Raw genomic sequence first — 140,467 nt, 5'->3', positions numbered from 1 at the left:
AATTCAAGAACCATTGCTACAATTAAACTTAGAATTCCCGTATATGTTTTATGCATTGAAAGAGATATTGGCCTAGAAAGAAGGGGAGTTGATCACAAAATTTTGAGTACTTGAATAAATTCATTTAACTAATTGACATACAAACTCCTTGTATTTAAATAACATATATGTCACATGGGTAATGCTAGGGGGACCAAATTTCTAAACAAAATTTTGTAAATCAAATAATGTGGATGTTGATGATTTGATTACTACTTAAGTGTTGATTAACGACACATTATTTGATTTGCAAATTTGGTTTAAAATTTTGATCTTCCTAACATTATCAATGCCACATATAAATCCCCAACAATTACACAAAATATGCGCATTTATTAATTTAATCATGTAGGAGATTATATATCTAATATTTTCTTTTTTTCTTAAGACATTTGTACATGTTGTAATATCAGGTTCCTTACCATATAATATGAACCCTAACCTAGACTGCGTTTCAAAACAACGTTTGAAGCGACTGAAGTACTAGCAAGAATACCTTGAAGACCACGCAATGAATGCAGAAGTTAACCAGTAAACAAGTTAACCAACAAATAATTAAACTGTTAACTAACGGCTTCACTGGGATACGATGCTGCTTAATCAAAGTTAATTTCATTCCTAAACTTGACTAGTCGTCCATATTCTTTCTGATTAGTAGCTTTGGACTTCCTATGCATAAAGAAAACAACGACGAATCCGACGCAAATTTGTTTGACGATATAAGATGTTACGACTTATTTGGACTTTCATAGTTGAATGGAATATCTAGTTTTTGCTTTTTGATCAACACGTCTTTGAACCCTCTTCATACATTCACACAATTTGCCATATCTTCTTGAACTATTAAACCAAAAGGAACCAATTGAGCTTTCTTTCTAACAACGAGATTTGAAAAAAAAAAAAAAAAAAAAAAAACAACGAGGTTATTGTAATAGTTTCAAACCCTCATTCCCCTTAATAATAATAAATTTTTAAAAACAACAAAACTTATTTGAGTGTCACGGCTACATCGTCACATAGTATTACTAATTTAAATTAATATAAGCTGACAGCATAATTGGTAATTAATGGACTTTGAGTATAATTTATTAATAAATACACATGTTATAAGATGAATCGTTATTGTGTAATACCACATGACGGTGTGATTGTCACCCGACACACTAGAGTAAATTCAAAAAGTTTGTTTTTCCCCTTCCTAAGACCTACTCCAACCTTTGGAGTAAAACTCAAATTTTAGGTTCTAAACTTATCCCAACTTGCTCCAATCCTTGGGGCAAATATGAGTTAAAACTCAAAACTCATTTCTATGCCAAATTTAGCCCAAGACTCCCCCCGGGGTTAGTGGGGGTGGCCTACCATATATGTATATATTTTTTAGTTTTATATTTATAAGTTCATTAAATCCAACGGTTAAGATCTAATTTGACGAAATTCAACGGTAGAAAAAAATATTTAACGGTCCAAATTTAAATCAAACGGCTAAAGTAATTTAAAAAATATATATATTTTATGTGTTTCATATTTTTTTCATAGTGTTTAACGAGTTTCATGGTGTCGTTTAGTGATTTTACAATATTTGTCAGAATCTAAATATTTTTATGTTAAAATGTTCATAAAATTAAATTATGATAGTCTACATAATTTTTTTCTTTTAAAAAAGTTACTTTAAGAAAAAAATTAGCCTAAATTAATTTTTTAATTTGAGACTAAAATTTTAACCCAGAAGGGTTGGAGCAAAAAACTGTTTTTGGATTAAAACCTAAATTTTATGAGCTAAAAATTGTATGTTTTAACCCAAACGTTGTAGATGGTCTAAGAGCAGTTCCACCGGGGAACTGATAAGCCAGCACCCAGCCAAAAAACCAGCCCGGCACCCAGGCTATCTACTCCAGCCTAGCATTTTGACCGGCACCCAACCCAAGCCAGGTAAGAGACCGGCCTAAAATCGACAGACCCACATGCCGGGCCATCAACCTCCCACACGATCAACATGTCGCAGAGAGATCTTGTTGCAGAGCTCCTCGAGGCTGAGGTTGAAGAAGGCCAATTTGCCGGCGGAGCAAAGGGCGATGGGGATGGGGGTTTGGGGGCCTGGGTTGTTAGGTGTGGATTGAGGTCTCGCATGACGGCCATAGCGGGGGTCGTCCTGCAACGGTGGAGAGTGCCGGGTCTCTTCTGATGGCGGGCATTCGGGGCTCCTGACGAAGAGGGCTGCGGGTCTGGTTGGTAGACATGGTGATGGTGGGGTTGTTGGAGGTGGTGGAGATTAGGCTCGCTGTGGGAGGGAGAGATTTTGAAAGAGAAATCATCAGAGTCAGGGACTTGAACAGTGGGGGTGAGGGTGGGTTGGAGGAGTTGGTGTTGGGGTCCTGTTTGGGAGCCGAGAAAAGGCTCCCTTTCCATCGGGAAAAATAAGGGAATAGATTCTCTCTCTCGGTTTGGACCTTGGACTTTGGAGTTTGGAGCGGTGAAGGAGTTTCATATCCCTTCATTTTGTTAAATTATTATTTTATAATAAAAATTAATAATATTTTAATAAAATTGACTAGGCTATTTGGTTTTAGGGGCGGAGATGCTTTAGTCTATTACTGTACACTTGAGTCTATTACTGTTTACTTGAGTGGATAAATGAGCGGGGTGCTGGCACAAAGTCTTTAGGGGTGGAGGTTCTCTAAGGGGAAAAAAAATGCTATGATGATATTACTGGACATTGTTTTGACCTTAACTGACAAATTTTGTTCGAGAAGTTGAAAACAGTGTTTAGCTAGATCGATTTTCATTTCCCTCCATAAAATGTGGCATTGAATATTGATTAGGCTGCTTGACTACATTATAGATCATTTTTAGTGCTTTGAAGTATGCCAAAAATCTGGAATTCGTATTTTACTATATACGAAGGAATTTAAGGTTATATTATAAATTTAATTGGTTAAATAAGGAGTAATCTAATTTGCTTATAAGTTCATACATAGTCTCTTTAGTAATGTGAGATTTATTCTCAACACTATACGTTACAAATACAAGTCACACATACCCCCGAACGGTCCTCATATTATACCTTCATAACATATAATAAAAAAAACTAATTAAAAAAATCTCATATTATTCTCTATCAATTAATGTTATAAGAGTGAGAATTCTCGCCGAATCCTTTTTGTGACGATATTGAAAATCTTCAAATTATATTCATTTATCGTACATCGTGCGGTCAGAAATTATTGTAAATTTTTTTATTTAAAATTGAATATAAACAATACTTGACAAAAACTGACTGCACGATATATGATAAACAGATGTGATTTGAAAATCCCCGAAATCCTCACAATGAGGATATAACTAGAATCCTCTCTCATGTTATAGTTCGTGAATATATTATGGTTTTATTTTATTTTTTGTTTTCTTGGGTCACGGGTGTCTCCCTTCTTAGGGTGCATTATTATTTAATCAAATATCCATATCATAAAACGAAAATTAATATTATAAGTTGATGAGACCATCTTACAAAAATTATATATTTTAGTTAGAACACATAATAAAAAATAATCTGCAATGATCTCTTCGTCATTTAGTTATTCCTAAGGAATACATGATCAATCACTTTTAAATTTATTATTAAAAATTAAAATTAAAATCTTCAGGTAAATGATCATGATCTTTTAATTACCAAGCAACTAGAAAATCAACACATAAGCTCCTAAATTTGACTGTATTTCTTTTGTTCATGTTTTTACATAAGACAGATTTGTGGCAGATAAATTAACAGATTTAGAGTATAAGCATCTTCGAATCGTGTTTGGCTTAATTTTATGGGAATTTTAACGAAAAACTTCCGGTACTGTTCGTTTTAACGAAAAATTATATTTTTACACTAAAAAATCAATCTTAATACTATTCACTTTACCCTTTATTTTATTCTTATTGTTAAAACTCAAAATTTTCAAACCTTTTTTATTAATTTTCCTTAATTTTATTCCTTTAACACTTTAATAACTTTTGTATTGGCGCTTTTCTATTTTATTTTATCTTAAAAAACAAACAAACCATATATATCATCATCTTGGTATAGGCTAGCTACGTAGCCTCCACCTCCTCTATGTTGACCCACAAGGAATAAACCACGCGGTGACAAGAAAAGCAGCTCTCGCATATATAAACAAACACAAACATCCAAACAAAGAACCATTGTTTCCAAAAAGAAACAAAGAACCATAAGAAAATATCATCCCACTGAACCCATCTAGAAGACTTCAGTACAAAGTCCCCTCTCTCAACCTTTTTTATTTGGCAGTTATTTGTAGATACAATTTTATAAACTAAATAATATAAAAGTTAATAATTGAATCATTATTTATGCGTTGATAAACGTGTTTGTTCATATTAATAACGCATTATTTACCTTGTAAATTTTATTTATAAATTTAATTTCCTAACATTATCGTTTTTATTTATTATTTTCCACACTGCCTGCTTTTCTAGAAGAGCAAGTAAATTCAAGAATACTGTCACACAGTCCTATTTTCTTACGTGACTTTCCGTCTGACTGGTTTTCCGTCTGACTGGTTCTCCTTTAAACCTTTTATTTATTTTTTATTTATAATCCACTATTTTTCTAATTTCTTTTGTGGCCTTCCATCTAGAAGCCATCCCTATCAAAAGTTCAAAACTTACCCCACAAAAGGCTCAAAGAATCCCAATTTAATATATGAATATGCTCACTTGTGATCCTCTTGTATATATTTGGGTACTTCTGGCTCTCTCTCTTCACAAACCACAACAAACCTAGCTCAGTAGATAACTGTTCGACGTCCCAAAAAATGGTTGCCCTAGAAACCCAGCAAAACCCAGCACCTCTAGGAGAAAAGGAAGAACAATTCCAAAACCAAGATCCCTACGAAGGTGAGGAAACCCTATCTTTGTGCGATCTCCCCACACACAGTGACTCAGCTCATTGTGATGACTTCTCCAAAGACTACCAAAGCTCATCGTTCGACCGCGACGAAGACAACTTCTTTGAGTTCTTCAGCGAGGATTTCACCGCCTCGACGTACCCAGCAGAGAAGGACATACTCTTTTGTGGAAAACTCATACCCTACAACAAAGAAGCACCAAACTTTGCAGCAGAGAAAGGTCATCAGAAGATCAAGAGCCAAGAAACCGGAAGCAACGCGAGAAGCGTCAACTTTTCGAAGAAAGGATTTTTTAGGTCGTGGAGGTCTTACCCCTTCCACAGGGTAACCAAACCCTCCAAAACGGCCAAGATTTCGAAGCCGGAAAGTCCCACACCGACAAGTTACCGAAAGTGTGAGGTGAATAAAGTATCTATACTTTCCAAAACGCCGTCGAAGTCTAAGTGGTATGTCATGATGTTTCAAATGGCGAGGTTTCCGTCGGAGATGGAGCTGAAAGACATAAAAAACCGGCAGAGCCGAAGGAGCCCTTCGACAATGTTTAGGTCCTTTGATGAAGAGAGTGATGAGATGGCCGGGGCTAAGGGTGATAAGGGAATTAAAAGTGATGGTAATAGTAGGACAAGTTGGTTGTGGGGGCTGTTGAGGGCGGCGGTGGGGTGCGGCAGCCCACATGCAGACGCCGTTGTAAAGCAAGGCCTTCTTTATTAGCTGGTGTCAGTTTAATTCGAGTTGCCGAATTTAGAAGCTTGATTGGTGCTCAGCTCACACGTGTGGGATTTCTTAGGTAGCCCAGATTGACCTTGCAATCTTAATTTGTGGCAGTGATGTAGGGACATGGTTTTTGGGATGTTCATTGTACTATACACATGGGGAGGATAGGAGAATATTATGAGGAAGCATATATAAGATAGTGACTTATATAATCAACCACATTTTTGCAATATTAGAATCCTACATTTTGTAATTTTATTTTTTTGTAATTGGATGAATAAATATGACTAATTGGAACCCCATAACTAAGAGTATGATTAACATTACATTTGTTTTGTTGTCTAACAACGGCGATTGAGTAGGAGACTTAGATCAAGACAGTGTGTTCGCTCTCTCGCACTCAAGTTTTGAATACCAAATTTTTACGAATTAGAGTAGTTTATAATATGGTATTGTTACAAAATTGGTGATTGACATAATCCGGCTGAAATACTTGATGCGAGGGTCATACTATCTGATGCAATATCATGGGTTCTCTTCATTCATCTTCTCGAGCAAACGAATATAGGGCTGAAGTACTTGTTCCGGTCAAATCGAGGATCTCGTCGAAGCTTTAGTCCCGCTGCATGCTCTGAGCGCTGAAACGAGGTTTCGCCCCAACCAGGCGGTTATGAAGAATCGAACCCAGACATTAAACAAAGAATTCTAAAGTCTTAGCCACCGAACCAACATCTCATAGTGCCAAAGACAAAATCGTGATCGACCAATGGTTCTAAAAAACGCTAGTCAGCCGGCTGGCTTGAGCCTAGCACTTAGGCGGTGGCCTATGAAGATTAGGCGGATTTAAGTAAATTTATTATACATCGTATAAATAAGTTTTTATTTATACTTAAAAAAGATACATATTGTATTGGGAGACATAAATTGCAAAATAAAATGAACTATAAATTGTAAAGTATTAAAATATATTGAGAACATAAGGAAGAAGCATATAATGAGTGTTCATTTGAGTATTCAACAAAGTCTCTTACATTTTATTGAAAAAATAAAATGCAAAATGAAAGTTATCAATTTTTTGTACAAGTGAGAGTCGCAACCTAAGCAGGTTACGCGGACGCCTAAGCAAGTCTAGGCGCCCTTTCTTAATTTTCAAACGCCTAGAAATTAATCGAGATGGTAGCCAACCGCCTACTGCCTAAATGGAGTCTAGGCAGCGTTAGGTCAGAATTTTTAGAACAATGCCTTGTACCTCTATATAAACAGAGATGAAGGAAATAACAATGCGTCTTGATAATTTTTTCTCTTGTTCCATAGCTTGATTGAAGGATCTGGCTCTAAGTTAATACTTTAAAAACAGACTTGATGCCCTTAATTTAAAATTAAACAATATCTGCAAATGTATGCCTAAATACACATAAATACTTGATTTATTATAATAATTTCATAATAATTATGTACCACAGATTGGTAGTGGTATTTCGTATCGGCGTATAATTTATTTACGCCAAGTGCCAGCCTTCTTTTCCTTTTCTACTTTGATTTTTTATAGAACCAAAGGCTGCAAGGCAATACATACATACATACATATACGAACTTAAGACATCGTCCAGCATTTGGCATTTGGCATTCGGAAGAAAAACACCGTTTTTAAAAAGCAATAGAGAAAAAGATATAACAAGAAATGTTTTCTCATCAGTAATGGGAGTTCACCTCTGCATGCATGTTGAACAAAACTTTCCTTATAACATTACAGGCAAAGCAACAGCCTACATGTCTTTGTTGATATAGGGAACACTGACCTAATATGTCTGTTCTGCAATAAGATATCTATAAGCTTAAATGAGTACATCAAAACTGGAAATGATTACCAAAAGGATCAAAATTTGCTCGGAGAATCTGATGAGGGTTCACGAATTCGTCATTTCAGAACGATTTACGATTCAGACTTTTCTTCTCTCCTCATCTTTCCTTGTCTGCCACCATTTATAGACGCATTGGCTTTTCTTTTCCCCGAATGTTTACCATTGGCCCCTGCCTTGTCATTTTGAGGCTGCTTTCTTTTCTTTCCTTGGCTGCTGCCATTAGTAGAAGCGTTGGCTTTTCTTTTCTCCGAGTGTTTACCATTGGCACCTTCAGTGACCTTGTCATTTTGAGGCCGCTTTGTTTTCTTTTGTGTTTTCTTGTTGATTTTCTCCGCTTCGGAGAACTGCATCAAGTACCACAACAGGAATTAAAATTTAATGAGTTTGCTAGGAAAAGGTTGATTCTGACTGCCTTTACACCTAAAATGTCATCGTGCAATAGCTAAACTACCCCCATAGTTAACATTCAAGGTGCCATACCTAGTCAATCGAAAACAGTAAGAACGCAAAAATAAGGTTAAGTATGTTGCACCTTTTCAAATAGAGCCAAATCTCTGGAAGTAGCCTTGTCGATGATGCTTTTATAATATTGTGCAAACGGAGTATTGCCACTGTGCTTTTCTAGCTGCATATTGACCATTTAACATATAAAAACAAGTTGCATTCGTCAAAGTCAAAAAAATAATGACCATGATGGCTGCAAACCTGGAGAAATGATTCTACAGATTGTTGATCTTTTGGTGAAAAAGGCACCTCGTCTCTCTTCTTCCGCACAAATTCAATGTTTTGCTCCACCTGCAGTGCAAGCAACAGAACCTTTTTGTCACATCACAAAGATAATTCCTAAACACATTAACTTGATTGCCAGCCATGGAGGCTGAGGAAGCAGCTTATTAACAATGTTGGGGAGTTTGCAAAGGCCAACAAAGGAACCATTACTGTGTCACTGTCTCAGACATTATTTTTCATATGATAGTTTTATTTGAATTTGCATCACAAAAACCGAGGAAATTATGATTTTTTTTACGATGGATGCCCCAGACACACAATAATATTAGTACATCCTGCATTTAAAGACAGCCCAAATAGTGGGAGTCCAAAGGGTTCCCATTTTTATTGAGGTCCGACCTTCAAGCAAATTTTCTACTCAAGACAATGCTAGGAAAAGAGACCTATGTCTCCAAGCATCCCTATATCTGGAAAATAAATTCGTTTTCAAGGAGACAGATGCAAGTAAAAGACTAAATCTTCTATGAGGCTGTACCTGATCAATAAAGCGCTTCACTATACGCTTGAAACTCTCTATAGTAGTTATTTCATGGAACTTCCTCAAGCGAACGAGGGGAATAGTCGCCAGATCAGGAAAAGAAATATGATAGCTCCACTGAGAAAAATGCGCTGAAAGCAGCTCGAGAACAGATACAACACACTGTTCTTGAAAGTTCCTTGATTTTAACCAATTCTTTGGAAACTGCACCAAAAATACGTACCAACAATAATAAATCAAAAGAGCAGACTGCATAACTCAATTGTAAACACACTTTTCTATCGGTAAAGTTACGAATTCCTAACCTTCACAGAACACATCATATTGGTGTCTTTTCCAGGTTTACCAACATCCTTGCCAATTTTATATTCCAAAATATCCACCACTAAAGAGGCAATAGGAATAAAAATTCCTGAGGAAGATGAGAGCTGATTCAACCATTGAATGCATTTGACTCTTAAAGGCAAATATCTAGGTCCAGAAAACAAGACAGCCACTCCGTTTATAATCTGAATGATCATAAAGAGCAACGGCTGAAGATCATAATCAGGTATGTTAGCTGATATAAACATAACCCATAGATCAATGCAATTTGTGTATTGCCAACTGCATATCTTCTTGACAGCTTCCTGGCCATAGAAAATCAGGGAGAACTTCAGTAAGTATCATTGGTACATCCGAAATATCGCAAATTCTTATAAACTACACTCTCACACACATAAACAAATAACTTGAAAGAGGAAAAAGCTCAAATTTCAGAATTTAATTAAACAAGCACCAATAGAATTGAATTAGTGACAACACCTTCTTCTTTGTCAGCAGACCCTGCTTCAGTATTTTAGAAAGTTGCTTGATGGACACCATTGCTTTACTAGATGCTTTCTGCAGATCCACAGAGCATAGCTCAACAAAGGAGTTTCTTAGAAACTGTACGTGTTGAAATAGAACAGGCTCCATAAATTGGCAATGACCAATAAATGATTTATATGTGTTAATAAAGCAGGTGTCAAAGCAATCAGAGCGAAAAACAGAAGCCACATCGCGTATGATGAAAAAGGATAGAGATGATATAGTTCCTTTCCCTGTTGCCCACAGATGAACAGCAATCTGCAGTTTCAAATAGTAGTGTTAAGCATGAGTTGCACGACCTATATAGTAATTAGTAAGTAAACAAGCACGATGATGGATAAAGCATCTGTATACAGAATGATTTGGTGATTTATATAGATAAATTGAGTTTGAACTATTTTTTTCATTCATTTAGAAATACCTTGATAAGTCTGCGGAGCAAAGAAGGGAAAGCAACAAAAAATGTCAACGAAGCTCTGATCCGTGCTAAGGAGAAGGCCAATATCTCAGATTCATTAACCTCATTCAGCAGTAAAAGGGTACTCCTCAAATATGATTTTATCAATGGCTTAAGAGTATTCCATTTTGAATTCTTGCTTAAGTCCAAACTCTTCTCTTTCTTGGGATTGGAGCTTGATATGCCCATTAGCCCCCTAAATATATTATCAGCCTCATTAAGCATGAACATTAATATCTTGCAAAAGGTTTCACTGTTCTGAATTCCACAACAAGAATCAGCATCAAAGACCCTGGTTGATTCAGCTCCATAGTGGCATGCAGCACGGTACCCATTTAATAGACTAGTAAGCGCAGGCACACTTTGGTGCTCTTTGACTAGTTGACACAAAGAATCAATGGCAGAGCTGGTCAACAACTTGCTACCGTGAGTGTTAACACCATCCACATTCTCTGGCTGCATATCATCCTCGCTCATCTCATCCTCATCGGCATACTGCAACATGCACGTGCATAATCAGGAGAAAGAAGAGACATCAAACAGCCAATCCTGCAATATAAAACACAAATGTACTGCTCCAAACAAAACTCAAAAACTGAAGCTAAACTTCACAATAGATATAACTTGCCTTTTTGTTTCTGAACTGTTCAGATCGCTTATGACAGCCATCAAGAAAGTTAGAAAAATCTGGGTCCTGAAAATTTTCCAAGCAAACACGATCATTAAAAACAAAATGAAACAATTTGATGGGAGGTGGAGAAAGATAGTCAGTAGGTTGAGCAAAATGCGGTGGTAATTGGTAAAAGAAACAATCTTCTTAAAAGCATGAACTTTGAAGTAATAACCATGACCATTACCTTTTCCTTCAGTTTGTCTAATTTTTTCGTTTTCTTCGCAAGTTCAAGTTGAATTTCCCTGTTCTGCACAGATAAATCACTACCACTACTGCCAAAATTTCCTGCATATAAATGTCATAAAAATGTAAAGGGGAGAGGAGAAGAGAAGAAAAATTAATATCAGAATGATACCAAATCAACAGATGGCAATAATGACCTAACCTTCTTGTGAATTCTCAGTTTCACCATGAGATAGATGCAGATCACTTGATTCCTAATCATACATTGAAAGAAAATAAAAATTCAATCAAAAAAAATATCCCAGTAAAGTGACTGAAGCTAAGAAGAGTTCCCAGGAAAATGTACTTTCAATACCTCTGAAAGATACCCATCACTGTCTGAATCATCTCCAAACACATCATTCTCATCTTCACTGAATATCGCATCAAGAGGAGTGTCTTCTATGTATTCTCCTTCAGTATTTCTGAGAACAAGTTTTTCAAATTAGCATTTCTGTGATGATGGTATAACACTACAATGCAGTTAAGGTAAACTACAAAATGAAAGTACATAGTGAAACTGAAAAACGCATTGGCTTCATTTGTTTCAATGGAAAACAGTTCAACAGGAAAGTTTTCTGGATGCAAAATATCCTGATGCTTATTTGACATGCAAAACATTTCATGGGAAACATTTCCTTAGTTTTTCTTCTTCTTCTTCAGGAAATGCCATCTTCGAGGAAGAAAAGTTTTCTGGCGCATAGGTTAGAATGTTGGATTGAAGCCTTGAAATCAATAAAAACATTCTCTGATTTTCCATTTTCCCTCAATGTTTGACATATATCTATTATTTTTCTGGAAAACGTGGTCTCCAAAGCTCAATCCTCCTAACGGAAAATGCTAAACGGCAGAAAAATAAAAACTAAAAAAAGAAGCGAATAAGATACAAGTAGTATAAAGAATGGCATTCAAAAAGTATATGTTCTAAATCCTGAAATGCGAAAAATGCCCCTCCTCGTACCTTGCATTAGACAACTCTACTGCGTCCTTTTTCTGTTCTTTACCGCCATCTTCTTTCCCACCTTCTGCAACAATTGAATTAACATATTTCCACAAACAGAAATCCGAGAAGCGAGAAACAATCTCCAAATACAAAGAAATCACAAAAAACAATTAAAACCCACAAAATTAAAGAAAACCCAAAACTCCACGCATTCAAAAACTAAAACTTTCACAAATCACAATACACACGCCATATCCCACATAAAATACACAAATTATAAACAAAATGTAACAACAACCCAAGCAAGAACACACCAAAAGAAGTAAGTTCCAAAATTTTATTTATTTTCTACTCAACCCAAGTTTCAAGCTTTTAATCAGTAGGCCACATGGGTTTGTTGTAGTTGTAGAATATATATCTATATATATACATACAGTTAGAGAGAGAGAGGGAGAGAGAGAGCAGAGAGCATACTCTTGGAAGTTCTCCTTTTGTTGAACTTGGAATTCAACTTGCGATTTTTTCTGAGAACGGACTGGAGATTCTTCTTCGAGAACTTCCTTGCCTTCTTCCCCAGCTTGCCCATGGCTCTCTCTCTCTCTCTCTCTCTCTCTCTCTCTCTCGTCAGCCTGCAATGGAGGAAGGAAGCTGCGTCGTCGTTTTTCGTTAGGCGCCTCAAACCGACGCAGGGTACGAGCTTCCCTTCGTTTAACCTGATTTCGGCTTCCCCACACCCTCAACCCCAAAACGCTGTCGTTCTGTTGAGCTGAATGTCCGAGACCGGCCCGTTAAAAAAGGCTTACACCTTGGGCTGAGGCCTGCTTTAACTCGCCCAAGAAAATGTGGGCCTACCTTAAGATTGTGGCCCTTTGGGTGGCTTGAGTATTGGAATTTTATTGACTCTTGATTTTTCATGTGTTTACTAACACGTATAAAATAAAAAATTGTGTGAATTACGTGTAAAATTTGTAATCGAATCTCTGAAAATTCAGGAATTAAATCAACTAGATGGCTAGTTGAACATTCCTTGTGCTACCCTAATTTATGATCCAATCCTTTAGAACAAGTGGAATTCGATTTTGGAATTAAGCACTTCCTTTTGATTATGTGCCATTGCCCTTCTTTTGCTGTTACCTCGGTAAAACGGGTGAAAGTGCTCAAAGTTCATCGGTAACGTATTTATACGTGAAACTGTTACTCATCACAACTTTTTTTCCGACCTATGTGACACATCATATGCACACCACATTATTGCATTTAAAATTTAACAGAAAATGCCGTCTAAGTTGGAAATAAAGAAGTTTGTCAGTTGACAAATGTGGTGGTTAAATTGTCAGTTGAAAGCTCCAACTAATTAAATCAATTGAAGTATCACAAAGTCATATCACTCGAGCGGAGTGACGAATACTCAACGTGCACTCCAAATTCAGACTTTCATAATTTGGCAAAGATAAAAATTAAGGGAGTTAACGAAACACTTCCGATACTGTTTACTTTTCCTTATAAATTAAGCCTCATGACTCATGCCACACATGTCAATGTTGAAAACAAGTTTATTCCAAGCTTCCAACTTTTTTGTACAAACTGATATTAGGAGAGACTGATTGGAACAGAACACAAAATCTCAATGCTGCAAATTCTCAATGCATGAATAAATGTTTTAGTCACTTAAATACAGAATCTTAATACATGAATAAATACTCTTCGTCACTTAAACACAACAAATTGGAATCTAAAATAGCGCAATAATCAACTTTTATATACACCAGGTCGATACTGATCGTATGACTATTAGGGGATGAATGTCTGAGGGCATTATATACAATTTCCAGTGGCTAGCATTTATTTCTCCTACAACGGAGCACAACTTACATAGTACGAATACATCGTCATGTGCCATTCAGTATCAATGAAACAAAGAAATATGAACAAAAACTTACACACGTCATTGTTTTATGGGGAAAACAACCATGTCGGATTTTATATAAAGAAAATTTCATTTTTAGGGGATAATTCATATTTTCAATTATTTTTAGAGAATAAAAGTTATTCGTGTCATACAAGTCATTCTCCTCCTACAAATGTACAAGTTTATAAATAATTTAATAAGGTGCAGCATTAATGGTTCCACCAAATGATGCACTTAGGGGTGGGTTCAAAAAACCGAAAACCGAAAAAAACTGAAAACCAAACCGAACCGAGGCCAACAAAAACCGAATCGAAAAAAAAACCGAACCGAAACTACCAAACCGAACCGAACCGAATTTGGTTGGTTCGGTTTCGGTTTTTGAGGTTTGGAAACTGAACCGAATTGAACCGAACCGAAAAAAAATCATATATAAATACTAAAAAATACATGTTCCTGTCGGGGTTTGAACCCTTTCCCTACGGGTTGGGGTTGGTTGTTGCAAGCCAACTTGACTGTAGGCTTTGTGTTGTTATAATTGTACCAGTAATTTATTTATAGGTTTCTTATGTTTAATGCTTTATAAAATTTCTTAACTTTACAAACCCTAGCTGTCTCACTCCCATTTCATTTCAGATCTCAAACACCTCTCTGTTCCGTCCGCTGCTTCCTATTTGCCTTTGCTTCCTCTCTTTCTCTCTCTCTCTCTCCTTCCCTCTCCCTCTCCTTCCTCTCTTCCTCCAAATCACTCTCTCTCCAATTTTCTCATGTCCTCCTTGCGGATTCCTTCTTCCAAACCATGATTTTCCCTCGCCCTTTTCGAGATCCGACAAAAAGAGGAATTGAAAGAGCTTGTGACGATCATGGCTATATCGCTGCAACAAAGGTTGTGGTTTTATTTATTTGTCAGTTTATAGGTTTTTAATTGTATGGTTACCCATTTGAAATTTATGTAATTTAAGGTGAAAAAGTTTGTATTGTTCTCTAAATATGTTTTGGAATTTTCTAGATCTATGGACTTGACTATGAATTTGAATGTGGGCACTGGGCATGCGCTATTGAAGTCCGATTATGGTATTTAGAAGAACCCAATTGCTTCTTTTTTTTTTCGATTTGCATCGATCAGTTAATTTGTTGAGTTATTTCATGATTTTGTAAATTTTAAAGTTTTTGAATTTTGAATCCTGGCGATCTACATTTCCTTGAAGAATATATGTTTATGTATTTGCTTAACTTTTGAAAATTTGAATTCGTTCTGCTTGATCACAAGTAGTTGAATTACTTGAATATATTCAGGATTTTGAGGCTCTCAATTCTCTGATATATGAGAACTGGGAGGTTGATAGGTAGGTTCCTTCCATTTACATCATTTAAAAATAAAAATAAAAAACCGAAAAAAACCAAAACCGAACCGGAAAAAACCGAAACCGAAAAAAACCGAACCGAAAAAAAAAATGAACCGAACCGAACCGAACCGAAATTTCGGTTTGGTTTCGGTTTTGGCAAAAAACCGAACCGTTTTGAACCGAACCCACCCCTAGATGCACTCATCTCTTTAAGGGGTGTGATATCTACACACCCCTTTTTACTCCTCACACACCCCTTATTGATTTTTGTAATTTAACCTTCTTCAATTCATTCGATCCGACGGTCGGAAATTAAGAAGATGTCTGAGAAGTGAAAATGGGTGTGTGGATAACATAAAATTCTGTGTTGTGGTGGCCTCACCAAGTGACAAGTGGCTACCAACCCTTTATATAAAGAAACTTTAACCTAAAACGGACAATGTAGGGCACAACTGCTAGGGTTTCTCTGGACACTGTTATATGCAACTAAAGACTGCACAAGGTTAGTCTTCTTTTTCTTTTTTCTTGTTTTATGTATTAACTATCATACAGACGTAAGTTTCAGAAAGTGACTTTGATTTGTTATAAAGGGAAATAATTAATTTAATTAATTAGATCACCTAATCACTAAACTAGCCTCGTAGTTCTTTAACCACGTCAATTTTCAGAGTTTGGACTATCAATAAGTTGAGTGATAGTTAAGATTTAGAACAATTTATTTATCCACCTCTCATAATCCATATGGTTAAAGCATGTATGAATTGTAATAGTCTAAATACAAAGTTTGTAATCATTTCATAAATACGAGCCCTTATACTTGTACAATCGAAGAAAGTTTTAAACTTGGCATGCAAGTTACACAAATTTTATACCAACTTGCTATTTTTTCTTCACACTAACCATTTCATCAGCTTAAAATTTGTGCTTTGCATGATTTTTGAGTGAAATCACATCGTTTGCTTGTAAAACAAGCAACCCTTTTTCTTTTTATCCACGAAATTAACAAATGATCAAAATTTAGTTCAATTCGTGAGGCATGCCTTGTTTGGAGGAAAGCACAGGCGTTGCTGTGGTTCAAGTTGCAGCAGATCGGAACGATGGCTGTATCCCGAAAAAATCCTCAAAAACTGCTAAAGATAAAGACAGCGAATTTGTTGTTGTCTAATGTTGTCTTTTGATTCTTGCTAAAATAGAAACCCCGATCTGTCGGCCCCTCCGAATTCTCCCTTAACCACCTCCTCCGTTCCTTCTGCTCCTCTGCAACTTGTTCTGTTTTTCCGAACGTTGAAGCTTTCCTCACCAAAGATCGGTCCCCCGCCCCTCTCTCTCTCCTCCCCACACACACACACTCTCTCTCTCTCTCTCTCCCCCCATTCATAAACTCCTTTGGGTATTTTCTGTTTTTTTCTTTTTTTTCAGGGGAGAGGAAGTTCCCAAAAACTCACAGAAATCTGGGAATTTTCGAGCAGAGGTACTGAAAGTTGTCCTTTTTTTTTGTTTTGGCCTGTGTTTTTCTCATACATTTGTCCTTCTATTTACTTGTGGGCTCTGTCATTTTGTCAGTCACTCTCTCCTCTCTTTCTCTCTCTAAGTTGCTGCAGGTAGGATATTTGATTTGGTTCTATGGATTTTGTGAAAATCTTGCAGTTTTGGAATCTGGGTTTTGGTCCATTTATTGTTTGCATTAATGGACAACCGGAAGTTATTAATCGTGTTTACCGGGTGACTAATTAGATCTCTGTGTATTTATGACATAGATTTCCTACCAAAAAGTCAGAATCTTGAAGGTTGAACTTTGACTTTCAAGTTTCAACTTTCCTTGTCCACTGTTCCTTTTGAATTTCTGGGTTATTTGAATTTTATGCATTGAGAAATTTCATTACGTCTCTTGTTTATTGTATTGTATGTATCTGAAATTTCATAAATTTGTTTTTTTTTTTTGGCAGCATGCTTTGCTAGGAAATGGGGAGGAAAGGGAGTTGGTTTTCTACACTCAAGAAAGCCCTCACCCTTGATCCAAAGGAAAATAAAGATCAGGTTTGCTTAACTGGTTTAATTTGATCTTACATCGTTGTTGTATCGAAAACTAATACGAGTTTCTGATCTGAACAATTGTACTTTCATGCCAGAAGACTCATAAGTCAAAGAAATGGTTTGGGAAGTACAAGAACGAGGATGCGGTATCTTCCTGCGAAGAAACCGCATTGGTTATCCCTGCCCCCGCCCCTGCTCCTGCCCCCGCTAGTACCCCTACCCACCCTCCTCCTCCGACCCCGCCTCCAAAAGAAGATGTCGAGTTAGCTGAGGCTGAGAATGCACAGAACAAACATGCTTACTCTGTGGCACTTGCCACTGCCGTGGCTGCAGAGGCAGCTGTGGCTGCTGTTCAGGCTGCCGCAGAGGTTGTTCGCCTTACAGCTGTGCCCATGCCCCGTTACACCAGAAAGTCGATGCAGGAGGCTGCAGCTATCAAGATTCAGACTGCTTTCCGAGGGCACTTGGTATGTTTTATTTGGCTACATCATTCTACAGTCCTATTCGTTTCATTAAGATGTTTGATTTGTGATAAAATGCAAAAGTATGTCAGTTTTTTTCTTCTAGTTCTGTTGAATCAGTTGAACGGTTGGTTGTTCAATTTTAGTGATCACATTTCAAGGCCAACTTCTTATGGATAAGGGGATGCTGACAGCATTTAGAATTATGTTTAATTTAGTAAAGCAGTAAATAACAATCTGTAACAATAGCTTCGATATAACCATTATTCGGCGATGAGCTGTATGCGTTAGATGAGGTTGTGCTGCGATTTGTGATTTCAGGCAAGAAGGGCGTTACGAGCTTTGAGGGGGTTGGTGAGGTTGAAATCATTGATAGAGGGCCAATCTGTTAAACGACAAGCAACTACCACATTAAGATGCATGCAGACTGTTGCTCATGTGCAGTCTCAGATTCGTGCAAGGAGGATTAGAATGTCTGAGGAGAATCAGGCACTTCAGCGACAGCTCCAACAGAAACAAGAGAAAGAGCTTGAGAAACTCAAAGCTTCTGTAAGTTCCCCTGATATGTTATGCGCACTTGGCATCTTCTGTTCTCTGAGTTCAATCTTCGATTTGCTTCATCCTCTAGTTTTATATTTATTTCAAGCTTTAGTCTTCGTTTTTGTGATATAATAAGCTCGTTGTGACAGATGGGAGAAGATTGGAATGATAGCACAGAATCGAAGGAGCAGGTCGAGGCAAAGCTACAAATGAAACAAGAGGCTGCTATTAGACGAGAAAGGGCATTGGCCTATTCATTCTCTCACCAGGTAGGATTACAGGAAGTCTATCGTCGGCGATTTTGAAATCCGATTTGAGATTATGCTGTGATGAATCTCATTATTCTTTTTAACATATTGAATTAATCTTCTAACTTAAACTGACCCAATAAATCTACTTAACAGAAAATGTGGAAGAACTCTCCGAAATCTGAACACCCGACCTTTATGGACCCCAGCAATCCCCACTGGGGTTGGAGTTGGTTGGAGCGATGGATGGCTGCAAGGCCATGGGAGAGCCGAAGTACAGCAGACTTCAATGACCGGGCCTCCATGAGGAGTGCTGCAAGCCGTGCCTCCATGTCTGTGGGGGAAATCACAAAAGCTTATGCTCTTCGTGATAAGCCTTCTCCTAGGACCCCTACTGTCCTAAGATCAAACAGACCTTCGAGTCGCCAATCCCCTTCAACTCCTCTCTCCAAAGCACCATCGTCCGCATCAGTAACCAGGAGAAACCCAAGAGGAAATGGTCGGGTTGGAGATGAGGACTCCAGGAGAACGCTAAGCATCCAGTCAGAACGCTTCAACAGGAGGCATAGCATGGCAGGATTTTCCGTCAGAGCTGACGAGAGCCTTGCAAGCTCGCCTTCGGTTCAAAATTACAGGACACCCACGAAACCAACAAAGGCCAGGTCGAGGTTGGCAACCCTAAACTCAAACCAGTCAGAGAAGAACGGAACACCATCAGAGAAAGGATCAGTGACGTCTGTAAAGAAGCAGCTGTCATTCTCTGCTTCCCCGGCTGGACCAAGGAGGCACTCCGGTCCTCTTAGGTATGATTCTAGCTCCATTAAAGGCACTCCAGTGCACGCGAGGAAAGGCAGCAGGTAGCTAGTGATCAGTCTAGTGAGAGAGAGAGAGTGCGCATGTAAAATAAAAGCAAGCATGTAACTTAGGTAGATGTTGGTGAGTTGAAGAAGATTGAATAAAAGATTGGCCAGGCTTTGTTAGAGGGTGGAGGAGGAAGAGAAGAGACAAGAAAAATCAATCGGTTTGTGATTTTCGTGTCTGTTTCAGTTGTCGCCATGATTAATATCAACATCTGTTTTCTTCTTCTTCTCAATAACCTTTGTCTCATCGTGTTTCGAGATTGTTACATATAATGTTGTAGCACATGAGGATTGGTTTGGGGGTTGAACGTTAGTTCATGGTAGCAGAAATACTGTTTCCTTAGTTGTCTGCAGATTGCTGCGGTTTTTGATATCTTTTGACTCCTCAGTTGCTTGATTTTTCAGTTGATCAAGTTAATTTGTTTCTTTCTATAGATAGCGTTGATCTTGCCCTTTTCTTTTTGCTACTTCTCTAAGATTCATCAATCCAACCATGAATCTCGTCGGATCGGAGCCTTTACCTCCTCGGGGTTTTTTCTTTCGGAGAAAAGCTTCGGTTGAAAGTTTCGTGTAATATGACAGGTTTGAGAAAATTCCTAATATGTAAACCCAATTAAATTGTCATATTCTGGTGACATGGAGAACATTTTGGCCAATCAAAATTTTTTATAACTTAACATGTAGGATGCGGGTTTGTAGTTTTGAAAACGTACTTCAAAGTTAAGTTTGTTCAAAATGTACTACGTGTGGTGATATTCTTTTTTTACTTGCAAACGAGAAGTCTTAGGTTTAAATATCATAGAAGACGAATTCAATACCAAATTAGGTTGCCCATTATGTGACTTAATCGAACTCTCCCTCCCTTAGTGTAAAATATATTGTTGTACTAAAAAAATTATTTCAAAATTGCGTCTGTTATTACAGAAAAGGGATTCTCTCTGAATCCCTTTCTCCTAATCCATCAAATCAGAGGATCTGGACCATTGAAATTTGATCTAACGACTGAAGTTATTATAACTTTTAAAATGGGCCCCTGTTTGTAATGGTTGGATAAAATTTCAATGGTCCGGATTCTTTGATTTGGTGGATTAGGAGGAAGGAATCTAAAGAGAATCCCTTTATGTGAAGAGGATTTCTGTTATTATAAGCTTGTTTGAAATTTCTTGGATAAAAGCATTATAATAATATAAAGTTCTATTGACTAGAAACATTTGGAATTTTTTAAATACATTTACAAAAAAAAAAAAACAGGCACCGAATCCCCTACTGAGCTTGGGAGGTTGAGCCTCCTGATTAAAGGATCCAAGCCGTTGAAATTTGATTCAATGACTACAATTATTATAACTTTTAGAAAATTCTCTTATTTGTAATTGTTAGATCAAATTTCAACAATCTGAATCCTTTACTCAGCCTCCTAAGCTCAGGAAGGGATCAGATTCCAAAAAAACACCCCCTACTGTAAACACTTTTCACCAAAAGTACTTTGTACAAAAGCAGTCCAAACGAGCTTACTGGGTGCAACCCTTAATACTTTGACGACAATGGGCCTCGACAATCCGAACTTGTCCAGTGGGCCGTCGTCGTATAAATGGCGGTTACACGTGGCTATATGATAGGTACCCAACTTAATTGGACGAATTAGAATCAGGGAATTAGGGATTAGGGATAAAAGCATGTTGGGCAGAGAGCACACAGTATCTTCTTCCCCAACTCAACAGCTTCGAGAAGCCTCTGCATGAAAGACAGGCCCCAAATTATCAGCTCAGTCACGATACATTCCACGATATGGTGAGCAAAATCTCGTATTCCCCGCCGCATCTTTTGTTTTTTCACTCTCCATTTCTATTCCCATGTTCAAATTTTAATGTGATTTTGGTACTAGGGTTCGTAAAGTTTTAATTTTTGTTGAAATTTTGAATATTGGTTGTTTGCATTGGATTGGGGTTTGCTGAAAATTTGAGGGTTTGCATTGAATAGATTGGTACAGCAGAATATCTACTAAATTTGATTTGTTTTATTGGCTTCATGCTGCATACACATATACATACATCCATATATACATATATCTAGATATATATATATATATATATATATATATATTGTATTGGGAGTTGTAGAACAAAAGGATTGTATTGGTCACATGGAGAAAACTGGATAATGGGTTAATCTTAGGAATAAAATGATTAAGGAACTACTTCAGGTTCGCTAATCAAATTGTTTTATCAAATCTTGATGAAATCTCCACATTTTGATTTGATATGCATTCCTTCCAGTTGTCTGGTCATTATTGGATGTTTTCGTCTCCAATTAGCGGCATCCTGATCTGTTAGAAACCTGTGCACATTCCGGTATGTTTAAATTTGACTTTAAGATGGCAGGACCGTTATGTCAATTAATTTCATGCCCTGTATGCATTTGATTCGATATATCTGTCTCGCACGCATATATTGTTTCAAACTATTGTTTTTCATATTCACAGGTCAGGACTGTGTGGTTAGTGCCTTCATTTGATTGTCCAAGTGAGATTTTTCCGTCTAGGATTTGGCTCCCTGTGTGTGTGACTGTTAGATGATGGTGCCTTTCTGCATTGAACCATGTAGATGATGTAATGTTATTCCAAAAACTAGTGGGAATGCACCTTGTCATGACGTTGGGCAAATGGCGCTTGGAATATTGGAGGGGAACTAAATCAGAAGGAGTTTTAGCAGATTAAGAATGCCAATTGAGATTTAGTTCAGAAAGATCGTAGAATTAAAATGACAAATTGCAATTCTGTAGAATTAATGAAATTTTAGATGTACTTCAGGCTACACCATTTTTGGCTGGTCTTGCAGTAGCTGCTACTGCCCTTGCTGGTAGATATGGTATCCAGGCTTGGCATGCGTTCAAGACACGACCACCAAAAGCTAGAATGCGGAAATTTTATGAAGGTGGCTTCCAGCCGACAATGACAAAGAGGGAAGCAGCTCTTATTCTCGGTGTCAGGTAAGCAGATTTTATAATGTCGAATATAGAATCTTTTCCTAGCTTAACCATTGCTGTTTATTTATCCACAGTCAAGGAAACTGAAAGGAATATTCCATCAAATTATAACAAAACATGTTTTTTGGAGATCAAAATATTTGGTGCTTTTCTGTTTCATCAATTGGCAAGTCTCGATTTCAACCAAACATTAAAACAGAAAATTGATTATCTTGTTGAATCAATGACCTTGTAATTGACTTGATTCTAGAATATGTGTAGTTATCCGAACCAAGTCAAACCCTAAAAGAATGGAGATAGAAAAGATTGGAGAGTGATGCTTGACACTTTAATGTTGAAGTTGTGGTCGTGTTGTCTTCTCCTATGTTTTTAAGCAAAATTGATTTTCGTTCTTATGGTTGACAGGGAAAGTGCAGCTGCAGACAAGGTCAAGGAAGCACATAGAAAGGTGATGGTTGCGAACCATCCTGATGCAGGCGGCAGTCATTACCTTGCTTCCAAAATCAACGAAGCCAAAGATGTGATGCTCGGGAAGACAAAGGGCAGCGGATCAGCATTTTAACGCATTTGAAAATACCTCGACTTCAAGGAGCGTGCTAATCAGTAAAATAATCCCCCTTCACTAAGTTGTTTTGCTGGAATGTGCGATCTTGAGAAACATAGGAATTCCATTGCACCTGTCTGGTGTAGGTTCAAATTTATGTTAAAATTAATTGTATTCAAGTTTGTGATATTGAATGCCATAAAAAGGGGGGGGGGGGGGGGGGGGGGGGGGGGGGGGGGGTGAAAGGAAAGGCCTTTCTCATTCTTTTAACATGCTTTTTGTAGTTGAAATTGCAATTTGAAACAGAAAATGTATTTCCGCACACTATTTTTCTTCTCTTGCACAAAAAGAAATAGGGTTGTGTAGAACAAGAAAATAAGTGTGCGGAAATCTTTGAAATTTTTTGGACAGCCAACATAAAAGTAACAGAAATCACTTCATAACCTAATTAGAATGTGACAAAAACCGAAGCAAGGGCTTCTTTCAAGATGAACAAGAGCCGCTATGATTTCTGCTCAAGTCAAGGGGTCGTTTCTTCTTATATGCAAATCACAAACTAATATATATGTATAGGTAACGTATTAAAAATATGTATGAAAAAAAATCTACACAAGCGTTGAACGGTGACTGATTTGTAAATTTTAAACAAGAATAGTACAAAAAGTGAATAAAGATTAGAACTTGCATAAAACAATGGGCCATTAGCCACCATTCATTGTCATGCCTTGTGATCAAAGGAGGCAATACCAATGATTTAGAACACACAAAGCAATTGGTTAGAGCATTGTATATAATATATATATTTTGACATCAAATTTAACTCAACAGTCATACGATCTAAGATTTTGGTGATTTTTGGTGAATATGGTTTTTTAGGGAAAACTTAAAAGATAAGATGGTTCAGATCGTTGAAATACATTCACGGGTAAATTCCACAAAAAAAATAATGTAAAAAAAGTGGTGTCATGAATCCAACCGTTTATATATATAATATACAAAAGATGTCGATTGCTAAACAGCTAGAGTTTAGCCAGAGAATCTTGAATTATGATGTTTCAAAGTGGACTAATAACCAAAGTTTAATATATAATGCCAAAACTCCACATGGGGCCTTACAAGTGGTTATTTATGTAAAAACAAATAATGGGGTCATATCTATCTATCTGTTCTGGAGGTCAGTTTTGGTGTCACGGCTTCGACAAAAAAGATTAGGACAAAATTGCCTCTTAACGAAAAAAATTTAAAAGTAGTTCAATATAATATATCAAATAAGGCAGGGGTAATTTGGTCATCATAAAATATAAAAGTGAGAAGAGAGAAAAAAATAAAAAAAATGGAAGGATGAGTGAAAGTTGATGGTGCCCACATGAAGGGAAAAGAAAAATATAATAAAAAATAAGAAAAATCATGAATATTGTGTTTAAAACATCTTAAAACGTGTGTAATGTTGGTTATAAAAAAGGTATTTCGCATGCGAATAATAATGTGATTAAATAAGTTGTCAAATAATTGTTTATTTATTTATAATAAACGATATTATCTACACTAAGGGGAAAAGGGTGGGCTTAGCCTCACAATGAGCTAGCAATAATGTAATTCAATCAGTTGTTTATTAAATATTATTTTCTTTATAAAAAAAAAGTATTTCGCACGCGGATAATAATGTGATTAAATTAATTCTCAAATGATTGTTTTTTTTTTAACAAATGATATTATCTACGCTAAGGGGGAGATGATAGGCTTAGCCTCACAATGGGCTAACAATAATGTGATTCAATCAATTGTTTATTAAATATTATTTTTTTTATTCTTAACGTAAATTCTATAGAAATCTATTTTATTATGTAAATTCAGCTACTTTAATTAGTTTATCAAGGGTTTCTTCTAACATGATCTAAAATTAATCATTTACTTCAAATGTTTGACTTTCTTTTTGTCAATTTACGCATATAAATATATTTAAAACGTGTAAGTAGCGTGTAGCACGTCATGATTCAAAAAATGTCTTCTGCACGCGCGTGCGTGCATGCATGAATGCTAGTTATATATAAAGAGAATGTAAAAGGTCAATGGTATTTGGTGTCACCAAGCTTCAAGAAAAATGCCCCCAAGACAAAAAACTTCAAAGGCATCCCAAAATAATGCATCAAATAAGGCAGGGGCATTTTCATCATTTTAATAGTAAAAATGTCATTTGCAGACGAATAATAATGTGATTGAATTAGCCTTACAATGGGCTAGCAATAATGTGATTCAATTAGTTGTTTATTAAATATTATTCTCTCTATTTTAAACAAGTTCAAAACATCTTAAGAGGAGTGTAATGCCAGTTATAAAAAAGGTATTTCGCACGCGGATAATAATGTAATTAAATTAGTTGTCAAATGATTGTTTTTTATTTTATTTTAACAAACGATATTATCTACATTATAGGGAAAATGGTGGACTTAGCCTTACAATAGGCTAGCAATAATGTGATTCAATCAATTGTTTATTAAATATTATTTTCTATATTCTTAATGTAAATTCTATAGAAACCGATTTTATTATGTGAGTTCAACTACTTTAATTGGTTTATAAGAGGTTTCTTCTAGCATGATTTAATATTATTCATTTACTTCAAATATTTCACTTTCCTTTTGACAATTTACGCATATAAATACATTAAAAAAATGTAAGTCATGCGTAGCACGTTGTAATTCAAAAATACCTTATGCATTGGCATGAACGCGTGCATGAAGGCTAGTGTTATATAAAATGGGAAGGCTAGATATTCTCCTCTTTGTTCATATACCTTTGTCAAGACTCAAGACTCAAGTTCTGAAAAATTTCAGGGGACTACATTATTGTACTGTCTTGCTAGTAGAGGTGAAATCTATTTATGTTAGTGGACTCTGTTGTTAATAACTTAATATAAAGGTGATACAATATCATCTAACAAAATATGATATGCTTAGAATTCAGATTCGATATTCTTACTCAATAACATAAAAAAAAAAATTAAGAATAATACTTAAGTCATGACCAGTATGACCATTTAAATTCCATTGTTCTTACTCAATAACATGGACTAACAAGTATGTATATATGTCCTCTTGTTTCTAAATCTCAATGACAGTTGCACTTTTTCTTTTTAATTAGAAACGATAATTTGATATTGCATTTATGAAGCAAAACAAATAAGAGGTATTAATTGCGTACAATATTTCAGTGACCAAAAAATTATCTAATGGGTGTAGTTGTGACATCCTACATCGTCCAGGGAAGTGATCCTTAAATGTATATTCTCATCCTTACCTAGCACGAGGCTTTTTGGGAGCTCACTGGCTTTGGGTTCCGTAGGAACTCCGAAGTTAAGCGAGAAGGAGGCTAGAGCACTCCCATGATGGGTGACCCACTGGGAAGTTGCTCGTGAGTTCTCAAAAACAAAACCGTGAGGGAATGGTAAGCCCAAAGCGGACAATATCGTGCTACGGTAGTGGAGCGGGCCCGGGAAATGATCCGCCCCGGGTCGGGATGTGACAATTTGGTATCAGAGCCTAATCCTGACCGTGGTGTGCCGACGAGGACGTCGGACCCTTAAGGGGGGTGGATTATGACATCCCACGTCGCCCAGGGGAGTGATCCTTAAGTGTATATTCCCATCCTTACCTAGCACGAGGCCTTTTGGGAGCTCATTGGCTTCGGGTTCCGTAGGAACTCCGAAGTTAAGCGAGAAAGGGGCTAGAGCACTCCCATGATGGGTGACCCATTGGGAAGTTGCTCGTGAGTTCCAAAAAACAAAAACGTGAGGGAATGGTAAGCCCAAAGTGGACAATATCGTGCTACGGTGGTGGAGCGGGCCCGGGAAATGATTCGCCCCAGGGCGAGATGTGATAGTAGTCAAACTCGGATTTGACTTTAAAATCCTAGTGTAGTCAATTAAAAGATTTTAAAGGATTTTAGAATCCATTTAAATCCAGATGTAGTCAATTAAAGGATTTTATAATCCTTTAAAATGTAGGTGTAGTCAATTAAAAGATTTTAAAGGATTTTAAAATCCATCCAAATCTAAGTGTATTAAAAAAATTAAGATTTTGAAGGATTTCTATAAGTTGTGGATATTGTGGGATTTGAGAGTCAAAAATATATATAACCAAGACTAAAAAGAATCCAACCTTACCCCTAGGATTTCAAATCCTTCGACCACAATCCACCAAAATCCATTCAAATTCTTTAAAAATCCATATGACTTTTGTAGAAGTCTCCAATCCTCTTAAATTCTATCAAATCTATCATTTTTAAAATCCTTTAAAATCTTAGTTTGACTACACCCCATAAACATACCAATGTATATTATTGCTGGTTATAATTGAATTGTCTTTTAAGATTTATAATAAATTTTGTCTAACTTTAAGACCAGCTATTATTTCCACAAAACATACCAATGTATATTATTTTCTTTATTCTTAATGTAAATTCTATAGAAATCTATTTTATTATGTAAATTCAACTGCTTTAATTAGTTTATCAGGAGTTTCTTCTAATATGATCTAAAATTAATCATTTACTTCAAATATTTGGCTTTCCTTTTGTCAATTTACGCATATAAATATATTTAAAACGTGTAAGTCGCGTGTAGCACGTCGTGATTCAAAAAATGTCTTCTGCACGCACGTGTGTGCATGCATGAAGGCTAGTTATATATAAAGAGAATGTAAAAGGTCAATGGTATTTGGTGTCACCAAGCTTCAACAAAAATGCCCCCAAGACAAAAAACTTCAAAGGCATCCCAAAATAATGTATCAAATAAGGCAGGGGCATTTTCATCATTTTAATAGTAAAAATGTTATTTGCACGCGAATAATAATGTGATTGAATTAGCCTTACAATGGGTTAGCAATAATGTGATTCAATTAGTTGTTTATTAAATATTATTCTCTCTATTTTAAACAAGTTCAAAACATCTTAAGAGGCATGTAATGCCAGTTATAAAAAAGATCTTTCGCACGCGGATAATAATGTGATTAAATTAGTTGTCAAATGATTATTTTTTATTTTATTTTAACAAACGATATTATCTACATTATAGGGAAAATGGTGGGCTTAGTGTGACATCCCACATCGTCCAAGGGAGTGATCCTTAAATGTATACTCTCATCCTTACCTAACCTAGCACGAGGCCTTTTGGGAGCTCACTTGCTTCGGGTTCCGTAGGAACTCCGAAGTTAAGCGAGAAGGGGGCTAGAGCAATCCCATGATGGGTGACCCACTAGGAAATTGCTCGTGAGTTCCCAAAAACAAAACCGTGAGGAAATGGTAAGCCCAAAGCGGACAATATCGTGCTACGGTGGTGGAGCGGGCCCGGGAAGTGATTCGCCCCGGGCCGGGATGTGACAATTAGTCTCACAATATGCTAGTAATAATGTGATTCAATCAATTGTTTATTAAATATTATTTTCTATATTCTTAATGTAAATTCTATAGAAACTGATTTTATTATGTGAGTTCAGCTGCTTTAATTGGTTTATAAGAGGTTTCTTCTAGCATGATTTAAGATTATTCATTTACTTCAAATATTTCACTTTCCTTTTGACAATTTACGCATATAAATACATTTAAAAAATGTAAGTCATGCGTAGCACGTTGTAATTAAAAAAATACCTTATGCACTGGCGTGAAAGTGTGCATGAAGGCTAGTGTTATATAAAATGGGAATCCTAGATATTCTCCTCTTTGTTCATATACCTTTGTCAAGACTCAAGACTCAAGTTCTGAAAAATTTCAGGGGACTACATTATTGTACCGTCTTGCTAGTAGAGGTGAAATCTATTTATGTTAGTGGACTCTGTTGTTAATAACTTAATAGAAAGGTGATACAATATCATCTACCAAAATATGATATGCTTAGAATTCAGATTCGATATTCTTACTCAATAACATAAAAAAAAAATTAAGAATAATACTTAAGTCATGACCAGGATGACCATTTAAATTCCATTGTTCCTACTCAATAACATGGATTAACAAGTATGTGTATATGTCCTCTTGTTTCTAAATCTCAATGACAGTTGCACTTTTTCTTTTTAATTAGAAACGATAATTTGATATTGCATTTATGAAGCAAAACAAATAAGAGGTATTAATTGCATACAATATTTCAGTGATCAAAAAATTATCTAATGGGTGTAGTTGTGACATCCCACATCGTCCAGGGGAGTGATCCTTAAATGTATATTCTCATCCTTACCTAGCACGAGGCCTTTTGGGAGCTCACTGGCTTCGGGTTCCGTAGGAACTCCGAAGTTAAGCGAGAAGGGGGCTAGAGCACTCCCATGATGGGTGACCCACTGAGAAGTTGCTCGTGAGTTCCTAAAAACAAAAACGTGAGGGAATGGTAAGCCCAAAGCGGACAATATCGTGCTACGGTGGTGGAGCGGGCCCGGGAAATGATCCGCCCCGGGCCGGGATGTAACAGTAGTCAAACTCGGATTTGACTTTAAAATCCTAGTGTAGTCAATTAAAAGATTTTAAAGGATTTTAGAATCCATTCAAATCCAGATGTAGTCAATTAAAGGATTTTAGAATCCTTTAAAATGTAGGTGTAGTCAATTAAAAGATTTTAAAGGATTTTAAAATCCATCCAAATCTAAGTGTATTAAAAAAAAATTAAGATTTTGGAGGATTTCTATAAGTTGTGGATATTGTGAGAATTGAGAGTCAAAAGTATATATCACCAAGACTAAAAAGAATCCAACCTCATCCCCTAGGATTTCAAATCCTTCGACCACAATCCACCAAAATCCATTCAAATTCTTTAAAAATCCATATGACTTTTGTAGAAGTCTCCAATCCTCTTAAATTTTATTAAATCTATCATTTTTAAAATCCTTTAAAATCTTAATTCGACTACACCCCATAAACATACCAATGTATATTATTGGTGGTTATAATTGAATTGTCTTTTAAGATTTATAATAAATTTTGTCTAACTTTAAGACCAGCTATTATTTCCACAAAAAACTCATAGTTTCGAATCCAAAATCATAATTTTTTTTTTTGGTTGTTGTTATTTATTACAAATAACACATTTGGATACAGAAACGGATAAAAAATACGGTTGGTTTTTAGAGGATTTTTAAAAATTGTGAATTAAAAAAAAAAAAAAAACTAATAAGTGGCAAAAACAAAAGAAGCCAGGAGCTCAATGTACAAGTCCTGCCTTGTCACCCTTTTTCCATACAGCATTCATTATCCGACTGGATGCATGTTTTTCACGAGGAGCATTTTTCTTGACAAGTACAACTATGGTGTATGATTGTTATACATTTAATTATTTGTTATGTCTCATTTTATTAAATTTTAGTTAATTTTCACATTAAATGGTAAATTTGTAATTTTGACAAAAATTAATGAAGATTAGATAAAATGACATCCGGTAGATGATGGGGGTGTATCATGAGTATGTACTATAGTTTTTGCCCACTTATTAGTATGTAAGTATATATGTTTTTTGAACAAATGATATTACTTACAATAAAGGGGAGGGATGAACTTAACCTCATAATGACTAGCAATAATGTGGTTCGAATTCGTCTCTGACGAGAACCGAACCTAAGACCTTTCACTTATAAGTGAAGAGGAATACTATTATACTTTAGTACTAAGTGGTAGTATATAAGCATATAAATTAACGATAAACTATGAGAGTTTATGGAGATGTTCATTTTGGGGAAGTATCCTTAACATTTTTGCTCTACTTATTATAATTGGATGATTTTAAATTTTGAAAATTTGGATCTATTAATTATACAAATTTCGAAAGGTAAAATCCTTCATCAATGATTAGATAGATTGATAAACATTACTGTCACCGACCAGTAAATAAAAATATTCTCTTATCCGTTTAGCAAGATTACAACAGAATAACAATAAATAATGAATAAACAAAAAATATTAAAAAAATGCAAAAAATTAAAATTAAAATTTGCAAAAAAAGATAGGCCTGGTCTTTTGCTCCCTCTTGTTCTTCACTTTTGGTTTTGTTTTTGTACACTTCTTCCTCCTCCTCCTCCTCTATCCGCAACCAATTCCTCTCGCTCCCAAATGAAACGCAGATTCTGTCCAAAACCATCAAAATCTGCAGGCTTTTTCTGAATCGGGCACCCCTTTTCTGTTTTGCGCACCCGCTTACTGTTTCATATGGCTTTCAATCCGTTTCTGCCATGCAAAAGTTGGCTCTCTGCACTCTGAAGGGTCGACGAGAAGCAAAAAGTGGAGGGATTTGAAGCTGATTGGAGAAAAATGGAGCAGCCCATAATGCGCGCATAGGGTTTCCGGCGTTTCGGATTCAACAGTCGGTGCACCGCTTCGTATTCGGATCTCATCCGGTTGGTCTACGGTGCTGTATGGTATAGTTCTTTTACTGTATGCTGTTTTATGGAATAGTTTAATCGGTTTTTGCTAAATTTGGAAGAAAGTTTGTGCTTTTTTTGTATGTTTGTGCATGTAACGGTGGTTGTGGTTTGAAGTTTGGTGGTTCTATATATAGGAACTGAGAGAATTTTGAAGTTTTGTAAGTAATGTTGTCTGCGAGTGACCCAATTGAATCGTTTTTCAATTCGATTCAGCTGGTTAAGGAAAGGCTTTCGCCGCTCGAATTGGGCATTCGAAAAGCGGCCAAGGACTTCGAGTGTAGCTGGGCAGGGCATAAGAATAAGGTAAACGCTGCTGAATTTATTACTCAATTCAGTGGTGGTGATAACAATGGTAAAGTTAAGATCTTTGGGGGAAAGAAGAAGGCTGGTGAGTGTGTCGCAGTTGGTGACGAGAGAAAGAAGGGAATGTTGGTTAAGGTTCCGATAAAAGCGTTATTTGGGAAGTTTTCGCCCAATTCGGGGAATGGAAATCGACCTGAGGTGTCGGATAGTGGGTTGAGAGAGAAGGATTGTGACAAGGAGGATGGGTCTTGTGTGAACTGCATGCAGTTTGCCGTCACTTGGTCTGTGTTAGTTAATAGTTTTGTTCAGGCATTTCCAGGTCCGTTCAAATTGGGTAAGAAGCGGCTCCAGAAAATGAGCAACGACGATAAAGTGTGTTCTTGTAAAAAGCCAAAGGTTTCGGGTGACTTGAAACAGAGGGAGTCTAAGGAACAGAGTGTTAAAATGATTCAGAATGAAGCCATGTCACATAAAGAAGGAAAACATGTATCACTAGAATGCCTTATTGGTTTTGTTTTTGATCAACTTACCCAGAATCTTCTGAGGTTTGATCAGGGTGTTCAAGAGAGTGATTGTAATATTTGTGACACTTCCAGAGAGCCGCCTTCTTCCTCTCAAAATGATCATTTCAGGGTGATCACTGGTTTGTTTGAAGGTCAAAAAGCAGATGTAAATGGGTTGTGGGGAAACTTGAAGTTTGCTAGAGTTGGAGGAGTGCCATCAGGCGTTGTTGGAGTATCCTCTTCAGTTAATGAAGAGGGTGATGAGGATGTTACTGCAAGTAACCGGGCAGAATCAGCTGGCAATTCACCACAGAAGCTTGCTAGTGATTTACTTAGTATTCCACTATCAAATGTAGAGCGTTTGAGATCCACGTTATCCACTGTTTCATTGGCCGAACTAATTGAACTTGTGCCTCAGCTGGGGAGACCTTCCAAAGACTATCCTGACAAGAAGAAGCTATTCTCCGTCCAAGATTTCTTTAGATACACAGAGTCTGAAGGTACACTGTCTTTGGTAACTTTGGGACTTAATGCTGATTGTGGAAATGAATTTTGTTTTGCCTAGAAATTAATGCTTGTTTTTGTCTTTTTCTGAATTGAATTTGTAATATACAAGCTATACGAAGATGTTAACTTGTTCATTTCCGAATCTGTCCTTATTATCGAAGGAGCCTTTATTTTGTCCACTGACCACTTGCACCCTACTTTTCTCTATGTAACTGATGCATCTGATGCACCGGATCAGCTGAACTTGCCATTGGCTAGGATTTATTGGTAAACAAAAGAAGATATTTCCCTGTTGTGTATTACATGCATAAATAATCTCTTAGTCAGGCCGTTTCTTACTGAATCCCGTCTAAGAATTTATTTATTTTCCACTCATAGTAAATAAGCATGTGTGTTTCTGTATTGGTGTTCTGTGAAAAATTTAGCTATAAGATTCTTTGACACAGTTTCTTTAGTGAGAAGACGTGTTTTAAAGTTACAAATTGATTGATTCAAGATGTTGCTGGATTTCAAATACGATCTTTAATCACTGTGCCTGTTCTGCAATATGTTTATCAGCGATGTTCCCTTTCTATTAGCTCTAAACACACAAAAAAAAAAAAAAAAAAAAAAAAAATCCTCTACTGCCTACCATGTTATAATTAGTGGAGGAGACTTGTAAGTTTAAGATAATTTGTCTGAGGATGATCTTGTCAATGCATTGCTAGTCATAAAAGAAAATAAGGTAGTAAGAAACCTGCCTGATACAAATCTAAGAGAAGTCTATTTTCAACTTTGTCGAATTCATATGAGCTTTGCATGGGACAAAATATATTTTCACATGATACAAGCTCCATAAGTGAAGGCCATCACAACCTGTCCATCCAATATCTTACTTAGGAATAATTGTCAGGGCATCAACTATCATGAAGGTACGTAGAGCATTGATGGATCCAGATATATGGTATGATAATTAAGGATGTGTTAATATTTGTCTGAACTTCTGAGAATGCCAACAAAATGCTTACACTTTTCAAGTGACACAAAGAGCATAGCGTCCATAAACTTCCATTGGCACCTTTGAGTGAGAGATAAAGTAATTATCACTCATCTTTACCTAATTGCTATAATTCATGGTAGTGATGAGCTCCTAAATAATTTGTTTGTTTTGCCTCATCGAATACATTCTTTTGCATGTAAATTCTTTAATTAACACATTTTACACCATGAATGTGTCTAGGAAGGAGATTCTTTGAAGAACTGGATAGAGACAGTGATGGGCAAGTCACTCTGGAAGATCTCGAAATTGCAATACGAAAGAGAAAATTGCCACGGAGATATGCTCATGAGTTTATGTGTCGTACTAGAAGTCACATATTTTCAAAATCATTTGGTTGGAAACAGTTTTTATCCTTCATGGAGCAGAAGGAACCAACCATTCTGCGAGCATATACCTCTCTATGCCTGAGCAAGTCTGGAACACTGCAGAAAAGCGAAGTATTGGCCTCACTTAAAAATGCAGGACTTCCAGCTAATGAAGATAATGCTGTTGCTATGATGCGATTTCTCAATGCTGATACAGAAGGATCTATTTCATATGGACATTTTAGGAATTTTATGCTCTTACTCCCTTCTGATCGACTTCAAGATGATCCTCGGTAAGATGTATTTCTCATTCAATTAGTTTCCTTTTTAAGTTCAGCTGATGTCAGACTGGTTTTTCTGTTGAAAACGTTCCATGGTTCGTTCTGCCTTTTCTGGTTCTGAAATGGCAACTGTTCCATTATTGGTAATTGATACATTTATGTGGAGAATGAACTTTTCAATGAATTAGGAGTAAAGCAGAATTAATTGAAATTCAGAAATAATATCCATGTGTATATATTTAAGAAATTACCAGTTAGCTAGTGCCTAGTGTACACAAGTTAATGGGATACTCCTAGCTGACAGTAACTTCCTTCAAAATACATACAGGAGTATCTGGTTTGAAGCTGCAACCGTTGTTGCTGTTGCACCACCAGTGGAAATACCTGCTGGAAGCGTACTAAGATCTGCATTGGCAGGGGGCCTTGCTTGTGCTCTATCTACTTCTTTAATGCACCCAGTTGATACAATTAAGGCAAATTCTTTGTCCTAGGAACTTGTGCTCATGTACTCGGAGTTAAAAATTTCTGTAATTGGTGATGCTTCTCTTTGGTCTTCTATCCTAAAATGCATCATTTCTTTATGTTTGGCAGACTCGAGTACAAGCATCAACATTATCGTTCCCCGAAATTATTTCAAAGCTTCCGCAGATTGGAGTGCGGGGATTATACAGGGGCTCAATTCCTGCAATTCTTGGACAGTTTTCAAGGTTTTTTTTTTTTTTTTGCCCCCTTCCCAACCATAACAGTATCATGATGAATCAGCTATTTTAGCTAAACTTTGTGTAATTCTCCACTTTCTGGCTGATTTTTTATTGTCACATTACAGTCATGGCCTGCGAACTGGGATTTTTGAGGCAAGTAAACTTGTGTTGATAAATGTTTCTCCTACGCTCCCAGATATACAGGTAATGATTGTTATTCTAATCTTATGTTTTTTTTTTTTTTTTTTTTTTTACCTCTCTCCCTTTGGGTACTAGCATCATACTTCCATCATGCCTCTGAAAAGACATTAATATCTATTTAAACGAATGCAAGTTCATTTTGTCTGTTCATTTTTTTCCATTCGTACTAATGATATCAAATTATAGTTTATTTGTACATCTCCACAATTCTCAAGAAGGCTTCATCTACTTAATATTATTGCTTTTCCATCTTAAGTAAGAACGGCTTCTTAAAAAAGTAATTAACTATCCTACTTTGTAGTCTGAGAAAAGTTAAGTATTATGTCTTTTTACATTTTTTCTTCTTTGTATGGATACAACTATATCAGATAGTATGATGTTCGCTACCCAAAGTAAAAAAATGTAATAAGTATGGCTCTGTTAGAGCAGCTTCAACCGGTAGTTTCCCCATCCTTATCCAAACCTTAGTACCCTTTGAAAATGGTTCTCATGCTGCTGCTGGCTTGCTCCCCCCCACCTCCCTCTTCATTCCCCCTTACGGGCATATGATATGCAGCCTATGCCCAACCAAAACAATTGAATTTGAAGTGTGTTGTAGACTGTAGTTGAAAGAAGGGAAATATGAATTTGAGGTGGGTGGTAGTGGGTCTGTCTCTGTCATGAGTGACTCTTTTTCTGTTAATGCTGTTTTGAAACTTGATAAAATCTCTTTTCCGGCATCTCAACAGGTTCAATCTCTAGCATCATTCTGTAGCACATTTTTGGGAACAGCAGTGCGAATTCCTTGTGAGGTGTTAAAGCAGCGGTGTCAGGCTGGCCTTTTTGACAATGTCGGGGAGGCTCTTGTGGGCACTTGGAACCAAGATGGTCTTAAGGGTTTCTTTCGTGGGACTGGTGCCACTCTTTGCCGTGAAGTTCCATTTTATGTCGCTGGCATGGGGCTGTATGCTGAATCGAAAAAGGTACAGTATTTTCATAAGCAACCTTCCTTTCTAGCCACAAAATGTATCTCGCTCTCATATTCTAAGATCAGGGTTGTTTAACCTTGCCATGAAGCCTGCTACTCAAATTGCCTAAGTCGCATCCCTAATATACGAATAAAAAAGTTTCAAAATTCATTTTGGGAGAAGGCAAAGTTTGGCTATAATATGCTCATCTTTTTTATTCAACTACCTAGTATAACTGGAAAAGGAAGATTGTGAAATGTAATGTGACTTGACAGTGACACAACTGATGCCCAAATATGAGTTACCATGGCATTTTGGGCAACGACGATAGCTAACAGCTGTGCATTGATGCCATGAGTTCCGGGTTTTGGTCTTCTAAAGTGTTGTTCCACTGCGAAATCGTGTTCTTCATATCAACAAGAAATTCTTTATTTTAATAAGCTCACTTTGTTTTGAGTGTAAATAATGTAATATATTGCTGGATTTGTTCATTAGTTGACTGTTTTGCTGTTTCAGGCTGCCCAGCAATTTTTGGGGCGGGATCTGGAACCTTGGGAAACAATTGCAGTTGGGGCTTTATCTGGCGGGTTAGCAGCCGTTGTCACCACTCCCTTTGATGTGATGAAAACAAGAATGATGACCGCTCCACAGGGTCGACCTGTATCAATGTCAATAGTGGCCATCTCTATACTACGCCACGAGGGACCGCTTGGCTTATTCAAAGGAGCGCTACCAAGGTTCTTTTGGATTGCTCCGTTGGGTGCCATGAACTTTGCTGGCTATGAGCTTGCTAGGAAGGCGATGGACAAAAACGAGGAGATAAACAGCGAGCAGCTCCAACAAAAGAAGGTGGTCGGTAGCGGATAAGCGCTTTTTTCTTTGAAGTAATGAGATTACTATCAACCGATTCATCTCCCAGTCATTTGAAATTAAAGCAATTATATGCTGCCGGAAAATTTTGACTTTCTTTCCGAATTTACGAGCAGCATTTGCTTGAAATTTCCATCAGTCGACATACCTACCTTTCCGTTTTTGGGGTCAGAAATTGTAATTCCTCAGGTTGTCTTTTGAACTTTTCTGGTCTTCCGGCGATGACCGTGAAAGTACAGTTGACGTTATTCTGTACTTAATGGATTATTCACAGTTTTGTACGATCTCTGCAGTTAGTACCTTCCTTCTCTCTTTGATTTTACATTTAACCAGAACGTCTAAATGTACATGCCGTCTTCCATAAATGATGGTTTTCTTTTATTGCTCTATCTGTTTCCTTTTGTACGGACGAGCAAGGTCGAAAATTCAAAATTACATCAATGTATGACGTACATTGCTGTGGATATGCACTGCATACAATGCAACGTATATTATACATTTGTATGCCCAGGAGCAAACCCCGGGCTAAGGGGAATGTATACTATACATTGATGCGTGGCCTAGGCGACAATGCAAAGGATTACTAACGTCAAATGTAACAGTAAGTTGCCACCTTTGAGTTTGGAACCCTGAGCAGACTGTTGGGTTCCCCAAGTTTGAATCTCCTCTTGAGAAAAGCAGTACGGCTGAACCTATATTGTCACGTCTTCACGCGATTATAGGCACGGAGAGAGCTTGAAGGTTTCAGGCATAAAATTGAACCGGAATCAGGCCCTACAAGAGCCTCCCCTTACAAATCCGATGGAATACAAAGAAATCGACGAAAACTATATTCGACTCATTTGTAATTGGGGAAACATTGAATCCATAACACAACTCTGGATACAACAGAAGCATTCCACAATCCGGATACTGCCGTTATGTAAATGTAACGAGACGGATTTGCCTACTGGGGAACACGCCCTCTTGAAGGGGTGCTGTTGAAGCTCAAATTCGTCAAACTGAAAGGAACCAGATTACAAAGAAACTCAATTTGGTTATCCTTATTATTAAACAAAAAGGGGGTAAATATGACGCGACGCGTTCCAGAAATATTGCCTAACATTGAAACTTTGGATGTCATCAATAGCCCCAGTAGTCATTTCGGATTTCATCGTCGAATTTCTTCTTCAGCTCTGGATGCTTCTCAAAGTACTCATCTGCAGTCATGGTGCTTATCTTTTTCTGTTGACAAAAAAAAAAAAAAAAATGCAGTGAGAAATCATACATTCTACAAGCACGAGGTTAGCACAGGACTATTTCTATCCAATACCTTCAACTCTTGCACTTCAACTATCTCCTTCTCCAAACGCTCAGACTCCTTCAAAGACTTTTCCTCTGCTTCTTTTAGTTCCACCAACTGTACCCCACAACAAAATATAAAGCACCCATAAAGTTAAAAATGAAGGATAGATGAAGAGAGTTAGAGAGAGACAACAAGAGAGAGAGAGAGAGAGAGAGAGAGAGAGAGAGAGAGAGAGAGAGAGAGAGAGAGAGAACTAACCAATTGATCAAATTTAGGCTTGTACTGAGGAGTGACTGTGTCTACGTACTTGGGGATTTCAACGCCTGCAACAATTTCGTTGTTTTGTTTTTAGAGAAAGAAAAGATACACAAGACATGATAAAGTAAGAAAACTTAATAAGGCTCTCTCTCTCTCTCTCTAGAACACGCATCCATCAGATGACCAATTGTTTTTCTAAAATTGCTAGGAGAAAAACACAACCAAGAGTCCAAAACGCAGTTAATTGCAATGTTACATCACTAGCTAAAAGTTACTTTCCCATAAGACTTCTATAAATCAAGATGAGACCTTCAGTTCTGTACAGGTCATTAAACTCAATGACTTGCTTTTATTAGTCAAAATAGCTTAACTAAGACTCTTTTAGGAGGTGGGTGGATACAACACACCATTCTTATCAACTCAGTTAACTACAAAAGTTTGATAAGGCTCGTCTCAGCAAGGAAGGGTTTCTGATCTATTGTTAACCAATCATAAACATTAAGGAAGTTCGTAGCAAGTAAAGTGTCAGAGAACAAAAAAACTTAATTTCAACAATAGCAATAAAGCATCCTATTATTAGGCGCAAGTATTTCACAAAAGACTGCAAGACAACCACATCGTTATCAGATACCAAAGACCAAGTTTTCAGCTCAAAGCAGAATACTCGCATGATACAAGACGAAAAACTCCCACAACAACAGACCTACGTAATCAGTATATAAGTGCAACCGCAACTAGTGTAATACATGACAGATTCATGGACGCATTATACTAGTGGGATGCATTCATTAATCAAGTCAGAAAACATACTGTCATAAGCCTCTTTGTACATATCCACCAAGCGAGACCCAATTCCTTTCCTGTAGTACTCCCAGTCTATGGGTTCAGGCTCCTGCATACAAATGAAAATTGGTAATCAGAAAATTGAATGAAAATCATTACAGTAATGTCAACAAGTGAAATTAATGCAACCATAGATGCAATAGAAATCTTCAAAATAACACAATTGTGTAAAAATCCATACATAACTTCCACTTCGCCGCAATTTCCCATATAACTAGGTGTTATACACAAAATTTCCAATCCAAATTACCCGAGGCCATCGATTCAAATCAAATTTAACAGCTTAAAAGGCTTACACCAATAATCCAAATCAGTACTCAGCGTAAAAGTAATGAAATTTGACAAAACCGAACCGACCCATTTTACAAATCAACCAAATAACACAGGGAAAACAAACAAAAATCCCTAATTTAACGAAGTACAATCCAGATGAATAAACTTAGAAATGAAGGGAAAAAAAAAAAAAAAAAACAGCTAGAAATCGCAGAGATCTAAAAAAAATGTAAGCGATTGAGAGATGGGTTCGTAGGGACCTGACTGAACTTGGTCTGGAGGGTAGTGTTGACCTCGTCGAAGGCGCGACGAAGAGAGGCGAATTCTTTGCGAGCCTCATCGGAGACGAGGAGCTTGGCCATGCCCTCCCAGTCGATCTTCCTCGAGGCCTTGAAAGCCACATCGGCCACTTTCTTCCCGGCGCCGCTCATTTTCTCTCTCGCTTTCTCGCTGGCCAAACAAATGCGGAATCAGACGATCAGATGCCCCCTCTTGTTGCTGCTGCTTCGGCCGAAGGGAAACGCGCTACTGTCTATAGTGCTGGACCGCTCGTGGCTTTTGGGGTTGGAGTTACAGGTCATGGGCTTTGCTTCTTGTTATTTGGGCCTGGTGGCTTAGTTATGGTTGTGGTTGGTTGGTGATTAATTGGGCTTCTGGGCCCAAATTATTTTACCACATGTTTGACCAAAAAAGTAGATGGGACCTACCAGGACCCATAAACATGATTGACCCTCTAGATTTTTTTTTTATATTAAGGTTCTCTAGATTGTGGTTGTAAACAAATTGGTTAGAGCATATGTGCTTTCGATATTAATCTAGTTCAAATCCTTTTTCTGTAGTCTAGAGGTAGAATATCCCTTGTTTGAAAAAAGAAGAAGGTAAGCTTGAGTTTTTACATGTAAGTTATTTATTTTTGTCTGTAAATCGTACAGAAATACAAAAACACCTTATTAATCATAGAAATCACTATTACTAAGATCTAATGTTATTACTCCAAAGTTGTATTTGACAGGAAGAGAAGAAAATAAAAACAGCTAAGAGAAAACCTAGACGATTGATGGCATGTTGAATATAATTCCTTGTATTGACGTGTGTGAAATTTTCTAAATTATATAGGATTATATTAATCCCTATTAATACATGGGACAATCACAGAGAAGACTCTGGGTCAATTAAATATTCTTTAACAAGTTTTTAGGTTAGATTCTCTCTTGTATGCATAGTCACTGTTCTGCTCCCAAATTCTTCCACCACCAAGTTTTTTTCTATTAAATTGGTGACTCTATGTCATAATATTGATCTTGATCTTTGGCGACTCGAGGCACAAGGCAAGCCAATAGTCGGTCATCAAATTGGGGTGCCCGTCATCCAACGACTACTTCAACACATCCCACCCCACCAAGTCCCTTGTTCCTTCAACGTAAAGTTCTTAATTAGCAGTGTGTTCTGGCAAGTAAACATTGGCCGTACGTAGTGTCTCAATCTTTCAGTCTCATCAGTCACGACAAAGGGAAGTGAGAAAGAAGGTAGACGGAAGTTACCATGATTCATGAAGGTTGGACTGAAAACAAGACTTTATATATTATAAAAAGCGTTATTTGGAACGATTGGATGTAAAGCGTATGAAAATGGTTTTTTGAGCCTGACCTTAAGGGCCTGGGCTCAAACTACAAAGTATCAACGAAAGGGACCCTTAAAATAAAAATGCATCAAATTGTGAACATATAAAGATGATTGTACAGTTGTACTTGACTCATAAAATGTATATTTTGAGCGCTTAAATCTAATTTCCACGTTAAAAAAAAATGTACAAGAGAAATGCATGATAATAGATTTTGAGTAATTAAGGAACGAATACTGTAAGAGTCAAAATGTTAATTACGTGAGTCTAATCCAATCGAGCTTAGTTAACTTACTGTAAATTAGGGTTTCTTGTAATCATATAACCTAGCTTGTATAGCCTACTATGTAAATTTACACATATGCTTCCTCATGAAGAAGAGAAACACAATACAAAAAGGATAGTGTTATTCACACACTCATTTTTACCTCTCATACACCCTTGCTAATTTTTGGCCACTAATCTTCTTCAATTCGTTCAATCCGACTAGAAATTTGAGAAAGGTATGTGAGAAATAAAAATGGATATGTGGATAACGCTACTCTTCAGAAATTCCCACAATCTATAGCACGGAATAGTAACATTGACTTAATTGCTAGAGGCCTTGAAGTTTCATAAGTGATCGTTGACCCTAAGATGAACTCAACCCGAAAGAAAAATATGTGCTAGTAGTGTTTGAACTGTGGACCAAAATAAAATTCTCGAACGACGTTGGGACAGCCGGGAATTAAGGTACTAGACTTTGAATAATGGAGAGTTGGTCTTCCTTAATTCCTAGCTTATAACTATCCTTCCTAGTCTCTTCTCTCTCGTCATCAAATTAATGGTGATTAAGTTAAGTTAACGACCACCACAAGACCGACTATGTATATTTTATATTCCTAAACTGGTCATCTGGTTCACGTTTCTAGCTAGAGACTGTCGACAACATTGGAGTGCAATGCGGTACATTGACACAGGAAACCTAGCATAACTTTAGTTCAACTAGGACCAATCATGAGAGAGATCATATTTTTCTACGAAATATTATCCGAAAGTCTGAGAAATTCTTGTGTACGGTTGTCTCAGTTCTCACAAGATACGAGTTGAGGATGTGGATGTGTGTTCTTTACCTAATCTAATGCTAACTTCTTGTGAAAGAAACGATGCTTGCGTCAGTGCTGATTCTATACAAGAGGTTTTTTTCCCCAATAACAGTTGTAAGTCTCTTGAAATAGTAAGAGCCAGTTATGTACAATGGAATATTACATCATCACGTTCGTGGATATGTAAAATGGAAATGTAATAGTACATCATTCATTCAGGAGAAATGCTAAGGATATTCTCTCAAACTGAGATTTTTTATGGATTCTCTATCACCTTACAGTTTGACGTTAATTCCCGTACTAACATTTTATAACATTGCATCAAAAACATGATAGAGAGTCCATGAACAGTCCTACTCTTGATAGAATATCCTTAGCATTTCTCGTCATCATTCAATATATAGAAGAAATTCAGAGACGGTTTGCTCTTTATTGCTTGACTTTCAGCAAACCACACCAAGGCTTTTTTGGTCTGCTCGTGTGCATTGAAATGGAGGCATGTTCATATATCTAAGCGGCTGCTTCTTCTTCTTTGTTGGGCCTCTGGTCCTCATATACCACTATCCCAAAATACAATGGTGGCCATATTCTTTTCTCCTTGCATTCAGAAACTGGGATATATGTTGATGCATAAAAATGGATCAACGAAGATTAATAGATGAGAGGTAAATCGAATATGCATAAGCAACTGGTGAACTGAACCACTCATAAAAACACAAGATGTATGCGGTTCACCTTAAAGGACTACGTTCACACGGTTAGAGTATGATTTGGTTATGTTAATCAGTGTGATTACATGCTACTGAATTCAGAAATATTCAACCAAGTTTTATTTTGGTCACGTGAAAGTTGGTCATGGAATGGTTAACCACAGTTGGCACTATGTTTCGGGTTTAAATTATTCCTCATTTCTGTAGAGCAGCTTATTCATCAATTCAGTAATATTATCGCTTTTAATGAAAAATAAATAAAAATCATTATGGCATTGTGAGTCTGTGACGTCATGACATCTGAATAGCTGAAACATAGAAGCTGAGGATCAAGGGAAAGTTTGACAATGAAACAAAGAAGACTATTATATCACCATATATATATATATATATATATAAAATTAGGTTACCAAAACATTGCTATGAATTTGATACAAGAATTATTTAGTACAGACTAAGAATAAAAGACATCCCGGTATCCAAAACCCCCTTCCTTTATCTTCCCAATATTACAACTAGAGAAATTTAAAGTTTTACAATAATATTATTTAAAGGGACAATACTATGGAGACCATCTATTTAAACCATAACTCTTACAAATAATTTCTGTAAGCCTTAATTAACTAAGAGATGGTCACTTTATTGGACAATTTTTCCCAAGTATCTTTTTCCAATGTGAAATGATCAAGATCCAAATTACTGTTCATGTCCAGAGAGGCTCCCAAGTCGTGCCCAAATTGTTTTCATCCGGAAAACAGCTTGTGCCATTGCAATTAGACTGTTGCTGCTGCAAAATGGCTTGTTCTTTAGACCGTGTCATGTCCATGCAAATTAGGGCAATCAGATTGCCTTGCTCGCATTGCATGTTCACTAGCTCTGCCTGTGCCTTGGCCAGTTGGACTTGGAGCTCACCGACTTGTTTCTGGAGCTGACAAATTGCTCCGGCGCAGCCATAAACCGGGTCACGAATTCTGGCATTGGCTTCGTAAACCATGCTGCTCACTGCATCTGCTCTGTGAGACTCTGGAATTTCCTGCAAATTTTTCATACATGCAGCTTTTAAATGAGGGTCAACTCAAGGGTATGTTTTAATTGAAGTCTACTATATTCTCGGACTATGAATCTGAATCATTGATAATATTAACTTTTACATGAACGCGTGGTTTAGAAGAAAACTTTGACTCTTTTAAGCAAAACCCAATTCCAAAATTAAATATTCTTACAACAACGTATGCTTTCACATTCATTGAAGAGTTTAATAAAACCAGCAAATTCTACTTCAACAAATGAAAGTTGAAAAAGTGTTCCTCATGACTTTTTTGATATTTCTGACCAAATCCCATGATTAATATATGTATTAGGCAGTTAGTGCAGTAAACAGACGATAATGAAACGTATTATTATTAACCACCTACTGAACTAATTACCTGCAAGAGCTTGATGATGTTGCTAGCTCCAAAGACTCTGTGGGCAATAGTGAACTTAAGGGGCTCAGTAGGAGGGAAGTATGGCGCTAAAACGCACTTCTCCACACACCGGCGGCGAAGAATCTTGCAGGCGGCGCATGGGCTGAGAACCACAGGTGGTGGTGGCGGCGGTGAAGGATAGGTTGGAAATGGATTAGTAGCAATATTACTATTAGCAGCATGAGGAGAAGAATAATTAGATAAGTGATGAGAGTTAGGGGATGGAAATGGTGCAGTACTGGGAGAAGAAATGGAGGAAGACAGAGAGTGGGAGAATGGAGGTGGACTTGTAGGAGTGGTAGTAGTTTTGGCAATGAATTCCATCTCTGTTGTTTTTAAGTGTGCCTTTGCTTTAGTTATGAGGTGCTTTGAGTTATGGAGTAAAAAAGCCAATGGCTGTGTGCACATATAAATAGAGAGCCTTAGAGAGGAGCTAGAGCACCAAGCAGCCTGGAAAATAATACAAAGAGGGAGGGGGTGGGGTGTAATGTCAACAGTGGAAGATATTTTTCAGTGTGATCGTTACACGAGGTGGTACATCACGTGTCATTATACAAATGGTGGGATATGTGTTAAAAAGTTAATAACTTAAAAAATAAAATTTCTCACTATTTACATAAAAGCACATGGTGTACCATCCGTGTTCTCGTCACGATGAAAAATTTCTCCAAAGGTGGAGAGCATTTGTGACGTTAAGGTAGTGAGATGGCGTCATCAGTTTGAAGTCGCATTATTTTTTGGTTCAAGAGAGCAATAAGATTATGTAAATTAATTAATCTCTATTTTGTTTTCTGTCTTTTTCATCCTCTATCTTTTGATAGACAAAAGTCGCATTATTTTTTGGTTCAAGACAGCAATAAGATTATGTAAATTAATTAATCTCTATTTTGTTTTCTGTCTTTTTCATCCTCTATCTTTTGATAGACAAAAAATATATTTTAGTACATATAATAATCATATTATTTGCATATATGGATCCTACATTAATTCATTATTACAAGTAATAATATATCTTTGTATATGAGACATGGTAAATAATTTTTCAAAGGATGTTTCAGTGTTTGAAATATTGATATACACCTGTTTTGAAAGATATCTTGTACTAATTAAGTACATTAAACTTTTGAGATGTAAAAATGAATGAAATTTCTCATATTGACAGATTGCAACAAAATTTAGTCAAAGTAGCACCCCAACAAAACCGAAAATTCATGTAAGATTGGTATTTTCTTCTGAAGAGATTAACGCTCATAGTTCAAGAGAGGCGACCTTTGGGTGCAATCAAATTTGTAAATAAACTCTATATCAAGTAGAAGAAAGCCTTTTTCATCAGAATCTAGCGTACTTGCATATTTTTTGGACTGAGATCATGATTATCGTTCGTGCATGGGGACATGGAAATACCTAATTAGGAAAAAACCTGTGCATCCACACCGCCGGAGCACTGTAACTGACGTCAGATGGAGCACAAGGTAGTGAAGACAACCCAGCTACATGCTAGGGAACTTGCCAACGTACGGATTCAGGCATGCGGTTTAAACAGCAGGCATGACTAAAAATGGCACGAAAAATAAACCCACCTGCTACTTCAAGGACATGCATGATGCATCAATATTCAAAACTAACCTATAAAATAGGTCCAGCAAACCCTAGCTTCCTGGGACCTTTCTGGCTGATATCGGTGGGACCTAGCTAGCTGGTATATACACATCAAATAACGAAATGGCGCTATATTATACATTCTTGAATTAGCTAAAAATACGACGGCTAGCTATATAGGCAAGATTTTGAAACATGTTAAGCGGTAGTCGCGCAACAAGCTAGAGCTAGTACCTAGACGGCTAGGCAAGGTCTAAGTGGAGGTCTAAACGGATAATGTGAATTTAAGTAAATTTATTATATATTATATAAATAAGATTTTGCTTATATTTAAATATAAATAATTTCATCGGGATACATAAACTACAAAACAAAATGACATATAGATTATAATGTATTGGAACATAATGAAAACATGGGGAAGAATGATATAATATTTGTTCATCTAAGTATTCAACAAGTCTCTTATAATTTATTGAAAAAAATAAAATGCCAATGAAAGTTACATATTTTCTGTCTAAGTGAAAGTTGCATCCTAGGCGGGTCTGGGAAGGCAAGGTGGGTGTCTTGGCGGTCTAGGCAAGTGTGTAAGCAGGACTAGACGCCCTTTCTTAATTTTCAAATGCCTAGAAATTAATCAGAAGGATGGCTAGCTGCTTGACACTTAAATGACGTTAGACGAGAATTTTTAAAACAACGTATATAGAAAGTATATGCAAAAAAAGTACTAGATATTGATTACTTATGGGACGTCCTATTTTTGTCACTGTTTCTATGCTGAGAGTATTCATTTACCTTGTATTGTATTGTGATTCGCTAGCACAGTAATTAAGTGCGTCTGTAAACGCTTAAAACATAGTAGCCTATATTTGTTTACATATGCATTCATATATGTGATGACTCACTTCTAGGATTTTAGGTAATCAAGATCCTTAAATACTGTTACCCTATATACACGGGTTCTTACACTAATTAAATACACAGGTAAGTTTCGTGATGCGGCATATGTAATTGACAGAGGGTTGACTCCAATAGCTAGGGATTTGATTGGGTCAGCTAGTTCGAGAAGGTATTGGATGAGAAGCAAGTAGGCTCGTGGGAAAAGAGAAATTTTTAGTTGTAATGGGAACACAAATGGTACATCATGTGTTTTAATAGGAATGGTGATAAATTTTATTTTTTAAGTTAATAACTTTTTAACACACATATCTCACAATTTATATAGTGACACGTGATGTATCATCTCGTATACCAGTCACATTGAAAAATCTATTGTGGAAAAGAAAACGAGACATGGAAAGAAGTTAAAAAGCTATTGCTAATTGGTCAATCGACTTCCAAAAAGTCCAAAGAATGTGACATTTTAAAAGAGACATTATCATTTGAGTTCATTTGTTAGTATTTCTACGATTCAAGTGCCATTTTCTTTCCCTTCACTTGGAAAAAAAAAAAAAAACTAAGTCTTGTAATGCTGCCGTGGTGGAAGTAGTTGGACACCAATGTAGAATTTCTTAACGTACTCATTGCACATTTTATATCTAAAAAATCCACCTTGTTAAGTTTTACTCTCTACCTATTATTTCCCTTAATTTGGCTTTGCCTAACCAAAGCCTTTTACCGTTTAAAGGTCCACATCACTCTCTTCTTTTATATATGGTCAATGCATGTTACAAGTAAATTCACTAATATTAATATATATCAGATTCTTTTATTTCAATTAGTTAATTATATAACTAATTTCTATGCAAGATATCAATGAAAATTAACCAATGAAGTATATGGTGTGCTCAGACAGGTTACCCATATTAGGCATTTTAGGTTCTATTTATATTCCTAAATTGGTGATCAAGTTCACATTAGTAGCTAGTGACTGTCGACAACATTGGAGTATAATGTGGAACATTGACACAGGAAACCTAGCTTAACTATAGTTCAACTAGGACAAATCATGAGAAATATCATATTTTTGTATGAAACATTTATTTTCAAAGCTCCGAGAAATTCTTGTATAGCGCTGTCTGAGTTCTCTCATAAGAGTCTTTCCCCAATAACAGTTGTAAGCCTCTTGGAATTAGTAAGCGTCAGTTATGAATTTGTCATCATTACGTTCGTGGATATGTAAAATCGGCAATGTAATATTTTATCATTCATTCAATATATAAAAGAAATTGAGAGACGGTTTGCTCTGTATTCCTTGATTTTCAGCAAACTTCACCATCAAGGCCTTTTTGGTCTGCTTGTGTGCATTGAAATGGAGGCATGCACGTATCTAAGCGGCTGCTTTTCCTTCTTTGTTGGGCCTCTGGTCCTCATATACTACTACCCCAAAATACAATGGTGGCCATTTTCTTCTCCTTGCATTAACAAGCTGGGATATATGTTGATGCATAAAAATGGATCAACGAAGATTTATAGACGAGAGGGGTAAATCACCTAACACGTATATATGTGGTTTACCTTAAAGGACTACATTCACACGGTTATTAGAATACTTTTTCATAATGTTAATCAATGAAGTTTCATGTAATTAAATTGATAATATTATTGAATTGAGGAGTAAGCTAGTCTAAAGAAATGAGGAATAATTTAAACCACAATGTCTGATGTTGTGACATCTGAATAGCTGAAACTTAGAAGCTGAAAATCAAGAGAAAGTTTGAAAATGAAATAAGGAAGACTATCACATCATCACATATATGTATATAATTAGGTTGCTTTGATTTTCATACAAGAATTAATCAGCACAGACTAAGAATAATAAGAAATCCCTCCTGTTTCCTGCATACCCATCCCCGGCGAGAAATATAAAGTTTACCAGTAACATTATTATTTTAGAAGCGCCATAACGCATATATATAATTTCTATATACCTTAATTAACTAATTAAGAGATGGTCACTTTTTTGGACAATTTTTCAAAGCATCTTTTTTCCAATGTGAAATGATCAAGGTCCAAATTACTGTTTATGTCCAGAGAGGCTCCCAAGCCGTGCCCAAATTGTTTTCATCCAGAAAACAGCTTGTGTCAATGTTATTAGACTGTTGCTGCTGCAAAATGGCTTGTTCTTTAGACTTTGTCATGTCCATGCAAATTAGGGCAATCAAATTTCCTTGCTGGCATTGCATGTTCACTAGCTCTGCCTGTGTCTTGGCCAGTTGGGCTTGGAGCTCACCGACTTGTTTCTGGAGCTGGAAAATTGCTCCGGCGCAGCCATAAACCGGGTCGTGAATTCTAGCATTGGCTTCGTAAACCATGCTGCTCACTGCATCTGCTCTGTGAGACTCTGGAATTTCCTGCAAATTTTTCGTACATACAACTTTTAAATAAGGGCATGCTTTAAGCAAGTCTGCTATATTGATCGATTGTGAATCTGAATCATTGATAATGTTAATTTTTGCACGAAGGTGTGGTTTAGATGGAAACTTTGACTCTTTTAAGCTAAACCCAATTTCAAAATATTAATCTTACAACGCGGGCGTATACTTTGACAATCATTGAAGAATTTAATAAAGCCAACAAGTTCTACTTTAATAAATGAAAGTGGAAAAAGTGTTCCTCATGACTTTTTTGATATTTTTTACAAAATCCCATGATTAATATATGTATTACTTACTTAGTGCAGTAAACAGAAGATAATGAAATATAAATATAAACTAATTACCTGCAAGAGCTTGATGATGTTGCTAGCTCCAAAGACTTTGTGGGCAATAGTGAACTTGAGGGGCTCAGTAGGAGGGAAGTATGGAGCTAAAACGCACTTCTCTGCACACCGGCGGCGAAGAATCTTGCAGGCGGCGCATGGGCTGAGAATCACAGGTGGCGGTGGCGGTGAAGGAGAGGTCGGAAATGGATTTGTAGCAATATTACTATTAGAAGCATGAGGAGAAGGATAATTAGATAAGTGCTGAGAGTTAGGAGAGGGAAATGATGAAGTACTGGGAGAAGAAGTAGAGGATGGAGAGTAGGAGAATGGAGGTGGAAGTGATGCAGTACTTGTAGTAGTGGTAGTAGTTTTGGCATTGAACTCCATATTTGTTGTTTTGAGTAAGCTTTTGCTTTAGTTATGAGGTGCTTTGGGTTGGAGTAAAAAAGGCAATGGCTGTGTGCACATATATATAGAAAGACTAAGAGAGGGAGTGTAGGAGTTTGAGATCTTCTTGTCTCACATTGAGCAATAGTATTTTTTCACTAGCCTTTATATAGGCTTATTCTTTCTTCTTAGTAATTAGAACTTGAACCATTTGGAAATGAATTGAAAGTTTGGGCTTTATAGTTGTATGGATTAAGCTTGAATATAATATAACCTAAATACAATTAATATTAATTAACCAAGATAAGGGGCTTGAGCCTTGGGGCTTGGAATTTAAAATTAATCAGACAAGAGGGTTGACCCCAATTAGCTAGCGATTTGATTGGGTCAGCTAGCTCGATAAAGAATGGGGTGGGAAGCAAGTAGGCTTGTGGGAACAAGAAAAGGAGACATGGAAATTAAGAAGTTAAAAAAGCTATAGCTAATTGGTCGATCGATTTCCAAAAAGTCCCAAAGAATGTGACATTTTAAAGGAGACATTGTCATTTGAGTATATATGTTAGTTTTTCTACGATTCAAGTGCCATTTTCTTTCCCTTCACTTGGAAAAAAACCTAAGTCTTGTAACGTGGCCGTCGTGGAAATAGTTGGACACCATTGTAGAATTTCTTGACTCATTGCGTACTTTATACCTATATATTCCACTTGAATATGTTTTTGTCCCTACCTATTTTTTTCTCTCAATTTGGCTCTGCCTAACCAAAGTCTTTTCCCGTTTAAAGGTTCACATCACTTTCTTCTTTTATATATGGTCAATGCATGTTACAAGTAAATATACCAATAATAATATATGTTATCATATTCTTCCATTTCTATGCAAGATATCAATGAAAATTGACGAATGAAGTAGAGCTCGTTTGGAAGCATTTTTAAAATGATTGAAGTAATTTTGTTGAAATTGCTTTTAGGTTCCAAAAGCACTTTAAGTGTTTTTTGAAATAAGCACCATATATGTGATTCTTACATGAAGTAGTTAAAGTGTTTTTTTTTCAATATTCACTTGAATTTTTACTTAGGATTAGTTTCAAAAATATTTTCACCAAAAGCGCTTGCAGTCATTTTAAAAACACTTCCAAACGACCCCATATATGGTGATGTTCCGAAAGGTTATCCATAGTAGGCAATTTAGGCTCTATAAGTTTGCTCTTTATTTGGAATTTTGGATGTCTTTTGCAGTTGATTTAAAAAATAAATAAAATAAAATAAAAAACCTTTTTTTTTTTTTTTTTTTTTTTTTGCCCTTTTCAAGTTGTGTTGTTTGTGAGCATTGCGATGGTTTTCGAATCAATAATAGTTTATCGCTTATTTTTTAAAAGAGAAAGGAACACAATTAGGATAGATTTGTAACTTATTATAAATGGGACCATTGGTACCGTTATAAAAACAAATTAACATGTTGTTGGACATGCTTCATGCATGTGTCAGAAAGACATGCATACATGTAATTGATTAGTTAGATGATGTAAGTCTTCTTCCATTCAGATGCTTATTAATCTTAGACTTTTTATCCAAAATGGTCCCTGAGATTTAATAACTCCTCATTTTGGTCTTTGAGATTTGAAATCGATAGAATTAGTCCCTGAGTTTGTCCACCACCAATTATTTTGGTCATTCCGTGAAAAAATCTCTATTGAATAAGGATAAAATGACAAAAATACCCTCAATTTTTGTCAAATTATTTTGGCCTATTTTTTAATAAATTGAGGGTAGTTTTGTCATTTTAATTTTTATTTAACATAACTATTCACGGAAGGACCAAAAGATTGATGGTGGACAATCTCAGATACCACTTATATTGATTTCAAATATCAGGGACCAAAGTGATGACTTATGCAAATCTTAGGGACCATTTTGGCTAAAAAGCCTTAATCTTATAGGAGTGGTTCTGGAAAGCTCCGTCTAGCGCCTCCTAGGTCTTGTTTAGGTGCTAGGCGGTTGGCCCCCATTTAATCTCTACGTGTTTGAAAATTAAGAAATGGCGCTTAGACCTGCTTATGCGCCCGCTTAGCCCGCCTAGGTCGCGACTCTCACTTAAACAAAAAATAGATAACTTTAATTTTGCATTTTATTTTTTCAATAAATTGCAAAAGACTTGTTAAATACTAGGATGTACACTCTTTGTTCCCCATATTTTCAATATGTTAATCTTTATAATTTATATATCATTTTATTTTATAATTCATGTATCCTAATACAATTATCACGTTTTAATTTAAGTATAAGTAGACATTTATTTGTATGTTATATAACAAATTTAATTAAAATACTTAGATCCCTACCTAAACGCCTAAATGTTATACCCCTGCCTACCGCCTGATTAATACCTAACGTCTTTTGCGTGTGGTCTTTAACTGAAGAAACTAAAATTCTTGTTGTTTAATCACCGTTAATTAAACCCGGCACAGAATTGAGATTCCATTATAAATAAACTAATGGTATTTGAACAAGTGATCTCTAGAATCCTAGATAAATATACACCCACTGTCTATTATTTCTTAGATCAAGAGTCAAATTCCTTTTGACTTAAAAATAAGTTTTTAATAATTAAAGAAGCTACTAAACAAGCAACAAAAAACTGTAGATGCACTGGTTAATACTATAGATGGTGATTGTTTCAGTGGATTTTTTTTTTCAACTCACAGTATTTGGAGTTAAAGTTTATTCTTTTTTAGTTTATATAATAATATGGTGATTGTTTCAATGGATTTTTTTTTTCAATTCACATCATTTCGAGTTAAAATTTATTCTTTTTTAGTTTATATAATAATAATAATAATAATGCTTGTAATTAAAAAAAAATATTTAACAAAACACTAAGTAAAATAGGGTGTGAAACAAACATGGCCAAATTCTAGATTGTGGTTCGATGAATTATCAAACCACAATATGACATATATACATGTACACACTTACAAGTGCAACAACACTACAAAAATAATTTATTGCAACATAATATATTGCGTGTTGTTGCAGTCCTATTAGATTAGGAATGTGATTATGTAAATTCTAGTGTATATAGGGATATCTTGGAATATTCTTTCGGGTTAAATGTTATCCTATTAGAGTTGGTAATCCTATTAGGGTAAAGATTTAACCTTCCATATTACTATAAATAAAGGCACAATGAGGTGGAAAAGAAGACACCTCACAATTACACATCTCTCTCTTCTCTCTATGTGCCACACCCCCTTTCTCTATGGCCTCCATAATTGTTCAATAAACTATGCCTACAACACGTTATCAATATGCTCTTAACGCTGCGCTAAAGAGAGTTTGATCTTCAATCAGGGGAATATTACGTTTTAATTATTTTTTTATGATTAATTTATTATTTTATTGAATTGATCTACATGATATTGATTCAATTTAATTTTTTCATGTTAAACGTGATACAACGCATTGGAGATGCAATTTCGGTTTTCCAAGATGGATCTTTTATAAATTCAAAGGCTTTTGTTGTTTTTTGCCAATCATGTACGCTTAAAATATATACCTTTCGATATATAAACCCCCTACATTTATATTTACCTTCCGATGTATATATATATTGTATATGTTTCATATATTTGTCAATATATATACATATACACATACATACATACATATATATATATACACACACACGCACACGTTTCATGCATTACGCAATTTTTGCTATGTGTAATTTCTGAGTCAAAAAATTGAAAGAAATTAGAAACAATTAGGATTTCTCAAACCTAAGAATTTGAAAAGAAAAAAAATCTGGGAATTTACGCCAAAGCTATGAGCCAAGTTGCGCCTAGTTGGCCTGAAGCCAAGCCGCACACCAAATTGAACCACAAACAGCAGCCTTCTTTTGGGCTTTGCTATGTATGGAACTCAAAGCCCACACGTTGGGCTTCTGTCATCTGATAAGCCAACAGGTGAATGGGCTCGGCCCGCGTTCCCATTGCAAGGCTTCGGCTTGTTGCTCTCATATTGGACCAGGTCTGATTGCCTGAGTCTTTGGTGCTGGGTTTCACGCCTGCATCTTATTCCAGAAGCCAGCGCGTCACTGGGCTTCTTGCGCACCAGCCCAAAGCCAGAGAATGATGGGCTTTTATTCTTCCACGTAAGTGGTCCGCTTGCAGTAGCCTATGAGTTGTTGGGCTCTTCTCATCCCTTCGACCCAAAACTGTAGCAAGCTTGCAACTTGCCCTATAATGGACTGGGTTACTTTGCAATCGTGTCCCTAAGCCTAGTGGCCCACAATTTTTTTTATTTGTTGTAGGGCTGTGCGTTGAACTAGCTAACACGTACTAAGCTGCATTTTTTTCCGACCCAATGCTATATTTTGGCATCCCCTGCTTCTTAACCATACCCAAATATTTTTGGGACGTTTTTGGTTAATGCTAAGAGCAACTCCAGCGTGGGAGCCCTCCCCCCATGCTATTCACTATTCAATCCACCTGGTGAACAGTAATTGCCCTTAATGAACAGTAATCGCCTTTTGCATCTCCACCGTTGCACTTCAATAGCCCTGGCAATAGGCAATAAAATATTAGTATTTTATTTATTTATAAAATAATACAAAATAATTTTATTTGTAATTTCGGATAGATTTTTAATCATTCTCGTTGCGCCACGTGTCATTATTCGAAAAGTTATAAAATAATACAAAATAATTTTATTTGTAATTTCAGATAAGATTTTTAATCGTTCTTGTTGCGCTACTTGTCATAAAATCCGAAAAGAAAATTATTGGTGATGGATTTCCGATAAGATTTTTAATCGTACCCGTTGCGCCACGTGTCATTATCCGAAAATACAATTATTGGTGATGGAAAAAAAAAATGGATTGAAACTTTGAAAGAAAGATAGGAATGTGGTTGAATGTAGTTGAGAAAATATGAAATGGTAGAAGATAATGAGAAGGTATTTATAGAAAAGTAAAATCAATTTTTTTTTTAATTTTTTCATATTTTTTTTTTCTGATTTATAATAATTTTTTACATTTTTTTAAATTTTTATTCAGCTAATTAATCTCTGCCGTTGGATTAAAAAATTTGAATTTCCAACACTCCAGATTGTGCCACGCGGCACAACGGTAACATTTCAGAATTTTAAATTGGTTTTTTTTTTTTTTTTTAAATTTACATAGCCTAATAACGTGGACCGTTGATCTCAGATTCAACGGCTGAAATTAAATGAGGTTTTTAATTTTAATTTTTTTACCTTTGAAAATCCAACGGTCTATGAAATATAGCCGTTGAAATCCAACGGACATGGGGAAGCCACGTGGCCTCCCCAACGGTAAGAAATCTGAGTGGGCCGCGGGCCCCATTTCTGAATTTATGTCTCCTGACGCGCGCCCACGCGCCTGATAGAAAAAAATAAAAAAAACGGCTGACGTCGCCCTGACGTCACACCCATTTCGGGCTCTCGGGCTGGCAACTCGTGCCAAGCCTATCCCTCAGGTTGGGCCTGTCCCTCGGGCTACCACACGCTGGACCATATCAGTCGGGCTCTCTGGCCCTGTTCACGAGCCTGTCCCCAGAGCAAAAGCTCATACTGGAGCTGCTCTAATAAAGCTATAATTCACTTGTCACTTGGCCCACCGCCAAGTGAAGCTAATAAGACCAGCATGTCATTATTTTGCTTCCACAATCGAACCCGTATGATCCCAATCTATTGAATTAATTAAAAGTGACCAGCAGTCCATTAATCTGACAAGAAATTCAAAATTATTGATCTGAAAGATCACTTTTGGACATTAATGATTCAATAATTTATTTTTCTTCTTTGAACAGTTGACATCCTTTCATAATCCTGAAGTGCTCACACTTGAGTTCCCAAATCAACTCAAATCCACTACACTTAAATCAGCATATTGTATTATGTGTTCTTGTAGGAACCTCTCTTTTATGAACTAACTGTTCATAAACTAAATTGAACTTGTATTTTCAAACTTAGTGCCTTTAAAACCCGAAGTTTTCATAAAACAAATACACCCATGAAAACCCGACGTTTTTCATAAAAACCATGTCTTAGAACTCGAATGTTCTAACTTTGATGCTTATGGATGTTTTATTATCCATAACATTATTCACAATCTTGTTACTTCCATTCAGTGGATTGTCAAACCGTCACAAGTTCAATTTTCTTGATTTGGACGTTACTAATAGAAACCATTTTATGTGTGGTAGAAGACGTGAATCTCTACTTGATTATCAAGTAGCTGAGAAACCATTGTAGCCAACAATGGCATGGAAGAGCTGAATAAGCCTCTACCATGATTTTCATTCGAAAACTTATGCTCGAAGCATTACCCACGGAAGTACTTCCCGAACGAGGATTTCATGGCTCTTTGGCTCACTCATATGAACTGTTTAATCATGAAAGGCATTGCCTGAAGCACACCATGATTACATCCATGAATGAGTATAATTATGAGGTTCATAAATCCAATCGAATTTGACTGGAGAATATTTTTCTTGTCATTCCATGTTTCTGAATCGCTCTTGAAAAAGTAGTGTAGAAAGTGAAAGTTTACCAAATACTCGAATCTAATTACTACCACAAACGTGATAGAAAAGTATAGACCCATCTTCTGCTGGAGTTTACCAAACAATATAGACCCAGTTGGGCTGGAGTCTACCGAATAACTCAACCTAGTTCGGTTAAAGCCTACCGAATGGTGGTGCCCTACTTCGGTAGGGGGGCATCGAAGAACATACTTTGTTTCGGCAGAGGTGCACCAAATGGTATTGCTCTGCTTCGGCAGAGGCTTTCCAAACAAACCCTTCCAGCTTCAGCTAAAGCTTATGAACCCAAGTTTGGGTCTGTCTTTCTCACGATCCAACTTCGAGTTCGTTTTTATAACCTATGGTAGAATTAGGGTCTGCCAAGGTGTGGCATCATGCCCGAAGTGTGATCCTTGACACCTTAGACCTAAAACTTCAAGAATAAGGGATAATATTTCCAAACATTAACCTTGCAGAATCTACTTCCGTCTTAATGGAATAGATCACTGATTATGCATCTGTTCGTGCCCTTACCAATGTTGTTAAGGAGTACCATTCTAGTAGTCAATATGTGAAACTAATTTTGCTCCACTGAACATCGTTGGAAGAGCAGACTTTTGACATGGATGGTCTTGTTTGCTGAATCCCCTTAGTAAACCATTTACTTTATGAACACTTTTCCATGTTCTTGTTCAAGTTTGGTGTATGTTTTAGTTAAGGATAATCTTATTGATATTGTCCTTGAATATGAGTTAATTGAATCATGTTCTTGTATACATGTGACCGAATTCAATTAAACACGTGATTAGGTATGAATGTGGGAAAGTTAGTTGCCTGGATGAATGCGATACTACGCACACTAACTTTATACCTAAATCACACATTTAACAACGACTTTAGGTTCATCCAACTTGATTAAGAGCATTGGCATGCTCATTGTTGTATGAATGGTACTAAATTACCATTTTAGAGACCTTATATTCTTCCTGTTTCGGAAGAACGTTGTTGAGTCTTAAGGATATTCGAGAGAACAATGCTCATGAATGAAATCATTGAAGAAAATAGAGTGGAATATCTTTTCACCATCTCCAAAAATGAGCCTAATGCTTTGATTTGGAGCCAGTGGGTTGTCTCCCAGCTGAGAACACGCCACATGTGGCCAGCCTAGAACCTGGTGATTGAGTAGTTTACTTGCTTTGGCACGACCATTTGAGACATTTAGGTCAAACAATGATGTTACGACGCATCTCCTTACCCGAAATAAGGATCATGTGCTTACAAGCACACTTTGCCAAGCCCGCTCATTTAGGAAATTTAATTTCTAAATCATCCCTTGCAAAGACACGAAATCACCCTCTTTTCACAATGGATTCAAGGGAATATATGTGGACTAATCCAACCAAAATGCGGACCATATAAATATTTATGGTTTTGGTTGATGAATTGACAAACTAGTCACATGTTTGTCCACACACATTGCTGCTAAACCTCCTGGCTGATTTTAAGTGTTCACCACCCTACTTATCCCATAAAGTCTGGAAGACTGGATAATGCATGGGAGTTTATATCGATGATTTTCGATAAGTATTGCATGTCTTTTGGGTTTATAATTGAATGTCGAATTCTTATGTTCACCCCAAATATCCTCGCATAATGATCATAAAGTGAAATTTAAATGATCGCCCGGACCTTGGTGAATGTACAAAGTTTTTGGTTTCTTCCTAGGGCTATGCAATCATGTACGCAACCATGTTGGTCCGCCCTGAGGCCCATTGCCACCCAACCATCTTCGACGTTACAGTTGGTTACTGGATACGAACCTAACACTTCGTATTTACGCATTTTGGGTGTGCATTCCATGTGCCAAGTTGCGCTGCTGCAACGTACCAATATGGGTCCTCAAAATAAGGATGTGAATTTTTATCAATTACGATTCTCCTTCACACTAGCTTCCTTAGAGCCTTTGCATGCAATCTCTTTACCGTTTATTTGTGGATTGTCTCTTCAATAAGACAGTGTTCCAATCGTTAGAACGTTAATGTTCCTATAGAACGTCACAAATTTGCATGGACGTTGCCCACTATGTCTCATCTTGATCCCATACCGCACAAGTATGATAAGCAAGTGCAATGAATTCTAGCTTTGAGAATGTTGCTCCAGACGTATTCCTCTGATCTAGTTAAAGTGACGAGAACATATACCATACGTTCTTAAAAGACATTGAATAAACATCCCCGAAATGTGTGATGCCCCTGTTGGACGATCTGGTACACCAGTGGATAGCCAATCAATCTGTCTTGGCCTGAAGCACGACAGACCACTAAATTCATAGGATTCACTTCCCTAGAAGAGGAAGGTCACGACACAACAATGAATCCATACTCGATCGTTGTCTCAAATCATTTCCATCTCATGAGATTAATCTGAATTACTTTCAAGACTTGAAGTTCTTGGTCCAGTATACTAGTTTGGATGAGTTAATGGAATTGAAATGGGATTATCATCGATGATGTTTTCACTTATATGGTAGCTACCGACTTAAATGAAAGCGACGATATCGAACCGTGTTCCTTGATTAATGACAACATAGAACTGATTGGACAACATAGTTCCAAACCATGGAACACCCTCTTAACTGTTTAAGGCATTCATTTACGGATTGAAGCAATCCGGCGGATGTGGTATACCCGTCTAAGTGATTATTTGATCAGTTAGGTATATGAATAAATGCCCTTGCGTGTTAAACTTTGAAATCTTATTCCGAATTGCTAGAGTTACAATTTATGACAAAAGACATGAATCTCACTAAGACTCTAGAAAAGCTTGAGAAAACTGCCTCACACCTGAAGATGGAATTTGAGATGAAGGATCTTGGGAAAACTTGTTTATGCCTTAACCAGAAGTTCAAGTGTTGTTCTGACGGTACTTTGGTCCACCAGTCGAACTACACCATGAAGGTGTTACCTTTTAGTATACCTATAATCTTCTATACTCTATATGCAAAGATATCCTTGAAGAGGTTATGCAATCCGAAATTTCATAACTGAGTTCAACTTTGCCCTTTGCTGTACTTAGCTCATTGTATTAGCTAGAACATCTCCTTCACTGTTGATCTGTTGGTAAAGATGTAGCACCACGCCTACACACAACCACTGAATTGGTATTAAAGACGTTTTTCCGCTACCCTGAAAGGTACTACAAATTTGGGCTAATACCAACGCATCTCCAGCGGATCTGACCCTCTTAATCCTCATAATGATGCTTGCCTTATTTGCTATGTTGACGTTGGTTAGTTATCAGACCCGCAAAAAGCAAATCCCCGAATGGTTATGTCTTTACCGTTAGGGATATCGCAATATCTTGGAGGTCCACAATATGACCTTAGTTGCGAAATCTTCAAATCGTTCGAAGGCTCACCTTACTTCACTACACTATACGTGAGACATGGTTAGGAGTTCTTGTTGAGCATATTCGAAGTACTTGCTGTTTTTCATCCATCGTTGAGTTCCGATGATGATCCATGAAGACTATGGCGCATATATCTACCCGACCAAGACATGATACATCAACGACGTCAACGCCAAGACGTATTGCGTCTACATCACATCAATAAGGCATTAGGAGATTGAAGTCATGCAAGCCAATCCTAGACAACCTTGTCGACCTTTACACGACGTCACTGTCGAAGTCAAGCTTTCAGAAGCTTGTCTGAGGAATTGGTATACCTAACTATTCATATGCAATGCTTGTAGTTCTCATTTGGAAGTTTTGTCAAACTCGGGGAAAGTATCTAGAAGTATACTCACTTGATCTTAATGTACTCTTTTTCCTTACGACTATGAGCATTTTTCCCATTGAATTTTTGCTGCCTAACTAGGTTTTGATGAAGCACCCATCCTGGGCTGGTCATGCCCCTGTGAGCTCTTCTACCTGCGTCCAGAAGACGTATAGTTTTAACTTAATGCAACTTCTCACTTTTCTCCTTAGTCTATGGGTTTTTATCCCATCTTGGGTTTTACCATAGCAAGATTTTGTGAGTTATACCTTTTATGCATTCTTCTGTTGATTTGAGACTCATATTCGCTCATTGTGTCGACGACTTTATCAACTGTACTTGCTTCATCGCTAAAGACCTGATGCGCCATTTAGTTGAGTATTTACACACTAAAGAGGGAGTGTTGCAGTCTTACTAGATTAGGAATGTGATTGTGTAAATCATATTGTATTTAGGTATATCTTGGAATATTTTCTAGGTTTAGATATTATCCTATTAGAGTTGTAATCCTATTAGGGTTATGATTTAACTTTCCCAACTACTATAAATAAAGACATAATGGAATGGAATAGAAGACACTCCACAATTACATCTCTCTCTTCTCTCTATGTGCCGCACCCCCTCTCTCTATGATCTTCATAATTATTCAGTAAAGTATGCCTATAATACCTGTTTTTTTCTCTATCTCATAACTAATCGTGGCCTTATCCAAATAATTAGACCAAATAATATTCTATTCAACACGATTATGCACGCAAAACGTTTTTTCATCTGCTTTACTTTACTTTTTTGTTGTTTGATATATGCTTTTGCTTCAATAATATCCACTAATCATTATGTTCCCAAAATTTATACAACTTAATCACTGACTGATTAATTTGGACCCCTTCACCAAGACAAGAATATTCTCTCTTCATATAATATTAATTAATTTATGAGAAATGCTAAATGAGACTCTATGTCACCTTACAATTTAATGTTAATTCTAGTGCTAATATTATGAAATATTATGCAAAAAAATGACGTGGCAGAAAGTCCATAGAAAATCTTATTTTTGAAAAAATTTCTTAGCATTTTTCTTAATTTATTTTCCATGCAAATTAATTAAGCAAGCATTTGTAAGATTTGGATCAGATAAACATATGTGGAATTTGCAGACTGTACTCCATTAGTTCATAAGAAGAAATGGAACAAAGTTACAAGGTCCACGCGTTGGTTGCTTTGCTTTGTTGAACCGTGATGTGTTATTTCTGTCATTTCTGTCATGCATGGGCAGGGGTTCCCCAATAATATTCCCACACGCTTTCTTAGTTTCTAGTTTATTAATCTTTGTGATCTGCAAATGTAGGTTCAGGGACCATCGATCAGCCTTTACATTGTCTTTTGGAAAGGAGTTAGGTTGGATGTAATCCGTGAGCAACCACTAATATGAGTGATCCTTCGTTTATTTTACACTACTTTTGGCTAGCTGTAACCCTATATGACAGATTATTGTGCGTAATTGTATGTGATGTTATTCTTTTTTTTGTCGAAGTATGTGATGTTATTCAACTATCCAAATTATAACACGTGTACATTTAACGCATGCTTACCTAATAAAATTAGACATTGAGATTATTTTGATTCTTAAAATTCATGCGTTTATTAAAACATGGATGATTCATTTCAGTTATGAAATAAGAAAGGTGAGGATATTTTTTTTTTTTTTAGAATTGTAATCAAATAACAAAAAAATCGTGAATTGGATCAACTAGCTAGGAGGATTAAAGTATAAACTACGTTGACATTTCACATAAATAGTGACTGTTAGCGGATATCCCATTGAATGTGTTGTTAGGTCATCTCAGGCCATGGGCTAGACCACTTTTAACCTGAATTTGTACAAAACTCATCTTTAGCCAAGAGCCAAAATGAATCTGTTAAAAAGAATCAGGTTAAATTTATTCAGAGTTGACGGCATATAATAAGTTGAGGCCTCTCGATGAAACCCAACATGTGCATCCCAAGCCAAAGTAAAAATATTTAGCTCTGCATGGTTAGAGATGAAAAAAATTTGACCCTACAAATATTCTTTAAAATATTAATTTTGAGAGGCTAACACATAGCCAACGACAACGTTTAACCCTGGAGAATACAGACCATAGTATCATTCTTAGTATTATACTTTGAGAGTACTGTGCATGTCTATAGTTGAATATAGTTGGTCAAATTTATTCCATGTTTGCTTATGTACATGTTTGATAGATCATATGCAATGGTGGCAGTGCTTGCCGCACGATCCAGAGATGCAAATTTGTTCAGAAGAAAATTTTGAAATGTGGAATACAACCTTTCCTATTATGTGTTTGAGTTGGATGCCACTTCACCTACCCCAACTCAAACACTCTCTTTCAGAGGTTGAGGTCAGAACTCAGAAGCCAATTTGCGGTTGTAGATAAATGATAAGTCCACCTGGTCTTGAGACTTTCATGGTTTCATACTGGGGAGAGGCTTCTGGCTTTTGGGGTTCATGGGCTTCAGAAAACCAAAGAAAAAGCACTGTTTTATGTCATTGGTGTGTGCTTCTTAAAAATTTTGATTAAACTAGTACTGCAAGCCCTTTTAATTTCTAAACGGGACGACATGGTACCTGAAACTGAAACTGCAAACAAGATATGCATAACAATGTCTGATAAAGTTGGAATGTGTGTGTGTATGTACACACACACACACATACATGTCTGAATTTACAGTAGTGATTATTATGTACATACGCTAACGATGGAGAAATTCTTGATTGAGGGTTACAGTTTGTATACATAGCCTGATCACGTGAGAAGAGATGAGACATAACGATGCTATGACCGTTCCACATAACCTTAGCGCAACACAAATGTTGTTCATTTGTGACCAAAAGGACACGAGTTCGAGTTGTGTTCATAGCTTCTTTGCAAAAGTAAGGGTAAGATTGCCTATGATAGATGTTCATCTCCTGATTCTTGCAAAGCGATGAGCCTTGTTGGGTTGGAACCGCCCTTTTATCAACATGATGATGTAAAAACCAATCCGACAAAAAAAAGGTGGTGCTACACACACACTCCCTGTTCATTTTTCTCTTTTGGTCTTCTTAAATTCATGCAACCCCACAAAGGAAAATTGAGAAGAATGGGTATACGAGGAGTAAAAAAAGATGGTGCGAAAAAAATTGCCACTCACCAAAAGTGGCTTTATATTGTTGCATTAGATTTACAAAGATTCAAAATTTAGTGGCATATTAACATAACATCGGTTACTAGTGTAGATAAAGTTGCAAATCTAAATCCAACAGAAAAATCTAGCAATTAATTGTTTCATATTAACTAAAATGTACGCCAAGAGATGATGATTGATGGGAAATCAAAAGCTAACACAATTTTAGTGAGGTTTTTGCTTTATCGTTCAAGAGGAATTTAAATAATTGGAGACAAAATCAAACTTTTAAAAAGTTTAATAAGCTTTTGCTTTATGGAAAATTAATGAAAATGATTTGAAAACTTTGAGTTTTAATGATAAAGACAAAATAAATAGTAAAGTGAATAGTGTAATGGTTGACTTTTTAATGTAAAAATGTGATTTTTCGTTAAAGTGAACAGTACCGAGATATTTTCATTAAAGTTCAACAATAAACAGGTAAAAAAAGTAGGGGTAAATTACATTTTACCATCTCAGATTTGAGATCTATTACAACCTCATACAACATCTTCAAAATATTTCACTTTCATACCTCACGTATTATTTTATTTCAATATAATACATCCGTTACATTTTTCATACATTGATCCGTTAAGAGATGATGTGACGGTCACATTTGTACCACGTGGCTACCAAATTTGTGCCACATGGTAATTTATTTATTTAAAATATTATAATAATTTACCCTAAAAAATTATAAAAAAAAAAAAAAAAAAAAACCACAAACTAAAACCCACCTTCCCGCAACCCCCCAAATCAAATCAAAGTAATTGAACAGCAATATGCAATTACCAGAAATCCCAAAAGGCATCTTGACCACAGAGACAGTCATCAACCTACTCGTGAGGACGCTACTCACCTTCACGGCAGCCGTCGAATTTGAACCCTCCACTAGGAAACGAAGAAGACATTGTCAAACCCCCAACTGATCTTACTTTTTTGAATGTTCGACCCGATGACATGACGACGTCGTTCAGGAACTCACGATTCCCTATCACAATTCCATACGATGACGACTCAGTAGGAGGCAAGGTGGGGAAGTGCTCATAGAAGTTGTTGTAACTTTCGACGAGCACAAACTCTTGGGGGGGTCGGTGAGGCGGGAACAACAGAAAAAAAAAAAAAAACCGGACGGCTGGTATCGGAGGAGTGACGTGGTGGGGGGATCATTACAGGAAGGGGAGTTGGAGACGGGAGGCGAGGAGGAGGCGATGAGGTTGGGCGAGGCAAAGAACTCGACTTGTTGGACCTTGGGAGGTTTTTGGGTTTGTTTGCAGGGAGGTGGGTTTCAATTTATTTATTTATTTTAAGGGTAAATTATTATATTATTTTAAATGAGTAAAAAAAATTTGTCGCGTGGAACAAATTTGGCAGCCACGTGGCACAAATATGGCTGCCACGTCAGCTCTTAAAGGATCAAAGAATTGAAAATGTAACAAATGTATTATATTGAAATAAAATAGTATGTGAGGTATGAAAGTGAAATGTTTTAAAGATGTTGTATGAGATTGTAATAGACATCAAATCTGAGGTAGTAAAGTGTAATTTACCCTTACTTTTTTTTACTTGTTTATTTAAGATAAAAATTAAGAGCTCGTTTAGATGTACTTTTAAAATGACTGAAAGTGTGACATCCCACATCATCCAGGGGAGTGATCCTTAAATGTATATTCCCATCTCTACCTAGCACGAGGCCTTTTGGGAGCTCACTGGCTTCGGGTTCTGTAGGAACTCCGAAGTTAAGCGAGAAGGGGGCTAGAGCAATCCCATGATGGGTGACCCACTGGGAAATTGCTCGTGAGTTCCCAAAAACAAAACCGTGAGGGAATGGTAAGCCCAAAGCGGACAATATCGTGCTACGGTGGTGGAACGGGCCCGGGAAGTGATCCGCCTTGGGCCGGGATGTGACATTTGGTATCAGAGCCTAACCCTGGTCGCGTGTGTGCCGACGAGGACGTCGGACCCCTAAGGGGGGTGGATTGTGACATCCCACATTGCCCAGGGGAGTGATCCTTATATGTATATTCTCATCCCTACCTAGCACGAGGCATTTTGGGAGCTCACTGGCTTCGGGTTCCGTAGGACCTCCGAAGTTAAGCGAGAAAGGGGCTAGAGCAATCCCATGATGGGTGACCTACTGGGAAGTTGCTCGTGAGTTCCCAAAAATAAAACCGTGAGGGAATGGTAAGCCCAAAGCGGACAATATCGTGCTACGGTGGTGGAGCGGGCCTGAGAAGTGGTCCCCCCGGGCGGGGATGTGCCAATTTGGTATCAGAGCCTAAACCTGGTTGTGGTGTGCCAACGAGGACGTCGGGCCCCTAAGGGGATGGATTGTGACATCCCACATCATCCAGGGGAGTGATCCTTAAATGTATATTCTCATCTCTACCTAGCACGAGGCCTTTTGGGAGCTCACTGGCTTCGGGTTCTGTAGGAACTCCGAAGTTAAGCGAGAAGGGGGCTAGAGCAATCCCATGATGGGTGACCCACTGGGAAATTGCTCGTGAGTTCCCAAAAACAAAACCGTGAGGGAATGGTAAGCCCAAAGCGAACAATATCGTGCTACGGTGGTGGAGCGGGCCCAGGAAGTGATCCGCCTCGGGCCGGGATGTGACAGAAAGCGCTTTTAGTGAAAATATTTTTGAAAATAATCCTTAGTAAAAATGCTAGTAAATTCTAGAAAAGCACTTAAAGTGCTTCTTGTAGAAAGCACTTAAAATACTTTTGGAATCCAAGCTTTCAGTCATTTTAAAAGCACATCCAAACAAGTATTAAAACTTTTACTCAATGACTTAGGTAGGAATACAACTTTTGACAAACTTAGACATTTTTTCTGTAATATTTTTTTAAGTGATTTTTATACATTTTTCTCCCCGTGCATACCCGTATTTATTTATGTTTTTTTTTTTTAATACAAATGATATTGCTATTGCTATTCTAAATTATTCTGACCAAAAACTATTTGTGTCACCCCGTTGTTATTCTCAACTTTCTTTTTAATTTCAACTAAATTTGAATGAGTTGATATACCTGCTCAATTGCAAATTTTTATAATTTTAGTCAAGGGCAACCAGTAATAATATATTCATCGGTAACACAATATATAAAGTTTGACACCAGCCTAGTGTTGAAAGGTCGACAAGAGAAGTGTCTTTATATTAGGGGTTGTTCATTTTATTTTTTATTTTTATTTTAGATAAAAGGAGGACAACTGGTGGTAAGTCACGGTTATCCACTTTAGGCCCCGAAGAAGCTATAGAAATTTCACCTTACCTATGACTACAGTCAAGCAGACTCACCAACTTAGAATGTTCTACTTTAGGGTTGGGTAAAACGGAAATTTCCAAACAAAAATTTATAAAGGCAGTGATTTTCAGAATCTCGTTTTCTTTTTCGCACTCCTCCCTCGTTTTTATAATGAAAAACTACATTTCTCCAACACATTAGAGAAATGCAAAACTAGACGTTATGGGATAATACCAGCATCCTTCATAATCTTTATTGAATTTCTTTCTTTTCTCATCATCCAAACACTTAATTTACACGGCGGGATATTTTCAGGAAGAAATAAAAGACAGTTCATCTATAATACAGAGAGCAATGGCATATAAATACAATCATTCAGCTTACAGCTCTCTTCCTTTCGTCATTGACAACTTTAAAAGCACAAATTGTACCAGAAATTGCAGGGATCCTCGCGAAAGTGAGGTGACACTTTTGTCGAGCGCTCAGTCCTAACGCAATGCATCTGAACTGATGAAACCAGTAGTCCAATCCATTTCTAACACACGTATGCGATGGATAATGTATCTTTCATCCCCTCATTGACCATGGCTGTTCCTTCTTTGATGCTGAATCGCTGATAGTATGACACATGCTGTAACCCCCAGGACTGCGTTTCCCTTGTTCCGCGAACCTTATGAATATCGCCATTGTCAAGAATGACGGGAAAAAACTCTTGTCTGAAAGGGCTAAGAAAGATGCAATATGACACACAGCACTTCTTAAACGTTATCATCTGTTCCAAGGGAAACTTTCCTTTGTACTACATTGTACGCTGATATGGAACCTTACCACCTTCATTCTTCCCTCTAGCATTCTCAAATATAGAACAAATTTGAAAGAAAAATGAACTTGATTCTTTACATCTTGCAGATTATTGCTAACCTCATGAACCCGTTTCTCCTCGCATCAGCCATAAGAAACGCCTTTCAAGAAAGCTAGTCCCATTTTTAGCTGCCGATTCTCAATTTCGGTCTCAGAATGGAGGATAAGATTTCCATGCCCTGCCTTTACTTGAACACCACCAAACCTCAAATTTAATGGCATGGACAAAGAAACTTTGTTCATTTCACTTGAACTGTTTTCTTTTGTTAAAGGAACCTGTGAATTTCAACAAATGTCAAACTTAATTTTATCTTAGATCAGCACTCATCAATAAAACCATCAGCAGATTGTAAAACAAATCTTTCCTTTACTAATTTGAATTTGCTCCAGCTGCATGTCCAAAAAGAATAAAAAGATTAGCAAATAATACTGTTGCCGATGTCCCTTGGCTTCATCATTACTGCAAAACGTTGAACAGCACTCAGTTCCGAGACGAAAAGTGATGTTCTTTTGTGTTTTCACAATAGACGGAAAGTGACATTTTGCATAGTTACTAAGAAATTTCATTCTTCTAAGCATCTACAAACTGGATCATACCGTCAATATTTCTATGTTCTTCTAGCTAACTCTTTTGAACTAAGTAAGATTGTATGAGAATTAAAGTTGAAACTGGATTCTATGAGAAGATTAGAGAAACATGAAAAGATAAGAAAACAAAAGGTTGTACCTCGTCCAGTTGTTGCCCTATTCAAATAGAACGTGTAGGCAAGGCTCGGGCACTCTGACATTGTCAAAAATAGCCTAAGGTGTCACTACAGCTTAACAGCCTTTGATATACTTTTTCGCCTCTTAATCAGCCCATTCATCAAATTAATGTAAACATCTTTACTTAACGTCATGCCTTTCTGCATTGATTCTTCCAAAATGTGCATTGCATCCTTATATTTACCTTGAAAGCAACACTCAATGATTTTTTCTGAATAGGCTCCTGTGCTTGAATCATATTCAACTGAAGATTCGGCCACTCCATTTTTAACCTTCTCCAATTCTGGGGGCCAATCAGGTAACTTTCCCATATCAATCATTTTCAAAATAAATTCTTCTGCTTCCTTAATCCTACCAGTATCCGTAAGTGCACCCAGAATGGCAGTGTATGTATATTGGTCTGGCGCTAATTTGTTTTCTTCCATTTCCGAAAAAAGAGCAAAAACATCATCAAACCTTCCTTCTTTGCAAAGGCTTGATATCAATGTGTTGTAAGTAACTGCATCAATGTCTTTCCCTTTCGAAATCCATGTGTAAAAAAGCTTAAGAGCTTTTTCTAACATACCCTCTCTACATAGCCCACAAAGAAGAATATTACATGTATAGACATCTGGCTTGAATGATTCCTCAACCATTTTGTTGTGGAACTGAAATGCTTTCTCAACATTCCCCTCACGGCAGTAACCATGAATTATCGTGTTGTATGTAGTTCCATCAGGGACTAGACCCCTCTCTAGAAGCTCATTCAACTTGTCGAATGCTTGATCAGTTTTTCCAGACTGGCAGAGGCCTCCAATTATAGTGTTATAGGTGACAATGCTGGGAACAACCTGCTTCTCTTTCATCTCATCCCAAAGCTTGAAACCCTTGTTGGCCTTTTCGTTCTTAAAGCATCCCGTGATCAAGGTTCCATAGCTTACCTCATCAAGAATATAACCCCGCTTAGTTGCAGTACGAAGCAAGTCAAATGCCTTGTCCAGCTTCTTCTCACTGCAGAGAGTGTAAAGAAGAGTATTGAGAGTAAAGATGTCCATCTTCAAACCTTTCGTACCCATCTCATTCATCATTTTAAATGCTTCTGCCATTTTCCCTGCCTTGCAATACTCGTTAATCAAAGTATTATAAGTGACACAATCAGGAGCAAACCCATCTTCCTCCATCTTCCTTATAGTATCACTGGCTTCATCCAGCTTCCCTTCTTTACAGAACCACTTTACTATTATATTGTAAGTAACTGCATTTGCTTTCACTCCCTTTTCACGCATCTCCTCAACCAACTTAAGGGCCTCTGAATCACTGCTCCACTCAAAATACCCATCAATCAATGTGTTATACGTGACAACATCAGGCATCAACTTCAAATTTTCCATCTCAACCCGAAGCCTCAGAGCCTCCTCAATCCTACCCTCCCTACACAACCCCTTAATCAAGACATTGTACGTCCAAATATCCGGCAACAAACTGTTCTGTGTCATCAACTCGATCACCTGCATTGCCTCCTTCAACCACCCCATCTTACAATACCCACAAACCAAAATGTTATATGTGTTCCTATTCGGAAACAACCCTCGATTCTTCATGTCCAACAACAAATCCCGGGCTTCACTCAACTGCCCCTTTTTACACAGCCAGTTCAATATCGTATTATAGCTCACATTATCGGGCACGCATCTGAATTCACTCATCCTACTCAACAACTCTACAGCATCCCTAAACTTATGCTCCAAGCAATACCCACATATCAAAATGTTAAAAGTATTCGTATTCACTTTAACCCCTAACTCAACAGCATGCTTAAACACACCTCTAGACAACGAAATCGAATGCGATGACCCGTACCTTACCAGACCATTAATCAGAGTATTGCAGGTGAGCAAATTGGGCTGAAGCCGAAGCCGCTTCATTTTATCAAACACTTGGGCTGCAAGGTGGGGTTTCCCAGATTCCACATATGCCCCAATGGAAGTGTCCAGAAGGGCCTTCGAGGGCTTCGGCACGGTGGGGTCCGGGTGAAGAATGAGGTGGTGGAGATCGTTCTTGCGATCGGCGGCGATGAATTGGACGAGGAGGGCTTTGGCGTCGGAGAACTTGTGGTGGGTGAAGAGGGAGGGGAGGAGGGCGAGGAGGGTCTGTGGGGATTGGGTTAGGGAGGGCGTGTGATCCTGGACCCACCGGAAGAAGAAGAGGAGGGCCGTGGGTTGAGAAGCTAGGGCTTTGGAGGAGATGATGGAGAGGAGGAGGGGTTGGGTCAGGTGAGGAATGTAGGGTTTTAGAGGTTCTGGGTTTAGGATTTTTGTGGAGGTCAAGAGGTTGGTTAGGGTTTTGAGGAGTTGACGCTGAGTTAGGGCTTGAGTTGGAGCTGCCATGGATTGCGAGTGTAAGTTGCAGTCGGTTGAAGAAGAAGAAGAAAATGCTCGGTGTTTGAAGTTTGGGGAAGCTCGAAACGCTGCGTTTACTTTAGATTCAAGGGAACGGCAGCGTTTCGATCCTCATCCGTCGGAAAAGGACGAGTAGGGAACAGAAAATTTCTGCATTTGGATTTTTATTTAGGAATGAATGAGGATCCATTCCGGATTCTTTTTGTGAGAATTTCGGAAATCTTTGAATCACAATCTGTTTGTATATCGTACAGTCAGAAAAAAAAAAACTGAACGCAGGATATACAATGAACTGATATAGTTAGAGGAAAGAATAAAAAAAAGATGGAAATCTACAGCTAGTCAAAGCCGGTGGAGCTCAGGGCCATCACAGCGACTCCGGAGAGCTTCGGAGAGTACGGTCAGGTGGTGGAGGCGTTGCCGACGGCGACAAGTTTGGTCCTTGGGATGCTCAATTAGACCTCATCATGGAGCTCCAAGATACCTGGCTTGTTATGTCAGTCAACTTCTGAACTTATTTCAGAGATGTGTATCTTGAATTAACGGATTTCAGTACTCAGATTTCAGAATCCGGAAGAAATTATGGCCATGAAAGATTAGAAGTCATACAATTTGGAATATTCAAATTAAACAATAAAAATTATTCTGTTGATGGTACAAACACAAGACCTGTATCTACCTAGGTGAAAAACAATATAAATATAAATACACTCCCAAAAATTGTTCCTAGAGTATCAAAAATACAAATACACTCCCATCAACCGGCACAAGAACGGTAGCATTGATGGATCCGCCGAGGAAGCGAGAACTTGATGCTCCGTCGCGCCACTAGTCACCTCCCATCATCTGCATAACAAGGATGTATGTTCCAATAAGAATGCTGCTCAGTTATTTCAAGACTCACTCAGCTTTTTTCCATGGAACAGAGTCTCCGTCAGAGTTGTATCGTTATTATTTTGTGGATAACCGTTCATAAGAGTTCAACTCTGTTACAAGCTACAATATTGTGGGCAATGCATAATTACCTTGAAAATCTCGCCGAACATCCCCATCCCTTGCAGTGGATTTCTGCGTCGTACTCCATAAAACTTCTCCGCAATTTCATCCAGCAACTAAACCATAAATTCATAGTTAGCATATACCTTTGCACAAGAGTACACATTAGTGAGAGCCATTTAACAAAAATTTGGAAAAGGTTGTCACGCAGAAAAAATCGCATACCTCATGAAATGTTGGTTCTCTGTCTAAGCTTGATTTGTATTTCGCTCTCAACATATTAAAAAGCGGAAGAGCATCTCTCAACAACCTGCGTTGAGAATAACATTCAGAATAATTCAGCAATTTGTAAACCTCATAGTCATAGCATACAGATCAATAATTGAAGTTCCTTCTTATTTCATAATCTAATTAAATCTTAATGATCTCTCGAGACTTTGGCTATCAATATTTTGATGCATGAAGATGAGGGGCATAAATAAATTGCATATTTCCAGTATGATTATCGATATTTTGATTGCCCAAGTCACCGAAAATTACACTTTAGGATTTTACTTTTTAATGGCTTGATTCAATATCGATTGCCTCTAAAATGAGCAAAACGGAAGCCAAGCAACAGTATGTTTCATTTTCTTTTACCATGCTCCAAAATCCATTTAGACAGATAAGATTTTTATGGATCCTTCTCTAGAGATGGGGTATAAGATTGTTACGGTTCATGAATAAAAAGGGAGAATTGAACGCAACATACGTTTGCAAAAGAAAATTGATGAACTGGATCAAATCAGATTTGGGAAAGTCAAGCTCCTTAGACTCCACTTGCTTCTTTATCTCATCCATGAGAATATTGGCATCTCTCAGATTACCAACTGACAAATACCTAGAATAGAAAGACACAAAATCAGCTCTATAGGAAAACCGAAAACAGAATTAGCTGGATTAGCCTACTGCTCAATCTCAGAACAAAAGCAAAAGGAAACGTATATAAACATGGCGAGACGGTAGTTGAATGTGTATGTTCAATTGTTCTCATAGTTCCCAAAAAAAAAATTAAAATTTAGAAAGGGAATTTCACTTTACATTGTAATCAAGTTATTGTTCTCATTTTTACAAAAAATTCACTCAGGTTATGGAGTTATTGCACTCATCGTGGACTTCAGAAATTGAAGCTAATCCAGGATTCAGGTCCGATAATCCAGATTGGGTGTTCAACTATCATCAATGATATCAATGGGAACAAAACATTTGAATTGCCTATACAAGCACATAGTGGAGATGTGGCTTACATTAAAATAGCTCGGGCAATGGCCACATCATCTTCCCCTGGATAACACTGCATGGTCAAGAAGTGTGAACCTCATAAAAACTTCACATAAAAAGGGTAACTATAATTCCGTTCACGTCAAAGCATACATTTTTCTGAATTTTTGAAAATTGATTTCAAGTGTTAAGTGGGGGAAAAAGCCTCACCTTGCCCATAAAATTTACTAAAGTCGAAGCAAACTCTTTGGGGTTGTTTCCTCTAACAAAATGATGTGACACTCTAACCATGTCCTGTAAAGCAATCAAACGAGATACTGGTGTTCACTCTACGCTAATAGCAAGAGTCAAAAGTACTCAAGGTATAAACTGGACCTTTTGGTTACACGTTTCAAATTCAAGTACATTAGAACAAGTGAATACAAGAATAGCTTGAACAGCATGAAGAACCTATGAAAAAAAAATGATTCCAACATTTTCAAGTAGAAAACGACAGTAAATAAATGTGTATAAATAGTGATCTGTTGGCAAAAATCAAGTTGGTCCAATATTCCATTTGACCCTACTAGCAATTAATAAGCAGTTATTTGTGAAATGTGGACAAAAATTGGAACTCCCAAATTCTAGATATGGAGACTATGCTTGAGATGTATGCACTTGCGAGCTAAATACAAAGATTGAATATATATAGATATAGATATATAAATGTATATATACAAACACATATATATCAAGATGCTACTTACCACCTCAGGAGATTCAAAATATATGTAGTTCGCTAGCATAACATGTATTTCTGGAGCTCCACTCCTGGGTGCACCAAACTCCTTAGACCACCTGAGAAGAGAGAAACAGCAACGCATTTTCAGTGCTCGATGACACTCTGGGATCTGATATAAGTAAAGCGCATATTTAATACATATTGCGTGTGCTCATCAGGTACACACATATTTTGTACAATCACGAATTTAACTAGGATATAAAGAATCAAAATTGATATTTTCCTTAATAGGGATAAGTTGGGGAAAAAAGTTGAATATGAAGTGCGGTTGTGGGTATAATTGGTTTTTCAATATTTAATGAGACCAATTTCGTCCTGAATATCTATAAAAATGCTAAAAAATGTTGGAAAAAGCGGGGCTCCGGGAAGGAGGAATAGCTTCCGTTAAAAGGCTATAAGTAACGGCATTATCTTCTTTCCCTTAGCATTTATTACAAAATCTTCACTTCCTTGCACTTATCCAACATGGGAAAGTAAACAATTTCTCAGGCCCCTTTTCCCACCAACCAAACGCTTAGTTAGAGTTAAATAGCATGGATTAAACAAAAGAAAAAAAAAGCACACGAATATCAAATAGCATTGAATAGTCATGATAGAGAGGAATCAAATATCTTCACTCCCGCATAAAAAAGACCAAAAACATAACCATAAAATCTCTTTCAAAATCGGGAAAAGCAAAATATTGCACAAAAACTCACTTAAGAGCAGCCTTTAGGAATGATGAGCAGCCCTCAACACATGTTTTTGCTGCCCCAAGTGTTTCAGACAGTTGTTGCATGTCATCTAAATCCCCTAACTGTTGCGGCACAGGTATCCGAGGAAATGCTTTATAAATTTTCCTGACACGAACTGACAAAAAATTGTCATAATCACGACGAAATAGAAGAATCTTAATACTAGAAAGACCGAAACGCCAAAAATGGCCAGGAAAACATGTGAATCGTGATTCATCTCCAAAAATTCTATTTATCATAACACTGATATTCTGATACGAACAGAACCTGCTAGAAGAACCATGTGACTAGAACCAACCAAGACCTGCTAGAAGAACCATGTGACTAGAACCAACCAAGATAAAGTTCAAAAGCATTTAAAAATTACTACAGAAGATAAGAACAAGCCAACAGTGAATCAATCGAGAAATGAATTCTATACCTAAGATAACAACTGACCTAAGGTTTCATCGTCATAAGGGAATCTTCCTTTGACAAGTGTTTCCACAAACAAAGCAGCTAACTCAGCACCACAAGTAACCTGAAATTGTTTCCGTACATACAGAATCAGTAATACAGATTTGATTATGAAATGTCATGTTATATTTTCCGCATGTTTGTATCTCAACTAAAGGTAAGATAAGTATTGATGAAGCAGAACCATGAAAGTAATGACCTGCCCATGTTTCAGTTGGTTCCATGCGCCAGACTGAAGGATATCCACACCCTCGGAAAACCTCTGAGCAGCTACATATCTGCAATAAAGCAGCCATATTGATCAAGGTACATGCCTTTAAGAAAAACAAAGGAAGAAAGTGGGTTCCTGGGTTCCTCAACAGCCATGCTGACAGTTACATAAAATGAGGCTTTCTCCAATACGGAAAAAGCCTAGCTAGACAGCCGATCAACCGGGCACTCACATCCCGCAAGATTGATCCCACATTGGAGAATTTCTGTCACTACAATTCCCAAGATTCCCTGATTGATCATACTCTTGAGTCCCGAAACTAAATAATAGAAACTATGTAAGTAGAAATTATAAAGAGCATATCACTCGTACCTTGCACTAATTGATTTGTACATTTGTTGAGCTCCATAGAAATTACCTTCCTCTACAACTTTCTCTAATTTCTGAATATTCTGCATTTAAAGTAGATAAACAAAAAGGCAATTGGAACCCTTCCTTCCTAAAACCAACTGTTGCTGATAGAATGCAACTGAAATCTGTTCTGCATTGAAACTAAGCATCGAACATCAAAGAAACAAAACACTGAATATCGAAACAAGAATTATCGTGTCATCATAATCTCAACAACCAAATTCAGGCTGCAATTGTTACCTTGAATGTAGGAAATCTAAAGCAAAAACGTTTTGCAGAAGAAATTAAACGTTTATATAACAAAAGACAAAAGCCAAAAGCCAAAAGCAGCTTTATGGACTAGAATCTGCAAATACGATTAACGCTGAGCACATCACATTCCAAATCAAACAGCACAAAACAGTGCTGATCACATCTATCACAATTCTTTCAAAAGTAGAGAAATTACGAATCAGAATCTCAAATCTGAGAAATTGCATTAATTTTCAGTACAGAAAACAAAACCCGCCACATGGATTTATTTAATTGAAACGTTTTCGAATTGTGGAAGCAAAGACTAGAGCAAAACTTGAGCAAAGATCCAAACTTTTTTTTCTTCGTTTTCACAAGAAACCGAGAAAGTTGAAGGGACGATTTCGGGTAGCGTACCTCTTGGGCGGGAGGCAATGCGCCTCTTTTGGGTCTCTCCCGCGACATGATGATGGTCTCAATTTCTGGGAGCGTCGAGTTCAAAGTAAGCAAAGGTTGTACTCTCTCCAACTCGAAACACACAAAACGAATCCGGGTTTGGTAGTTACGCTGAATTACATCTACTCCCCTTAATATAAAAAAGAGTGTGATATCACACATCTCATTTTACTTCTCACACACTTTTTAAATTTTCGGCCATTAGATCGGATAAATTAAAGAAGATCAACGGACAGAAATTGTCAAGGGGTGCGTGGATAGCACACTCCTATAAAAATTCATGGCTTAAATATCAAAATGGTCCATGTGTTATAGTCATATGGCTAATTTAATCCCTGTATATTCAATTTAGCTAATTTAGTCCTCGGGTTTGTTTCTGTTAACTAATTAAGGACATTTCATTCAATATTTTATAAAAATTTCATAAGAAAAATCATACGAGAAATAATTATCATTTCTCTTTACAAAAAAATGCAAATCAATGAAATATAACACATATAAGAGATAAAACTTTCAGCCTAAAAAATAATTAAAGTTGTAACATAGAAAAGAGGGGGGGGGGGGTGATGTTTTTATTTTTTTTGTTGGGGGGGGGGGTTGGGAGGAGAATAATATTTCTTTTAATTTCTAGTTTTATTTCATTTTAAATATTTTGAATCAAATAAATTATAACAATTATATTTTTTTTTTATTTTTTTTACAAAAATTGAAGAGTTGGAAGGAGAATAATATTTCTTTTAATTTCTAGTTTTATTTCATTTTAAATATTTTAAATCAAATAAATTATAACAATTATATATATATATATTTTTTTTCTTTTACAAAAATTGAAGAGTTGGGAGGAGAATAATATTTCTTTTAATTTCTAGTTTTATTTCATTTTAAATCAAATAAATTATAACAATTATATTTTTTTTTTTTTACAAAAATTGAATGGAAATATCCTTAATTGGCCAACGGAGATAAACACAATGATCAAATTGGTCAAATTGAAAACACATCAACTAGATTAATCCAATGACTAAAACACATGAACATATTTTAACATTTAAGCCAAAACCAATTTTATTTTATTTTAGTCAATATAAGACTCAAATTTTGACACCTATACTTTCTATAATCGAAATTGCTACGTGTCGTCATAGTTCAATAATTAAGTGTTATGTAAAAACTTTTACAAATGATTGTACGTTATTTGCTTGAAATGTTAAAGTGATAATAAATTTGTTTTGTATAAGTTATTATCTTCACAAATCCGTTAAAGTTATTTATGTATCACAAATAAAAAACTTACTATTGTTACGATAGATGCCGCATAAGCACAACGTCATTGAAATAATTAAGACTGGTGCTACATACATCAAATAACATAGCACATTTTACATTATATAAATTTATATTGTGATTATTAATCAAATTCATTTTAATGCCAAGTACTCTAATTTGTGGAAAAAAAAAAAAAAAAAACTAATACAATCAAATTTTGTTTTTATAATAGATAGCAGTAGCAACTTTATTTTGTTCCTTTTGCTTAATTTGGCTTACCCATTAGCCTACATTAGTCGTAGAGTCGTGGGATGGAGAGAAACTTACCCGCGTATGATGGTACGATTGGCATAGTGGTTGTATTTCAAGTCAATCATGCATTGTCATGTGTTTTCTTTCGAACATGGCATTGCGTGATTGAATTAGGAAACCGACACCGTGGAATCCAGGCTCGAGGAGGTTCTTCTCCATCCTATGGGGGATTAGGTGTAGCCATTTTCATGGACCCAGGTAGCAATTTGGCAGTGGTGACACTTTGTTTTGCTGCTATATCTCAGTTACAAGCGGTAGAATTTTGCATTTCTGATTTGTAATTGTGCAGCCATTCGGTTAGTAGTGTCTGTATACCTCTTGCCCTTTTGTCGTTACCCCCTCCAAACCTTGTGATAAATAACGACTTCATGGCACTATGGAGGAAATGAATGAAATTACAAGCAGTTTATGTTATGAAAATGTCATGAAATTACAGCTTCATGGCTATGCTACTTTTGTGGGTTTTTTCTTCTTTTCCTTATGAAGATCTTCAAGCAATATTATTGTTGTTGAATTTTACTTTCTTTTCATTAGCCTTGTTCAAATTTTTACTATCTTAGTGTCTTTTCCTTATATAAGAAGTTTCAAGTGTTTTTCATGGAGTTTGAAAGACTTGCTTTCAACCCTTTTTGTGAAAAGAAAACATATGGTTCCTGATGCAGGGCGGAGATATAGAAAAGATAGTATAAGCTCGAGACAAAGGTTGAAAATGAGCGGCAAGGCTTTGCAAGTTGCTAAGGTGTACCGTCACCTTCTCAAGGCCATGAAGAAACACGTTGCCAAAGAAGAGAATAAGAGGCATTTTATAAGGTACGCAACTGAAGAATTTAGGAACAACTGCAAACTGTCAGACCCATCTTCCATTCAGCGTAAGAAGCTTGCCGAGAACTACACTTTACTTCTCAATAGTGTGCACCATCACAAGGTACTGCAGACCTTCATTGCTCTAATCAAAGTTCTTTCCTTTGTTTTTTTGACTTTTTGCAAGTTCTTGTGATGTTTCATTATATTGGGCCACTTTCGTGATTGCTGGGTTGAATACATGTCTTATGTCGTAGGATAAACAGATACTGAAATGGTTTGCTTTAACTTTAGTTGCATCAAGTTCTAGATGTGCCATTAGACTTGTTTACTAGTTCAATATCTGCAGTTAGAGTCTTCTATTACCATTGCACTTGACTGCCCTTTGAATGCACAAATATGGAGTAAATTAGTATTCTCGTCCAGGCTGAGTACACAGCTTCTTTCACCGCTGTGCCACCTAGCAAGCACTAGTTTCTGCTCCAGTAACTTGTTATCGAAGAAACCCTATAGCTGCATCGTAACGTTGTCGTTTTATCTCCGCTAAAGCCTCTAATTTTGTGTATTTGTTGTGCAGGACTTGTTGTTCTCTTACAACATTGCTGTGGATAGAACAGATGAGATGAAGAGAGTGCTTGGAAAATCAGCTGCAAGCGTGGGGCTTCAACTTCCCGACGTTTATCAGCCTTGATTATTATTTGGGCTTTCATAAAAATAATTAAATGTATATATTTTTTTTTGCTACCAAAAATTGGAACGGAAAATTTGTTTGAAAGGTTATATGTTCCAAAAGAAATAAGTTCTGCTGCAGCAGCTGAATCAAATCAGTACTTTTACCCTATTTCACATTTTTTTACAATTTTTCTTAATTTAGCATTGTATAATATATATATATATATATATATATAAGGCTAAATTTTTTTTCTTGATCCCTGTGGTGAGACACTACTTTTAAATCGATCCCTGTAATAAAGTTCGTTATCAATCGTAGTCCAAATTGAAATTTATGTCAAGATCTCATCCACATGCAGGGGTAAAAGGATCATTCCATTCTTCTTTTTTTTTTCTTTTCTTTTTGGTAATTCCACTTTTTTATAATCAACAAAAGAAAAAGGGAAAGAAAAAAAAAAAAAAAAAATCCCTCCCCAATCCCTACCCTTGTCAGCCACAGCCACAGCGGCCACTCACCACCTTCCCCTCTCTCTCTCACATAACCCTAGCCATCCTGTCCACCAATGTTCTTCTTAAAATGAAACTAAATTCAATGTTTGCATAATAACTTATATTCTAACCTAAACACAATAAGGTACTTTGTGATTTTTTAAATCTTGAATTTGGAATGTTGGCTCTCTTGAAATTGAAAAGGTCTGATAATATGAATCTTGTAATTTTATTGTTTATTTATTTTTTATTGTAACTCTAAAAATTTTAAAAATAAAAAAAATTTATATCCATATGGCGCTTTATGATTGGTTGATGGAATCAATAAAAATGAAAATAACAAAAGAATGAGGAAAAATCTAATTTGAACTATGATTGATAACAAATTTCACCACAAAATTACAATTAATAACATTTTCATCATAAAATCTATTTAAAAGTAGAATATCATCATAAGGATCACGAAAAAAATTTGACCTATATATAATATATCCCAAATACGGAGGGTGAACGCAGAAGTGTCCCCCCTCCGCCCAACATGTTGCACAAAGTTTATAATACTTCCCCTGGATCAAACGTGCATGGAAAACCAACAGCAAAGCTTGATCTTGATACGTGTCGATCTCTTTACATCCCACGTGGCAACAAGATTTCTAGGCTGTGACACCTATTAGTAACTGTGACTTTGCCTATTTGCTTCTCTTATATAAATCTACACTTTGAGCGAAGTAAATGTAAAGCACAAAATCGTCACCCATATTTAGCACAAGTTGTGGTTTTCATTTTTCAATCGTCAGAAAAATGGGTTCAGAAACGTTTCTGGAAGTGATATTGGCAATCATCCTCCCACCTGTGGGAGTCTTCCTTCGTTATGGCTGTGCAGTGAGTGCTTCTTTCACCCTATTTTCCCCAAATCCCGTTTCATTTTTGAGAAATCGTCCGGGAACGATCATTTTTCAAATCTCAATTGCCGAAATGAATCGTTTATCAGTGTGTCGTCGATATCATTTTGAACAGTTGAGCAATTGAAATTTGATTTCCGATCATTTTAACCAATTCCTCCTTTATTTTTATATTTTGTAAGGTTATATTTTGATTTCGATTAATTGTATGTTGGTGTTAATTATTGTGGGTGAATGCAGGTGGAGTTCTGGATATGTTTGTTGCTGACAATATTGGGATACATACCTGGAATCATATACGCATTATATGTACTCGTCGGATGAATCGGTTGAAGCTTAATTTGGATCATCAAGAACAATAAGTGTGGGTGTTTAGTTTGTTCAATGTAAGTTCGTCTTTTTTTTTAATCCAGGATCTTAACTTTTCCTTTTTAATTTCAATTTTTTTCTTTTTTTTTTTTTTGAGTTTAGCGATATTGTCATTAAATTAGAAATTAGATTTGACACTAATGAGTTCAAACTCACGTTGTCATGCAAATGCACAACATATTTCTACCATTGTGGTAAAGGGCCACCAGCTTTTTAAAACCTCACAAGTAAACTGTTCGCTCTAGTCTTGTAAACACACAAAACGAAAATGTTGTGGTCTCGTGAACACGGAACGTATGAACACAGTGTGAAGGAAAAGATTGCAGTGCTTATTGTTTTCTATTTCTTGTATATAAGGTTAAAGTAACACTTTATCTTAACAACAAAAAAATGTTTGAACTCCATTTAAACATTTTGATTTGTGTGAGATATTGGGGCAAACTAAATGTGTCTGTCAAATGGAAGATATAAAGGATATGGGCGTGTTTATTTATGTTAATACAATTCTACTTTAGATTTCATTTTTGAGCGTTTATCCAAGATGTTTAACCACATAGTCCGCAATTTTCAATAAAAAAACTAACATTTTAGATATTTTCCAACAAAGCACGTCGAGCCTTGATCAGTCACACTCGTGCTCTAGTTATGTTAATGTTTAATCGTAGCCATCTTCTTCTTACTCTTTTTCATCCTCTTCCATAGCTTTTCTCAACGCCTTGTCTAGATGTCATCGTTTTTTGGCTTCAACCTTTAGCAAATAAACCGAATCCTCTCTAACTTGTTTCAAATGAGAGACTCATGATTAGGAGGGTGGTAGATTTGTTTATATATTTAAGATACTAAAAGTTAGAACAGTTAGATTTAAAAATAATAATCATTAAGAAGGAAATCTTTGCTTTGATGTTTTTTTTTCTTTTTTTGCTTTTGATGATCTTTCATATTTCATAGAATGTTTTCTTTTCCTGTGAACAAAACTTCATGTACTCTGTCAATGTTTTAGTAATGTATCAGTGTTTTTTTCCTGTAATGGTAAGAAGTTTGTTCACAACATTGATAACGGGAGGAGAGAAAGATGTTTCTCCTCCTGTTTAGTAATGTAATGTTTTTTCCTTGTGAAAAAAAAGAACGACATAACAGGACGGGGAAAGATGTTACAGTTTCTGTGTGTGACTTGCTATATTCCAAATTGATATACATGAGTTACGCGTGACTTCCTATATTCCAAATTTAAACATGAATTCCATGTCAAAGTTGAATATAGTTCTTATGTACAAACTTTGGTATATATATCTAGTTCATTGATCATTATTGAAAACATTTTTTTTCCTCAAATCCCTCAATTTCCGCTCAAACAACATAATAGCATATTTGCAGATGGAGACGGAAATGATAATGCTTATGCATTTTGGTGCAGGTTTAACCCTCATGTATTTTTCTTCTTTCCTAATATTTAAAATTCAATCTACTAGCGCTATCAGTTGTTAAATAAAAATAATAATAATAATAACATAAATTAAAAAAAAAAAAAAAAAAAGTGCATAGTACCATATCCATATAAAGTTATGGACGTATGATGGATTTTCATCAACTTGTAATGCTGTATCACTTTCATTGCCTTCAAGAATTCGGGATTCTGCAGGCTGTGGATACGTAGAAAAACACCAACTAAATTTTTGTAATCCTACACTTGAGAGGGATTGTTTAACAACAATTTTGTTTTCGGTTTTTAGTTTCAGGTTTTTTAATTTATAAACTTAAAACTTGTTTGTAATTATTTATTAGCTTTATTTTTTCCAAAAAAACGGAAGAAAAAAAAAATGGAAATTGGCGAACATGCTCATTTATTGAATCCAATTGATGAATGGATAGTTTTTCAGTATGTCGTCTATATCTCTAGTTGATTTCTCTTCAATGTTTGATCATTGCCTTATGGCTCAGGCATTCATTTCTTTCCTCTCTATTTATTATCTACTGGATGTACAGTTTTTTTTTTTTTTTACGTTTATTTACGCGTAAAGACATTTTTTTTTAAATTATAGTGCTCATCGTAGAATTTTTTTTCTTTTTTTTTGTATGCGTTAGAGTAAATGTAAAAAGGAAAAAAAAAAATCTATACACCGTGTAATGTAAAAAAAACGCTTTCACACATTTCCCATGTCATTCATTTTATTTTTACTGAATAAAACAAGTCTTTTAATTTTATAAGAGAATATTTTTAAAACAAAGTAAAGAAAAATACAATCAAACAAAAGATGAAACTTGACAAAATCATACAATACAACCATACTGGCATATTTGTCAGAAGAAGGAAAATGCCAACAAACATAAAATAAAGCTAAACATATTCAACAATTACATGATACAGTTTAAGCACTATCCCATTCAGTAATCCTAAAAGAAGAATGCTCCATGGCATGTTTACCAGCAAAGAACCAAGCACAATCCAAAACCCTGTGAAGAATCCAAGCCCTATGCTCACGTAGAACCACTCGTCTTCGAGTATATGGTATCCTCCTCCTCCGTCTTGCTCAACTGTTGATGGCGGTATCACTCCATTCATGCTGCAATTGTTGTTGAGTGGAGGTCCGCAGAGTTCATTGCCGATGAAGCTAGACTGGTCAAGGCTCTGCAGCTGAGTGCTTTCCGGAATTCGTCCTATCAAATTGTTGTATGACAAGTTCAAGTAACTCAGAAATGTCATATTCGTCATGCTTGGAGGAATTTCACCATGGAGTTGGTTCATGGAAAAATCAAGAGATTCTAACTGTGCCATATTACCAATCATTGAAGGAATTCTTCCGGTGAAAGTATTATTCGATAAATTGAGTGACTGCAATGCGAGCAAGTGGGTAAGTTCTTCAGGGATCTTTCCATACATAAAGTTGCATGAAAGATCCATGCTTTTTACGAATCTCAGATTCTTGCTGTATTCCATTCCTATCCCTTTCGTTACCAAGATTGCATCCTCTAGAAGTGTATGAGTCCCAAAATCAGTCGTTAAATAAGCCCCAAAAATAGTCTCATAAGTATCTGACAAAGATGATTCTGACAAATTAGCCATGGCGCTCAAATTGTAGAAACATCTGGGTATCGTTCCTGAGAGTTTGTTACATGCAAGGTCCAATATCTGGAGTTTTTTCAAATAACAAACTTCATAAGGAATGTCTCCTTCAAACTCATTCGATCGAAGGTTAAGAACTTTCAACCCTGAAAGGCTTTTCCCTATCCATATTGGTAAGCTTCCGACAAACCCATTTCCACCAAGGTCAACAACTGACAACCAGGTACAGTTCTGTAGTGAATGTGGCAATTCTCCGTACAGGAGATTATTGCGCAAGTGCAGCGATTCCAGCTTGTGCAAGTATCCCATGGACATTGGGACTTTCCCTGTTAGGTGGTTGCTTTCTAAATTTAGGAATACCAAGTTGCGCCAATTCATCCAACAATCGGGTACTTTTCCAACGAGATGATTGTCCCCGAGATGAAGAAGAGAGAGTTGCTTTGGTTCATCTGTCCCATCACAGAAGAAGTGGAAAACAGATCCAGAAAATGATGAACTGGAAAGATCTAGCCAATATAATGAGGTGGGAACATAAGGCAATGCACCAGTGAACTGATTAGAACTAAGGTCAACCACTGAAAAAGGACCAGCAACTATATTTTGAATCTCCCCGAACAATTGATTTTGAGAGAGATTCAAATAACGTAAGTGGGAAGATAAGTTCCAAAACCAAGTTGGAATAATACTTGAAATTCCTGTACCAGATAAGCTGAGATCTGTTAATTGCGTTTGTGTCTGAAGCCACATTGGCCATTCAGGTCCCAGGAGGCATGAATCCAATTGCAAACTTTCAAGTTGAAAAGGAGGAAGCCAATCTCGACTAGTTTTGAGAGTAAATGAGTTTCCGTTTGCAATGAAATGCTTCAATTTTGTAAGGTTGCTAAAAAAGGCTTCTGACACTACACCTTTTAACGAATTATAAGATATATCCAAATCCGTTAGCATTTTGAGTTGACCAATAACTTCTGTGAAAGTTTCATTAAACTGATTTCCAGAAATGTCCAATTCTACTAAGCTTGACAGATTTGCTAGAGACATTGGAATGGGACCTGATATATTAGTACCCCTCAACAACAATGACTTTATTCTATCTGGACCACACCCATACAAACTTTCAAAGATTTCAGATGCTCTTTGAACCATGAAATTGTTCTCTGACAGGTCAAGAACTTTCAACTTACAAAGATGTCCCAAAAATTTGGGATTTTCCCTTCCAAATGATTATCATCTAAGTGAAGATCGACAATGGATGTCAAGTTTCGAATGGAACTCGATATTTCACCACGTAAGGCATTGTGAGAAAGAACTAAGGACTCGAGATTGTTCAAGCTATACAACCATTCAGGTATGGTGGAATTGAAGTAGTTCCATCCGAGATTAAGAACTTTAAGACCAGTCATATTCTGAATATTACTTGGAAGTTGTCCTGTAAGTTGATTCCCTTCTAGAGTCAATGCAAGGTCTTTTTGGTTAAACAGCCATTTGGGAATTGGGTCAAGACTAATAGAATTGTCTGACAAATCAATTTCTCTCAAAGATGTGATATTTTGTGAAATGCCAGGAAATGGACCTTGGAAATCACAAGCAACGAGATGAAGAGAGACTAGATTTTTAAGACTGAAAACCCAGTTTGGCATCAAAGAATTAAAACTGTTTCCAGAAAGATCAAGGACGACCAGGGAAGTAAAATTTGTGGTGGGTGGAGGGGGGATGTGAGGAAGTTCACAACCGGACATATTTAACTCTACCAAAGAAGGGAGCATGTTTGTAACTTGCAACCAGTCAGATGCTTTGCTAAGATCTACAGAACTCAAGTCTAAGTGTTTCAACAGAGAAAGACCAGAAATCCACTGAAGGTTCTCTACCTTCAGATTGATACCATTGAGACAGAGATAACGTAGACTGGAGAGATTTCCCAGTTTATGGGGAATTATTCCATCAAACCATGAGTATCCGAGATTAAGGTGTGTTAAACTTCTCATAGAACCAATGAAACTAGGAATTTGTGTTGTACTGAAATCATTGTTACTCAAGTCCAAGTATTTGAGATGCTTTAAACTAAGCAAAGAAGGATTTAGCTTACCGCCGAACCAAGAGTCGAGATCCAAATAAGAGTCAGTATTAAGGTGCAGCTCGTGGATGTGGCCGGTTATGTTACCACAGACAACTCCTGTCCAACTGCAACAGTCTGAATCTTCTTCTGCAACCCACGATGAAAGCCGATTAGCAGGGTCCTTGAGATCATGCTTGAACATCAGAAGTGCTTGTCTTTCGCTGTCTTTGCAGAGTGGAGGCCAAGCGGGATCTCCATTGCATAAACTAAAACTGAAAGTAATGGTCGCAATAGCTGCTAGAAACCTGATTAGTAGTAAATCAACTCTCATGCTTCTCTCCATGAAGTTTTAGTCTATGAAGGAGGTGATGTGTACGAGCAATGAACCATCCAGAGTAGATATACTAGCGAACCTCTCTTTTTCGTTATCAATGACAGGAAAAGATGGATTAAACTATACGGCCGGCTCTTGAAATCTTTGATAAAATTTTGATAGATGACAAGATGGATTAAACTATAATACATTTCGTGCATGCATTTTGTTACACACTTCGGTACAAACATTTCGGTATACTAATTCAATATAATATTATTTCAGTCCATACATTTTGGTATATTAATTCAATATAATACAGTTCGATATATACATTTTGGTATAAAAAAAAAATTTAATGTGAATATTAATAAATTCAAATATTTAATAGGGAGACATTGAATAAAATACACATTAATTAATTAAACTAAACTGGTGACCTTTGAGTTACATAAGGTAAAGTGAATTAAAATCGAGTCCCGAATAACGTAACTAAAAATAAGCCTTATTTGTAATTAAAATTCAACATATATTGAGTCTAATGAAGGGCAGTTGAACTGTTCCCATATGAGCTAATGCATGACTGCATTTGGTCTAAACCACACTAAACGGCAGGAGAACGTACGCTTTTTTTTACTCCATGCCCATGAATGAGTCCGTCCGACTCTCGTTGAATGTTGGACATGCAAATCAAATTTTTTGTGGAAAATTTGGCCAAAAAATCTTTAAATACGTTAAAAAAAATCTTATTAGGGGTTGGATCCCACATTTGTTTCAGGAGCCGACCTATGAGTTTCATGGAGAAGAGAGAGTTCAACAGTCAAAGTTGAACGAATTTTGAGTTTTAGAAAATAAAATGGTAACTTTTGAGTTACATGAGACAAAGTGAATTAAAATCGAGTCCCGAATGACTGTTAAAAATAAGCCTTATTTTTAATTTGAAATACTCATTAAAATTTAACATATATTGAGTCTAATGAAGGCCAGTTGACCTGTTCCCATATGAGCTAATACATGACTGCATTTGGTCTAAACCACACTCAAACGGCAATAGAACGTACACTTTTGTTTTTTTACTCCATGCCGATGAATGAGTCCTTCCGACTCTCGTTGAATGTTGGACAATGCAAAAAAGTTGACAATATCAAATTTTTTTGTGGAAAATTTGGCCCAAAACTCTTTATATATTCCATATGATGAATGCATGAAAATTCAAACAGAATAATTAATTAAAGCTTTGGCTTTTCTTGCCCAAAGATGATAAGAAGGGTTGAACTGTACAGCCGAGGTGCACAACACGTAGACTTGAGAGATTTCCAAGTTCACAAGGAAGTATTCACTCAAATGATCAGAAAGTAAAACAGATCTCATCAAGTTATGTTGTCTGAAGTATGACCAATGAGCATTTAAGACATGCGTCGTTTGGTCTCTAAGATTGTATTGGAATTAATCACATTCTAGAAATATTGAGTATAAAGGAGAATGATTTTTCATGTTGAAGGAAACTTCTCCCCGTCTAATAATCCTACCATTTTGAGAGGATTTGAATGAATAAGGTTTCTTTGTAAGTAATATATCTTCTACCTTTAAGTTAGATATCTTAGAAATGATAGTTTATTCATTTCAATTTAATCCTCTATATCAAACGAGGCCTATTCGTATTGGGGACCAACTTTGTTGACAAAGTTATAAACAACTAATGCAATATATCCACATATATTAAATAGGAATGTGCTATCTACACACCTCATTTTACTTCTTACACATCTCTCGTTAATTTTTATCCGTTGATTTTCTTCAATTCATTTAATCTAACGGTCGAAAATTAGAAGGATATGTGAAAAGTAAAATGGAGTGTGTGAATATCACACCCCTATTACATATTTTTCTTAAATATTGATTCTTTTACCAACAAATGAGCTCAGCCTCTGATTGAAGTTGAAGAAACTTGCTCCTCTTTTCTTCTGAATCCAAGTTCCAAACCATGCATGCTTTGAAGCCGAGCCATCCTAACGCTGAACATCAACACTCGGGGCGAGTCAACCCGTTCTGACTCACGAGGCATGATAATTAATGGGCGAACTGACTCGTGAAGAACAAGGAGGAGGACAGGACCAGAAGGCGGGCTATGGCGCTTTGCGCTGGAGTGGTGATATGGTTTTCGAACACGTGCAGGGCAAATTTTTTTTTCTTTTTTTTTCTGAACGAAAACCTCACTTGACAGCAAAGGCGAGTGAAAATAGGGACGCATAAATGAAGTGGTAAAAATCGATAATGCTCATACGTAGGCATAGGCATAGTTACGACGGACAGATAACCGCGATTATTTATCTATAATTGTTTAAGTTTTTACTTATATAACTATTTATTCATTGAGTAATTGCATAAACAGGTATACTTGTATCCATAACTATTTATAAACGGTTAACCGTAACCATAACCATTTATAAACGGTTAAACATACTCATATAACCGTAACCACACATCCGCTTTTTAAACAAGTTGAAGATGAGAAGAAATTCTGTCATACTTTTCTTTTTCTGACAATTAAACATCTTTATAGGTACATTTATCTTCATCAAAACTATATGCAGCATGTTTAAAAGACTTATCACCAGTTATACACTGGACTCCTGTTCTTTGTCTTCAATACAGGACATGCTCTGACATGTGAACATAAAGATGAAGTACCAACATTGAAGGTTCATCTGATTTTTTGTATTGGACTGAAAATTTTTAATCAAAGAGAGTAATGGAGTCACGAAAAAAAAAAATTAACATTGAGATAATTATATAATAAGCATTGAACATCTTTATAAGTTCCAAGAACACAAACAGAAGGACTTCATGTTAGGCCCGTGCCTCTCATGGTTCTCAAGTGACTCTGCCACTGCCTCCTCACGAAACCTTTTTTCCTTTAAATGCTAACCGACAATTGAGGTTTTTTTTTCTTCCCACCAGAATCATCATCCAAGCTAGATTCACTTTGGTCCAACTTTTGATCAAGATTAACTGGTTCATTATTTTGGTTTTCGCTTTGAGTCTCATTTACCAACTACTGCACATCACCACACAAAAACCAAAAGATGTAAGTATTGCACTATATTTATACACTATATATGTATATATTACATCAGTAATTATAAACCAATTATTTAGTAAAAATACAAACTAATTGGATTCACATTTAGCAACAACTATATAGCTAGCAAGAACACAGAGGAGCATATATATATATATATATATATATATATATATATATGGATTTAGCTCGTGTTTATTTACTATAATCCAAGTCATGAACATATGATAATTAATCACTCATCTGAACACCAAAATAATTAATTTATTGTTATTTTGAGAAAATGCATGTTGAAGGAATGATTAGTTTAATTAAGACTCCACTGGTTAAAAATAAAAAGTCAAACCTCACGTCAGTGTTGTCGTTGGTTGAGAGGAGAGAGAACGCAAAAGCAAACGAGAGTTAAATGGGTACCCATTTGCAAACAAAAAGAACGGTTAAATAGATAGCAGTTTGTACCCACAGTAGTACCCAAATCACCCATTTATATTTTACGAGTAAACAGTTATATCCATAACCATGTATTTATTTAAACCAATACCCATAACCATAATCGTCAAGTCTCAAGTGTAAATGGATGAACAACCGCGGTTACCCATATCCACTGGTATTTTGCCAATGCTAGTACTTTTGGTAAATGTCCTTTAAAATGATTGGAAAACATCCGTAATTCCTCTAGGCCTGTTAGATTTCCCAAAGAAACTGGAATGGGATCTGATATTGATTAGCAGAATGATCAAGGTGGCTTGATTTTCTAATATTTTCTACGTTCCCTGTTTAATGAGAGATTATTGTACTGTAACGACAATGATTCTATTCGATTTGAACTACACAGAGAGAAACTCACAAAGATTGTTGATCCGTTTCCATTGAAATTGTTCAATGACAAATCAAGAGTCACCAATTGAGAGGAGTGACATTATGTGGATGGCTAAAAATTGAACCTTGGAGATCGCATTCTTTTATTTTGGAAAACGATAGATTTTGTTAAATTAAATATTAAAATAGTCACTGACGAGGTTTAAACCCATGCCGTTATATAAGGTATCGTTTGGTATGCAGACGGGACGGGACGGAACGGAATGGGACGGGACGGGACGAGACAGGACGGAACGGAACGGAGCGGGAGCAAAGATGCCCTCGGATGGAAACAAGGAGGAAGAAGATGGAGACGGAGAGGTTATAATTTTGTGTTCCACGAATGTGGAACGAGTCGTTCCAGGGGGTGAGGTGGAACGAAAATTCACCCAAAACTCGTCCCGTGGAACAGCTCGTTCCACCCGTTTTAGGCGCACCAAACGTGGGACGGAACGCTTCGTCCCACTCTGTTCCGTCCCGTCCCGCGTACCAAACGCTACCTAAGGGTTCAACACCTCTTCACCACTGTGATAAAAGACCGCTTGCTAGAGATCACACTCTCTGAGATAAAGTAAAGAAAAACTAGATTTCTAAGACTGAAAACCCACCTAGACATCAAAGAATTAAGTCTGTTTTCGGAAAGATCAGGTAGCGGGGGGAATGTGATTGAGTCCACAACTAAGCATATATAGTTCTTCCAAAGCAGAGAGCTTGTTTATTGCTCGCACCCAAGAATAAAATCAGAAAATTTGGTGCATAGGAAAACTTAAAAACGATTCTTCGTTGCTTTATGGAGGTAGAGAAAATCCAATTTTCCAAGGTTATTTTTTAATTTTTATTTTTTTTAATGGTCTCTAAGTGGCCATTTTTTAATTGAAACGAGTTTTTAGTAGAAAAATAAAAATTGAATGCTATTTTTTTAGTTTTTAAAATTTAGATTCGAAAACTGTTAGTAATTAGCAAACGAGATTAAACACTAAAACAAAAACAAAAAACTGAAAATGAAAAGTAGTTATCAAATGAGATTGAACACTTGGCTTCTAAAATGTAGCATTTTTCAGTAACTAAATTCTCGCTACAAAGTTGTTGAATAAGTTCTTAAAACCCATTCAATCTTGTTTCAAGTCACAAGCTCTAATTAAATAATTATTCATTCATTTAATGATATATTGAATTGTTTGTTTTTTTATTGAATGGGGAGAATTTTGAACCTTGGTTTTGCTAATTTATAACATGTGTCACTATGAGAACCCATATTTTTCAAATGAGTATATATATAGATTAGATTAATTGGTAAGTTAAATTTAGTGTTGGCAATTTTACGATTAAGCAAGTATTTATATTAGCATGAGAGGATTTTAATTGTTTGAGGTGGAGCTAATACTATGCACGTTTCCATGGCAGAGTAGAACCTTCTTGATTATAAACCTATCCATTGCTATTCATTATATTAGGAGGTCGTATGATGACTAAGCTTGTAAGTTGGAAGAATTAAGGTGGAGGTGTCATTAAGGATTCATACAATAGACAAGTGTGTTTGTGACTCGTACTTTTACAAGTAAGAGCTGTCAAAGTAACGGGAAAGGTTATCTAATCTGGAGTTTATGCCGCCCATTTCATCCAATGAGGAAGAAGAGATTTCGGATCATTTCACCTATAAATAGGAGCAGCACCTTCTCAGTTTCAAGTGCAGCAATTATCTAGTCGAGAATTAGGTGAGCTCAATGTGTGATAATGGCATACAATGCATGGAATTGTTCACGTAGACAGAGAGTGTGTCCAGCTAAATTCAACCACGTTTACGTAACTAAACTTTATGCGGATGCCATTACCCTTGCATTGCAATGATTTTTATATAAGTAAACTTTATACGCATAATAGACTCGTTATCAATAAAAGCAAATACATCTTCTTCAAGGTAAACAATTATGCTATTAGTCAACCATTGATCTCACATTTTGTACACAATGGTGTTTCATAATATTATAGCAGAAAAAGCTCTCTCCACCAAAGCGGTTGCAACCAGTAACACTAAAACCAATGTAAGAAGCTTATACGCTATCATATAGCTTGCACACCTACCGATCTTCACCAACTCCTTTGCAAAATCACTAATTCCTCTCGATTTTAGACTCTTAATCCTAGAGTAAAATATACCATATGACTACTAACTAATTAAACCAACAATTCAATTAATCAATACCAATAATCACATGAATGATTCAATATACCAAAATTCAATTCAATTAATCAAGAATCAAGAATTCAATTTTTACCCTAAAAAACAGTTTCATTCATCAATAATCATTTATAGGATTCATATCTATAATCAATAATCAGTAATCAATAACTATATTAGTGTATTACTTCATGATTCTATGTTAATTAAACAAAATTTCATATTAATTAATCAACTGGGATTAATTATAATATAAGTTAAGAAATTAAGGAAAAAGAAAACACGAAAACCTTTACTTTTTCGTTGGTTTTCAAAAGGGAATGAGGGACGTGTGTAGACAGAGGTAACGGGGGACCAGTGATCCGACTTCAATTATTTTCTTTTAACCAACTAATTAAAACGCATCGTATGGTTAAGTATTTTCCAGAAAATAAAAAAATAAAAGCACTGCTGCACAGCAGCAGGAACCCAGAAAACAGGCCAAACAGCTATAACTTCCGACGGGACCATAGGGGCAAAACCACCGTTTTTGGGCTTAATTTCTAGCGAGGGGAGGAACGCCCCACCTTGTCCCTATGTAGCTTCGCCACTAAGGTCTTGAGTGCTACCAAGACTTCTCTTTAAATTAAAGAAAAACTAATGAAAATGGTTTGAAAATTTTGAGTTTTAACGATAAGGACAAAAAAAAGGGTAAAGTGAATAGTACTATGATTGACTTTTTAGTGCAAAAATGTGATTTTTCGTTAAAATAAACAGTACTGAGAGCTTTTTGTTAAAGTTCCCTTGAATTAATTCATTTTCTTACCTAAAAAGAGAAGAGAAGGTAAACTTATATTTATTTTTGCAAGTAATATATTGTCTTGTAAGTAGAGTTTTCTCTTCAACTCAGTTCAACCGTTTCCTAGGTGGATCCACCTTAGGGTAAGGTGGGTCAGCTAACCTCCCAAAGCTCCCAAATCCTCTATAGAAGAGTTGGATATTGCTCTTTGAAAATTTGAGATGCCCTTTAAAGTTGTCCTTTAATTTATCAACAAATTGCCTCTATGACACTAGGTAGGGCCTCTGCTAGCCTCGTGCCTTTGGATGCACTGTTATGGGCATATGTCGATAGATTTGGTCAACATATCTTGACATTTGTCGACATGCCCACTCAAAAGTTATTGACATCAATTAACATGTTCATTCGAAAGTTGTTAGCATATGACGACAGGCGTGCAATATGACTTAACAAAAGATCCCACCAAAGCTCGATGAAATGTCAACTTGCATATTATACTGTCGAAAAAATTTGGGCGCTATCCTTAGTGACCCCTCCAATTATAGTTTTTAGAACCGCCACCTTTCATATCCTTCCCTTCCGTTAGGCTAAAGTACGGCTTGTCCTTGCGTTCGGGTTGGAAGCCTCGTGACTCTCACACCTATCGCCGCTTGGACCTTCCGATACTCAGACCCTCTCGCCTTCTTCATAAAGGTTCGATTTTTTCTTCATCATTTCTTAAGCGCAATCAGATTACACTATTTTCGACCGAATATTTTGTGGGTATGTTGGATTAAAGCAGTTTTATCTATTTTTATTTCTTTGAATTTGCAGAATTTATGATTGAATTTTAGAGGTCACTGGATGTTTTAATGGAGGTTGTAACTGTGAGATTACTCCATTTTGTAGATGACCTCTACTTATAAGCACACGCAAAGTCCTTCTCATATCATACATCGTATTCCTGAAACAACATTGCAGCATAACAACCATAGATAAATCCGAAATTAAATTTTGATAGACCTCCGTTTCCAAAATTCTGTTTCGCGCGGACGCTTCCTGATTCGAATAACAGGAACTGCTTAGAAACTGATAAGTTGTTACAACTAACGAAAAACTACGCTACAACGACAGAGACTTAGGCATAGATGAGCTTCCTTGACAGGCTTAAGACCTTGGCTTTTCCTTTTTCTCCTTGAAGAGGGCCAGGAGAGAGACACCGGATACCTTCACAACCTTGAACCTGACTCCGGGAATATCTCCCACAGCGTGGCCCTTCCGTCCAAATCCAGCAATCAACACCTCATCCTGCGCAAACCACATACATATATACTGCTAAGTTAAGAAAACTGAGACGATATCGGGGCATTCACCAAGGATTCCTGGACTGTTATTCAAGATTTAATACACTTTGCGGATGAAGACCGCAATCATTGAAATGAGATTCGAAATTAAATCTGACATCCGGGCAGATGATAAGACTTACATTTTCCTCGATGTAGTTCAAGCAACCATCGTTGGGTACAAAAGCAGCAATCTTCTTCCCATTTTTGATCAGCTGAACACGAGCGCACTTTCTAATAGCGGAGTTAGGCTGCTTAGCCTCAATACCGCTGCATTAACAATCCACAATTGAGACCATTCAATTAAACCTAAACGTAGAATTAAACACAAAACACAATGTTGAGAGAAAGAGGGAGAGATAGAGATCTTACATCTTTTCTAGGACAATGCCTTTGGCATGAGATGAACCAGAGAAAGGCTTTTTCCATTCATTTCCAAGGTGGGACTTCTTGTACGACTTGTCCGCCCACCTCTGATTCCTGCGGTGGGTCTTGAGCTTACGAGCAGCTCCCATTCCACGTGTTTTCCTGCATAGCACCCACAATCTCTTAATCTCGAAATAAATTCACTTAAAAACCAGTTTACAAGAGCCAAAGAATGCAATCCAATCCCAAGGACAACGGAGCAAAAATTCCCCACCGTTAAGTTCAATGCAATCATGTAGGCATCAGTCAAGTGAAAAATTTAGAGCCAACTGCTCAAGCTTTCTCGCATTCAACAAAATCACTAAACTTCAAATTAGTTCAGAGTATAATCACAAACGAACCATTCGATTCCCCATGGTGCAATCAAACATCAATACCCGCATAAAATTCAATTCACTCATACAGCAACCGCTACTCGTTCCCAATCATTCATAATACGAATGCTACACCATATCGCCTGTAAACTTAACGAGGCTTGATCACAAAACCGATGAACCTTAACAAATACAATGTTGCTTTGATCTCGAATAAAAGAATCAAGGCTTCAACCACATTTGTTCAAATTACATCATAATTCCTTAGAAAAGCATGTCCTAATCTCCTTGCCCCAAATCAAAACACAAATTAAGCTTTGTCCAAGCTTGATTTAGCTCTTTGACGGTTTGACCGGAGCATAATTCAAAGCAACTATGTTACGACCTCTTTTAACAGTTAAATTAATCCTCTTTGTTTCAAATGCTTTCTAGGGAACCAAACAGAAATTGGAAACAAAAGATTAAACCACACAGAAATACATTGCGATAACATGAACCCTAATTGAAATTCTTTAAAGTTTTGATTTTTACCATGAAAATTTTCAGTTTGGCTGCACACAAAGCTTGGGAAAAACCAATCCGAGCCAATAAACTTATTCCAAGTAAAAATATGAGATTGTAGAGAGAGAGAGAGAGAGAGAGAGAGATAGAGAGAGAGTGTGTGTTAGGTACCCCATGGCGGCTGAGAGAAGAGGACTCTGGACTGCAGCGAAGCTACTGTGAGGAGTGAGGCGGAGAGGAAAATGCCGGCTGCTGAAAAACCCTAAACTCCAATTTTGCAATTCGGAGATGAGAGATTTTAAATAGCGTTAGGTCCCTATTGTTCTTTAGTTGGTACGGTGTCGTACAAATGGAAATTACGTATGTGTCCTTCTGACTTTCTGAGAGTTGGGCTTATTGATTTGATTGTATTGTTGCTAGTTATATTGAAAAGACCATTTTACCTCTGTATACAGCTTTTGATTTTCGACCGTTGAAATAATTGAAGATGGTCAAAGGACAATAATTAATAGAAGGTGTGCGTGAGATAAAAGGAGATATCTAGATAGCAACACTCATATTGAAAATTCTAGACTCACAATACAGTCGATCGACCAGCCATTCACATTCTACAATTATCCTCCATTAGAGTAAAGTGCGAAACTTGTAAATAAATCAATAAGTATAACAAATAGCGACTTGTTATTGACATTTTAAAAATGTCGTCATACACTCTTTAAGGAAAAAAAAAAATCAAAATTGTGCTTTGAGGCTCGTAAAATATCCTTTCAATAACAAAACTTTTTTGAAGTGCAAATAATAACGCTCACTTTTTGTTACATATCTCATGAAGAATTTGTAATACCTAATAGTTCCAAATACTTAATTATTAGTGAAGAGAAGTGATTTTCACACTCTTTTACCTTCTTACACATCACTCTTTATTTTTTGGCAATCGAATTTGATAAATCGTACGAAAACAACTGATACTATTAAATAGAGTTGCGTAAGAAGCTAAAAATAATACGTGTTTATCATTTCCCTTTGGTGATCGTCGATTATTAGGCAATATCATGCACTCTTGTTTGCCTTCCATCTCCTCTTTCACTGCACAACATTAATCCAATTCCAAGATCAATGGGACCAACATTTTTAGCCAAACAATCAATTTGTTCTTTCAAGTAATATGCATTATTTTCCTTGTGACTTCCTGCAGGAGAATGCACACTTGATCTCACCAAAGAAATCTCCTGTCAATTGAGTAGTTTTTTCTCGACAGCATATAGCGAATTTGAAACACTGAAACCATTCAGTTAGTACAAGAATAATGAAGAACGCATATAAACTAACCTTGTCGAAAAAGCCAATCTTTGGAGATGGCGCTCGGAGACATGAGGGCCTGATATGTTTAGAAACACTGTTAGGATCCATAGGGCTACCTCCCATTGACATAATTCCCTCGCGTGGATTCAAGAGCATTGCTTCTTGATTTCCATGTCCAATGCATGGTTGATCATGTGAATGGCTCTTCAGAATTGATTCCCGAGAGACATCACTCTCAAAAAAAGCCTGTCCGCTGATGGAAGTATTCAGACCGACCTCACACTTCTTCAATCGTTGATTCGCAGACGCTGATGAGGATGCTGAGGACCAGCCAACAAGGGAACTAGCAGGTGATGGATGAGGGGAAGACTGCGGCGTGCGCACTAGAGTGGATGGGTGACAAGAAGTTTCCCGTTCACCTTTGTTTTTCATTGTGGATTTCGAAGGAGTTCCCATGGTAAAACCACGGGAGGCCAAACTGACAAGTGAGGAATCAATTTTGCTCCTCGAGTACAATGGAGATTACTGAATAAGGGAGAACTATAAACCCGAGACTCGTGTGTGGCAGTGGGAGAACAAAATGGAGATGTCTTTTGGGGCGGTGTAATACTATTGGTGATGCTGCACGATACTCCTAAGCAAGGCATTTTAAAATGAAAAACTCTGTGCGCTCCGGTTAGCGTTTTACTTGATCTTCCTTCTTACCAGGGGCAGCTTTTGCAGTTTCCAGTTTTCATTATCTCCACCCAAACAAGACCTTTTCGCTGCAGGTGCATAAGATTAATTAATCCGGCTAGATATCTTTGGCGGTTTGCGAGATGCTGATGAGTTCAGTTTCCTACTTACAGCAGCAAGGTTCATTTCATTTCTCCGGTCCACGCGCATTAAGACTTTGCCTTTGGGAGGTTGGCATGGCTCTCATCTGAATACCAAAACAGACATATTCATCCTGAAATAACCTCAGAAACATGATTACTCACAAAAATTATAACGAAAGAAACTTACCCTCATCCGAGGAGAAGCGTCAGGATTCTTGGAAGCTGAAAATTTTTAAGCAAAACAAGGATATGTTTACACAAAGCACATAACAAAATACAAAGGTGAGGTTCACTTGTTATTAGCAAGGCCAGTATATACTTACGGCGAACATTTTGCAGGCCTCTCCCCCTTTTTCGACTTGAGACTTGAAGTCGTGACACTGGGTAAACTAGTCGGTTTCTGCGCAGATGATCTGTTGTCATCGAAAAGCTCAAACTCAATGCTTGCCATCAAAGAGGAACATCCACTATGAACTGTAGTCATTGACTCGGCAGACCTCCAGACTTCTTGAATCCCTGGAAGCTGATTCGTTTCGGATTTCTTGAATCCTCTGTTAACCATACACAATTCCTCAGGATCCAAAACCCCTGAAGCACAAGCAACCAATCAGACGTTTCAAACTTGTGCAGCAAGAAAATGTTCATAACAAGCACATGTATAACGATTTTCAACCTGATTAACATATACCTGCACTGGTGAAAAAGGCATTATCCCAAGCCAGGCTTTTACGAAAGCTACACCGGTTAATTCTCCGTGTTCTTTCGCGTTCCAAAGACTCCAAAGGTAAGAGCATTTCTTCATCATGCCCCAGATAGTTAATGGCATTGCCCGTGGTTCATGAATTCATGGTCTCAAGCAGCTCCTCAGGCTCCAACACCCCTGAAATTACGCACAAAATGTAAAATATCTGCAGTGAGAATTTGTTTGAGTACCCAAATTGCCACATTTACGCGAACCGGGAGTGATTGGTTGCTTGGAAAATGCAGCAAAAAATAAACAGAATTTAAAGAACATGAAAAGAGATGAGTTTCTTGGAGAGAGAGAGGACCTGGGAAGGTAAGTTGTTGAAAATCGCCATTGGAGGACATCTCTGTTGTTCTGGAGCTTCTTCTAGTGAAGATTACTACTGGGTATTTGTGTTCTTGAAGAGAGAGAGAGAGAGAGAGAGAGAGAGAGGTGGAGAGTGAATTCACACGAGGAAAATCAAAACTTTTGTGTCGAGAATCAATTAACGAGCGATTATTGGACATACCGAAACTGAAAGAAACGCCTGATTTAGTAGTGTTTTATTTTGTACAGACCTTTGGGTAGAAAATCAACCATTTTATGTGCATGCAATATTCCGACGATGAATATATAGTCGGAAAAGGATTGGGTGAGATCATTCTGTGATCATGACCATTCATCGTACATCGTGTGATCAGAAATTATTTAAAATTTAAAATTTAAAATTAAATATAAATAGTACCTAACAAAAACCGATCGCACGATATATGATGAACGGTCATGATCACGAATCCTTAGGAAAAAGGATCCGGCGAGGATCCTTTTCCTATATAGTCAACCATAAGTCAACAAAAAACTGGTCAACAATTTATATAATTTACTACCAAAAAATAAAAATGGAAAAAGTAACGTTTTCCTTTTATTGATGAGGTTATTTTAGTTTTTGTTGGATCATGAATATTTATACCCTTGAACAAGCAGAAAAAGTATGCTATCGCCCACCCGGGTAAAATACCAGCCCAGGAAATAAAAACGCACGACAGCCACCACAAGTCGGCCATAATCTTGCCGGATAATTCACCCTCATCACCGAAGATTTAACCGGCATCGGAGAAAAACCTCCACGATGGTAACATTATACCGACGGATGGGAACGAAGTGAGAATGGACTTTGTGCATATCCTGCTTTGCAACCACGGGAAGAGAAGGCGCATACATACATGTATCACACACACATCACAACGCAAAAGCATGCTACTTTTTCCCCCAAGCATTAAACTTAGAATTCTAACACGCTGTTTGAAAATCCCAAGTTTCCGAGCGCCCAATCGACCCTCAGAACCCTCCAGCAATCAGCATGGTTTTCAAAAAATTATCGGTATCACCGTTATTCAACAAAGGATAATGCACAATCATACATGATCTTTTGGCCCTATTCATCGATACAAAATGATGCCACAATTGCAGCCATCAAGGAAGGATCAGCGACCTCTGCTATACGTTCAAACAAAGAACCCTAACATGCATAAGAGTACAGAAGGAAGCAAAAAACAGGCATCTTCGTGACTAGAAAACAGCAAGAACCCTTGGCACAGATTAAATTCACGACAACCAGATGAATACACGGTCTGGTTACCTCCTTCAGCAGCCGATTCAGCTGTGCTCGTCCAAGGGCTTCCCAGGGCATATATACCCGCACGCTATGATTGCTATCTCTCTTTTTTCTTCTTCAGCATTTACTGTCCCTGCAATTAAACATGTAAAAGAAAAGTCAACTAGTGAAACAAAATGATACCAGATAGAAGACTTACAAAACCAAAGTTGTGAAAAATCGGAAGTTGAAGAATACATCAGATAATTGCATACTATCAAAGAAGGATATAGAGTAAAATCTGCTCATTATTCTTTATGCGACATGCTGTAAAACCTTATTCCCATACATCGGTCCAAGTGCCAGGGCACATAAAAGTAAGACCAAATTCAGTCTGATATTGAACGATATACATAGTTATCTCTCTCCCAATACCAAGTATAGATTTTGAAACAACTACAGAAACTCAGGACACAATGTCATTCTTTAAATTTCACCTCCCCCACCAAACAAAAGAATTTGAAAAAAGAAAATCTGCACAGGTAACTATTTGACACCAACCAGGCCGTAAGAAGGCCCTTGTTAATTCCTAATTCCCCAAACCCGTGAATCTGTTCACTTCCTATAGTTTTTCGTTTTCATTTTTAAAGAAATAAAACCTTTAAATGCTACAAACCTAGTTGAAAGTTTGCAGCTAAGCAAGAATAAGCAGAATTTCAAAGATCAGTGCAATGAAATTTAATCCAGGTCCATTATTACCTGACAACTTCACAGGTTATCGAAGGTGGAGAGATCAAGGTGCATCTGGTCATGGGAGGAAAGATCAAGTTGCATATCCAGTTGCATATGGTCGTGGGTGGAAAGATCAAGTTGCATTTGGTCGTGGGCGGAGAGATCAAGGTGCATCTCATGATCATGGGAGGAAAGAACAAGTTGCATCTCCTGATCATGGGTTGTGGCACTGGGAGAAATGCTAAATTGGATAGACGGAGTATAGTTGAGCTGAGATGGAGTATAATTGAGCTGGTAGTTTACAGGTATTGATCCGAAGATTTTGAATTTTCCCGCACTATCAATAGCTACCTCTGCATCAGAACATTTCTTGAAAACAACTCTAGCACGACTGCTCTCCCTATCAACTTCTGTTTCAGCTTCCTTCAGAGGTCCAAAGCGCCTAAACATTCTATTTAGCTTTATTTCTGAGGGAACAGAATTCACCTCAGAGAAGTTCATAACAAGTTCTGTTGGGGCATTCTCATCCACATAGCCAACAGGTTTCTCTGGCGGCAAAGCATTAACGGTTTGGGAATACCGCTTCCTGGTGTATGGCCTGCGACCCTCTTGAGGGGATTTTTCTGGTTGGGCAAGAACAACAGGTTGATAATTAACCTTCCTGCCCCTTCGAGGTGTTTGCTCTTCAGCGCCATTTTGGATTACCCTGTCTGTCCAATAAGTATCATTCATATCATCAAATTCAAAAGTTTCGGGCAACCCAAATGCAGAATTTGACTTCCTCTTTCTACCACCAACTTTGTCCACAGCTACATGCTCCATCCCAGGAAGCTGACCTACAGCTACCGAATTCCTAAAATCACAGAAGAAATTAACAACAGTTTTCAAGCTATGGTAATCCTTCCGCGGATCTTCTGCTGCCGACTGAAGTTGTGACAGCAATTCATCTAGCGATGAGTACTCTGTTCCATCAATTGTTTTCCCTCTATGGACATCATCAGAACTCTGGATGGCAACATCAGATCCATCCCCAGCAGGTCTGTCACTGTTGGACTTCACAATAGGAGACCCTGTAAGTTGGCTTGCAACTCTCTGGATGCATTCACCAATCTTAAAAGACTGCTTTGGGGGAGGTGTGGTATTAGAAACTTTTGCAACGGTAACTTTCCTTCCATCATCATCAACATGATACTCAAAACCCTTCCGTCTCTTGCCAGAGGATGGTGAGACCAAACCACCAGTTTCGTTCCCATCCAACCAATCACCACCGTCTAGAGAATCTAAGCTGCCATCCATTAATTCAGACAGGCTTCTTTCTTTTACCTTAGAATACACGCCACCTCTTAAATTATGTTTACGCTTGTGAGAATAGGTAATAATCTCAGGGCCAGAGAAAGTACCTTTAACATCCTTACCATTAGGAGTTGTATGCTCAATCCTTTCATCTTTGTTTTCCAATATATCTCCACAAGATTGGAATTCTGGCAAGTTATAGTAACCCTTCAAGCGATAAAATGCTAACATATGAGCCTTAGCTATCACAACTTCTAATCGGTCACTGTTACCAGACGGAAACCGTGCTAAAGCTTTTATGTATTCCAGCAATTTATTACATTCAAGAGAACTGGCACTTGCCGATTCATCCACTTCATCTCTTCTACTGGATTCTAGGCAGATCCCAGCATTTTCAACTTTCTGGAACCTAATCTTCTCATAGACTTCTTTTGGTATGCAAGAGCATGCTAGCCCCAATCCAACACGTCTCGAAACTTCTTCCAGTGCACAATTGACAGCATTCTGGAAAGCTTCTGAATTACCTTGCTTTTCTGACTGGGAAAAGTAAGATCGAAAAGGCTTTAAACTAGATGGTTCATTCCAAGCAAACGTGCGGTCCCCAAAATATGCTACCAAAAAGCAATCCTTTTTGTGATATTTCATTGCCTTCTCAGATGCAACTGTATAATCAAATATCTGTCCAGGCCACCATGGATGGCTCTTCACTTTACCCCAAACTAAATCAGATGCAGAGAACACATGATTTTCTGGTGGCAGCTCGTATCTCGGTTGAGGCACAATTTCTGAGCTTCCTTCGATAGCTTCTTGTTTAAGAATTTCCTCTTCACCCGCTTTTGGTTGTTCAGCATCAGTAGCTTCTTTTTCACCTTCCATGTATTGCCCTCCGTGTAAACCATCTAGCACAGCATCAGTAAATTGTTCTTTAACTCCTACCTCATGCACAACATTGGTCTCGGCTGCAGTCACAGAATCCAAAACCTCCTCAGTGTCCATGGGAGTAATATCCCCTTCATCTTCTATCTGTTCCCCTCCATTTAATACACCCTCAGCATCACTCACTTGTTCATTGACTTTCTCTGCTTCCATATCGGGATGAACTGGAGCAACATAAGCAGTCGCAGACTTTTCTAAACACTTTTCAGACTCCAGGGATTGATCTGCTCCATCTACGCCAACCTGTTCAGTACCATTACCGTGGCTGTCCTTTTCCATCTCTTGCTCTGTATTTGATTCAACCAGCACAGTATCATGGAACGTGTTCTTGCCTAGACTCTCTTCAGGTTTCAAGTGCAGTTCTTTTTCAGAATTCAAACGGCCCCTTCCATCTGTTACTGAAACTACACCTCCCGGCATTACTTGAGCTGGCAGAGATAAGGTAGTTGAAACCAAAGCAATATCATGAACCATGTCCTCTACACTCTCTTCAGGTTTCAAGAACTGATTTTTTTCCGAATCTTGTGCACCTGTTGCTCCCGTGTCACTTCCAAGAACTACTTGAGGCGGCATAGGAAAAGACACTGAATTTTCAGGTACATTGCTGCCACTATGGGTGCTACCACCTACTGGCTCAATCTTAACCAGCTGTTCTTCAACTGGTTTACTCGAATTTTCGTTAGTTTTATCAGTTTCCTTACCTGCAACTTTGGAAGTCAGAATATCTACATTGTCCACCCCGGCAACATCACCACCACCAGCAGAAACTTGGCTTTGTTCACTTGAGGGTTTGGGATTACCTTCTTCATTAACAGTCACTGTAGCTTTTTCAATTCCAGGATTCCATACTTCATCATCTGAAACACCAGCTTTTTGTGCCTTCAAATCATTGAGTGCATCAACCTCACCAACAACCAACTTCTTTTCATGTTCCACAACCTCCACCAATCCACCCCCGGAAACTTCTACACTTTCCCTCACAACTACTTCACTGACGATAACTTGTGTTTCACTACCTACAGGTCCAATGAAGGAACCCCCAAGTCCATTTTCTGCTGTGGCATCCTGTGCTTTTTCATCCGAAACATTAACTTCCTCTGAATCCACATCCTGCCTCACAACCATCTCAGCTTCCTCAAAATGAACAACCTGGGTTTCTATAACCGTTGAACTAACATCTGCAGCCACAGAATCCAGCTCACCCACTTTACCACCATCTCCTCCGGAAGATCTCACATTTCCCTCCGACCCCGTATCAACCTCAACCGACTCATCACGTCCCACCCCCTCATCGCCCCCATCCCCATTGGTGCAAACTCCACCAACATAGACATTAGAACCCAGAACCTCCACCATTATATCATCCCCCTCACAATCACCGCCTTCATCGTCACCAACATCCTCCACAAAAGACCCCTCAACCTGACCCTCACTCACACAAGCCTCGGCCCCAGCTACGGTTTCACCAGCTACATGTCCACTTACACTCACAGTGGACTCTGACCCACTACCCACAGCAACATCCGCATCCTTTTGCTCATCCATTGAGAGATTTTATCTGGGTATTTTCCAAAACCATCAACTTCAACTTCTTTTCATTTTTTACTTCCAAAAATTACCAAAAAATTCGAAAATTTGATAAACCCTAATCACAAAACTGAGCAAATCTAAGCATGCAATCGAGAAAATTAAAGCAGAATATATGAAAGCAACATAATTTGAAAGCTTAAAGCTCGAAGGTCAGTGATTGTGTGTGTTTACCTCCAGATCTTCCGAACAAGATTAAAGCCTTGAGGCTTGTGGGTTTAGGGAGGGGAGAGAGAGAAAGAGAGAAAAAGAGCGAGAGAGAGAGAGAGAGAGAATGGGTTTCGCGATTTTGGGTATAAGAGAAGTGTACTTTTGGGACATCCAGAAATATTAAAATTAAAATTGCACGCAGAGGCCCAATAATTTGGTTTCGGGTGATGCTTAAAACTATTTATTCAAACCAGATATAACGGTTTATAGTCGAATTTTTTTAACAGTAATATAAGTTAAATTTAAGATAATTTATTACATGTTATTAGTAGAAAATAAATATGTTAATTAATATTAATAATTTAATATTAATAACTACATTATATGATTTATAAAATATAGTTTAAATTGATAATCACCTTATATGGTTTAAGTTGATTGAAATTTTATTCCATTTTAATTTTTTTATCAAGGTTCTTCTGATTTTTATCCATGTGGCTGTATTTCCAATGATCTCAATTTAAAATAGTTTAGTATAGGAGGTTGATCACATTTCCTCGAACATTCAAGAGAAATCTAATTGCTTAAAATTGTGCCACATATTTAACGAGATTTATTTCATTTTGTTTATTGATTTCATTCAAACCCTATTGAATCAACAAACCATGAGCATCAAATTTTTCCATGAGATGATTTTCAACACCGACGGAGATAAAAAAATGGCCAACCAATGGCTGACGTGTGGAAAAGAATAAGTGAAGGTATGAAAAGTGATGAAAATGAATAATGATTGTTGAATAAAAATCATAAAAAAAAAAGCTCGAAATCATGTCAAACAAAATCAAATCATAAATTTTTGTAGCAATTGTTGACCAATTTTTCTTAATTTTTTTGGGACTTCGAAGTTCCTCACGAAAAGTGAATTCGGCTTATTACACAAAAAAAAAAAAGAGGAGGTTGAATAGTACTATTAGGCTATCCACAATTGGTGACAGCTGGCTTAGTAGTGACCCTGACAAAGAAACACGTGGCTCTAGTTATAAAGAATTACAGACTTGCCGGATCCTTTTTACGAGAATTTCATGAATCCTTTAATTATGTCTGTTCGTCATATATCGTGCGATCAGTTTTAGTCAGATATATTGTTTATATTTAATTTTAAATAAAAAAATTTATAATAATTTTTTACCACACAATGTACAATAAACAAATATAATTTAAGGATTCTCAAGATAAAAGGATCCGACGATAATCCTGACTCATAAAAAATGACATCATCATCAAAGCCAATACAGATGACGTACTTCAATTTTATGGGATCTTTGACTATCTTTTGTTTTGTATTTAGAAAAATGAAGTAGAAAAAACTAGCCCATAGGTCTTACTTCTTAGCTCGGCCACTGGGATTTAACGATGGGCCTGCTCATCCTTCTCACATGTACCTTATGTACTTTGGGCTGGATGTTTTATTAGGAGCCCAAATTCTTGATCCATTTAACTGTTTTTTCAAGGACATACTAACTTAATTTGAATTATGAAAATGTGAATTCAAATTTGGATGCATAGAGAGCAGCATATTGTTACAAATAAAGTCAGCTGACACCAAATCACTTCTCGTTCTCCTTTTTTACTCAATAATTATTTAGAGAGTAGAGAATCAAACACAATAGTTTAGACATAACGAACTAAGGAAATATGTTAGCGATACCACATTTTTGTACCATCTGATGTGCATGGCACGTCAATGATTGAATTCATCTCATGGATGTCAATGACTCAATTGTATGCATCAATTACCACATGTGATGGTACACCAATATAATATAATATAAATATGTGGTTTCTCTTGCGTTACTCCAAACTGAGATATAAATCTTGCCTTATTATCCTTTAATTCACAAGTAATAAGTATTTTTGACTTCAATTAACGTTACTCCAAACTGAGATATAAATCTTTCCTTATTATCCTATAATTCAAAAGTAAATAAGTATTTTGACTGCAATATTCTCGAATTTGTTTCACTCTAAGAAGAGTAGTAAGGTTGGTTAGACTTTTCATAATTAAATTAAGAGAAGATTGAAATATATATGGCTCAAAATGGAAAAGTGATAAGTCATACAACGAGAGAGATAAAGCAGAAGCGGTATACACTCAGTAATTGGTGATCCTAAATTGGTATCATATATGTAACTAATTGATTTTACACTTATTGTTTGCATACTCCGCAACTCAAATCAGCCCAAAACATGAATAGAAATTGCATTGGCTTGAACATGTTGAAGTATCGAATAGTTCTTTATGTTGTGCGAGTGCCCGAGCAAAGAATTTGTCCTACAATCTAGAACATTATATTTTATGTCTATAACAACGATAACGCAACCAGCGTTGTAAACACAAAGAGATGTATACTTCGCGGACATAAAATTCAAGTGAGAAAGAGCGAGTTTATGCTGAAAAAGTCGAATGAAGCCATGAAAAGCAACCCACAAGATGTGGGCAATCGAGAGAACATGCATACAATGACTTCTCTGTTACATTGTTTTGGTTGAAGGGTTCACAGCTCAAGCTGAGATGGATATGTTAGAGAGAGAGAGAGAGAGAGAGAGAGAGAGAGAGAGAGAGAGAGAGAGAGAGAGAGAGAGAGTGAGAGAGAGAGGAGAATGAAAGAATTTATCAGAAACACCTAAATTAATTAAGAACACTTATGGAATTAATTAAAAATTAAACAAATAAAAATAAATTAATTGGAAAGAAAGAGCTACAACAGATCAGAGATAATAATGTTGCTCTGTGCGGCCACCACGTTCCCCCTTTTGTTATTTTGCCAACTAATTTGAATGAGTACTGCAGTGCATGCCCTTCACTTTCTTAAAGCTCTCGTCCTCTTCTCTGCCAACTGCACCTGCTATTCCACAGCCAAGCACACTGTTTCTCTAGCAATCAGTTTACATCTATTCATAACAAATAAAATTAATTAATTAATTGCCTTAAACTACTACCAATATATGGAATCTACAATATCTACTTGGATTTAATGAAGAAAAATGCCAACTTGGAATGAAAATAAATAATTTCGGTCTCGCTGTAACATTGTTACGTGATGTTATCAATCCATTCGTGTTATATTGTGTATTGAACATAATCATTTGTTCATGATATAGTGAACGCTAAAAGGTTTCATATCAATATGATATAAATGAATCAATAGCCAAAACTTGTCATGTTTACCATGTTTTGAGCCTTATATAACATTTTAAACTAGTATCATGCGAAGAAAATTGAGGTGACACAAGCCCCCTTAACATGGGCAAATTTTGAAGCCAAACAAATGGGCAACACAACTTGTGCGACGCAGATTACGTGTGGTTGTCAAGTTTCACACATGGATCAACCCGGTTTGATATCATAAAAAAATATTGAGATTCGACCATAAAACCTCTTATAAGTTATTTCAAGGTTTCTCATTTCATTCATGCATGACATTTTTACCTTCACATCAATACATCACGTACACTAGCTAAACCGGATAGTGATTTCATACCTTTTTTTTTTTTTCTTTTCTTGATGCACTAATTTCTTTGTTTCCGTATACTAAATTGGATGAGATGCAGGAAGAAAAAATGCGAGTGTGAAATCACTTCATTCTTGACGTATCTAAAACGCTTAATCTTAACAATTGAAAATTTATTTGGATTTAAATACGAACAAAAGTCCAATAACCATGTTCAAGCCACGTGAGTTCACCAAAATGAGAGTTGGCAATTATTTTTTTCCACGTTCCCATATGGGGACACTGACTAGGTAGAACATTTTAGCATGTGAGCAAGTACACCATAAAATCAGTGCATCAACCATCTATCTACCTGTGTTAGGAGCAATGGATGCTGGTTTGGACATGATGGTTGGGACTGCGGCCACATTTCCGGCCGTGGTTGGCGAGTAGATGTGAGCAGGTAAGCCCATTGTATGTGATTGGTGATGATGGTGGTAATGGTAGAGAGGATACATTGGCATCAAAGTGTTGTGTCCCACCATAGGCTGTGCTGGGTACACTTGAGCAGCAGAGTAGGGCCCGTTCATGTAAGCTCCACCTGTGTGGCCCACCTTCTGCAAATTCACCATTGTCATATGAAGAACACGTATCAAATCACATTGACCCCTCAAATAATTCAATTTAGTTTTAAGTCACAAAACATAAACGTAAGTTAGATCGGTTAATCATGATATTATGCTCGAAACTTGCACTTAAGTTTGACTTCTTTTTCTGCAACGTAGTTTTAGCCATAAATACATAGAAAACACGACCAGAAGATTGAAGTTGGAAAACACATTACTTACATGATGGTAACTCATATCATGAGCAATGTATGTGGGGGAGTAGCTGAAAAGAGAGAAAATAAAATCGTTTTATTTCCCTTAATTGTTTGCATTATTTAACAGACGTACCAAAAATAAAATGGGGAATTAGTGGCGTGGAAATATTGGTAAATACCCATAAAATGGAACGGCCTGGTGATGCTGGTGGTGGAATGGGGTAGTCGTCGGAGTCCCTGTTGGTGCTGGGTAGTACCACTGCACGTGATTTGCAGGTGACATGCACCTCGCTCCCCCACCGTTGGATCCTTCATAATAATCATTTAGATGCAATGTCAGATGAAAATCCCACCTTAGTGAATATCGATAATGTATCAGATATTGTAGATTGTAATATATATACCTCGTTGAGGAGGAGGGGTGGTGTTTGAAGCCGACCTAGGGCGGCGAGCCCCGAGGGAAGCGAGGTTGCAGTTGGCACGGCGGCCGTTGATGACCGGCGTGGCGTCCTCACAAGCCTTCTTAGCCGCCTCGGGCTCCGTGAAGGTCACCTACGCGTTACATTATAGAAAAACATCATTAAAAACCACCGATCACCAACACAGTCCTATTATTATCAAAGTTGCCAAAAGAGAAAGAAAATAGAAGACTCACGAAACCGTAGCCCTTGGATCGGCCGGTGAGTTTGTCGGAGATGATGACGGCCTCCAAGATCTCGCCGTACTTTTCGAAGTGCTCCCTCAGGGCCTCTTTGGGAGTCTCCCACGCCAGCCCTCCGACGAAGACTTTGGTCAGCGTGGTGTCACCGAACTGCCCGTGATTGACGTTGTAGCTCATTGTCATTCTTGCCCCCGGAAAAAAACCACCACGGCAATGCAAATAATATCCTCCAAATAACCCTTGTTGTAATTTGGCACTAATGTGCTTGTGTTTATTCAGAAAAACTTAAGCTAGAGAGAGGGGAGGAGAGGGAGGGAGGGAGGGAGGGGTGGGGAGGTTTTAGGGGGAGAGGAAGGAGGAGGGAGGGTATATAAGGGGGGAGGAGTGGAAGCACTGTCAGGGAATGCGGTGGAGGTAATAAAATATTTGGAGAAAAACAGAGAGGCAAAGAGAGAGAAGACTTTGTTGAGGCCTGAGTGAGCACACACTAATGACTCATAAACTCATTTCTCTCTTTGGATGTGGGTGGGGAATTTGACGTGGCTCTCTTTTGTTTAAGTGAAGGTAAATTATGAGACGAGTTGTAAATTCAGATATTTTGAATTTCTAATTAAGCATACTAAAACGTTATATGTGTTCATGGATATTTTAAGATTTTTTATGTGCAGGTTATGTATGTCTCTCTTCTCACGTGACAAGGTAAACGCGAAAAGAACTAGTTACAATTATCGTATACAATTAGTACAACTAGCACTCACAATTTTGTGCACAATATCCAGTTGTAAACAACTTTTGTTCATCGGTTTTGTATGTTTCTTTTCTCAAGTGACACGTGCATTGTAAATTCAGATATTTTAAACCTCTGATTAAGTGTACTAAAGCGTTACACATATACGCGAATATTTTAAGATTTTTTATGCATCGGTTATGTATGTCTCTCTTCTCAGGTGATTAGGTACACGCTAAAAGAACTAGTTACAATTGTCGTATATAATTAGTACAACGAGTGCTCACGATTTTGTGCATAATATCCAATTCTACAAAACTTTTATCCATCGATTTTGTATATTTCTTTTCTCACGTGGTAAGTCATATATACATCTAAAGCATATGAAGTAGTACAACTAGCGCTCTGTTTCCTTCTTTTTACTGCATGAATATTAATTTCCCCATTTTCTAAAAAATATATGTGGTAAAATATTAATATTTACCAATTACTTGCGCGTGAACCCATGCGCCTGGTTGACGCGTGGGAACACGTTACAAAAATGGAAGAACCAATTATCAAACAGACAGCCAGACGCCGTAAGTTAGATGGGTGGTCCCCACGTATTTTTAATGAGACGAACTTACATGACGTGCAGTCCTAGAAAGAAAGGCAGTCGACGGATACGATATGGGCTCCAGAACACCTTCATGCACTGGATACAAATACGACAGTACCTTTTTCTGTGTTTTGGACATGATCACCTGTACCCGCATGCAACCTATATCTTCCAGGTTCGGAACAACTAATATTTTTGTACACCTTTTGTTTTAAGTTTTGTGATGTTTAATCAAGTAGCTTGCCTTTAAATGAGACGAGATTTTAGTTCCTGATTTTCATGTTTTAATTTTTTATAGGTTTTTTTATTTTATTTTATTTTTATACTATTCCATGATTGTTAATAAAGGAAATGGATCATCTCCGATCTCTTTCACCAAGTCTACCAATCCGGACCATTGAAATTTGATCTAACGGCTACAAACAGGGGACTCTTTTAAAAGTTATAATAATTTTAACCGTTGGATCAAATTTCAATGGTTCAGATGGGTGGATTTGATGGAAGGGATCCGAAGATGATCCCTTTCCGTTAATAAAAGCATTTATTCAATAAAAAAAACCTAAAAGATGTGGACTTTAAATGACAAATACAAAAGTAATATGTTGAATGTTTTTGTCAAACAATAGATTTTGTTATCACATTGGTGGAAATAAGTTGAGTCATTGCATGACGGCATGGATTTGAACTCCGTCGATGACTAATCTAATATTTAATCTAACAAAATCTATTGTTTGATAATCTATTGAGTGTTGAACTTAAGACCTTATTGATTAAAACTGGAAAAAAAAAACACCACTATACTAAAAATCATTTTTTAATATTATATATATATATATATATTTTTAATGCGTGGAAGAAGGGGTGAGGGGTTGAAGTAGGGGTGCAACTTGGTTGGGCCAATTCGAACCCGCCCATATCCAACCCGACTTTAAACCCAAAAAAGTGGGTTTTTTCAGTTATAATCCGCTCGAACCCAACCCAATATCAACCTGTTCATTGATTGGGTTGACTTGGGTTGATCATTTCCCCGTCCATCCCTAACCCAACCCAACTTGACTAATCAAACCCAATCTAACCAGATTGTACCCCGTATCAATTAATGCTCATACTACACCCAAGTGAGTCAAATAAAAAAACCAACGCCCTTTCTAATTTTTTTTTAATAAATTACCCTTTATAATTACTTAAGCTTTTAGAGAATATGAGCCTTTGATTAGTCAGCATATTTGTAGTCTCTAAATCCTAAAGCTTTATAGTAGATTGATTTATGAAATTAAAGTTAGCTAGCTTTGATGCTACTTGGCTTAATTTTTTTAGGAATTCTTGGAAATAAAGTTGTTACAAGATTAAACTTGAAAAAGTTGGGCAAAACTCAACCCAAGTAAACCTCAACCCAATTAAACCCGAGCCCAAATGAACTTGAATGAAACCCAACCTGAACCCGAACCCGAATTGTAAAAATTGAGTTAGGATTAGGTTGACCTTTCAACTCGTCTAACCCACTTGAGTTGCACCCCTACGTTGAAGTGGGAGACATGGATTTCTTTTAAAATCTTTTTGCCTTTTATTTTTTATTATTTTTATTAACTGTTTGGCATATTTATCCATACTTAATCAACTTGTTTGATAAAATTCAATTGTATGTAAAAGGTTACAACCGTCATTTAAATGAGTTTTTAGTTCACAAGCAGTGTTTTGCATAATTTGGGGACTGGCCCCATGGCAAAGTAGTGGTTTTGGAGTGAAACTGCTTGCTCTGTGTCTGCATGCACGTATACCATACATGACTAGATCATGCATCGAAATTTTTTGTACGCAACGATACGGTCAAAGGACAGAAACCGTCTGATCTGATGTGCATAAGTTTAATTTTATAAATATTAACTGCTTGATCACGTGGACCCACTATGAATTCGATATTGAAGCTCTCTTCCTTGAGGAAAACTTGTGTACCTTCGCTTACAAAAGTACGAGACTCTCCGATTCCGAACAAAATGCGGGACATTTCTTACAAAACCATGAATCTTAAGTTTTTGGTTTACGATCTATTAGTCGACTATCTATGGTTACATTGGTGTGCTTGGGACAAAAGTTTGTGCCATAGTTAATTAACTTAGTGTAAGAATTATCCTAATCAGACAATATTTTAACAGTTCCTTTTGTCGCAATTAAACATTATAGCCAATCAAATGCAGGCATTGTCATCATGTAAATAAAATTAAACATTATAGCCAATCAAATGCAGGCATTGCCATCATGTAAATAAACTCACATAGCTGAGGAAAAAAATGTGTTAGAAGTATCATCGACATGGAAGCATATTAGTTAATTTATGAAAGATGATAGGACACACGTTTTTTCTCGCAACATTGTTTGATGTCCCTGTCTGTCTATGCGATCAAACATGGCTGCAAAGATTCATCCCAAAACAAGGGCAGTTTCCAAGGGTAATTAGTGGCGTTAATGAAGGAGGCCGTCACATTTTCTTCTCACTAGCCTTTTGCTGCGCTAACGCATGTGACAATTTACATTTTTTTTGTTTAATTTTTATTATTTTTTGAATTTTTTAATTCTATTGAAAAAAAAAAATATTTAATTTACAGTTTAGATGATTTTTTATTTTTTATTTTTAAAACAGGGTTAGTTACTCGCTTTACGCGGGGTTGTTTTCTTTTAATTATTTTACTAATGTTTCTTATTTAATGAATTGTTCTTTTTAAAAGTTGTAAGAAGAGATGAGCATTTTTTGGTATTATGAATATTTTACTAAATTTGTCTTCTCCATCTATATATAAAGATACAAAAGTCAATTATCCAAATAAGACAATAATTCCTGCATTCAGAATAGGCCATTGTTTAGAGTTTTACTTTTAAAAAAAGCAGATATTATAAACTATTCTCATTTACAGAAAATTCAAATTTGAATGAAAGAAAAAGAACATTAACCTGACTAACTGATTTAATCAACATCTCGTCTATTTTAGATATTAATCTTACATTTCATGTGAAAACATATTTTTACAAATTAACGTGAATGAATTTAGGGTTGAGCGAGCCCTGAAATCAGAAGACTCTGAGGATTGAGCGAAAGATAAAACAAAAGTACTTAAAGTTCTTATTATCTTTAAGAATTAATATTGAACGCACAACGTTATGAAAACAAAAAATTAGGTTATTTGACATTAAAACTAAAATAATAAATACGATACAAATAGTAAGATGCATTGTTTATATCTTCGATATTTAACTGATATGACGAAAATATAGACGAAATATGTCGATTTAACCAAAATTTTAGAGTTTTTTTTTTTTTTGTATCCTTCTTTACTTCTTTCGATATTCGACCAGAGAAATTTCAAACATTTCAGACAACAAACGGAGTAGAGACGTGGGAATATAAAGAGCATGAAGGGTGCTCGGTGGCTCTGTCCCAACAGGATCCTCTCCGGATCTTTTTCGGTGAGGATCTTAGAAATTTATAAATCGTGTTCATTCATTGTACATCATGCGATCAGTCTTTGTCAGGTACTGTTTATGTTTAATTTTAAATAAAAATATTTAAGATAATTTCTGATCATACGATATACGATAAACGAACACGATTTATAAATCTCCGAGATTCTCAAAAAAAAATTCCGATCCGGACTCGGCTCTGTCATCTCTTGGCAAACCAGTTTTGGTCCCACGTGAGGAGGTTTGCCGGCCGAATCTCTCAAAACCCCCCAACCCTTTCTCTCTTTCTCTGTGGATTATAACGTGGCCAGCTGTACACCAACAGGGATAATTCGTCAGTTCATAAATATGGGTTCCTTTTGACCATTGACCAACAGAGACTTTTGGGATGGGGGGTACAGCAAGTAAAAAGGTAAGATTTGAGGGGAGAAAGAAAGAAATAAATAAATAAAGGGATTTGATATTAATGTATCCCATTTTACTTTTCACACATTTTTCTAATTTTCGATCGTCGGATTAAATGAATTAAAGAAAATCAACAGATAAAAATTACCAAGGAATGTGTAAGAAATAAAATCCACACACCCCTAAATAAATAATAAAAGGAGGCATGAAGAAAGGGTGCTACTAGTAGTGGTGTGAGCTGGACCGGACATGGATCCTCTCCGGATCCATTGGTCCTAATCCACCAAGTCACATTATCCGGGTTATTGAAATTTAATCCAACTACTACAAACATGGGCTCACTTTTAAAGTTATAATAACTTTAATCGTTGAATCAAATTTTAATGACTCAAATGATGTGACTTGGTGGATTATGACCAATGGATCCTGAGAGGATGCATGTTCTCATGTTCTACTTTTGAAATTTGGATTTCAACCTGATCCACTTTGTGAGGATTCTAGTGATCCTTACAATTTAGCCATTCATTATGCATCGTGAGATCAGAAATTATTTGATTTTTTTATTATTTAAAATTAAATGCAAATAGTAGTTGACGAAAACTAACCGTACGATATACGATGAACGATTAGAATGTAAGGATTTCTAGAATCCCCACAAAATGAATTCGGAAAGGATCCTCTTCCCTTCTTCTGAGTTGGCCTAAGTGGCACACATGCTTCTCTACACACTCACACACTCACATGATGCATTGTAGGATGTTTATGTAGAATCTTTTATTTTTATTTTTATATTTGTTTTAAATATAGAAAATTAATTTTTCCTTTGAGTGGTACGTATAATGAATAGTTGAGATTAAATATAAAAAATTCAAATAATTGTACAACAAATTAATTTTAATAGATTCGTAGTGTTGAAGTCACACTCAATTTGTATAACATATCACTTGCATAACACACCCAATTTGTTCTCAGACATAAAAATAAAGAGACCATATCAATATGATTATGATGTATCCATTACTCTCTCTCTCTCTCTCTCTCTCTATTATCATAGCTCACGTGCGAGCAACACGACGCCTGCTCCTTCAAAAATCCAAACATCGCTGGTGACAAGGATCACGTGCTGTCACGTGTGCCTGTGAATAATGAAGGAGTACTTGGACAAGGACATGATGTGGAGAACTGGCGGTTGGTGATTGTTTTTGTGTGCGACTCACTCGTGGTTTTTTGCATGTCCTACTCATCCCTCACTGTTTCTTTCTTGTTTGGTTCATGCCTGGTGGAGGTCTCTGGTACACACAAATACAACTATACCCTCTCTAGTCTCGACATTTTCACAACGTTTCGGGTAACTGGAGTCCCTAGTCCGGCAAGAAGTCGTAAGCCAAGCATGTCGAAGTGACGTTCGACGTGCTTAACCAACTAGGTTTAGGTCCGACCGCGTCTCACTAACTCTAGGCTTCTAGGACTTCAAGTCACAGCAACACAATAACAAACGTCGGAGGTTCATTAGTTTAACACTCAACTCAAAAATCAGAGTTTGAAACATACACAGCGAAAAATTTAAGCTTGAAATATACACAGAAAAATTATGCGCACAAACTCAAACTCAAATCTTCGAATGATTTTCGAGCCTCATCATACAACACCAATTCAAGCTGTTTACTTCGTTGCTATAATACCGGCAACGGTGCACGTTTGGCTTGTGACACAACAAAAATACAGTCATCGAACGGGATAGCATCCCGAATAAAACACAACACACAGGGCAAAATCCATGCCCCAAATCCCCAAGGACAATTACTTGCTATAGCTAGACAGCAAAGTAAGATAACCCAACTTGTTATATGAAAATCTCCATATATTTCAACCTTTTTTTCTTTAAATGGGGTTCTAAGAATAGCAAACCGATTAAACAGCATTTCTTAACACGGTCAGGCAACTAAACTAGACACAGAGCCAAAGAAAACTTTACACAAACCCAGCTAACGGTAGCATCTGCGAAATACAAATCAACCCTACCCCAACCAAAACAGAGACCCCAGAAACATAGTTGTCATTCACATAAATGATACTTTCAGTATTGAAAATTAACAACTTTACCACCTCCGAGTTCTTAAAAATGATATAAGACGAAATTAAAACCTTCTACTCATTGCTTCGCATGGAATGAACAACGAGATGCTGTGCTTGGATTGCAAGATATTGAGGAACACATCATCAAGATCAATTGCACATTGACCACAATCCATGTCCTCTCTTCTTCCTCATATCACTCGCAAAAGCATCAACTTCCATTACCCATATTGTTCAATGGCACATAATAATCCTCCTACAATTGAGCAGAAAAAAAAAATTATAACGCAAGTGGATTCTTTCAGTGAACTAAAAGAACCATACAAACCAATAAGAAATCATATCCTTTCCAAAAAGCAAAAAATAATGTAACAAATTCAGCATCATGGCATGTTTTGACAAATGCAAGACATTACAAGGTGAGAGATCCTGTTCTTAAAGCAGACACAAATGTGATGCAATAAAAGCATGTGCACACTAACAAAGAAACACTTAAAAGTGCCACCCGAACACTTAAGTAACACTTGGTATTAATGGGTACACTAGACACCTTCACCCGCAAACAGGTTCTTAAGGAATGTGAAAACCCGTCACCAGTGAATCTGTTCTTATGAAACATGGATATCCATTACTTTCAGTGATAGTGCAAAATGTGCCTTAGTTCCCTATTTAAATAAAAAGCTTTGAAATTACCATTAGGAAAAATAAAAGTAATCTAAAAGAGTAAAAGATTTTTGTAAGTGACAAAATGTTTCTCTTAAAAGACTATTCTAAACAGTCTATTAATGTGTCAGGCAAGTTTTCTCTATATGACTAAGATGCTGCATCTTATTAGAATCCCCAAGACAATTGTAAAGCCTATAGTTGGTAAAAATCAAGCTATATTTTTCCAAACTTCAAACAGACTTCATCGAACTGCCTTCAGAGTTATGGTGAAATGTTGACAACTACCAAACCAGCCAATAGATGGTACAGGCAAAGCTATAATTTCTCAACTTCAGAAAGTTTCATTGGAGGATGTAAATCCTATAAAAAAACCTTCACGGGAATCAAAGAATAAAAGGCAATTGATTTTTCAAGCAGCAAGTTCTTCGCCAACCATAACTATCGATTAATTGTATCATGTACACATACTGAAATTTTGTTATACACAATTCACTCGAATTAATGTGTCCCAGAATCACTACATCTTCACCTAGATAGAAAAAAACACACAATCCCCTATGGTCTTTGTCATAAGAAGCTACTGGTGGCTTTAATGGACAGCATGGACCGAAAGCATTTACATAAAACCAGTGCAACTCTAGTCCAAATGTTTAGCAAGTACATATCATATGCTCAAAACAAGACTAATGTGAAAACATGTCAATTGTACATTTTGGTTAAGATTCTGTCATTCTAAACTTTTTGAAGGGGCAACCTAAAAGTTGAACAAAGTCATTCATATGTCAATTACAGAGATTCCCATTCTAGAATAATTCTAATTAGCTTGTTTCTGAAAAATATCAAATGCATACGAGGCTGAGAGCACACAATTTGTGTGTATATATGTCATGTGTTTGTCCATGGGAAAATAGAAGAGAGATAAAGATAGTTACTTGAGGGTTGCCATAATTCAATGCTCCCTGATGAACAAACTGCCAATATTTATTCACCACCCAACAAAAAGAGAATTGAGTGAGGTCACGATTCAAAGTTCAAAACTTTACACAGAATAAAATTTTAATCGGCTTTATAAAATTACACCTGTGCACTTGGGCCAGGCATTGCTGGAACAGCATTCCCTTTTGAAGAACCATCTCCACCCCTAGCAGACCCCTTTGCATCACCCTGTTCAAAGCTTTCCGGTCAAGTCATTTCTAACGCTCCAAAAGCGATACAAACTAATAAACTAAACAATTCAAACGTAGTTCAAACTTCAATCGAACATAAAACTAGATTTAACACTGAAGAATGTTTAGTTACCTCTGTCTGTGACAATCCAATGATCCCAACCAATCAAACCAAAGGGGAAAAACAAAGAAGAATAAAAGGACGTGTTAGATTGAACTGATAAGAAAACACCATTGCATAAATTAAAAATAGGAAGGAAAAAAACCCAGAAAATGCTACAACCAAACTGCAAATTTCCATTTGAAAAATGATAATATGTAAAGTGAATTTAAGTAAAAGAAAAAGGAGAAATAAAAGGCAAAAGTTAAAGAATAGTTACCTCCCTGTACCTAGCCAAGTAAATCCTGAGGGGCTCGATATAGTCCTCAAACCCTAACGTGGCCATCGCCCACAACAAATCGTCGCCGTTGATGGTCTTCCGCTTCTCCTTCTGGCACTTATCGCTGGCCCTAAACACCCCAAAAAACCCCAATTCAAATTAGCACAAAAAATTCCGATTGAAAAGCAAAGTAAATAACAGTAGAGAGAGAAGGGTGAAAATTACTCGCTGGTGACGAAGCTGATGAATTCGGAGACGCATTCCTGGACGGTGTCCTTGGCGTCCTTGGCGATCTTGCCGTTGGTCGGCAGAGCCTTCTTCATGATGCGACTGATGTTGGCGATTGGCAAATACCTATCCTGCTCCCTGACGCCGCCGCCGCCTCCTCCTCCTCCTCCCTGGGGGCTCTGCTCGCCGCCGCTCTCGTGGCTCCCGCCGGCCGGACTCGTCGGTGCCTCCGCCATTACTCACAACGATTCACTGCATTTCATCAAACAATTCAACAACAAAATCGGAAATCGGAATCGGAGCCCTAGGCCGGCCCTTAGGTTTTGGTCTGCCGCCGTTAGAGCAGAAAGAGGGGAACTTTTCGTACCTGTATACGTAGAGAGAGAGGGGGGAAGGTGAAAGTGTTTGTATTTGGCGCGCGTTGGAGAGGGAAGCGATCTGACGATGGAGAAAGGGAAGGAGGAAGGTTTTTGGCTCGATGCTTACTACCATTTATCAACACCGTTCGTTCTGGTTTTCCTTCGGTTACTTTTTTTTTTCCTCAGATTTTTTTACAGGGTTAAAGGGCCGAGTTGTGGGCTTCGTACTACACGCTAGTGGCCTCAAAAAAGTTCTTTGTGAGCGTTTTCTAAGTCCAAATTTCGTGATTTTCGATTTAATTTTGATACGAAGGTAGCTAGTTAGAGTTAATTTTTTTAAACTGTTGACATGAGTCGCTATACGATTGATAAAATGTTGTGTCCCTGCTAAATACAGACAATTTGAGTTTTTGATGCAACAAACGCGTTTAACTAATGTTATACGAAGAGATTGATAAATTTTCACATTTTTAAATGTTATGGGTTTATTATGCCTTTTCTAAAATTAGGATGAATTGAATTTATACTTTACGTTAAATATGTAACATAAACTTGTTTTTCTAAGAAATAACGGAAATCTAAAATAACAGTAACATGATACGGTTGAACTTTAATTTTAAAATCTGAACGTATTATAATATGATTTGACGTGACACGACATAACTTTCAAGATTTATTATTGTTTTTAGTACTACTTTTCGATTGGATGACCAACTGACAGGGTGTTATTAACATATAAAGGCACTACATAATTTATAGTGGGTCTCAAAGTTAGGTGAAGCTGGTCTATGCTAATTGTCATCCCAATCCATTCAAATTTATAAAGGGGTGGTGCAGCTAGGTTTATTATTATGAGATATGTAGGCAACACTCTGATAAATTTTATTGCGTACGAATACAGGATTCGGCTACAATACTATGAATGACTTAAAGTTGAGATTTTGATTGTATCAAATACATGTAAAAACTGTAGTCAGTATCAATATTATGAAATGTCATTGCAACGTGGATGTAATAGTCGTTCTTTTCTTTTAAAAAAAAAAAAATATTAAACGCATGAAATCATCCAACGCAAAAAAACAATGCATGCGGAGCTAATTTGGTTATAACAGTGTGCACCTCCTCCCGCACCAAAGCAGTCAATTGAACTCAAGATTTTGATGCTTTCTTATCCCTAAACCAATCTTATCACTATATTCTCGTAAACCAAAATCCAATCCACGATTATGGAGGAAAGATACCAAGGTCCACATCAACAACAACAAATGAAGAGATGGAAAACAAAATTAGAGATGTTTTAGGCCATAAGTAATTAATTAGCTACTTAATTAAGGAAAGATTAGAAGATGCTTGTTCTACTGGCAAACAGCAGCCCATGTTATGTTGTTATTCCAACTCAGAAAAAGCAAAGACATTGGACAATAAAGCATTTAAGCTTTTACATTTTTAGGGTTCACACACAGCTTTAGCTGCAACTGTGCAAAGGATGAAGCAAAAGTTGGTCCCCAACAATTAAGGGTGCCACCAAGCTGAATTCCTGCTAAGATCGGCTATTCCGGTGGTTACAAAGAAGGGTTCTGTTCTTTTGATGAGACCGTACGTGACAAGTTACTGGGTTCTATTTGGCTTCCGGGATTCTCATACATGACAACCGATGTTGCTCGTGCCTAGTTTGGAACGGGTACACTGGAAGTATGAGACATGTCTACCAATCTTCACAGGACTAAACCATGAGTACCAGCAGTAATATCAAATATGCATAACAATGTCTAAAATATAAGCATATCGAATGTCTTCAAACTTATTGCCAATTTCATCGAGCGCAAAGAGATCAAACTAATTTGTATCTGTGATAGAGGCTTGATACTATATAGCTATGTTCTAGGAGGGTTTACATTCTATACAAAGTAGATCCGTTACATTATATTCCTTGGTTTGCTTGAACTGGACTAAAAGAACCATAGAAAGCTTACTTGACAAACGACGTAAATTCAAGCTTAGTTATCACCCGTTGCAGCATTGAAGGGAGGGACAAGACGATAAACTCATGGAGACGTACAAGTACTATGCAAGAAGAAGATCTGTCCACCTTTTATACAAGGTAACTGACAGAGTACCCTTCTAAAACTGCCCTTTCCATGACCTCTTTCTGCCCGAAAAAAAAAAAAAAAAAAAAAGAGTTATCAGAATCATGAGGAATGATGTTAAAGCAGTTCACTTTACACGGGGAATTGACTACTTTATTCTTATTTCATTGTGGGTGGAACAATTTGACATTTTGTGCAAGAGAAGAAGAATATCTAGATTTACCTGGATTATTGTCGTGATCATCCCAGGCCCGTCCTAGTTATATTAAAAATAATACATAGTGATTAAAAAGCAGAGAATTATGATATGCAAAGAACAGTTGCGAGATCTTAAAACTTTAGATGCACACACCTCAAAATGCTTGTCTATCCATGTGATGTTCTCCAAAGAATTAGAATCCAGTGATTCCCATGAACTTGGAAAACTAATTGTCTTCGCGTGCTGCAGAAGTCTCAAGCTGCCTGCAATATTAATCATACAAAATATTCTAATATATAGTGCAGTGTTGCCTCAAATAAAATCCCTTGGAACAGTTAGTTTTCACAGAGCATTTGATAATCAGAATGGGAATGCTTGATGCATCAAACTAGCGAAAAAACTATCGACCCCTAAATTCTAATCTAATTAACTAACAAGCTAATGTTATTTCATGTTCTGACACACAAAATGTTACTCGTTTTCATAATATTAAAATCAAATGGCATACAACTTTCCATGTAACAGTACGACAATTATGCCTGATTGTTTCATCTGACTTTAATATCATATAAAAACAGTGATATATGTAGAATTTAATCCTTTCATTATACAATTAGCAGATATGATGTTGAAACTCCGAAATTGACAGGAAACACAAATAATTAGACTTGAAAATGTCCCCAAAAGGTTTGCAGAATTGCAACCGAACTAAAATCCTCATTTATATTGTTTGCTGGTCAAAGCCCTTTGCTATACTGGCTACAATGCAATTAGTTCTAAAAGTGGTATCAGTCCTAAATCCCCACAACAAGTGTCGACAGGCCTTAAATTTACTGATCTCTTAGGCAACGATATCTTGTTACTTGAATAGTTAACAAATTGCATGGCACTGAAAAAAGAGAGAAGTAAAGGCTTACTTGTAATGAATGCCTCTGCCCAATATTCTCTCTCTGACCACGATGGTGCAACTTCTCTCAAGGGAATTCCCTTGCTCAAGCAGACTCTACATAAATTACCAGAAGAAAAACCAACATAACAGATGTCAATATGTGCACTTTATCAATTTCGATATACCTATCAAATTGGAAATCAATTAATCAAAAGTAAACTCAGTGCACGATCCTAGTCTCGAATTGCCAATTTAATACCGCCTCCAGGGTCACTCGTTAGTGTTCACTTACATTATGGGGAAAACATTACAGACTTGCAATAGTTCAACTTTTAAACCATCCACCAGAGTAATAATAGATTTGATTTCAAGCATACAACTAAATTCGTGGACACCAAAGAAGTCTAATAGGACTTCCTGTTTTAAATCATAATTTGTTTGGCCACCAGAGAAGAACAAAAGACCACCATGCATAAAGAAACAATCAGATGTCAGCTACCAAACTCTGGTAGCAACATAATGAAAAATCCATCCAAATGATTTCTGTTTCTTTTTCTTTTCTGTTGCAATGGCGCTGATAACGCTATCTGTATAGTAAATACATTTGAAAAAAATAGTAGGAGGGAACATACTCAATGACCACTTGCCGAATAATTCCTGGAAGGACACCACTAAGAGGAGCTGTCTGTACTTCAAAACAGTGCATACTTTTGGCTTTAGCTTCACTGATATCCTGAGAACAGTTTCATTGTTTTTCCAATTATGCAACTATCTATAACTGGAACTTATTGATAAAAGTAGCAAGACATAATACTTAGTTACGCAAGACATAATACTTAGTTACACACGAATTTTCCTAATGTGGTTCGAAATTACAAAGTCTTATAGCCTCTAACCTTCCGGCGGACAACGAACAAGTTAGACACGGTGCCCTCAAGAATCCGATCACCATCATTGGACAACAAGAGCTCCGTCCCTTTCGGCGGCCTCAACCTTTCCAAAGACTTCCTCATCCTGCACATTATGCCAACCCAACAGTCAAACAGCTCAAAATACTTGAAACCCAAGTAACAAAACAATAAAAGTGCTCAAAATACTTGAAATCCAAGTAACAAACAATCAAAATGCTCCAAATACTTAAAAACCAAGAAACAAAACAATCAAACTGCTCAAGAACATTCAAGCTACCCAACAATCAAACAGCTAAAACAACTTAAACGCAAGCACCAAATCAATCAAACTACTCAAAATATTGAAAACCCAAGTGAAAAAAACAATGAAACAGCTCAAAATACTTACAATCCAAGTAACAAAAATGAAGAATGAATCATTCACAACACTGACCTTACCCAATCCGAGTACTTTGCAGCAGCTAAATCTCTCCCGCGACCCACCACAGCCAAAAACGCACCGTTTTCTTTGATACCAAACACAGCAGGCGCATAACTCCCAATGTAGATACTCACATCAAAACCCTCATCCCCAACTCTCAATTTCTCCAAATTGCCACTGACCAACGCCGTAATCGACAGCTCCTCCCCCTCCCTCCTCTCCTCCATAGCAATCGGCAGCACTTGCTTCATCGAACGGTTCACGAGCTCGCGAATCGTCGATCGGAGCGAGATGGAGTCGGACGACAGAGACGGCAGCGAAGGCGGCGTCGTTTTGCAGTGGGGTCCGAAGAGAAGTTGAGGATTCGAATTGTAGAGGATTGTCACAGAGTCCGCCAGTCTCCTCAGGTGCTTTTCCCAGAACAGCACGAACGACGCGTCGTTGTGAGTTCGGGACGTCGTGTACGCGCCTGGGTGGGTTTCGAGGAAGGCGGCGACCGGAGGAGTGGTCGCGGGTGGCGAAACAACGCCGTTGGTGAACAAGAAACGCGCCATTAATTTCTGAGCGAAGAGGTTGACTGGCGGCGACAATATACGAACGCAGAAAATGGCATGTCGTTGCGATTAAAAGAATTTGGTCGTTTTTGTAATGAATACGGAACTGTTTACAACTGGCGGAACCGGTAGTTTTGCTAACCAGCCAGCGCAGCCACGGTTTTCAGTTCATACAGATTTCTTGAAGCTGTTGGCTGCCTGGTTGCTTGCGAAATTGACAACCGATTGTGTTTCTGAACTGAAAAGACTCGTAGAAGCATTTCAACTTTTCCTTTATTACCATTGATTAATTATAGTTATGGTGCTTGCTTGCGAAATTGACAACTGATTGTGTTAACAAACAGAAAAATCTTCATTTTTCTCAAACTGAAAAGACTCATAGAGACATTTTAGTATTCTCTTTGTCACCTTCGTTTGAATATAGTTATGGACAATGGTTTTCGGTTCATACAGATTTCTTGAAGCTGCTTGCTGCCTGGTTGCTTGCGAAATTGACAACCGATTCTATTTCCGAACTCAAAAGACTCACAGAAGCATTTCAATCATCTCTTAACCACCATCGGTTGATTATAGTTATGGTGCTTGCTTGCGAAATTGACAATTGACTGTGTTAACAAACGAAAAAATCTTCATTTTCTCGATATAAAAAGATTCATATAGGCATTTCAGCATTTTATTGACCACCAGCATTTGATTATAGTTATGGACAATGATTTTCACATACCCTCTTTATTCTTGTACACACTCCTACTTATTTTGGTCCATTGATTTTCTTTAATTTATTCAATTCAACAGTTATAAATCCATTGGTTTTCTTTGATTTTTATCACTTATATTTTGTATGCATGAACAATCGTCTAATGAAAATAAAAAGAAATGAAAGTTTCGAAGATAACATTACGAAGTTGGCCCAACAAATAATTAGCAACATATGCACTATCTTATTAATTTATTAGCACTTAAGCATTGTGTATTGTATGTACTGCATACGTAGAACAGAGCATCTTGTATCATGCGCACTGTATATTTCAAGTAATCATAAGTAACGACGCACGTATGACATAAATTGAGTCAGAAAAATATAAAATTTTCTCAAATTAATTCCCAATCTACCATACATTAGGCCATTTTGGTTAGTTATATGTAAAAGACCCCATGCCATGAATGTTTTCTTATTTATTTTTTTGACCAAATTCATAGTATAAATAATTGTAACATATGTCTGCAGTGTAAATTTGGGTACATATACACACGAATTAAATGCATATTTAATTAACTCATGCCTAATCTTCTTATATATAAAGCCAACAAGCCCATGAGTAGTGTTTTTTGGCACAAGCTTCACAAAAAAAAAAAAAAAAAAAAAAAAAGAAGACAAAAATAGGGAGATATGCTACCAAATCTCACACTTGATTTTAAGGAAGGAGAAAACTCACTCTCTTCTTACATTAACTTTTTAATTCTCTAATTGACTACTTTAAAAATACATTTGAAGCCCTTTAAATAGGAAGATACATACGGTTCTCTCTCCATTTTTCACTCACTCTTTCAGTTTTTGTTTCTTAATTGGTTCCTTACTTCTTCAACCGATCTTGTGACTTTACCTCATATGTTTTTATTTCGCGTCTAAATAAGTTACCTGATTCAAATCCGGTTGGTTAAAAGAATCAATAACTTGGCTAATGTGCATGGCATAAGGGCATTATTTTTTGTTAGTTTACCATAAGTCAAGAGCTAAAGATTTTTTTTACCAACTTGACAGAATAAAGTAATATGAGACACGGAACAAAAATACATGGATCAAAGTCATAGTCTGAGGATCCTCCTAACCAAGCCCATCGAACCGTTGAAATTTTATCCAACGGCTACAATTATTATAACTTTTAGAGGAGCCCCCTATTTGTAGCCGTTGGATAAAATTTCAATGGCCTGATGGGCTTGATTAGGAGGATCCTCACCCTTTGCTCAAGAGATGATCCTGATCCGTATGTTTTGATATGGGTCTAATGTATTGCACAGTCGTATGTAGGGTCTAATAAGTAGAGCAATTAAAGTGTACATAATTTGAAAACAAAATTGCACCGACTGTCGTTAAATGTTTTATCATGACTCTTCCAGAATTAACACAGAACTTTAAGTTACACATCAAATCTCATCATTTCATAAAAACTCTCATATTTTTTAGTATAAAATTTATCGTTGTATTAAAAAAATAAAAAAAAAAGTTACTCATCAAATCTCGTCGTTTCATCAAAAACTCTATCTGACTCCTGTTTTGAATTTTCCTCGCGATTCCTGCAGATTAGTATCCAAATTTGAATTTGAATTCGTATGAAGCTATGAGAACTACAAGTAATTTTACATGTTTTCGTTGAGTCGTTTACAACAGTAAGCTTTATTTTTGCTGATATTTGTTACATGATTATAGTCTACATGATTCGTGAGCATTATACATTAATTGTCTTATGTAAGTAATTGCTCAAGAGGCTTTTGACATTGATCGTTTTAGCTTCGGGGGCTTTTAACATTACCAAGATGGAGGACTACATCTTACTGTTAGAATCATGTAAAATTACTTATTCCACCATGATAGGTAGTTACAATACGATAGGTAGTTTAGCTTGTACAAGTACTTATATGGCACGTAGTTCAAACTGTAAAAGTACTTATATAATAGGTAGTTTAAATTATAAAAGATCAGTTGAAATCTAAGTTTATGCCGCCTAATATTATAATATGATAGGTAATTTAGCTTGTACAAGTACTTATATGACATCTAGTTTAGACTGTAAAAGTACTTATATGATAGGTAGTTTAGATTGTAAAAGATCAGCTGAAATTTGGGTTTATGTCGACTAATAGGGTACCTGAGTTGAAAAAAAAATAGAAAAATAATATAACTAATAGCGAGGTCCCCCAAGAGATTTATAGGTGTCCGAAATTTTGGAAATGTCCTAAATTAATTTTAGGAAATATGTGGTGCTAATAGAATGACTCTGACTTTGGCTTATAGCACATAGTTTTTTGTGAAGAAAAAAAATTTGAAATTTTTAGCTTTAAGAAATATTTTGCGCTGGAGTTAAGGAAAATATTGCAAAACCTTTGGATGTGATCCTACCGATTATTAGGTCCTGAAACTATTTTTTATTGATTCTTAAAGTGAGAAAATAGAAAAATATCTTTAAATTTAGGTTTTAAATCATTGATTACAAGTGTTTAAAAATAAATTATAATATATTTTGCATGGAAAAAATATATTTTGAAAAACACGAATATGATAGTTTGTTGTTATTATAAGAGAAAGAAAAAAAAAGATAAAAAAAAGAAATAAAGCTGGAAAAAAATTGAAAAGGGAGGGATCGGTACAAAGATAGCGACTTTCAAGCATATTAGTCGCTATCTTTTTAGCGATTATCCTCAAAGAGAATAGCTATCAACGTACCGATCGTATCATTTTCTTATTTTTTTGCTTTTTTTTTTCTTTTTCCATTGAATAGCTATAGTAGAGTAAAATAGTAATCACAATGCAAAGTATCAACCTAACAACAAAAAGTGATAACATATGGAGTCCTATTCATGTACCTAAATAAAAAAATAACTAAAAATTGGACTAATCTAATTGTTAGGCCATAAAATTGGGAAAGGGATCATTTCCAGATCTCTTTCACCAAATCCACCCAATTACCTAATTCGGACCCTTGAAATTTAGTCCAACGGCTAAAGTTATTATAACTTTTAAAGGGGCCCCCTATTTGTAGCCGTTGGATCAAATATCAAGGGTCTGGATTGATTGATTAGGTGGATTTGGTGGAAGGGATCCGAAGAGGATCTCTTTCCATAAAATTGGACCTATTTCAAGTTAGTTTATTTACACATAACAGATTTGTATGAAAGAAGTTAATTTAAACCACATATTAATGAAGCTCTTTTTGTCAACTATAAGAAGGTGAAAAAACATTTTTGTCTTCTAGCACAAAATAAAATTATGGACAATAAAGTAATTTGCACAAACTAAATTTTGCAATTGTTTTTAAAAGCATCATCTACGTGTAATCCTAACAAATCACCTACAAGAACTCCGGATTTTTACGGGTGTATTGTTTTATGAAACTTCGAATTTCTATGGCACTTATTTTCAAAACTTCAAGTTCGAGGTACAAACTCTAGGTTCATGATACCTGCAAACAAACACAATATACATATGTAGTGAACGGGAATAGCTTCGAGACCTATGTGTGAAAAGAATGAGTGATGACCCAAAATATGGGACTGTCGTCGCTTGCATGCCAAAAAGAGTGGTTGTTGGGTTGCTGGGCAACAAAGGAGAAGTAAAGGGGTTAACAGATTATATACCTAATTATTGAGCTAAGAAGGAAAAGTGAAAAACAAGGCCTAACCCACAGGCTTGTTATTTCATGCGAGTCAAAAATAAAACATGGCCCAAAAGAAAAAAAAACAAGTGGGACGGTTTGGTGCATATGCCCAATAGGGTTGCAGATCAACTGCAGGCAGCCCAGGTCCGTAAGAAAGGTGATGCAAAACGGCTTTGTTTTGGACCTTAGAGTTTTGGAGCAGAAACGACTTGGTGGCTCGGGCAATGCGGCTTCAAGCTGCGGCTCCCATGCGTGAAGGGATTGAAAAATCCCTTTTTTTTTTCTTCTCTTATTCACGCATATTCAATTCACCACAATTAAAAGAACAATAAATTTAAGTTGAATCTATAATTTGGAAAAAAAAAAAAAAAAACGTAAACTTAGAGTTCATGCTTCATAGTGAATGTTTCATGCAATCATTGTTGAAAAATATTGAAATTGAAACCATGTTTTATAGATTACTTGGATTGCTTGATGAATATTGTGAACGGCTTTGTAGTAAACAAGCATTCAGTTCCTTAGCTCAGTGTCAGGGAGCGTGTTTGACAATGCGTTGTGGCCTAAATTTAACTGAAGGAGAGAAAGAGGGGTGGAGCTACATAAAGAGAAAAGATAGGCTTGGGAATTACTGTGATGATATTTCTCCGTACCTTGTGCCTTTTTTAAGAAAATAATGGGGTTACTTGCCCTACAAGTAATACAAAGTTGTGCCTTTTTGTTTTTTGTAATTAATTCTTGAATTGTTTCTCACTGACATTAGTAGTTATTGAGACTATAAATACTCAAATAATGATTTCTATTGTGAAATTGGTGTGAACATAAAGAAAATAACCACATATGGCAAGGGTGGAAAGTGGAAGAATAGAAGTCAAAATTATATTGCTTAAATAGTAGAAGTTTGGTTTTTATTGTTTTGGTGTGTAAGCCTTTTACATACATTAAAAGAGATGTATGCTTGTATCATATGGGTAGTACAAAAAGATGAAAAGCAGAAGTAATCATGTTTTCCTCATTTGTCCGTCTCTACGTTCATTTCTCTTATCTGATACTAATGAAAAAAATAAATAGAATAACACATGGCTCCCGTTTCACTTCAATCTCTAACAACTCTAATAATATATATAGGTACGCATCATTTGATAATAACATGTTTCTAAATGCTCAAACGAATGGGAAGGTAATCCAGCCTCCTCGTTTAGGATGATACTCATCATCACTGCATATTTCAACTTCTTTTTCTTCCTTGCCAGAGAGCTTTCCTTCAAATTGTTGCAGTTCAGGAGCAACTGCTTCCATTCTCTCTCTCTCTCAACTAAAATGGCATGGAACTATGGTTCAAGGTTGTACATATAAAGAAGCGTCCATGTGTGGAACGTATTGGTGGTTAATTAATTTAATGAGCCCACCCAACCCGACCACTATTGGAGTAAGTTTTGCTTGCCCAGGAAAATTATTTAACTAAAGGGCTTGAAATTTAATAAAAATGACAAAATATAATATATTAAGGACAAAAACAAAACCTCAAGAGTAACAAACATGCCCCGTGTATGACAAAAAAAAAAAAAAAAACAAACAAACAAACATGCCCCGTGCAAAACTTTTTTTTTTTTCCAGTCAATGCCCCTGTCGGTACCTCATTTCATCAGGGTGGGAAAGGGAAGGAAAAAAAAAAAAATACGAGAATCCTACTCCTTCCATCAGTCCAACTCCGTTAGAAAAATTGTCTTTATTTGCACTTGTAGACAATAGCAGTTGGTCAATACTCCCTTGTAAAGTCGTCTTCTTCCCTACTTAAAGCTAGAAGGGGCAAAATGTCAAGCCTGTTAGGCGAATTCTTTCCTGCCAATCGCTTATCTCTTACTTGCTGTAAGGATCAGTCTGTATCATTAAAGTATTGAAATGATCTATTTCAGGATGCAGAATTCTGTATGGATTTGGAAGGGGCCAAAGCAAACTTGATCCACTCACTAATTCTATTGATAAGTGATATTTGGCTCACTTCTGCTGGGAATTTCTTCTTTTGGTGAATTCAATAGATTACATTTGAATCAATTGGAGGATAAGGTTTTTATGTATATGCATTTATATAAGCCATCACCTAATCCACGCAAAATTCCAAACCAAACTTCCATCGAATGACAGCTAAACCAAACATTATTATTGAAAACCAACTAAAGGATGTACTAATTTCACCATGGGCTGATGCACCAACTAAAGTTTAATCGGTTTCAACTTCAAAAAAGTATTTTGTTTTAGAGTAATATGTGTTCTTTGTTTGTCTCAGGAGGCCACCGAGAAAGACTTTTGTCCTCATTTAGGTCTGGTGCGCGAGGGAAAAAATAATATGAAGTTTATTGAGAGTTTGTACCGCAATTATTCTTAAGTGATGAGTAAGTTGGTCTCCCTCAATTCTTAGAACTTGGAGACATTTTCCATTACAATTTTAAGTTTTGAGTTCAACATTTTGGTTTTGATACTTAAAAAACTTGGTACAAATCAAATAGTACGCAAAATTCACCACTCCAATCACTGCCAACATCCAAAACACATTGTCCAGCCGCCCTTGATTTATATCATTTGGTAACCACCCTGTGGTCCGGTCTACCAAATTCGTGATTGCAGCGCTCAGAAAAAACCCAATTCCAATCAGCAACGATGACATAGCCGTTGCAGTACTTTTTAGTGATTTTGGGAACTCTTCATAGAACAATGCAACTTGTCCAGGGACATAGAACCCCTCTCCAATTCCCAAAACAGAAAGCGATGCCACGAGCCATAGGGCTGACATGGGCACCACTGAACCGGGATGGTTCATGAGGTTATGTTCTCTAACCACTCCTAATCGTCTCCTTTCAATTAGGGCTGACACAATAAATGCAACAATGTTGATCACGTGACCAATCCCTATTCGTTGGAGGGGTGTTAACTTGGGTGGTACGAATCTATCTATTATGAAAATGGAGATGGCTGTGGCTAAAAGGTTGAAGACTGCGAATGAACCAGCAGGGATTATGAACTGTGGTCCAAGGTGCCTGTCCATAGTTAGGGCTTGGAGTATGAAAAGGCTGGTAGAAATACCAATTGGAGTGCTTAAAAATATACCAGTAGACCATAGTGGCATGATTTTCATTAGGGTTTTAAGGTCTTCCACTTCTTTGACAGTGCACAGCTTCCATGATCTTGCATATGAGCCATCAAATTGCTTGTCTGTTTCGGTTTTTAGCGCCGCACAGTTCAAGAGTCTGCATAAAAAAATGGAGTACAATAATGCAGCTTCCTTGTGTTATAGAATAAACTAGGAGGGTACTAATGCATAGTGACATGATGTACCCATGCAAATAATCTTTACAACAATGTTGGTTGTTTAAGAACACAATTAAGTGAAATATTTGTTTATCTGACGCTTGCATTTTTCAGGTACATAAAGTAAAAATAACTTGATGATGACTATATTTTGATACTAATTTTTGTCTATGTGGAGTAGCCAATAAATTTAGCCAAAATACAAAATTAAGACCAACTCCAATGGTGGGCTAAAAGCCAAATTACCCCCCAAAATTTCCCCCCAAACCCACTCCAACCCAAGGGGAAATTTTGAGCTAAAGGCTAAACCAATGCCAAATTCCCCCCGAAATTTAGCCCATAAATCGGGGTGGACTCTACCCAATATTTATCGGAATTTAAATTTTTTTACATTAAAATGTTCATAAAATTAATTTACGATAGTCTACATATTTTAAAAAAAAAATTAATTTAACAAAAAAAAAAGCCTAAGTTCATTCTTTAATAATCCCGGGCTAAAATTTTAGGGTAGAACGGTTGAAGTAGAAAATCTGTTTTTGGGTTAAAAACTAAATTTTTCGGGCTAAAAAATTTGACTTTTAGCCCAACCATTGGAGATGGTCTAAGTAAGAATTCAACTAACATAGAAAAAACAAACAAAAGTTAATTGGCTAAAAATAAATTTAGACATGAACAGAATTATCAGCATACCTGAATCTTTTTGTTGGTATTGTGTTGTCAACCGAAGTTCCATCTCCGTAATAATAATCTGTGTCTCTTGAAGTTGCAGCTGATGCTTTCCTCTTCCAAATGGCTGCAACCAATACACGTGCTATGAAAACGAACGGGCTACCCTTTGGTTTAACTTGCTTATAAAATCGCTTTCCCAACAAGAACACCACTAATCCAATAGCATTTGCGACGAAACAAATCCCAAACCCTAATCCCCATCCCACGTTGTTCTGAATGTAGATGATGCCTGTGATGCTGATGACGTTGGCCAAGTACAAGGCCAGAAAATACCAGTTAAAGAAAACCCCTTGGTCGTGGGGCTTATCAAATTGGTCAGCTCCCATGGTTGCAATTGTGAAGCTAGTGCCTCCAAGTCCTAGAGAAGCTAGTGATATTGCTGCATAGAGGGCTGAGAATTGAAACTTTGATGGAGCTTCACAAGTGAGGGATGAGCCGATTGTTACACATGTTGAAGGCCTCAAGGAGGGTATTGAAGCTATTAGGGTTAATATGATCAAACCCTGATGAAAGTTAATCATTCAGTTATTTAAGATAATTGACTATAGTCATCACACACACACACACACACACACACACATATATATAATTTTCAAACGATATATTTGTTAGATTAGATCTTAGATTAGGAAGCTAACGGACTTTGAACTCACGTTGTGGTGTAAAGGACAACACTTCTCCCTCACTACTGTAGTAGAGGATCACCTACCAACTAATACCATTAACTAATCGTTATGGTATGTTTTAATAGAGAATTGTCGCTTGGTTTAACAATTCCCTCACTTCTCCAAGATTCCCACTATCTTTCTTGCTTCTTTGGAATGACAAATCACCCCCAACTTATAAAATTATGCCTTTAGTTGCAGACAGCATAGATGCAGTAAGTTGAAATTGATCGAGTATAAAGTAGTTAACTAGTGAGTAATCTTTACCAATAAAGAAATGAAGGAAAAAGTGGCGACGACGGGGAAAGGTCCGAAGAAGGAATCAGCAATGAAGGCTCCGACGATGGGGAGGAGATTGTTGGTGCCAAAAATGACATTACCGATTTTTGTAGCGCTTATGCTCTTCGCGTTGAACTTTGTTATCAGAAATACTAGCAAATTCGATGCCCACCCGCCACCTGCTACAGACATTCCCAACATACCTCCTGCATTTGTACGTATATATGTTCATCATTTAATCAGGAAATTATTAACCCAATAGGCTTATCTGTGCATAATGAGGCCTGTGTGCTTTGACGAAAATCTCACTCATCTCCTTTGAATTTTTAACTGTGCGTCTTTGATCCAACTTGATTGGAATCAAGTAGCTTATTTAGACGTGAAATAAAATATTATGAGGTAAAGTCACATTGTTGCAGGTTTAGGGGGCCGGGGAAGTGAGATTTTGGTCAAAAAAAGCCTAGGTAACATGCATATACTAAAATTGAAGATGAGAAACGTTATCTGGCTAGATTGTGGCCGAATTCATATTCGTCTGGCATATATATATATATGGTCGACAATAACATAATTCTAGTAAGAGAAAATTAGTAGAGTGACTCATTGTTAATTTGCATATAACATGTATATATACTGATGTACTTTAAGATCGGTTAAAGAATAAGGAGCCAATTAAGAAAAAAAAAACTGAAAGAGAGAGTGAAAAATGGAGAGAGAACCAGTGACAAAAGGGAAGGTAATCCAGCCTCCTCGTTTAGGATGATACTCATCATCACTGCGTGTTTCAACTTCTTTTTCTTCTTTGCCAGAGAGCTTTCCTTGAAACTGTTGCAGTTCACGACCAGCTGCTTCCATTATCTCTCTCTCTCTCTCTCTCTCTCTCTCTCTCTCTCTCTCTCTCTCTCTCTCTCTCTCTCAACTACAATGGCATGGATCTATGCTTCAAGGTTACATATAAAGAAGCGTCCATGTGTGGAACGTTTTGGTTTAATTAATTTAATGAGTACCCAGTCCGCTTATTATGGAGAAATGGTTGGCCAGAAAAATTATTTTAATTCTTTTCTCAACGACAGTACACTTTTCTTCTTATTACGTACAAAAATGGTGGAACGCTGCGGAGAGACATAATACCTACTTCACACACAAACGAAAAGAAAAGAAAAGAGAGACAAAAGACAAAGCACTTACAAAGTTTTTTTATTTTTTTATTTTTTATTTTTAACTAATGGAGAGGGGTGGACTTAGCCTCACAATGAGCTAGTAATAATATGATTTAAATTTGCATTTGGCTAGAATCGAACCTAAGACCTTTTACTTACTAGTGAAGAGAATACCACTAGACCGTAGTACTAAGTAGCTTACAAAGTTAGTTTAATGACTTTATACAAGTGAGAAAACTACATTTCTTCTTTTAGGGACTATATAATGCCATATAAGTGATCATGTTTCTCTCACACTAATTTTTATGCAAAAATAAAGAACACGATGCTAATAAAAGTCTATAAACTGAACGCATATTATTTATATATAGTGCTATATAGAAAAAGAATACGTATACTCATTAATTAAAAATAAATAAATATAGGTTATACATATTTCGTCATTGTTATTCCTGCCTCATGTGCACAAAGCCATGAATTTTATTATAGGCCAACAGAACCATGCGCATTTTTAAGGGTGTGTTCTTCTGTACGTTTGAAGCCATGGTTTCAATCTTGTATCTCTGAAAATCGCTTGTATATAAACAAATAAGATTAAAAAAATACCAGTTATATATTAGTAATTATCAAGGAATTAAAAGGCAACACATGGAACCAAAAGGAAACAAAGCTGGGGTTGGGGTTGAGAGATATTAGATTTAATTCTCGCTAAAGACGAATTTGAACTACATTATTGCTAACCTATTGTGAGGCTAAACCCACCTCCTCCCTTTTAATGTATATCATATCGTTTGTTTAAAATAAATAAAAAACAATGCAATCTGAACAATGTATTGTTTCAACCGTCCCAAAACCCTTTATTTATTTATTTATTTTTATCTTTTGACATAATTAAGAATACTATTTCAATTCTTCCTTATACATTCTTAGGCTTCCTTGTTATATGGTTGTCAACATTTGATTTCGCAATTTAATCCAGTGGAACTATGCTTCAAGGTTATACATATAACGAAGCGTCCATGCGTGGAACGTTTTGGTTTAATTAATTTAATGAGCCCACCCAATCCCATTTTGATGTACAAATTTGGCCAGGAAAATTATTTAACTCTTTTCACAGCAACAATGTACATTTTCTTATTACATAATTCGCGTACCTACAAAAATGATGGAACCCTGCGAAAGACACAATACCTATTTATACACACAAACGAAAAGAAAAACAAAATGAAAAACAAAAGAAAAAGACAGAGACAAAAGACCACCTACAACGTTAGATTAATGACTATATATATGTAAGAAAACTACATATCTTCTTTTAGTGATTATATTATGTGATCATGTTTCTCTCACACTGCTTATATTTTGCAAAAGAAAAGAACACGCAGATGATAAAAGTCTATAAACTAATTAAACACATAGTATTTATAGTGGCATATAGATAAAGCATACGTATATCTATTAATTAAAATTTAAACAACCTATTAATAAAAGTATTTATAGTGGCATATAGATAAAGCGTATCTATTAATTAAAATTTAAACAACCTATTAATAAAAGTCTTATTTGTCAATTAAAAAAGAGTGAAAAGACAATTAAAATTTTTATCACAAATAAAATCATGGACAGTAATGTAATTTCAAACAAATTAAATTTAGATGTTATTTCAAATCTCACTCATGTTAGCTCAATGACTACTAGTCACTTGCCATATTAGCTCTTTCTTACTGTTTAACTTTATTTTTTTATTTTTTATTTTTTTTATTTTTTTTAATCTACTTATTTTAGATATTGTTGTTTTTTTTTATTTATTAAAATCTATTTTGAAATATAATGACTGTAATAGCCTACAACTTTAGTTTAAAGACTACTAACCTCTTGCCAATGAGTGCATTTGTGCTCATCACCTTATTTATAATCGTTAGATAAGTTTGAATTTTGAGATATGTGCTTATCATCTTGAAATTCAAACTCATCTAACGGTGATAAATAGGGTGATGATTATACATCACACTAAATGATGGTGTGCAAAAATGCTCCTCTTGGCAATTAGCTCTGTTTTTATCGTTTACAATTTTTTTTTTTTTTCATTTTACATGTTTTAGACATGAATAATGCTAGAAAGACAAAATTTCAAACCAACTTTGCAAACCAAATTATGTACCACTAATAAGAAATAAGCACGTTAATCAACATTTAAACAAAAAATTGAGATAAAAAAAAAAAAATTCTTGTAGAAATAAGTTTGTAGAAGTGGGAAAATTGGCAGTGATTACAATTTGTAAAAGGAGCAATTGATACTACCCACTCTGCTTCAGCGATGGATAACTGCTTCGATGTTCACTTGGATTGTTAAAAATCTTGTAGAAATAAATTTGAAACCCCTCATACCTTAAATTGTAGACGGCGACACGGTACGGTTCGATGGCGTTCGTACGAAAACAGCTCACCAAAATTAGAAGACCTAGAACCTAGCCGCTTAACACTTGAAATTGATTTGTTGGTTTCGAAGTTCGGATAAGTGTGGGAATTCGCTTTGCTGATTTGAGGGTTTTAGGTTTTCTTCGATTTATTGGTTTGAGGTTTCGAATATTTGTTCTGTTAATTGCGAGCAACAAAGTTAAAGGGGACAATGTTTTGCCAGATGAGGCGAAGAGGCGGAAGGGAAGAAGCGGTGAAGATCCACGTGTCCCCATTGTGCTCTCCGTTTGACAGCAAAGCAAAAGTGGCAAACTTGAAATAATGAACAGTAACTGTGTGTTGAGTTTTAGTATATGTATAACTAGTCATTGTGCTCGCGCGTTGCTGTGAGTTCAAAAGTGTATGGATAAAATTTGTAGAAAGTTTTACAGACATGTATGTGTATTCATTGTATTTACAACAAGGAACAAACATACATGAATAAGAGATGGTTCAGTGTTGATCTGGTAATGGAGTGATTGTAACAAACAATGTAGTTGTAATTCAAAGGGTAAAGTTGTGCTGTAGAGTGAAAAAATCTGAAATGTCTAACTACAACAAAGCAAGTTTGTGAATTTAGCAGACACGGGAATCAGGCACAAAAGAAATAACTTTCACCGTGGAAAAGACAGCAAATAAATGTATTTAGAATTGTCAGGGGAGGAAGCCAAACACAAAATCCCTTTTAGCCAGCAAAGCCTCGACAAACAGCCACAACTGACCGCAAAACCAAACCGTTAACAGTTTCGTTCAAATCAACACAAATCCGAAATAAAAAATGACATACAGCTGTTATAGAATCTACCTGAGTTCAATAGAATTTGTTTGACGGTCATCTGAAGGCAAGCCATGCCCAGATTGGATTGAAAAGTCGCCGGAAAGTCGGTCATAACTCTGCAATCGCAAACTGAAAAAGGAGGGGAATACTCTGAAAACAGGGCAAACAATGACAATCCGACAAAACCAAAGCTTTAATTAAATGAAGCATAATTCAGTTTGAATTTCATAATTTATTTCTTTCATTTTTTGACCAATCAGACAAACCGTCACCGGAGAAAGATCCAACACGGAAAAAAAAAAACTTATAATCCCGTGTCTAATTATTGACATAAACTATAATGTATATTAATCATCAAATATCTTATTAAAATGCCAAAAATGCCCTTTTGTTTCATTCACAATCAAAATCCAAAAAATTCAAAAAAACAAGGACAAACTGGTAAAAAACCATATCTCAACAAAAAAACTGTATTGGAAAACAAATAAATAAAAAAAAAAAGGAAAAAGAAAAAAGGGACAAAAACGTAAAAAAAAAACTTAACAGAAACCGTATTGAAACAAAACATGATAATTAAATTTAAAAAAATCATGATAATTATCCCCTAAAAGGTTAGCAGTTATGGAGAGGAGAGATAGACAAAAGATAATGGCAACAAAAACAAATTAAAACAAATAGAAAAAGGAGATAATCTAAACTAATTAAAATGGCAAAACCGTTCACAAGGGGAGAGGATGAAGGTGGCGTCATTTTTTGAAACTGCTATGAGCAGTTACGTTTGGGTTGTATCTTTCACATGACACAAAAATTGACTCATCTCAGTCTATCGGATATTCAGTTTTTTATTTTGTTTACCCCTTCTCTTTTGTGTTCTTGGCGTTTGATTTCATATTATCGGGAATTAATTGCTTTTGTTAATCCATTTTTTTGTCTACTTTTCCCATCTATCTTGAGTTTTGATTTTGAAATATACACAAACCTATTGCAGGGAGCGGACAAAAAGGTTGACAAAGACGAGCTTATTCATGAGTTTTCATTAACAGCCTGCCTGTTATCTAGCAGCAAGGTCCCAAGTCCCCACTTTGCAACCTCAGCAAGTAATCAGAATCAAGCAAGTGGTGAAATTCCTTTTCTACTGTTGAACATAAATACTCATCACTCTGACTCTGCAATGGTTTTTAGATTTTTCAGGTTTATCCAGCGTTTTATTTTACCTGATTTTACATTTGGGTTTCATTCTTCGTTGATTTTGATTGTGTTGTTTTTGGACTAAACCAAGGACTTTGTGGAAAGACTCGCTATGGAGATGCAGACCCAGACCATGCGGCACGTTAGATAAAAATTTGACGATGTTTCGAAGAACAGGTGCATATCTAAAGGCTTTCCATCTGTGAATATTTACT

The 140,467-nt window shown here is 36.6% G+C and overlaps 18 protein-coding genes and 1 pseudogene across 24 annotated transcripts; 6 read left to right on the top strand and 13 right to left on the bottom strand.

Annotated features, from left to right (window-relative positions):
• Positions 1-4,856: 4,856 nt before the first annotated feature.
• On the top strand, positions 4,857-5,660 carry LOC137719734 (uncharacterized). Its single transcript, XM_068458767.1, has one exon. It carries the CDS (start codon positions 4,857-4,859, stop codon positions 5,658-5,660), a length of 804 nt encoding a protein of 267 aa, XP_068314868.1.
• Positions 5,661-7,326: 1,666 nt separating this feature from the next.
• Positions 7,327-12,608, bottom strand: LOC137720246 (protein REBELOTE-like). Of its 2 annotated transcripts, none has more exons than XM_068459286.1 (13): positions 12,411-12,608; positions 11,955-12,018; positions 11,310-11,418; positions 11,157-11,208; positions 10,956-11,056; positions 10,727-10,792; positions 10,063-10,593; positions 9,597-9,899; positions 9,098-9,421; positions 8,790-8,996; positions 8,231-8,320; positions 8,058-8,150; positions 7,327-7,869 (listed from the first exon to the last, which is right to left on the bottom strand). In XM_068459286.1, exons 1-13 carry the CDS (start codon positions 12,520-12,522, stop codon positions 7,597-7,599), a joined length of 2,325 nt encoding a protein of 774 aa, XP_068315387.1. In that variant the 5' UTR covers positions 12,523-12,608; the 3' UTR covers positions 7,327-7,596. The 2 variants fall into 2 exon arrangements, with proteins under 2 accessions (XP_068315387.1, XP_068315388.1); XM_068459287.1 differs by having other exon boundaries at positions 11,955-12,015.
• A 3,906-nt stretch (positions 12,609-16,514) lies between these two features.
• LOC137721295 (protein IQ-DOMAIN 3-like) lies at positions 16,515-19,697 on the top strand. 2 transcript variants are annotated; one of them, XM_068460401.1, is made up of 6 exons: positions 16,515-16,659; positions 17,135-17,225; positions 17,321-17,689; positions 18,005-18,232; positions 18,373-18,492; positions 18,628-19,697. In XM_068460401.1, the coding sequence occupies exons 2-6, from the start codon at positions 17,151-17,153 to the stop codon at positions 19,330-19,332; spliced, it is 1,497 nt and encodes a 498-aa protein (XP_068316502.1). In that variant the 5' UTR covers positions 16,515-16,659; positions 17,135-17,150; the 3' UTR covers positions 19,333-19,697. The 2 variants fall into 2 exon arrangements, with proteins under 2 accessions (XP_068316502.1, XP_068316501.1); XM_068460400.1 differs by having other exon boundaries at positions 17,318-17,689.
• Positions 19,698-20,988: 1,291 nt separating this feature from the next.
• Positions 20,989-23,063, top strand: LOC137720954 (mitochondrial import inner membrane translocase subunit TIM14-1). The gene is made up of 3 exons (XM_068460080.1): positions 20,989-21,119; positions 22,138-22,316; positions 22,719-23,063. The coding sequence occupies exons 1-3, from the start codon at positions 21,117-21,119 to the stop codon at positions 22,873-22,875; spliced, it is 339 nt and encodes a 112-aa protein (XP_068316181.1). The 5' UTR covers positions 20,989-21,116; the 3' UTR covers positions 22,876-23,063.
• Positions 23,064-30,843: 7,780 nt separating this feature from the next.
• LOC137719660 (uncharacterized) lies at positions 30,844-37,191 on the top strand. 2 transcript variants are annotated; one of them, XM_068458697.1, is made up of 8 exons: positions 30,844-31,247; positions 31,467-32,559; positions 33,786-34,203; positions 34,520-34,664; positions 34,783-34,898; positions 35,018-35,096; positions 35,822-36,055; positions 36,557-37,191. In XM_068458697.1, exons 1-8 carry the CDS (start codon positions 31,245-31,247, stop codon positions 36,905-36,907), a joined length of 2,439 nt encoding a protein of 812 aa, XP_068314798.1. In that variant the 5' UTR covers positions 30,844-31,244; the 3' UTR covers positions 36,908-37,191. The 2 variants fall into 2 exon arrangements, with proteins under 2 accessions (XP_068314798.1, XP_068314797.1); XM_068458696.1 differs by having other exon boundaries at positions 30,844-32,559.
• Positions 37,192-37,727: 536 nt separating this feature from the next.
• On the bottom strand, positions 37,728-40,078 carry LOC137719661 (ATP synthase subunit d, mitochondrial-like). 2 transcript variants are annotated; one of them, XM_068458699.1, is made up of 6 exons: positions 39,830-40,078; positions 39,264-39,345; positions 38,454-38,518; positions 38,223-38,309; positions 38,022-38,134; positions 37,728-37,911 (listed from the first exon to the last, which is right to left on the bottom strand). In XM_068458699.1, exons 1-5 carry the CDS (start codon positions 39,998-40,000, stop codon positions 38,033-38,035), a joined length of 507 nt encoding a protein of 168 aa, XP_068314800.1. In that variant the 5' UTR covers positions 40,001-40,078; the 3' UTR covers positions 37,728-37,911; positions 38,022-38,032. The 2 variants fall into 2 exon arrangements, with proteins under 2 accessions (XP_068314800.1, XP_068314799.1); XM_068458698.1 differs by having other exon boundaries at positions 37,728-38,134.
• Positions 40,079-43,411: 3,333 nt separating this feature from the next.
• Positions 43,412-44,811, bottom strand: LOC137721539 (LOB domain-containing protein 1-like). Its single transcript, XM_068460631.1, has 2 exons — positions 44,413-44,811; positions 43,412-44,018 (listed from the first exon to the last, which is right to left on the bottom strand). Exons 1-2 carry the CDS (start codon positions 44,773-44,775, stop codon positions 43,689-43,691), a joined length of 693 nt encoding a protein of 230 aa, XP_068316732.1. The 5' UTR covers positions 44,776-44,811; the 3' UTR covers positions 43,412-43,688.
• Positions 44,812-48,765: 3,954 nt separating this feature from the next.
• Positions 48,766-50,095, bottom strand: LOC137719382 (LOB domain-containing protein 1-like). The gene is made up of 2 exons (XM_068458425.1): positions 49,712-50,095; positions 48,766-49,343 (listed from the first exon to the last, which is right to left on the bottom strand). The coding sequence occupies exons 1-2, from the start codon at positions 50,078-50,080 to the stop codon at positions 49,014-49,016; spliced, it is 699 nt and encodes a 232-aa protein (XP_068314526.1). The 5' UTR covers positions 50,081-50,095; the 3' UTR covers positions 48,766-49,013.
• A 17,003-nt stretch (positions 50,096-67,098) lies between these two features.
• On the bottom strand, positions 67,099-70,928 carry LOC137720819 (pentatricopeptide repeat-containing protein At2g16880-like). Its single transcript, XM_068459924.1, has 2 exons — positions 68,441-70,928; positions 67,099-68,173 (listed from the first exon to the last, which is right to left on the bottom strand). The coding sequence occupies exon 1, from the start codon at positions 70,842-70,844 to the stop codon at positions 68,526-68,528; it is 2,319 nt and encodes a 772-aa protein (XP_068316025.1). The 5' UTR covers positions 70,845-70,928; the 3' UTR covers positions 67,099-68,173; positions 68,441-68,525.
• A 495-nt stretch (positions 70,929-71,423) lies between these two features.
• On the bottom strand, positions 71,424-76,483 carry LOC137720698 (protein GET4-like). Of its 2 annotated transcripts, none has more exons than XM_068459796.1 (12): positions 76,354-76,483; positions 75,667-75,746; positions 75,283-75,361; positions 75,066-75,147; positions 74,592-74,742; positions 73,859-73,949; positions 73,323-73,406; positions 73,139-73,185; positions 72,604-72,732; positions 72,078-72,162; positions 71,882-71,968; positions 71,424-71,702 (listed from the first exon to the last, which is right to left on the bottom strand). In XM_068459796.1, exons 1-12 carry the CDS (start codon positions 76,399-76,401, stop codon positions 71,685-71,687), a joined length of 981 nt encoding a protein of 326 aa, XP_068315897.1. In that variant the 5' UTR covers positions 76,402-76,483; the 3' UTR covers positions 71,424-71,684. The 2 variants fall into 2 exon arrangements, with proteins under 2 accessions (XP_068315897.1, XP_068315898.1); XM_068459797.1 differs by having other exon boundaries at positions 75,667-75,846; positions 76,354-76,446.
• A 2,196-nt stretch (positions 76,484-78,679) lies between these two features.
• LOC137720036 (uncharacterized) lies at positions 78,680-79,462 on the top strand. Its single transcript, XM_068459035.1, has 2 exons — positions 78,680-78,895; positions 79,349-79,462. The coding sequence occupies exons 1-2, from the start codon at positions 78,680-78,682 to the stop codon at positions 79,460-79,462; spliced, it is 330 nt and encodes a 109-aa protein (XP_068315136.1).
• A 1,229-nt stretch (positions 79,463-80,691) lies between these two features.
• LOC137719488 (low temperature-induced protein lt101.2) lies at positions 80,692-81,243 on the top strand. The gene is made up of 2 exons (XM_068458529.1): positions 80,692-80,814; positions 81,075-81,243. The coding sequence occupies exons 1-2, from the start codon at positions 80,734-80,736 to the stop codon at positions 81,156-81,158; spliced, it is 165 nt and encodes a 54-aa protein (XP_068314630.1). The 5' UTR covers positions 80,692-80,733; the 3' UTR covers positions 81,159-81,243.
• Positions 81,244-83,538: 2,295 nt separating this feature from the next.
• LOC137719601 (receptor-like protein EIX1) lies at positions 83,539-86,660 on the bottom strand (annotated as a pseudogene).
• A 7,842-nt stretch (positions 86,661-94,502) lies between these two features.
• LOC137720460 (small ribosomal subunit protein uS12) lies at positions 94,503-96,371 on the bottom strand. The gene is made up of 4 exons (XM_068459529.1): positions 96,262-96,371; positions 95,222-95,377; positions 94,993-95,119; positions 94,503-94,814 (listed from the first exon to the last, which is right to left on the bottom strand). The coding sequence occupies exons 1-4, from the start codon at positions 96,264-96,266 to the stop codon at positions 94,674-94,676; spliced, it is 429 nt and encodes a 142-aa protein (XP_068315630.1). The 5' UTR covers positions 96,267-96,371; the 3' UTR covers positions 94,503-94,673.
• A 3,824-nt stretch (positions 96,372-100,195) lies between these two features.
• LOC137720689 (uncharacterized) lies at positions 100,196-105,361 on the bottom strand. Of its 2 annotated transcripts, none has more exons than XM_068459787.1 (3): positions 105,251-105,361; positions 101,288-105,134; positions 100,196-100,682 (listed from the first exon to the last, which is right to left on the bottom strand). In XM_068459787.1, the coding sequence occupies exon 2, from the start codon at positions 105,032-105,034 to the stop codon at positions 101,297-101,299; it is 3,738 nt and encodes a 1,245-aa protein (XP_068315888.1). In that variant the 5' UTR covers positions 105,035-105,134; positions 105,251-105,361; the 3' UTR covers positions 100,196-100,682; positions 101,288-101,296. The 2 variants fall into 2 exon arrangements, with proteins under 2 accessions (XP_068315888.1, XP_068315887.1); XM_068459786.1 differs by having other exon boundaries at positions 101,288-105,047.
• A 2,771-nt stretch (positions 105,362-108,132) lies between these two features.
• On the bottom strand, positions 108,133-110,384 carry LOC137719539 (probable RNA-binding protein ARP1). Its single transcript, XM_068458578.1, has 6 exons — positions 110,196-110,384; positions 109,945-110,092; positions 109,720-109,849; positions 109,566-109,608; positions 109,091-109,334; positions 108,133-108,152 (listed from the first exon to the last, which is right to left on the bottom strand). Exons 1-6 carry the CDS (start codon positions 110,382-110,384, stop codon positions 108,133-108,135), a joined length of 774 nt encoding a protein of 257 aa, XP_068314679.1.
• Positions 110,385-117,198: 6,814 nt separating this feature from the next.
• Positions 117,199-120,433, bottom strand: LOC137720215 (nuclear transcription factor Y subunit B-1-like). The gene is made up of 7 exons (XM_068459254.1): positions 120,268-120,433; positions 119,898-120,152; positions 119,673-119,802; positions 119,426-119,431; positions 119,207-119,290; positions 119,059-119,097; positions 117,199-117,716 (listed from the first exon to the last, which is right to left on the bottom strand). The coding sequence occupies exons 2-7, from the start codon at positions 120,134-120,136 to the stop codon at positions 117,672-117,674; spliced, it is 543 nt and encodes a 180-aa protein (XP_068315355.1). The 5' UTR covers positions 120,137-120,152; positions 120,268-120,433; the 3' UTR covers positions 117,199-117,671.
• A 1,573-nt stretch (positions 120,434-122,006) lies between these two features.
• Positions 122,007-125,575, bottom strand: LOC137720214 (uncharacterized). The gene is made up of 7 exons (XM_068459253.1): positions 124,779-125,575; positions 124,331-124,448; positions 124,067-124,167; positions 123,463-123,548; positions 122,699-122,808; positions 122,570-122,602; positions 122,007-122,408 (listed from the first exon to the last, which is right to left on the bottom strand). The coding sequence occupies exons 1-7, from the start codon at positions 125,318-125,320 to the stop codon at positions 122,352-122,354; spliced, it is 1,047 nt and encodes a 348-aa protein (XP_068315354.1). The 5' UTR covers positions 125,321-125,575; the 3' UTR covers positions 122,007-122,351.
• Positions 125,576-132,136: 6,561 nt separating this feature from the next.
• On the bottom strand, positions 132,137-135,550 carry LOC137719733 (protein NRT1/ PTR FAMILY 2.7-like). The gene is made up of 4 exons (XM_068458766.1): positions 135,389-135,550; positions 134,658-134,875; positions 133,687-134,228; positions 132,137-132,935 (listed from the first exon to the last, which is right to left on the bottom strand). Exons 1-4 carry the CDS (start codon positions 135,522-135,524, stop codon positions 132,137-132,139), a joined length of 1,695 nt encoding a protein of 564 aa, XP_068314867.1. The 5' UTR covers positions 135,525-135,550.
• Between the last annotated feature and the right edge of the window lie 4,917 nt (positions 135,551-140,467).

The sequence above is a fragment of the Pyrus communis genome, chromosome 16 (assembly GCF_963583255.1).
Source record: "Pyrus communis chromosome 16, drPyrComm1.1, whole genome shotgun sequence".
Taxonomy (NCBI): domain Eukaryota; kingdom Viridiplantae; phylum Streptophyta; class Magnoliopsida; order Rosales; family Rosaceae; genus Pyrus; species Pyrus communis.
The sequence above is the reverse complement of the archived record's forward strand: the minus strand, read 5'-3'. Positions and strand labels throughout refer to the sequence as shown.

Bases quoted from the DNA above. Each gene is read 5' to 3' on its own strand.
- LOC137720215 (XM_068459254.1), bottom strand. From the start codon at position 120,136: ATGGCGGAGGCACCGACGAGTCCGGCCGGCGGGAGCCACGAGAGCGGC. The intron at 119,803-119,897 runs GTAATTTTCACC...TGGGGTGTTTAG, and splicing joins ATCAGCTTCGTCACCAGCGA to GGCCAGCGATAAGTGCCAGA. The intron at 117,717-119,058 runs GTAACTATCTTT...GCTCAATTGTAG, and splicing joins TGAATTATGGCAACCCTCAA to GAGGATTATTATGTGCCATT.
- LOC137719733 (XM_068458766.1), bottom strand. From the start codon at position 135,524: ATGGAAGCAGCTGGTCGTGAACTGCAACAGTTTCAAGGAAAGCTCTCT. The intron at 134,876-135,388 runs GTTCTCTCTCCA...GTACAAATGCAG, and splicing joins TACCTTCCCTTTTGTCACTG to GAGGTATGTTGGGAATGTCT. The intron at 132,936-133,686 runs GTATGCTGATAA...TTTTTTATGCAG, and splicing joins ATACCAACAAAAAGATTCAG to ACTCTTGAACTGTGCGGCGC.
- LOC137719661 (XM_068458698.1), bottom strand. From the start codon at position 40,000: ATGAGCGGCGCCGGGAAGAAAGTGGCCGATGTGGCTTTCAAGGCCTCG. The intron at 39,346-39,829 runs GTCCCTACGAAC...ATTTGTATGCAG, and splicing joins TCCAGACCAAGTTCAGTCAG to GAGCCTGAACCCATAGACTG. The intron at 38,519-39,263 runs GTATGTTTTCTG...AAATTGTTGCAG, and splicing joins GTACAAAGAGGCTTATGACA to GCGTTGAAATCCCCAAGTAC.
- LOC137721295 (XM_068460400.1), top strand. From the start codon at position 17,151: ATGGGGAGGAAAGGGAGTTGGTTTTCTACACTCAAGAAAGCCCTCACC. The intron at 17,690-18,004 runs GTATGTTTTATT...TTGTGATTTCAG, and splicing joins CTGCTTTCCGAGGGCACTTG to GCAAGAAGGGCGTTACGAGC. The intron at 18,233-18,372 runs GTAAGTTCCCCT...TCGTTGTGACAG, and splicing joins TTGAGAAACTCAAAGCTTCT to ATGGGAGAAGATTGGAATGA.
- LOC137720214 (XM_068459253.1), bottom strand. From the start codon at position 125,320: ATGGCGCGTTTCTTGTTCACCAACGGCGTTGTTTCGCCACCCGCGACC. The intron at 124,168-124,330 runs GTTAGAGGCTAT...AACTGTTCTCAG, and splicing joins TGTTCGTTGTCCGCCGGAAG to GATATCAGTGAAGCTAAAGC. The intron at 122,809-123,462 runs GTAAGCCTTTAC...TTAATATTGCAG, and splicing joins GGCAGAGGCATTCATTACAA to GCAGCTTGAGACTTCTGCAG.
- LOC137721539 (XM_068460631.1), bottom strand. From the start codon at position 44,775: ATGGAATTCATTGCCAAAACTACTACCACTCCTACAAGTCCACCTCCA. The intron at 44,019-44,412 runs GTAATTAGTTCA...AAAAATTTGCAG, and splicing joins ACATCATCAAGCTCTTGCAG to GAAATTCCAGAGTCTCACAG.
- LOC137719660 (XM_068458696.1), top strand. From the start codon at position 31,419: ATGTTGTCTGCGAGTGACCCAATTGAATCGTTTTTCAATTCGATTCAG. The intron at 34,665-34,782 runs GCAAATTCTTTG...TATGTTTGGCAG, and splicing joins ACCCAGTTGATACAATTAAG to ACTCGAGTACAAGCATCAAC. The intron at 36,056-36,556 runs GTACAGTATTTT...TTGCTGTTTCAG, and splicing joins TGTATGCTGAATCGAAAAAG to GCTGCCCAGCAATTTTTGGG.
- LOC137719488 (XM_068458529.1), top strand. From the start codon at position 80,734: ATGGGTTCAGAAACGTTTCTGGAAGTGATATTGGCAATCATCCTCCCA. The intron at 80,815-81,074 runs GTGAGTGCTTCT...GGGTGAATGCAG, and splicing joins TCCTTCGTTATGGCTGTGCA to GTGGAGTTCTGGATATGTTT.
- LOC137720460 (XM_068459529.1), bottom strand. The intron at 95,120-95,221 runs GTAAGATCTCTA...TTGTTAATGCAG, and splicing joins GGCATTGTCCTAGAAAAGAT to CGGTATTGAGGCTAAGCAGC. The intron at 94,815-94,992 runs GTAAGTCTTATC...TGGTTTGCGCAG, and splicing joins TGAACTACATCGAGGAAAAT to GATGAGGTGTTGATTGCTGG.
- LOC137720246 (XM_068459286.1), bottom strand. From the start codon at position 12,522: ATGGGCAAGCTGGGGAAGAAGGCAAGGAAGTTCTCGAAGAAGAATCTC. The intron at 11,209-11,309 runs GTATTGAAAGTA...ATGTATGATTAG, and splicing joins GTGATGGGTATCTTTCAGAG to GAATCAAGTGATCTGCATCT. The intron at 11,057-11,156 runs GTTAGGTCATTA...ATTTATATGCAG, and splicing joins AACTGAGAATTCACAAGAAG to GAAATTTTGGCAGTAGTGGT.
- LOC137719539 (XM_068458578.1), bottom strand. From the start codon at position 110,384: ATGACAATGAGCTACAACGTCAATCACGGGCAGTTCGGTGACACCACG. The intron at 109,609-109,719 runs GTATTTACCAAT...CTCTCTTTTCAG, and splicing joins CAGGCCGTTCCATTTTATGG to CTACTCCCCCACATACATTG. The intron at 108,153-109,090 runs GTAGATAGATGG...CTAGAGAAACAG, and splicing joins ATCCATTGCTCCTAACACAG to TGTGCTTGGCTGTGGAATAG.
- LOC137720954 (XM_068460080.1), top strand. The intron at 22,317-22,718 runs GTAAGCAGATTT...TATGGTTGACAG, and splicing joins GCTCTTATTCTCGGTGTCAG to GGAAAGTGCAGCTGCAGACA.
- LOC137720819 (XM_068459924.1), bottom strand. From the start codon at position 70,844: ATGGCAGCTCCAACTCAAGCCCTAACTCAGCGTCAACTCCTCAAAACC.
- LOC137720689 (XM_068459787.1), bottom strand. From the start codon at position 105,034: ATGGATGAGCAAAAGGATGCGGATGTTGCTGTGGGTAGTGGGTCAGAG.
- LOC137719734 (XM_068458767.1), top strand. From the start codon at position 4,857: ATGGTTGCCCTAGAAACCCAGCAAAACCCAGCACCTCTAGGAGAAAAG.
- LOC137720698 (XM_068459796.1), bottom strand. From the start codon at position 76,401: ATGTCGCGGGAGAGACCCAAAAGAGGCGCATTGCCTCCCGCCCAAGAG. The intron at 75,148-75,282 runs GTCATTACTTTC...AAACAATTTCAG, and splicing joins ACCAACTGAAACATGGGCAG to GTTACTTGTGGTGCTGAGTT. The intron at 71,969-72,077 runs GTATGCGATTTT...TTTATGGTTTAG, and splicing joins GAGAACCAACATTTCATGAG to TTGCTGGATGAAATTGCGGA.
- LOC137719382 (XM_068458425.1), bottom strand. From the start codon at position 50,080: ATGGAGTTCAATGCCAAAACTACTACCACTACTACAAGTACTGCATCA. The intron at 49,344-49,711 runs GTAATTAGTTTA...AAAAATTTGCAG, and splicing joins ACATCATCAAGCTCTTGCAG to GAAATTCCAGAGTCTCACAG.
- LOC137720036 (XM_068459035.1), top strand. From the start codon at position 78,680: ATGAGCGGCAAGGCTTTGCAAGTTGCTAAGGTGTACCGTCACCTTCTC. The intron at 78,896-79,348 runs GTACTGCAGACC...TTTGTTGTGCAG, and splicing joins ATAGTGTGCACCATCACAAG to GACTTGTTGTTCTCTTACAA.